Source organism: Pleurodeles waltl, chromosome 9 (genome assembly GCF_031143425.1).
Source record: "Pleurodeles waltl isolate 20211129_DDA chromosome 9, aPleWal1.hap1.20221129, whole genome shotgun sequence".
Classification (NCBI taxonomy): domain Eukaryota; kingdom Metazoa; phylum Chordata; class Amphibia; order Caudata; family Salamandridae; genus Pleurodeles; species Pleurodeles waltl.
Window position 1 is genome coordinate 749,865,086 of NC_090448.1, and position 144,179 is coordinate 750,009,264.

Below are 144,179 nucleotides of genomic sequence, written 5' to 3' on the forward strand. Positions count from 1 at the left end.
TGACAAGGCAGGAAAGAAGTTGTATAGAGCAATTAGGGTTTTTGTGCGAATGTGGTTCTCAGTGTCCAGAAGCACATGAACATTAAGGAAGAGAATCCTTGTTTTTATCGGCCAGATGCAGTACATTTTTCATTGCTCAGAGTTCGTATTACGTTTTGGAGATATGGGAAGTTGTGGCACAGTCATTGGGAGAGAAGTTCTGGTATAGATGACGGTGTTGGTGAACAATGGGTCAGAAGGTTTCATGAGAGCATGCAGCCTAGGGATGGAGGGTGGAGCAGGAACACACGTATCAGGTTGTTCCTGGTTGGTAGTAGGATGGGGGAGACGGGGGTACAGGTAAGTCACGAGCGGGCATGTCCAAACAGCAGGCACAAGTAAGGGGCTGGAGAAGAACTTTGGGCGCTTTGAGGAGGTTAAGGTAAGGGGTAGCTTTGAGAGGTTGGTGATTCTCATGGGTAAGGGTTCTGTGGTAAGTATTAGCGGTGAGACAGAAGAGGGGAAAGTATGTGTTTTGTATGCATTAGTTTTTGGGTCCTCTTGACAATATGGAGGAGCTTTATGGGAGAGGGGCGTTAGATCCGTACATTGTATTAGTAATTCTGGGATTGAATTTATGTATTGCATATTTTATATCTATTGCTCCTGGTCTAATAGTGGCCTTTTTTGCTATTTCTGAAGTCTGATTTATGTGTAAATCTTGCCCGATGCTCGTTGGCCATTTTGGCGCTATATAAAACTGCGAAAAGTAATGTATTGTTCAGTGGTTTGAGAATTATATAAAAACAGCTTTTAGTAAGCGCTGCATAGCTACAGTGCCAAACGCCGCTTGCGTTGGAGCACGAGGAAGGCAAGTTCTCCTCCTTGGTATCCGGGGATTTTTGCAGTTAGTGTTTTTCAGAGCAGCCGGAAGGAGGCAGTGCAGCTCCACAGAGCACAGAAGTCAAGCCCTCAAATTGAGGTTTCTGATTCCCATTTTCATTACACAGGGCTAAAAAGTGGGGGCTTCCCCAAAGAAATCTGCATAGCCACACCTGCATCCTATGACGGACTGAATACTGATGTTAATGTACGGTAGTAGTATTGGCTATGTTTCTTTTCTGCTATGTACAAAGAGCGCTTTCATTCTTCGCCGTCTAGAAATATTCCAGTCTTAGTCGGAAAAGTTAGACCTGTGTCCTTTTCGTTTCTCATTCCGTTTGGTGCCCACGGGCTGTTATGGCCTGTACGGACATTTACTTTGAGGGCAAGTCAAGCCTGGCGTTGAATGACCTCTTTAGTGCCAAACTTGCCACCAGAGAGAATACAACCTTTACTTGGCATCCATCTTCTCTGTCTTAGTATCAGACCTTGGTAGCCTGATGCTAATACATTTTTGCCAAGTACTTTTCACTCTGTGTTTTAAGGACTATTATGTAAGGACAATGCATGCAGGTTCTAACTTCCTTTCATTCCGCTTCAGCTGGATGCAGCAGTTAACTATATTTTTGGAGATTCCAGCTGTGGGTCAGAGAGAAAAAGAGGTGAAAGAACGGTTTGATTCCCTTCCCCAGTCTGCTATTCAAAGAGAAATGAGTTAACAACGGTGCCGACCACTAGGCTTCAAAAGATAACGTACCATAGTTGTTAAACTCCATTAAGGAATAATCCACCAAAAGTGCAGACACAAATAAGCATCGAGAGGAAAAAATATTAATTTCCATGTGTGTCAATGAGGGCAGTGAGGTGGCGTTCCACCATGCTAACCCCTCTGGGAGCTAATGTCCAAACCACTGAGTAAATTAGTGGCTAAAAACTTAGTATCAAGAGCCGAAAATTTGCAAGATATTGACATTTCCTACTGATCATCTTTGCCTTGGAGCCACTGCAGAAAAATATTTAATTCAGTAAAGACTTAAACACATACACTTTTTAGGGTCGAGCGCGTAATCTCTGTGGCCTCTGTTGTAATCTCTGTGGGCTTTTAACCATGCCCATAAATTTGGTTGGTTCATGGCTTGTCTTTTAAAATTCGCTTGATTTCATTAGTGAGGCGCAAAGGTCATGCTTTTTCCGGTGTTTAGCCCGCCTCGAGCATCTGTAAACTACTGAAAACATGCAAGGCTCCATGTTTTTCGCATGGCTTCTGGACTACTTTTTATTTTTATTTCCTACGCAGCGTGATCTCGCTGGACAGTAGTCGAGCGCTTTGCATGACATCAACCCTTTTACATGGATAATTGCATTTTCGCCGGTTACATGGATAATTGCACTTTTGCCAATACGTTTCACTGCGTGCAAACTTCTGTTTCCTTTTGTGTGTGTCTTTCACACTCACAGCAGCCCTCAGCTCGCTTATGTGACACTGTTTTACTTTTCATTTTCAGTTTGTGGCAAGAAAAGTACGGTTAGGAGTTTACAACGCTAATAGCTGTAACTCGAACAAATGCAAGACCCATTGCTTTGCAAATGCTTGTTTTTATTGTATTAGTACTTATATAGCGTTTTCTATCCATTAAGAGGTGCTGAGATACTTTGCGGACGAGTGGCAGGCTACTCTGTGGGATACAACATTTGTGACATTTGTCATATATACTAACTTGCAATTTGCTTCTCTATCACTAATACAATCTCTTAATTAGGCAGTCATTCAAGTGGGTGAACGTGCAATTGAGTAGTATTCTTGGAAGCAGCCATGCAAGTGAACATGTCAACACAAAGGCAGAATCCTGGCCCCTGGCAGCAGCGCCATCTCAAGAGAAACACGACATGGAATCAGTCCAGGGACGGCAGAATCCTACACTCGGGGAGTTCTAAGCTACTGGGGAAAACCACGCGATCTATTTAAATGACACAGACACCAACATAATGCAATGTGGCTTTATCCGAGAAGTACTGAATTATCAGGTAAATTCGGTAGTTGGCTGAGGTGACATATTTAATACCCGTACGAGGACTACTTTTGATTAAGTGAAGCGACAGGGAAAGAATAAGGGGGAAAGTTCAGGTTCTGGGAAAAAGGACCAGGGATTTTTAGACCCTTTCCAGCCCTAAATGGGGGAAGTTGCCAAAGGAAGTAGCCCCTTAGCCTTTGTGCCATTTAACTTAATACCAGGTCAGGATGGCCTGGACGGAAGGTGTAGGCAATGCAGGTGGCCTTCACCTGCAAGGGATAAACCAGGGCCGCGGGAAAGGAGTGAGGCCAAAGCTTGTGGATGCGCATAAGCTATGGAGACTTTATGACTGGCCATGGATTATGACAAAGTTTACACTTTTTCAAACAGAAACATATATGCACACTACAAGTGACTGTCCAACGAAACCCACTGATCCGCACTATTTTTTTCAAAGACATTTTTGTTTCTTTTCAACAACTTGCATGTTTCATAATGGTATTATTCTAATCGATGTTACCCAGAATCATAAATAGACCTGTTCCCCCTTACCCCTTTTTCCTCTTGTGAGGACCAGGAGCAAGGCGTATCAAGTCTTCATCAGAAATTACTGCAAGTTGGCTAAAACATTCTTTGTAAAGATCATGATTTTGTGGCAACCCGAGGCGACCTCTTAGCAAACCATATGTATACAGATATTGTTGCATAATAATCCTAAATCTTAACAGTGTGTCAATGCATGCAAAGACCTGGGGCTCGCCATGTTCCGAGTTCCCTCATTTCAGGTAATATATAAGCAACTTCCGGTTAGCAATACAACTTTGTTTGTCTTTCCCTAAAACTTAGATTAATGATTCCACTGCCATTATATTCCAGAGTCTCTGCAACTATCAGTTGATGAGGATTGAGTATTTTTGCACGCTCAGCAATGGCTTGTTTTGCTGTCACGAGTATAAGTATAATCAATGTCCACTTGTTCTGTGTTAGGCTTTCTGTTGAGTTCAGAAGTAAACTGATTATTGCTACCATTGGATTGTTAAAGATAGGGAAACGTGGAGTGTCCGTGATATGGCTTAAGGTTTATTTCTAATGTGTTTGTAAAAAGGAACACAACCACCACATGTGTGAAACACCGCCACCATTCCAAGGTGGCTCCAACATCTACCATCAGTATTTGGGTACATTTGTTTAAGCTGGTCTGACATCATGTACCAATTGTACATTATTTTGTACTGGGTCTCCTGATTCTGGATTCTCCATATAGACTTGGATGTTATGCCTCAACCTTTTCCAATGTGCCACCATAAGGACCATCCCCACGCAACTTATTCCAATTTAGACATGAATCCCCATACCAGAGATTTTGGGGGTGCTGTTAATATCTTAAAATGTTAATTATTCAGTCCCTTCAAAATTCAAAGATAGGCAAGAGTTTTTTGATCTTTCAACCATCCTTCCCCATTTAACGGGTTGGCAGCCTATGGCATAGGTCAAAATATTTGAGTCTTTCCTGCTCATCGACAGAAATCTTTTTTTACAGGTATCAAATGTCTTAATCTTACCTACTTAAAGAAATCTTGCAGCAGTTAAGTTCCCCCATCTGCCGTCTCAAAAAGAAACTCCCCATCTAGCGCTGAAGTGAAGTCATGGTTGTGGTGTATGGAGATGACAAGAGAACTAAGGGCCAGATGTAGGAAACTCCCAAATTGCGACTTGCAATTTGCGAGTCCCTGCGACTCGCAAATTGCAAGTCGCAGTTTGGGATGCAGAAAGGTGTCTCAGACACTTTCTGCGAGTCGCTATGAGGTCGCAAAGACCCACCTCATTAATATTAATGAGGGGGGTCGCAATTTGCGACCCCATAGCAACTCAGGGCACTCACGGGGATGGAGGCCTGCTGGGAACAGCAGACCTCCATGTCCGTGACTGCTTTTCAATAAAGCAGTTGTTTTTTTTCAAAGTGTAGCTCGTTTTCCTTAAAGGAAAACGAGCTGCACTTAGAAAAAAAAAACGAGACCTTTTGTTTCGGATTTTTTCAGGGCAGGTAGTGGTCCCTTGGACCACTGCCTGCTCTGAAAAAATATTTTTGGGTCCAGTCACAAAGGTGAAGGGGTCCCATGGGGACCCCTTCCCGTTTGCGAGTGGGTTACCATCCACTTCAAGTGGATGGTAACTGCGAGTCCATTTGCGACTGCTTACGCGGTCGCAAATGGTATTGCATACCACTGCGACTCGCAAATAGGAAGGGAACACCCCTTCCTATTTGCGACTCGGAAATGCATTTTGCGAGTCGGTTCCGACTCGCAAAATGCATTTCTACATACCATAGACGCATTTGCGACTCGCAAACGGCGATTTTCAATGTTTGCGAGTCGCAAATTCGTTGCTACATCTGGCCCTAAATGAGGAAAACTTTATCTCTTTAGTACACTTCATTCCCCATCCCCAGAAACAACTGCGGTAAATCAGAAATGTTGCTCTGCAGCCCTATGTTGTTTGGGAAGCAATATTAGGTCCCATAGCGGTCTGCCTATCCGATCTTGCTCCATATGGAGAAAGTGTTTGTGTTTCTAAAGGACAATTGGAAAACTATCCTTAGATGAGTAGGCGTATAATACTTAATGATCAGAGGCTTAGGGCCCACTCTTGTCTAGGGATGCAGAGCATTTTTTTTAAATTCTGAACCTCACAACTTCTGTTAAAGGGGTCAGAAGCAGAGTGGGCGTCTTAAGAACTACACCTGGGAATCATAGGGAGGGCTTGGAAATAGTACAGCAAAAAAAGGTAGTAAATTTGTGTTTTGTGCTACCACCATGCCCAACCACGAGATAAACATGGGTTGTCACCACTGGAAGTCTGTTTTAATTATTCTAAAGTGGTCTGGGTAGGTAGCCTTATAGACTATGGCTCGTTGGCGTGATTTGTATCCCTAAGTATTTACTTTTTTCATTTGTCTACTTGAAAGGGGAAGTAGCACTCATTTGGTCCTGGCTGCCCTCATCCAACCCAATGCTCATGATCTCCGATTATTCCAGGTTACCCGTGAACCCTGAACAGAACCATATGTGTCCAAATTGTCCTCTGCATTGGATACAACGTTCTCTGGGTCTCTCTGTGCCAATAAGATGTCATTGGTAAACTGGTGTAACTTGTGATCCCCACCCGTTCCCCATGAATGGCATTCCCATTACAACACAATCTTGCTTTTTTTGTGGTAATAGTTCCACTGATAATGCAAACATCGGTGTAGGGAGGAATGATGCCTTTTTTTCCTTTTGAGAGTAAATGGTAGACCTCCCACGATTAAACAACACCCAAACTGTGAAAGGCCACGCAACCCAATCAAAGGCCTTTTCAACTTTTAAGGCCAATATGATCATAGCGATCTGTCTTTTGTGAGTTTTCTTCGTCAGTTGAAGAACCCGTTTTATTTTGTCATAAGTCTGTCTTTTTTTTTCTGAAACCCTATGCGCGTGAGCTTTTTGTCTGTCCCCTAGGATTCTGTAAATATCTTGATGTCCACATTTATTAAATAAATCGAGCTGTATGATGCACATCTGTTCTTGGAGTTCTCTATCTTGTCAATAAGCGTAATGGCTGCGTCTCTCATTTTAGGGTAACCCATCCCAGATTTTGGGAAGAATTATACATCTTTGTTAGCTTAGGTGCTACCAAGGAGCAGAATTCTTTTTATAGAAGGAATCGGTCTGTCCATCGATGCCTGGTGTATTATTTGTCTGTTAATAGCTAATAACTCACTCAGCCTCTTAAACTTATTGCTTGTTCCACATAGTCTGCGGGTCTATTACCGGAACTGCAATCACTCAAAAATGGTGTGTAATTCCTTAGGATCAGGGGCATGTCTCTGAAATAATTGAAGAAAGAGGCAAATACTGTAATTTTACCCATTTCAGAATTCGTCAGATTTACATCCGAGGTTGACACACTGAGGATTCAAGTTCTGTTTTTAGCAGCACACAATCTTGTAGCCAACACATCAGCTCCTGGATTTGCTCGTTTACGGAAGTGGTGCTTCAGGTGGGACAGGCCTAGTTCCGCACGTCCTGTGTCTGCCTTCTCAATGTTTTCACTTCTCTCAACAACTTTAGCGAGCCTGTCTCCTTATACAGGGAGTGCAGAATTATTAGGCAAGTTGTATTTTTGAGGATTAATTTTATTATTGAACAACAACCATGTTCTCAATGAACCCAAAAAACTCATTAATATCAAAGCTGAATATTTTTGGAAGTAGTTTTTAGTTTGTTTTTAGTTTTAGCTATGTTAGGGGGATATCTGTGTGTGCAGGTGACTATTACTGTGCATAATTATTAGGCAACTTAACAAAAAAAAATATATACCCATTTCAATTATTTATTATTACCAGTGAAACCAATATAACATCTCAACATTCACAAATATACATTTCTGACATTCAAAAACAAAACAAAAACAAATCAGTGACCAATATAGCCACCTTTCTTTGCAAGGACACTCAAAAGCCTGCCATCCATGGATTCTGTCAGTGTTTTGATCTGTTCACCATCAACATTGCGTGCAGCAGCAACCACAGCCTCCCAGACACTGTTCAGAGAGGTGTACTGTTTTCCCTCCTTGTAAATCTCACATTTGATGATGGGCCACAGGTTCTCAATGGGGTTCAGATCAGGTGAATAAGGAGGCCATGTCATTAGATTTCCTTCTTTTATACCCTTTCTTGCCAGCCACGCTGTGGAGTACTTGGACGCGTGTGATGGAGCATTGTCCTGCATGAGAATCATGTTTTTCTTGAAGGATGCAGACTTCTTCCTGTACCACTGCTTGAAGAAGGTGTCTTCCAGGAACTGGCAGTAGGACTGGGAGTTGAGCTTGACTCCATCCTCAACCCGAAAAGGCCCCACAAGCTCATCTTTGATGATACCAGCCCAAACCAGTACTCCACCTCCACCTTGCTGGCTTCTGAGTCGGACTGGAGCTCTCTGCCCTTTACCAATCCAGCCACGGGCCCATCCATCTGGCCCATCAAGACTCACTCTCATTTCATCAGTCCATAAAACCTTAGAAAAATCAGTCTTGAGATATTTCTTGGCCCAGTCTTGACGTTTCAGCTTGTGTGTCTTGTTCAGTGGTGGTCGTCTTTCAGCCTTTCTTACCTTGGCCATGTCTCTGAGTATTGCACACCTTGTGCTTTTGGGCACTCCAGTGATGTTGCAGCTCAGAAATATGGCCAAACTCGTGGCAAGTGGCATCGTGGCAGCTGCACGCTTGACTTTTCTCAGTTCATGGGCAGTTATTTTGCGCCTTGGTTTTTCCACACGCTTCTTGCGACCCTGTTGACTATTTTGAATGAAACGCTTGATTGTTCGATGATCACGCTTCAGAAGCTTTGCAATTTTAAGAGTGCTGCATCCCTCTGCAAGATATCTCACTATTTTTGACTTTTCTGAGCCTGTCAAGTCCTTCTTTTGACCCATTTTGCCAAAGGAAAGGAAGTTGCCTAATAATTATGCACACCTGATATAGGGTGTTGATGTCATTAGACCACACCCCTTCTCATTACAGAGATGCACATCACCTAATATGCTTAATTGGTAGTAGGCTTTCGAGCCTATACAGCTTGGAGTAAGACAACATGCATAAAGAGGATGATGTGGTCAAAATACTCATTTGCCTAATAATTCTGCACTCCCTGTATCATGTTTCTGCTTGTAATGAGTACCTTTCCAAATTGTGTTTCATCAGTGCCCCATTGAGTCTCCGATCCACCCAGGCTGCTATACACCTCCCTATAACAGTTGTGAAGGGTCCCATACTGTGTTTGGTGAGATTTCTTCACTTTCATTCATTTAAAAGTATACTTAGGTTTGTTATTTAAGTTCTGTTTCATAAATCCTACCTTTAAGAATCTTGGGGCCAAAGCCCCAGAAGGGTTCCCTGGTACGTGGCATGACAGTGTGATCCGTTTCTAATTCTGTTTTGTCCTTTACAGCGAGTAATGTACTCCATATTACATCATTTTTCAATTAGTTTCTATGACAGTAGGAAAATAAGGTGCAAACCCCGTCTCGCAGGTGCATATTTCTCCAATCCTGAGAAGGCTTTTTAGTTGGAAACCCAATATTCAACTGTTTGTGTACCTATTACATGGGTGCCTATCCATGATGGGCGGTTGGACAATATTGAAATCCAGCATTCACATTGGCTCTCCTTTAGCCTTCCATTTAACTTTTATCCATCAGAGGATGTAGATGATTTTCATGTTTTGAATTGGGGGCATATGACTAAATCCCCTCCCTCCCCTACAATTTCACTGTAACTAGTATATGTCTTCTGTCCTTGCTATTTAATTAGACTTCCAGCTAGTGTCTATGAATTATTAATCTGGTGTCCTTCTCAAGAAGTTGTTTCTTGCAAACAGATCACCTAGAGCGAAAAGATGTAAAAGAGGCCACCAATTATTTTGGCATTTTAACCAGGTATTCAGACCCCTTACATTTCAAGTCATTAGGTATACTGGAGAAATGTCTTCCTCCATGAAGGCAACCCCTTCTCGTCCCATATCATGAGTAATGCAATCCATACAGCACTGTAGCATGATGGCGTCTGCTCCCCCAACTAACCAGTACACCCACCTCAACAAAATTATAACTTGTGAAAACAAAACACTATTGAACTCACAGCATCTGTTAGTGGGGAGTTCGAGGCACTCAGGTGTGGTAGTGCATCCATTTCTGTTGCCAGCCTTTGTTGGAGCTCCGATGGACAACTATAACTCTCCTTTATACTTGGGATAGCTCTGTAGGGCGCCTGCAGGGGCATGTGTCCCTGTATCCACTTCTCATGGCTCTTGTAACCACTTACAGATGAGACTGAATGTTTTTGTTTATATTGCCTTGAGTTGATGTGTATGCTATTTACCTGTAATTTTGAGTGTATTTTTAAGGACTCTATTTTGTGCTTTGTAAATCCATCAATGATTGCTGTAGCTCCTCCTGAAGACTACAGCCGATGTACTACCACTGACACCAAAGAAGACAGAACTAGGACAAAGAGTCAGTCTGGTCAGGATGGACCAGGGAGCACCTATGGGGAGCAAGCGGGTCGCTAAAATCTTGCAATCGGCATTGAGCATAGAGAGGGGGCAGCAAGAATCAAGGAGGAGATGGGTCTTTATTCTTTTTTCAGAAGTGACACAATAGTGACCTCCTGCAGTGAGGACGGAAGTAGACCACGCCGCTTAGAGTTGTTGAAAAGCGCCACGAGCCTAGGGATGAGGTCCGATGCGTATGCTGCGTGGAATTCTATCGGTAAGTCATTGAGCCCAGTTAATTTTCTCCTCACCATTTCTTTAATTGCACCCGTACTTCTTGCTTGGTAACATCCACATCCAGTTGATCTGCCACTGCCGGAGCAAGGGACACCAGGGAAGCATCCGCAATGTAATTCAACATATGCACCTCAGTGCACTCAGCACCCGTCGAGTACAGATCCCGAGTGTTAGAGAGACACAGTGTTAATCCCCTCCTACATAAAAACATCTTGTCCTGAGGTATCTTGCAGCTGGAGACTGGTGTGGCCACACGGTTTGCCCTGTAAAAGCCATGCAAGCATCCTGCCTGATTCATCTTTTTCAGTGTGGGTCCTGGTTTTATGATCAAAGCGTCGTGGGCTTTTGACCAGTTCATGCAGTTTCTCCTGTTCGTTCAGCATACGTCCCCTCCCATTCAGCAGGAGCGGAGCTTCAGTGGGGGTGTTTGAGGTGTCACCCCCCCCTAATAAATGTATTTTGCGATAAATAGTTGGGTGCAGGTGCTTTCATTGGGGTATGGTGAGGTGTCTGTCAAATGTTACCGAGACTTCTTACACACACAGACAAAAACGCACTGAGCTGCAGATTTCACCAAGAATTTTTACATACGCAGACAAAAATGCACACTCTCTCTGTTTGGAAAGACTTCAAAAATGTTTTTTTTTAACAAAATAATGTGCTTTCTCTCATTTAGTACCCCACCCAATCCTCATTCTGCTCCCCTTCTGCTGCCCATAAGCCCCTGTAATGCAACCTTCTTGTAGTATAATCAGTTTGAAAATTATGTGCCAGTGTGATAGTTGGAAAATCTGAAGATCACACCCCTTCAATCGTACTGACTAGGGATGCTCCTGCCATTCGGAGCCCCTCCAACCCATGGGCCAGACCATCCAGCACCAACCTTCTCCTGCTGCTGGATATCCAAAAGCAGTTGCAACCCTACTCCCACCTTACTGGAGATGCAATATCCCTGAGTCACCACCTTTATGGGCTCCCACTCCACCCCCCACTGACTAAGCAGAGCCAGTATTGTGAGATACGCTCACCCAGTAAGTACAAAAAACCTGATCTTCGAGCAGTGTGCGATCAAATCACCAAGTAGAAACTCCAGGTCTAGACGAGGCTGATTGGAAAGTACACTATACGGGATAATGGTCATAGTACGTATTCACCACATACTCTATCCCATCACCCTGCAGTACAGGGCCCTGCAAGTGTAAAGTCTATCAAATTGAACCTAAAGGTTGTGTAGGTCAGAGCAGCATGTTAATACTCAAGCCATTGGGTTTCGCACAATCCAGTAGCCTGCCACTTCCCACTGTCCAGCCCAGGAGCAGGTGGCATCTGCCAGCCAGCCCCCTGGTGCATCCCCCGTGGGCGGGTATGACCTATACAAATTGATGTCTACCACACAGTTAAAATCACCCTATGTTACTCCCCAATAGGGGACCAATAGCAACAGTAGAGGGGCCAGTCCGGTGAGGAGCGATGGCTGGTCCACGTTCGATGCATAAATATTTAGCAAGGCAATAGCCCTATCATCCAAGCAAAACTAACACCAAGACATAGTGGCTCTCAGGGTCAGCAACTGCTCTGTCCAATCGAAAGGGGACCCTGGGTCTTATCCATATAAGAGCACCCTGTGAAAAAGCAGAGTAAGAGGAAGCATATAGTTGATCCCGCCAGCGCCCCCGGAGGACTCTGCCTTCAACCTATGTAAGATAGTTCTCCTGGAGGAACGCGAAAGGCACTCCTCTATGTTTTAACTAAGACACTACATTATAACGCATTATTATAATGCATTATCGCATTCCATGTGAGCAATTTAACTTGTGCTATCATGGCTAATGGGAAAAAAATAGAGGGGGGCACATGGGGACCCTACAATCATCTGCCTCAAATTAAAATGGAAGTGCCCCTCTGTACCACAGACACACAATACAATAGAACAAAAATCCCAATATCCTTCAAGGACTGAGACATCCATCTATCCTGTTCAAACAACAAACCACACAGGGCACATTCAGGCGCCAACAAAGGGCCAAGTGTAAGTAAGTAAAACTTTATTCGGTATGAAAAAATTCATCCATTAAAACAAATATTCACCAATACATTTGTAAATATAACAATAAAACCATATATAATAAGAACACCCATCAAAAATATAAACATATAAAACCTCATAGGTAAAAACAATAAGAAAAAAGAATTCATTCTAAAAACTCTACATTTTTACGCCAAGTAATAGCTCCCTTCAGGAATGATCCCAGGCCCTTCCACACCAATACATCTGAGGCCATTTGCAACCACATAAAAGCAGGACGATATTGCACGAAAACCTTGGGCCTTAGGAGGGGTAATAAAAATTGAGTTCTAAACAGTGCATAAAAAAAGGGCCAAGTGGTCAACTAGATTGTTAAGTTTTTTAGTCCAACACAGGTATTGTTTAAGTATTTTATTGTAGGTTGTGAGTATAACAATACAGCCACCACAACAGAGCTTGCTTCTCCTGTTGTTCTCCTCACCAACTCCCCTTGTTGCCTGGTTGCAGTCGTTCACAGTGATGTACCTAAGAATCCATTCGACACGTCACAGTTAAAGACACATCACAACACATCTTCCCCCCCCAAATATGTATGCAAACATTTTATTTATATAACATCCAAAAGACATATTCAACACAATCTACTATATACATTAGCCTTAAGTCCTGCTCGGAATATAGAAGTGCAGTACCACAATTAATCACACTCATAGTCCTTAAGATATTCCGGCTTTCTTCTCATGTGAACCTCCCTGCGTGAAGTGGTGATTTTATGATTTTGATCTATTTCCCTTCTAATTCCCCAATCAAAAACATGTTGATTGGCTTCCATCGATCTCTGGAATTCCAATTACACTTAGCCAATCTAGACATGCTCCATACCTCTCCATTTTCCAAAGTTACAACATTTTTCTTTAGCTCTTTGATGCAAAATGGTCCCATTAACTTAGATTCCCCCTTAGATGACCACCTCGGTTTCTTCACAAACACCAACTCTCCTAATCTCCAGTTCCTGGCCATGGCACTATGTTTATTATCAAATTGCCCTTTATACTTCCTCTGATTAATAAGAAATTTACTCCCATCTACATTCTCAATACCACCGTGACTTCCCAACCATTTGGGATTCAACTTGGATCCTGCCACTTGTCCCCTCAAACATTGAAACAGAGATCTGTTTGTTAAAGCTTATCCCTCAAAATGCTTTTGAACACTCCTATGTGTGTAATGGCTAACTGAGCACAATCCCTTAAGAGCCTATTCATCTTTTCTACCAGCCCATTCGTTTGCGGAGCATAAAGGTCTATACGTTGATGCTCAATTGACATATCCTCCCAAAATGTTCTCATTTCATCAGAAACAAATGGAACCCCATTGTGAGTGACAATTATTTTAGGAATACCTTCTGAAACAAAAACATCCTTCAAAAATTCTATCACAGTCCTTGTAGTAACTGAACCAACACAACAAGTTAAAACCCATTTCGACTTATAATCCACAAGGACTATCACATACCTCTCATTGGGATTCAATAAATTGAAAGGTCCTAGAATGTCCAGCCCTAGTTTGAACCAAGGTTATCAGGGATCTCTATGGGAGATAAGGGTGCAGTTCTTACCACTTTAGTTTTGTCACTGATGGCACATAACCAACAATCTGTCACTAAATTTTCTGCTTCTTTGTCGAGGCCAGGCCACCAATACTTTTCCTGTATTCTGGCTTTGGTAAGGTTCCTACCTAAAATGCCCCTCATGTGCAAGATTCATTATTTGATCTCTTAATCCTTCCAGTGGAATCACACGATCTCCTTTGAAAACTTGATCATCTAAGATAGTTAATTCGTCTCTCACTCACCTGAATTTTTGTACCTCCACGTTCAAATACTTATGTTCAGGGCATCCACTTACTATCATGCCCTTAATTTCTGCTAAAACAGTATCTCTCTCATTCTCTCGATTCCACTCATCCTGAGATAAAGCTGACTCCATCACCCACATGACAGAGGTGCTCTGATCCATTACATCATCTCTTTCAACAGGCAGTCTAGACAAATAGTCCGCTGTGGCATTTCTCATTCCAGGTAAATACTCAATTTTGAAGTTAAACTCCAGCACACTCTCTAACCACCTATTAATTCTAATAAAGATGGATTGAATATCAAACAGTCTGTTGGCATGTAGTCTACACCTTGTATTTATTTATTTACCATATGTATGATATTGTATGTATATCTGAAATGACTTTTTGTTTGTTTGATTGTTTTTTAGAATTATTATTGCCCTTCTCCAGTCCTGATGAGGCCCTAAATCAGTAGGCCGAAACGCGTTGACTTCGTTTTTATTGCAAGTGCATTGGGCTTGCCGAATAAATGGACTATATTGTAAAGACTTAAAATGCACTATATCACGCTTGTGTGAAAGAAATACACAATACGGTGATAGTTAAGTGCATGAAAAGCCCATTGCCTTAGTTAATAGAAGTGGATCAAATGTGGAGTTATGTAATAGTGACCACTATTCAAATATGTAGGGTATCACCTTTGGTAGGTTTTTTTCACTGTGTTATTTCACTGTGGTTTATTTGTGAGTATTGTAAGTAACGGTCTATCTATTTATGTAATGTGTATTAAGTTTTGTATTATACAACCATAGATCCTTTTTTACTACAAAATCTTTTTTGAAATAAATATGAGAGAAATAAACTCAGAAGTAACAGAATTAATGACTGTTCGTATAATTTAGGATTAAATTTGTCCCTACCTGTCATTCTCTCTTTTTTGATGTTGTATTTACCCTGGGCAGGGTAGGGGTATAGGGTTCCCCCTGGTTTTTTGCAGATTAACAATAGATTCAGTCAGACTCATCTTGGGTTTGATACCCTCTCCAAAAATGACATTTCTCAAAAATGTCACTTTGTTAACTCTGAATTTACATTTCTCTCTTTTTACTATGAGTCCATTATCTGTCAGCCTCATCAAAACTTCCTTAAAAGTAATGTCATGAGCTGTTTCATTGTCACCATACATGAGGATTGTGAGAGAACAGGGCTGATTGCAGAGGCCCCCTAACTTTTTGCCCCCATTTTCCACTTTTTGCTGGTGTTTTCCTGACTCTTATGGTGTCCTGGGTACTGCTAACCAGTCCCAGGGCCTGCGCTCTGTGTAAAATCAGTATGCAAATTAGGGTAATTATAATTGGCTAAGTCAACCTACCTATAAGTCCCTAGTATATGGTAGGGCATGTAGGTTTAGGGACCACAGCATAGGTATTGCACCCAAAGGTGCACTGCTGAGGTGCCCAGTGTCATTTTAAAGGCAGACCTGCCTTGCTGGCTGCTTTTAAATTAAAGTTATATGCAAATTCGACTTTGGAATTAAAAGTAGTTCCCTAGGGCTGGGTGCCATGTAACTATAAGCAGGGACCTTATAAAAATAGTTGTATAAGCCCTGGTGAGGTAAAAACAGCCAAATTTGTTTTTCCCTCATAGTAGTGAATGGCCTTCATAGGCTAGAATGGGGAGACTTTATTTTTATTTTAAAAGTCCCCTTAAGTGACAGATAGAAGAGTTTGGTATCAAATTAATTGTTATAATAAACCCCACAACTTCCAGTTGTGGGATTTAATATAATTTGTTCAGGTAAAGAGTTTTAAACTTTACCTGAAAAGTTGCAAATTTCAGCCCTGCATTGTTTTTGCTGCTGTGCTCTGATTGGCCAGCCTTTGGCAGCCTGGCCAGGCTGCCTTGATGAGGTGTGAAGTGGCTTGGCTTCACACAAAGAGATGTGCCTGTGGGAGGGGATCTCCCCTCAGCAGATGGCGAGGCAGGGATGGAGAAGGCTGCCAAACTGGTCTTCAAAGGCAGAGAAGGACATTTGGAGCAAACCAGCAACACCCCCACATCCTGCAACCCCAGACAACTAGGTGCCCCCTTGATTAGATTAGGAGAGGGGCGTGTTTATGATTTTTAGCCACACCAGTGGGTGTGCTCAGCCAGATGTAACCTCCAAAAATCACTTTCAGCCATGATGGATTTTTGAGGAATGTTGCCTCCTGGGATTGATTTTTGCCACACTTCCTAGGAAGTGGTCATCACAGGGGGAAGGACCCTGCACCTGAATGGAGAACCAGGACCCCCCTGTTTTTCACCCAGGAGCAAGGATAAAACTGTCAGACCTGCACCCACACCTCAGTTCCCTACCAGATCCCCATCAGATTCCAACAAGGAAGAACCAAAGGAGAAGAATGACTGCCCTGCTGGACCCCTGGCCTGCACCTGGAACCTGCACTCTGAATGACTGCACCAGCTGCACACTTGGGCTTCACCACAAGAAGGACTTTGCTTGGCTTCAACTGGTTCAAGGAGGGACTCCCTGTTTGTTACAGGTAAAACAATTGCTAACCAGAGTCCCCTGCACCAACTCCTGAAGAAATCAACCAGCTGACCACTGTCCAGTGGCCAAAAAGGAGTTTGCACCAGGTGCATTCTGGGAGTCGTAGCCCACCCCCCCCAAGGATCATCTCAGAGCTTCCGGAACGTTGGGGTGAGCTGTGGACCCCAAAAGAACCTTAAAGGAACATCTGGGAGAAGATCCAGATGTTTGGAGAAGTTTGGAGAACTTTAAAAAAAAAAAAAGCTCCATAGAGGGACCGACCCGCCGCAGCAACTCTAGCCGGCTTGCCTCAACTGCGACCTGGCCTGACTTGCAGGTTCGTCCCGGTGAAGAAAATCTCCAAAAATGAGACTAAGTCCGAACGTAGGAAGTTGACCGGGACCTCCCAGCCAGCGTATCCGAGGAGGGCTCCATGGACGTTGGATCAAGATCCAGGTTTACCCCGGTCAAATGATTTTCAGCTCGAAAAAACGACTAAGTCCGAAGGTAAAAATCTCCACTGAGGGCACCTGCGACGCGTATCCGGAGAAGAGTTCCAGGAGGTCGGATTGGACTGGCAGGTTCGTCCCACTGAAGAAAATCTTCAGAAAAACAACTAAGTCCGAAGGTAAACTTTTGACCGGGTCCTCCCACGGGCTGTAGCCGAGCCGGGCTCCATCGCGGTCGGCCTTAAACTTTGACTTTGCCCCGGTCAAGGTGCGACCAGATGACCAGATTGGTGCTTTTAGTTTCTAGGTGCTAGAAAACAATAATTCTTTAAAAATTCATATCTCCATTTCCCCTTACCCGATTTTATTCGTTTTTGTGTTATTTTAAAGATAAAAATATAATCTATTTTTATAAATTGGTTTTGGATTTTTTAACTTTTCTGTGTTTTATTTAACTACTGTTTTGTGATATTAGAATGCTTTACACTCTGTCTCCTAAGCTAAGCCTTGTTGCTCGTTGCCAAGCTACCAAGGGTTGAGCAGGGTTTAATTTACTGAGACCTAACTGGACCTAAGTGGAGGTTAGTTGCCTATTGCTAAGTGTAGGTACCTACCTGCCCTTACCAATAACCCATTTTCCAACATTTTTGGTGCGCAGTGGTGGGATCCTGTACTTGTGTTCACTATCACATTACAGTTTTAAGTAAAATAAATTAAAAATCCTTTAAATTGTCCTAGTGCAAAAATTATTTAAATTTTTTAATTTGGATTAATTTCAATCATTGCATTTTTGCGATTTGTCTAAATTCTTGTTTCCAATTTTTGCAAAACGTTTTTGTTGACACAAAACTAGGGAACCATGGAGCTTGATCTGGCTAGCCTACCCACACTGTCAGTAGTCCAGCTTAGGGGGCTGTGTACTGCAAGGGGGCTGCCTTCAACCACTGACCTCAGGAAGCATGTCCTGATTAAATCCCTGACAGCATGGGCTGAGGCCCAAGAAGTAGGCCCAGAGGAAGCTCGAGAGAAGGTTGAAGCAGGGGAGGATGCTAGCTCCAACCACTCAGGGGAGGGAGGGCATCTGAGCCTAAGTGAGGAAGAGGAAGACAGGTCCTCATTGCACACAGTTACTAGGGTCATACCCAAAGCTAGTTGGGGGAAGAGGATCCCTTCAGGAGGAGAGAACCTGTTCCTCAGGGAAAGAGAGCTGGAGGCCCAGCTAGCATTTATAGCTTTGGAGGCAAAGAAGCTGATCCTAGAAAAGAAAAAGTGGGCAAAGAAAGAGAAAAGAAATGGTGGCAGCGACAGAGAAGCTGACGAGTACATGGGTGGGGGATTTTGCCCCAGATTACCCAAGCGGGTGGTTCTTGCTTATGTAGAGGGGGATGACATGGACAAGTGGTTGGAGACCTTTGAGAGGGCACTCCAAATGAGAAGGGTTAGGCCTCAATACTGGGGTTCACTTTATGGGAGTTGGTCCCCAACTCAGGGAGGGATAGGCTTCTGACCTTAAGTGGGAAGGAGGCAGATTCATACCCTAGTATGAAGAGGTGCTTAACCAAGAAGTTTGGTCTGACCCCAGAGCAGTATAGGATGAAGTTCAGGGACACCCAGAAGGTCAATACCCAGTCTTGGGTTGACTTTGTAGATATCTCACTTAAGGCACTAGAGGGCTGGATTCATGGTAACAAAGTAAATACTTATGAGGGGTTATACAATCTGATCATGAGAGAGCGCATCTTGACCAATTGTATCCAAGAAAGGTTACGCCAGCATCTAGTGGACTCCAAGCTGACCAACCATAGAGAGCTAGCGGAGGCAGTGGTTGAGAACCAGGGTGGTTGTTAAGTCCCAGGGGGGAGACTCCAAGGGGGGGGGGGGTCAGGTACCCAAAAACCTAAGGAGGGAGGTGGAAAGCACACCATAGAGACTCTCTTCTGTACCCCAGAACCCTAAGAAGGAGGAGAATAAATCCCACTCCCACTCTAACAAGCTGAGACAGGGAGACACAGGGTTAAAAAAGCTCTTGGACAGTAAGGCTTGCTTTAACTGTCAGCAGACAGGTCATTTCAGAGGAGATGCAGCCTGTCCAAAGAAGGTGGTTAGCACTGGGCTGTCCAGTGTAGCCATGGAGGAAGACTCCTCAGATGATGAAGTCCTCCTAGCATTGAGCTGGGGTACAGGACCAGATGGTAAGCTGGTGATCCCTGAGGGTGGGTGTAGGCACTTCCACCCCATTCAGGTGAATGGGATCCCTACCACTGGCCTGAGAGACACCTGTGCCAGTCACACTATAGTGAGTGACTGGTTAGTGAACCCAGACATGTATGTCCCAGGAGAGACCAGGACAGTCAAGATAGCCACAGACAGGTCACCTCCAAACCTGTAGCCATAGTGCCCCTAGAGAGGGAGGGTATCCTTGACTGGTTTAGGGTGGTAGTCAGTGCTGGCCTCCCCTAGATTGTATCCTGGGCAATGACCTCCCAGAGGTGAGTCTGGTCCCAGATGGGCCGGTCGCCCAGGGTGCCCCACCAACCCAAAGTCCTGGGGGTCAGTCCCTACAGTTAGGAGACCGGGGTCCCCAAGAAAACAAAGGAAGGGTGGTCCACTCTTAAAGAGAGTTCCAGGGAGCCAAAGCCCTTCTGCCCCAGTAGAGGGGGAGCCCAGAGTTGGCACTGGTGAGGCCTCACCTGACCCCAAGGAAGTCCTGAGTAGTCAGGCAGCTGTCCAGATGCAGGGTGTTGCCCCTACACTGACAGAAGGGAGAGTGGAAGGAGGGTGTCTGCCACAGGAGGTGGTAGCCCCCCACTCTAGACAGCAAGATGGGTGCTAGGACCCCACAGTTGCCCCTAAAGCAGCTCAGCCACCTGTCAGTGGAGAGCTTAGGGTGTGGTTCTGGGTACTGACAGCTGTCAGTAGCCTCTGCTGGGTGCTAGCCTTCCTGGCAGCACTATGATTGGCCTGGGAGGCAGACCCCAGGGCCAAAAGCAAAGGAGGCCCCCTGACCCTGTTGGCCATGGTGGGGTTGCTCAAGTGTTGGGTGACCTCTTTGGGTAAGCTAGGTGTTGCCCTGGCAAAGTTAGGAGTAGGGGAGGTGGGCACTTCACTACCCAAGTTGACAGAGAGAGAGAGGAGGAAGACCCCCCCTAGAGGGAAGTTTCAGTTTGAGATGGGTCCTTTCACTGTTGGGATGGATTCACTACCCAGAGGGAGTGACCATGGCAGGAGGATGTAAGGCAGAGTAGGCCCTGCAAAGGGACAGCCTGTTCTCTTCACTGTCTTCCTCGCCTGACAAGCCAGGAAGCCTCTCCCAGGGTTGGGCTGAGTCTCCTGGGCGTGTTGGCTGGGGGGGGGGTGGGGCTTGTGTGAGAGATCAGGGCTGATTGCAGAGGCCCCCTAACTTTTTGCCCCCATTTTCCACTTTTTGCTGGTGTTTTCCTGACTCTGATGGTGCCCTGGGTACTGCTAACCAGTCCCAGGGCCTGTGCTTGGTGTAAAATCAGCAGCAAATTAGGCTAATTATAATTGGTTAAGTCAACCTACCTATAAGTCCCTAGTATATGGTAGGGCATGTTGGTTTAGGGACCACAGCATAGGTGGTGCACTGCTGAGGTGCCCGGTGTCATTTTAAAGGCAGTCCTGCCTTGCTGACTGCTTTTAAATTAAAGTTATATGCAAATTCGACTTTGGAATTAAAAGTAGTTCCAAAGTCTTAAACTACCTTATTTTTACATATAAGTCACCCCTAAGCTGTGCCCTATGTGCCCCTAGGGCTGAGTGCCATGTAACTATAAGCAGGGTCCTTATAAAAATAGTTTTATAAGCCCTGGTGAGGTAAAAACAGCCACATTAGTTTTTCTCTCATAGTAGTGAATGGCCTTCATAGGCTAGAATGGGGAGACTTTATTTTAATTTTAAAAGTCCCCTTAAGTGACAGATACAAAGAGTTTGGTATCAAATTAATTGTTATAATAAATCCCACAACTTCCAGTTGTAGAATTTAATAAAAGTTGTTCAGGTAAAGAGTATTAAACTTTACCTGAAAAGTTGCCAATTTCAGCCCTGCATTGTTTTTGCTGCTGTGCTCTGATTGGCCAGCCTCAGGCAGCCTGGCCAGGCTGCGTTGATGAGGTTTGAAGTGGCCTGGCTTCACACAAAGATATGTGCCTGTGGGAGGGGATCTCCCCTCAGCAGATGGTGAGGCAGGAAGGGGGGGGCTGCCAAACTGGTCTTCAAAGGCAGAGAAGGATATTTGGAGCAACCCAGCAACACCCCCACATCCTGCAACCCCAGACAACTAGGTGCCCCCTTGATTAGATTAGGAGGGCAGAAGAGGGGTGTGTTTATGATTTTTATCCACACCAGTGAGTGGGCTCAGCCAGATGTAACCTCCAAAAATCACTTTCAGCCATGTTGGATTTTTGAGGAATGTTGCCTCCTGGGATAGATTTTTGCCACACTTCCCAGGAAGTGGTCATCACAGGGGGAAGGACCCTGACCTGATTGGAGAACCAGGACCCCCCTGTTTTTCACCCAGGAGCAAGGATAAACAGGCAGACCTGCACCCACACCTCAGTTCCCTACCAGATCCCCATCAGATTCCAACAAGGAAGAACCAAAGGAGAAGAAGGACTGCCCTGCTGGACCCCTGGCCTGCACCTGGAACCTGCACTCTGAAGGACTGCACCAGCTGCACACTTGGGCTTCACCACAAGAAGGACTTTGCCTGGCTTCAACTGGTTCAAGGAGTGACTCCCTGTTTGCTACAGGTGAAAAATTGCTAACCAGAGTCCCCTGCACCAACTCCTGAAAAAATCAACCAGCTGACCACTGTCCAGTGGCCAAAAAGGAGTTTGCGCCAGGTGCATTCTGGGAGTTGTAGTCCACACCCCCAAGGATCATCTCAGAACTTCTGGAACCTTGGGGTGAACTGTGGACCCCAAAAGAACCTTAAAGGAACATCTGGGAGAAGATCCAGAAGTTTGAAGAAGTTTGGAGAACTTTTGAAAAAAAAAAGCTCCATAGAGGGACGGACCCGCCGCGGCAACTCTAGCAGGCTTGCCTCAACCGCGACCCGGCCTGACTTGCAGGTTCGTCCTGGTGAAGAAAATCTCCAAAAAAGAGACTAAGTCCAAACGTAGGAAGTTGACCGGGACCTCCCAGCCAGCGTATCCGAGGAGGGCTCCAAGGACGTCGGATCAAGATCCAGGTTTACCCCGATCGAAGGATTTTCACCTAAAAAAAAAATGACTAAGTCCGAAGGTAAAAATCTCCACTGAGGGCTCCTGCGACGTGTATCCGGAGAAGAGTTCCAGGAGGTCGGATTGGACTGGCAGGTTTGTCCAGCTGAAGAAAATCTTCAGAAAAACAACTAAGTCTGAAGGTAAACTTTTGACCGGGGCCTCCCGCGGGCTGTAGCCGAGCCGGGCTCCATCGCGGTCAGCCTTAAACTTTGACTTTGCCTCGGTCGAGGTGCGACCAGATGACCAGATGGGCGCTTTTAGTTTCTAGGCGCTAGAAAACAATACTTCTTTAAAAATGTATATCTCCGTTTCCCCTTATCCGATTTTATTTGTTTTTGTGTCATTTTAAAGATACAAATATCACCTATTGTTATAAATTGGTTTTGGATTTTTAAACTGTTTCCTGTGTTTTATTTAATTACGGTTTTGTGATATTTGAATGCTTTACACTCTGTCTTCTAAGTTAAGCCTTGTCGCTCGTTGCCAAGCTACCAAGGGTTGAGCTGGGTTTAATTTACTGAGACCTAACTGGACCTAAGTGGAGGTTAGTGTCCTATTGCTAAGTGTAGGTACCTACCTGCCCTTACCAATAACCCATTTTCCAACAAGGATATCATCCTGAAAAAACAACACATTCTGAACCCCTTCCAGGACTTTCTTCATTAATCTCTGGAAACAAGCTGCTGCCGATGCTAATCCAAACAGTAACCTCTTGAACCTGAACGCCCCCAATGGTGTTACAAAAGACGTGAGATGCCGGGAGTCCTCATGCAGCATTACTTGAAAATAGGCTGCAGATAGGTCGATCACGCTGAACATTTTCGCACCTTTAAGCATGGACAATGTTTCTGCTATGTAGGGTAGACGTTGTCGATCCACCCATATGCGTTGATTTAAATCCTTCAAGTCAACACACATCCTGATCTTAGTGCCGTTGTCTTTTTGTACTAACACTACTGGGGCCAACCATTCCAATGATTCAATTTCCTCAATGAAATTGATTTTCTTCAGTTTGTCTAATTCCTGCTCCAAAAGGTTTAACATAAGATTCGGCACCTTCCTTACTTTGTGAACAACAGGCGTAGCGCCATTCTTGAGAATTATTTTATGTTCAAAATTCTTGAGAACTCCAAGTCGATCCGTAAACACATCTGGGCATTCCTTGATTACATCCTCTCCACCACTTACACTTTCTACTAACATGACTTGATCTGTGGCGTTAGGATTTAATATAATACCCAAATCCTCCTGGTGTCGCCAACCTAACAAGTTATCACTTCTTTTGTCCACATAAACCTTCCCCACTGTTTCTAGTCCTTTGAAATGAATTCTCATTACAGTATAGCCAATGAGGTACATTTTTATTCCTCCGTACCCTCCAGGATTGATATCAGGTTCCATCAACTGTATGCCTAGTTTCTCAAAAATGCGCTCTCAATTCTCATCTCCAACCAAGGTATACGGTGATCCAGAGTCTCTCAAAACTGTGACTTCTTTGTCATCAATAGCGATTTGACATTCCGGAATCTTTACCCGACCAACATCCACGTTATCCTCATGGATTTAATTAGTTGCATCCTGCGATATGGATAATAAAGCGGGTTGATGCATATCCCTTAGTTCAGTATTATTCACTTTACTGCTCCTGCATACTTTTATGATGCATCCCTTTTTTCCACAACCCTTGCATGTTAAATTCCTTGCAAAACAGGTGGGAATATTCGTCAAATGATTCAGGTTCCCACATCTGTAGCATTTGGTTTTAAAATTGTCTTTAAAATCTTTTGTTATCCTTCCTTTAAGTTTCTCCTTGCTCTGTGTATTCTTGACGCTAAGCATTTCCAATTGGTTGATCAAATCATAATCATCCTCTTCACTTGTGTTCACCTGAGACACACTTGTACTAAGAGGTTTCTCTCGCACCTCTCAAACCCAACCTGTTGTGTGTTCCATTCCTTCCACAATGTCCAATGCTTATTTCAAGGTTGGATTCTTTACCAACAATTTTTCTTGCACTAGTGGATTATTGGTGCAACATACTATTTGGTCTCTAATTAATGAGTCAGTGAGGTCTCCAAATTCACACGTACGTGCCAAACTCTTAAGTGATGCCAGATATTTTCCCACTTTCTGTGTTTTCCCTTGAGTTCTTGAAAAGAATTTGTGTCTTTCAATAACTAAAGTTATTTTTGATCCAAAATGTCTTTCCAACATTAACATAGACATTTAAAAAATATCCTGTGGTTCCCCTTCTGCCGTGCCTCTAGTGATTTCATCAAGACTTTCATAAATGTTACGGCCTTCAATTCCCAAATTGTGTAGGAGTACACCTAGTTTCCTCACTGTAGAGAATTTCTTTCCACCTTTCGCTATTATGTAAGAGTCAAGCATTTTTCTCCATCTTTTCCAGGGTAATATAGGATCCCCTGAGTCAGACAGGAATTGTGGAGGTGGTAACATGCTCCCTGCTGCCATTTTGTATTTTACGTAAAATAAGGAAGTACATAAATGCTAATTTAAATTCAATACTTTATTTTGTTGTGGTGGCTGTGGTTGATTGTTTTCTCTTTTTCCTTAACTTGATAATGCTGAGTAAAATTGTATTTTCTGTTTTTTTTTCCCTTGTTTTTAAGCTGTGAGGTTTGTGTTCCTTTAATTGTTGTAATTACTCCTTACATGTGTGGCAAGCAGCATCTTGTCCTCTTTCTGTTACCATTACCACATTCCCCTCCATACATTAATTTCTCCTCCCATCCAGACAGTGTGCTTGGCAGTCCTCTCTTTAGCTCTACACTTCCTCGAGGAGGGCACTGTAAACGAGAGACGGCGATGTGGGAGGGACGGCAATATGCAAAGTGCAATGTTCCTCGCACTGGAGGCAAGTTGGTACACCCAATTGATATATATGCTTGCCGGTTTAGAAGATATAGAGAGATCCAAGTTTTATTATCCAGTTGCAGTTCTGTAACTGCTGGTATACGCGTACTTCGCGAGCACAGCGTGTGGCCTTACTAAGATACGGAGCTCGTTCACAGTTGAAAGCGCGTGCTACAACTGCCTGAATGAGACGTCAACAATGTCTTAAAATAATCACAGGCTAATAAGTAAAATGTAGATTCATTGTTACCCACGTCAAAAGATGTGGCCATTTAAACACAGAACTCACCGTCTTGGTGATGTGACAGACAGTCATTGTAAATCAATCAATCAATCAATCAAATAATTTCTTAACCGCACTACTCACCCGGTAGGGTCTGAAGGCGCTGGGGGGGCGGTTACTGCTCGAAAAGCCATGTTTTAAGGTGCTTTCTGAAGCTTAGGAGGTCCTGGGTCTTGCGTAGGTTGGTGGGGAGGGAGTTCCAGGTCTTGACAGCGAGGTGGGAGAAGGATCTGCCACCTGAGGTGGTGTGTTGGATGCAGGGGACTGTAGCGAGGGTGAGGTAAGCAGAGCGGAGCTGTTGAGTTGGTATGTTGAAGTTTACTCGTTCGTTGAGGTAGGCCGGTCCAGTGTTGTGGAGGGCTTTGTGAGCGTGGACGAAGACTTTGAAAATGATCCTTTTGTTGATGGGCAACCAGTGTAGGGAACTGAGGTGGGTGGATATGTGTTCGTGGCGAGGGAAGTTGAGGATGAGACGTGTGGCTGCATTCTGGATTTGTCAGGATACTTCAATTCGATTTCCTCAGAAGCAGAAGATAACTCCTCAGTCCCGACCCGAGCTACTCACAACGAATATTAATCCTTCTTGCTGAGTACCCCGGAGGGGGAAAGGGGAATGGGATGGTAGAGAGACTGCCACAGAGATGATGAACGCCAGTACTCAGTCTGCCTCTTCACATCTAAGATTGGATACAGCACCTGCAAGAGTCACAGTCGCAATTACTAGGGACATACAACATCAGTTTTTCACTTTCTACTCTCAACACTTAATTCTCTTTAATTCTATTATTTCTTCACTCACCCTGAGTTCTCTGTAGCCTTGCTTCTCTCTATAAATGATAGCTCTTCTTAAAAAATGCTTATTACTGATTCTGGAAGAACTTCTCAACCTTTGTTAGAGATTGGTTTTATGTTGATATATATATATATATATATATATATATATATATATATATATATATATATAGTTGGTGATAATGCATTCTTCAAATCAGCTGATGTTATTTAATTTCTCCTGTCTTATTGTGACTTCTGTCTATACTTGTATTTGTAAATGCTTGTTTATTAAAGTTCGTTTCTCCTTTCTTACTTCGACATTTGTTGATAACTTGTATTTGTAAATGCTTGTTTATTACAGTTAGTTTCTCCTTCCTTACTTCGACATCTGTTGATAACTTGTAGTTGTAAATGCTTGTTTATTTAAGTTTGTTTCTCTTTTAAACTCTTTTTTGGTTTATTACCATTGAATTTGTAAATGCTTATTTGTTAACAGTTCGTTTCTCCTTTAAACTTGGCATTTGTTTATAACCTTGACATTTGTAGATACTTGCTCTTTTAAAGTTCGTTTTTTCTTTGACTTTAATATCTTAAACAAGAACCTTGTAAACATAAGGTTAATTCATACATTAACTCTGTAGCCTTGCCGACTTCCACGGGAACGGTCTACTATCAAACTCTTCGAATAAACCTTGACAATATTTATCCGTTTTCTGTAATATAATCTTCAAATGTAATTTTACCTCACAGGAGTTTCTGTTCTGAAGCGCGCTCTCTCTCCACACAGCTGATTCCTGTCAGACCTCAGTTGAAGTGCAAGGCTTCCAGCTGGAGAGCTCGTAACCTAGCAACCAACCGATTGCAAGACTAGAACTGTAACTAACCTTCAGGACTCACAGCGGCCATCTTGGATCTTCTCTTCTTGATTCTTCCTTTGAAATAAGCGCAAGATTACTCTGCAAACCTTCTTCCAGTTTGGGCTTTGCTGTCTCCACTGAGGATATCTCTTAGCTTTTCTCATGCACTTCTTTGATTTGACTTGGCAAGTTTGTGTGGTCATGACAGTACTCCCCCTCAAGGAACAGTTCTCCAATTTAGGTTTGCTTGGGTAGGTTCTATGAAAGTTTCTCACTAATCTTGAAGCATGTACATACTCGTGCGGCTCCCAGGATCGTTCCTCTGGACCATAACTTTTCCAATCAATTAGATAATAAAGCTGGCCATTACGGATTTTGGAATCTAAGATTTGATTGACCTCATACTCTTCTGCAGAGCTAATCTGGATAGGAATTGGAGGGGAGTTTTGACGTAAATTTGGAGGACTGTTCTTTAACAAGGAGACATGGAAAACAGGATGTATCTTTAGATGAGCTGGCAACTGCAATTTAACTGCCACTGGATTGATCATCTTGTCAACTTTGAATGGGCCTATAAATCGTGGCTGAAATTTGCGATTTCCTTTGAGACGTAAATGACGAGTGGATAACCAAACTTTGTCTCCTTTCGAATAAATGGGGCTCTCTCTTCTTTTTCTATCAGCCGGAGTCTTATATGAGTCTTTTGCTTGAATGATGTTTTTTCTAGCCCTAACTAACATGGTCTGCAAATCCCTCACCATCTCTTCTACTGCAGGCACTGAATCATCTTCTTTACCCAACATTACATTAGGATGTCTACCATGGGTCAGATAAAAGGGGGTGAACCCAGTGGTGGAATGAACAGCATTATTGTCAGCAAATTCAGCTGCCCACATCAACTCGGGCCATTTCTTCTCTTTATCGAATAAATTGAGTCTTAAATACTGTTCTAACTCTTGATTCACTCTCTCTGTTTGCCCATCGGTTTCAGGATGGTAACTGGTAGAGTAATGAGAATCAATTCCAAATCTTTTACTAAAGGCCTTCCAAAAGCGAGAAACAAATTGGGACCCCCTGTCTGAAACTAGAATTTTTGGGATACCATGGGCGTGTACTATGTGTTGTGTAAACAACTGTGCAACCTGTGGGGCTCGAGGGATTTCTTTCAAAGGAATGAAATGCACCATTTTAGTGAAAGTGTCTACAAAAACTAGGATAGTGTTAAAACCTTGGCTACTAGGTAGGTCCACTATAAGATCCATAGTAACAGTATGCCAGGCATGGGGTGCAGTGGGCAAAGGTCTTAACAGACCTTGTGAAGCTGTTCTATTTGATTTCCCTCTTTGACAATTGTCACAAGTTGACACATATTGTCTTATCTGAGTTTTCATTTTTGGCCACCAAAATTCTCTTTGTATTAGATTTTGAGTCTTTTGAATTCCTTTGTGTCCAGCCAATTGATCGTCATGATAAGCCTGAAGAATTGTTTCTTGCAGCTCCACAGTCGGAACATACAGTGCACCTTTAAAGTATGGCAAACCTTTTTTGATTTCTCTCCTTGGCCTTCTTTGGACCACTTCAGCATTCCTTCAAATGTTAAGTTTTCTTGAATTTCTTTGGTTAAATTTTCATACAATATGGCAGATATGAACTTCTCTTGTGGAATAATCAATTATTTTTCTGGAGGCTCTTTAACTGCACCGGTATCAATTCGAGATAGAGCATCTGCCTTCCCATTTACTCTTCCTGGTCTGAAAGTGATAAAAAAATCAAAGTCTGCAAAATATAGGGACCAACGCAGTTGTCTAGCTGTTAGAGTTCGAGCTGATTTTAAAAACTGTAAATTTCGGTGGTCCATGTAAACGGTCACTTTATGCTTAGCTCCCAAAATGTAATGCCTCCACTCACGAAAAGTTTCTTTGACTGCCAATAGCTCCTTATCCGCAATTGAATAATTTATCTCTGGTGGTGTTAATTTTCGAGAGAAATAGGCCACTGGATGTAATTGACCTGTATCTTTATGACGCTGGGAAAGGATACCTCCTATGGCAACATCTGAAGCATCTGCCTCCACATAATATGGCTCATCTGGATTGGGGTGGAGCAAGATTGGAGCTGAGACGAAGGAATTCTTCAAAAAATTACAAGCATTTTCAGCTTCTTTTGTCCACTCAAACTTCACTCCTTTCTTCAACAATCGAGTAATGGGTGTAAATGTTTGAGAAAAATTGGATATGAATCTTCGATAAAAATTAGCGAACCCCAAGAAACTCTGGATCTCTTTGACATTGCAAGGAGAAGGCCAATGTTGCACTGTCTTTATCTTGGCAGGATCCATACTAACTCCTTCTGGTGACAAAATGAATCCTAAGAACTCAACTCGTTCCACATGAAATGCACACTTCTCCAATTTTACATAGAGATGGTTTTCTTGCAACCTTGTGAGGATGGATCGAACATGGGAAATGTGCTCCTGTAGATTGTCGGAAAAGATTAAAATGTCATCTATATAAACCACGGCAATCCGGTCGAGGAATTCTCGTAATATATCATTAACAAAATGCTGGAAGGCAGCGGGAGTATTGCATAACCCTTAAGGCATCACTTGATATTCAAATAATCCGTATCGAGTCCGAAAAGCGGTTTTCCATTCATCCCCTGAAGCCACTCGAATCAAATGAAATGCTCCTCGCAGGTCCAATTTGGTGTAGATTCTAGCATTCTTTACTTGATTGTCAACACCAGAACAGTACGTGCTCTATTGGCATTAAAATTGCAAAAAAACATCACTTTAAAAATAACATGATTCATGCATTGTGCTGATATGTTGTATTTTACCCTTTTGCATTGCAGAGTTCAATCCTAAACACTTATTCTTAATATGTTTACAAATACTGTTTCTTTGCAAGGTATTGCTACAGGTTTTCAGAGTGGGTTAGGGTGTGGTCTCTTTCCAGGGCCGTCCAGAGACTTTCCCTGCAACATGCCTGGGCGTGGCTCTGGGCTGGGCCAAGACTCTATATAAGGAGAGTCAGCCCAACTCCCTCCCAGTGCTCACTATTCAGAGGTTCCAGTGCAGAAGAGCAGCTATTTCCAGAACTTCAGTTCCAGTGACCTTTTTGATCTCCCAGTTCTGCTTTGAAATCTTCATTGGTGCATCTTGTTCCTGGGTGGTAAGACGGTAGTTGGGTTTATTCCCAATACCGTTTATTTTATCTAGAATTGTCTCATTCTAAGATCTGATCGTTTATTTATGTTAACAATTTGTTTTAAAGTCATAGTCATAAAAAGTGCACTCGAGTATTTTTGTTAAAGTGTGTACATGGATGTTTATGAATCTGCAAGAAGCGCGATTTGTTTATAGTTTTGAAACTCATGTTACATTGCGCGCCAGTGTTTATTGACATACACGTGGATATTTATGAATCAGCAGGAGGCGTGATTCGTTTGAAAAGCTTTGAAATCTTGAGTTGCATTGCGCGCCAGTGTTTATTGACATACACGTGGATATTTATGAATCAGCAGGAGGCGCGGTTCGTTTGAAAAGCTTTGAAATCTTGAGTTGCATTGCGCGCCAGTGTTTATTGACATACACGTGGATATTTATGAATCAGCAGGAGGCGCGATTCGTTTGAAAAGCTTTGAAATCTTGAGTTGCATTGCGCGCTGGCATTTATTGACATTTAAAAGAAGGTTTTGAAGTGGCACGATGTATAATTCGATTTAAGATAATTTCAAAACCTGTCGCTATTTATTGTACAACCATTTCTTGACTTTCCATGGTGGCATTCGAATCAGCAGGACATGCAATTTTTTACTAGAGTTTATTTATGTTGTGAACTGCATATTACCATTCCAGGATAATTGCTTGGTACAATTCGAGTTAACAAGTATGGGAAATATTTCTTGAACTATGGAACCCATTGAAAAATATTTCTTCTCTAGTGTTTTAAGAGTGTAATCTGTGTTGAAAACATTTCAAGGAAAATATATATAGGATCAGAAGTTCTAGATGCAATATTATATGCTCCTATTATGCATATTATTGTTATTCTAATTCATGCTTGAATAAGAAAAGTTTTATTTCAATTAATCTTGATTCCATTACAGGTATCTGATCATCACGAAATCTGTTCATTTTTAAAACTGCAATTCAAGATTGCTCATATTTTCAGAAAGACTATGTTTATTAATATTTACTTCAGGTTATATTGTGTGTTCTAACCTTTTTTCCCATTAAAGGTCTCCTTCCCAGCAGTACCCTTCCTAATCCCCTCTTGAACTCTCACAGTCTCTGTGAATTGTCTATCAGAGTCTTGGAGTTGTTCATTAGAGGACGTGTTGGGAACGTGCGCAAACCCCGAGGATCTGGTGACTCTGACAGAATAGTGAGCCCACTAATTATTATCCTCCTGGTTTGTGTATGTTCTCAGCATGGCCACGCTAGACGAGTTAGTTAATGCTATCACCCAGCTCCAAGCAGAGGTGGTATCATCCAAAGAACTGACAACCAGCTTAGCAGAGAGAGTGAGTCAGTTGCAAGATAAAGTAGAGAAGAAGGAGCAAAGTCCCACAGGGGTGTTTTGGCCAGGTATTACTTCTCAGGCTTCTGGAAGTAGTCCAATTTCCCTAAATGTTCCTGCTGCTATTCCTTTAGCTCCCCCAGAACGTTTCTCAGGTGACCCATTGAAAGCGCAATCTTTCCTGGTTCAAGTGGAACTACACTTCACCTGCAGATCAAATACCTTTCCCGATGCCCAGTCCAAAGTAGCTTTCTTGTTATCATATCTGACTGGAGATGCAGCTACTTGGCCAATTCCTCTTCTGCGTAAAAATAGTCCCTTGTTGTATAATTGGAGAAATTTTGTTCGTGAATTTGAGAGAGTTTTTGATCGTAGAACTGTAACACAGTCAGCAGATCATGAATTATTAAACTTACGCCAAGGAAATCAAGACCTAGTGTCGTATTTAGCCAACTTTAACTGGCTGGTTGCTGAGACTTCCTGGCCTGCAGAAAAACAAGCGGTCTTGTTTTACAAGGGACTCAAAGAGGAATTAAAAGATATCTTAGCGCAAATCGATCCACAACCTACAGACTGTCAAGAGTTAATAAATCTTGTCTTGAGACTTGACCATCGTTTAGCAGAACTCCGAAAGAAAGAACGTTGGAACCGATGGAAATTAGAACCATCAGAAGACCTTTGACTAAAGGTGAAAAGGACTTACGCAGAAAAAATGGACAATGTCTTTATTGTGGGCGAAAAGGTCATTTTGCCAAAGATTGTCCCATCAAACCAAAGAACAAGCAAATTCCAGTTCAGAAGGTCGCAGCCAATGCACCAGTCGAGTTGGAAAACTAAAACACCCAAGATGCAGAGAAGGGTTGCTCTTGGGTGTCACCGTGGACCCTTCACAATCTAGACATCTTAAACTGGAAATAAGAGTTCAGGTCAAGAAAGAGATCTATTTCAAAAAAGCTCTAGTCGATTCTGGAGCTACTGGGAATTTTGTTGATGTCGAATTGGTTCGTGCATGGGGGATCCCATGTATTGAAAAGAAAAACCCAGAAATCATCCAGGCAGTAGATGGAAAACTCTTGACTGGTGGTCCGGTAACTCTTCAGACTATCCCCTTGTCAATGATTTGTGAAGATAAGATTCTAAGAAAGAAACATGAAGAGAAAATCATTCTAGATGTGATCCATGCTCCCCAATATGGGATTATCCTCGGCTTGCCATGGTTAACTCATCACAATCCAGAAATCAATTGGGCAGAACGACAAATCGTGTTCTCATCTGCGCTATGTAATGAACAATGTCTCCAAAAAAATCAAGTACCAACAGTTTGCAATTCTAACATAGCTACTGCTGCGGAGAAAGAAACTCAGTTACCCAAACAGTATTCATCGTACAAAGATGTATTTGATGAGAAAGGAGCAGAGACTCTACCTCCTCATAGATCTTATGACTGTCAAATTGACCTAGCCCCAGGTGCGACACTTTCCAACTGTCGTGTATATGCTCTGTCAGAACATGAAAACCAACATTTACGAAAATACTTAGATCAATTTTTGGAGAATGGCTTCATTCGCCCCTCTAAGTCTCCTGCAGCTTCGCCTTTATTTTTTGTTCCAAAGGTTAATGGAGAACTTCGAACTTGCATTGACTATAGAGGTTTAAACAAAGTCACCATCAAGAATAAATATCCTTTACCCCTAATTCCGGTTTTATTGGACCAAGTAAAGAGAGCAAAGATCTACACGAAGCTTGATCTTCGAGGTGCTTATCATTTGGTCAGAATGAGAGAGGGTGACGAATGGAAAACAGCGTTCAAGACAAGATATGGCCTTTTTTAATATACCGTCATGCCTTTTGGTCTGTGTAACGCTCCAGCAGCTTTTCAATTTTTCTTGAATGACGTTCTTAGAGAGTACCTCGACATATTTGCCATAGTCTACATCGATGACATTTTGATCTACTCAGACAATGAAAACGAACATGTACAACATGTCAAGAAAATTCTTGCAGCCCTTCGAAAACACCATTTATATTGTAAACTAACCAAGTGTGAGTTTCATGTTACCACGGTGGAGTTTTTGGGGGTTATTATTACCCCTCAAGGTATGGTGATGGCAGAAAAGAAAGTAAAAGCTGTATCTGAGTGGCCCATTCCAAAAACTGTTCGTGATGTACAGTGCTTCCTGGGGTTTGCAAATTTTTACCGGAGGTTCATAAGTCATTTCTCCCAGACAGTGGCTCCAATCACTAAGCTACTAAGAAAGAAAGAAAAGTTTGTATGGTCCCCAGAAGCTGATCAAGCCTTCTCGACCTTAAAGAAAGCTTTCTCCACTGCCCCAGTTTTAACTCATCCTGATGCAAATCAACCTTTTATAGTGGAAGCTGATGCTTCAGATGTAGCAATAGGAGCCGTCTTATCACAACGAAATAAAGACACTGGTCAACTTCATCCTGTAGCTTATATGTCTCGGAAGTTGAACGAAGCCGAATAAAACTATGTAATTGCTGAGAAAGAACTTCTGGCAATTCGGGACGCCTTTAAAGAATGGAGACATCATTTATTGGGTGCCAAATACACTGTTACAGTATATACTGATCATCGTAATCTTCAATTCATGAGTTCCGCCAGACTTTTGACCCCTAGGCAATTACGTTGGATGCTTTTTTTTGCCGAATTTGATTTTGTAGTAACCTTCCGGCCTGGTAAAGATAATCGCAAGGCTGATGCCTTGTCCCGTCAAGAGTCTACCACGTTGCCTGCATTTCAAGCCTCCAGAGCTATCATTGCTCCAGACAAGGTTCTATGTACCATAAAAACTGAAGATTTCTTTGAAGAAATTCGCAATTCCTTCACTGTTGAAAAATGGCAAACCTGGCCCCAAGCTGATCCCAAAAGGTCAATCAAACAAGGTTTACCATTTCATGACGCTCGTTTATTCATACCCACTATCAAACTTCGCAAGATAGTGTTTCATTGGTTACATGTTATACCTACGGCAGGTCATCCAGGTATTCCTAAAACTCTTGAACTGATCCAACGTTATTTTTGGTGGCCTACCCTAACAAAAGATGTAAAAGCAATGGTAAACAACTGTGAAGTTTGTGCTCGCATTAAAACAAGTCATTCTAAACCAAAAGGATTATTACATCCACTTCCAACTCCAAGTCGTCCATGGGAACACATTTCGTTAGACTTTATTACAGGTCTGCCAGTGGTTCAACAGCATTCAGTAATTCTGGTGGTAGTAGATAGTCTCACAAAATATGGACATTTTATTGCCTGTAAAAAATTGCCCACTTCTAGTGAATTGGCAAACATTTTACTGAACAGAGTGGTTCGTTATCATGGACTACCAAAGGTTATCCTCTCCGATCGGGGGTCACAATTTTCCTCCAATTTTTGGAAGACATGGTGTAAAACACTCCAAGTGACATCTACACTATCTACTAGTCATCATCCTCAAACAGATGGTCAAACAGAAAGACTAAATCAGAATTTAAAACAATACCTACGTGCCTACGCTGAAAAGGCACTTCATTCTTGGACATCTATGCTCTGGTTAGCTGAGTTAGCTTACAATAACTCATTCCACACTTCCATTGGCGTTACACCCTTTTTTGGTTTATTTGGTTATCATCCTGACACTTAGCCCATCACAATTCCTCAAGAAAGTTCTCTTACTCCAGCTGTGTCAGAAACCATTCAGCATTTACATCAAACCCAGAAGCTGATTCAACAGTATCTAGAAAAAGCCAAACAAAAATATAAAAGACATTATGATAAGAAACATTGTGAGGGACCGCAATATCAACCAGGTGACAAAGTGTGGCTTTCCACAAAACATATAGACTTCAAGAAGAAGCACATGTTTAACCCCAAATTCATAGGTCCTTATACTGTCCTTCAGCAAATCAATCCAGTGACTTATAAACTACAATTGCCCGGATCCTTACGGATTCATCCAGTGTTCCACACTTCCCTCTTGAAAAAGGCAGTCCAAAAGGTCCATCCTCATCCAGCTCCTGTTTTAGTACAAGGGGAAGAAGAATATGAAGTCAAGAAAGTGTTGGATTCTAAACTGAGAGGACGTAATCTTTGGTATTTAATCTCATGGAAAGGTTATGGTCCTGAAAGTAACTCATGGGTTTCCGCATCTGATGTTCATGCTCCAGTACTTTTGAGACACTTTCATCGTCTTAATCCAAGCAAACCAGGCCCTAGAGCGCGTCTAGGAGAGGGGAGTACTGTCAACACCAGAACAGTACGCGCTCTATTGGCATAAAAAATTGCAAAAAAACATCACTTTAAAAATAACATGATTCATGCATTTTGCTGATATGTTGTATTTTACCCTTTTGCATTGCAGAGTTCAATCCTAAACACTTATTCTTAATATGTTTACAAATACTGTTTCTTTGCAAGGTATTGCTACAGGTTTTCAGAGTGGGTTAGGGTGTGGCCTCTTTCCAGGGCCTTCCAGAGACTTTCCCTGCAACATGCCTGGGCGTGGCTCTGGGCTGGGCCAAGACTCTATATAAGGAGAGTCAGCCCAACTCCCAGTGCTCACTATTTAGAGGTTCCAGTGCAGAAGAGCAGCTATTTCCAGAACTTCAGTTCCAGTGGCCTTTTTGATCTCCCAGTTCTGCTTTGAAATCTTCATTGGTGCATCTTGTTCCTGGGTGGTAAGATGGTAGTTGGGTTTATTCCCAATACCGTTTATTTTATCTAGAATTGTCTCATTCTAAGATCTGATCGTTTATTTATGTTAACAATTTGTTTTAAAGTCATAGTCATAAAAAGTGCACTCGAGTATTTTTGTTAAAGTGTGTACATGGATGTTTATGAATCGGCAAGAAGCGCGATTTGTTTATAGTTTTGAAACTCATGTTACATTGCGCGCCAGTGTTTATTGACATACACGTGGATATTTATGAATCAGCAGGAGGCGCGATTCGTTTGAAAAGCTTTGAAATCTTGAGTTGCATTGCGCGCCAGTGTTTATTGACATCCACGTGGATATTTATGAATCAGCAGGAGGTGCGATTCGTTTGAAAAGCTTTGAAATCTTGAGTTGCATTGCGCGCCAGTGTTTATTGACATACACGTGGATATTTATGAATCAGCAGGAGGCGCTATTCGTTTGAAAAGCTTTGAAATCTTGAGTTGCATTGCGCGCTGGCATTTATTGACATTTAAAAGAAGGTTTTGAAGTGGCACGATGTATAATTCGATTTAAGATCATTTCAAAACCTGTCGCTATTTATTGTACAACCATTTCTTGACTTTCCATGGTGGCATTCGAGTCAGCAGGACATGCAATTTTTTACTAGAGTTTATTTATGTTGTGAACTGCATATTACCATTCCAGGATAATTGCTTGGTACAATTCGAGTTAACAAGTATGGGAAATATTTCTTGAACTATGGAACCCATTGAAAAATATTTCTTCTCTAGTGTTTTAAGAGTGTAATCTGTGTTGAAAACATTTCAAGGAAAATATATATAGGATCAGAAGTTCTAGATGCAATATTATATGCTCCTATTATGCATATTCTTGTTATTATAATTCATGCTTGAATAAGAAAAGTTTTATTTCAATTAATCTTGATTCCATTACAGGTATCTGATCATCACGAAATCTGTTCATTTTTAAAACTGCTATTCAAGATTGCTCATATTTTCAGAAAGACTATGTTTATTAATATTTACTTCAGGTTATATTGTGTGTTCTAACCTTTTTTCCCATTAAAGGTCTCCTTCCCAGCAGTACCCTTCCTAATCCCCTCTTCCCCTCTTGAACTCTCACAGTCTCTGTGAATTGTCTATCAGAGTCTTGGAGTTGTTCATTAGAGGACGTGTTGGGAACGTGCGCAAACCCCGAGGATCTGGTGACTCTGACATTGATCTAATAAAACTGACACTAAAGGCAGTGGGTATCGATTCTTGATGGTAACCTGATTGAGGGCTCGATAATCAATGCAAGTTCAAATACTCCCATCCTTCTTTGGTATGAAAAATAGTGGGGATGACACTGGAGATTCAGAAGGACGAATAAAACCATTAGCAAGATATTGATCGAAATACTCCTTTAAATGTTGATTCTCTGCTTCGGTCAATGCGTATATTCTGCTACATGGCAATATCGCACCTGGATCCAGTTCAATTTTGCAGTCGTAGGGTTGATGTGGTGGCAATTTCTCAGCCTCCTTTTCATCAAAAACTGCAACTAAATCCTCATATTCTTTTGGGATTTCTGCTGTCTTTAGTGCACAGATCATTGAAGAGTGTGATGATAAACAGGCCACTTGGGACTTGGTGGACACTTCCACTCCATCATGAAAGCAATTCTCTTTGCAGTAAGAGGAATTCATCTTGATCGTTCTTTTGCTCCAATCAATTTGTGGATTATGTTCTGTAAGCCAGGGCAGACCCAAAAAGAGTTGAAATTGTGGAGCATCTATCAAATTAAAGATTATCTGCTCCTGATGTCCACCAAAACCTTGCATCTGAATTGGTTCGGTCTCATAGGAAATGGGTCCTGAAGAAAGATTGGTTCCATCCACAGCTCTTACTACTTCCAAAGTAGATTTCTTGATAAATCGAATACCCCTATTAAGAGCGTATTTGATATCACAGAAGTTGCCCGTAGCTCCAGAGTCTATCATAACTGAGATCCCTTGAATTTCCTTCTCAAGGGTCTTAACTGATACTGTTTGTACCAAATGTGGCGCTGCGGTTTGTAAGGTATTCGCCACTCGTTGATCTAAAGGAGTTGTCTTGGGTTCTGCTTTCATCAGGGCAACTCCCTCTACTGATGAAGCTGGCCTTTTCCCGACTGAAGAGCTTTGGGTTTCTTGGGACAGTTTTTAACAAAATGCACAGATGCACCGCAATATAAACATAGTTGATTCACTCTTCTTTTCTCTTTTTCTTCCTTAGATAAAGGACCTCGGACGGAACCAATTTGCATTGGTTCTGCTATCGTTATCCCTTCTCCGGCTCTCGTATGATCATTTCTTACACGATCAATTCTCAGGGGAAATGGTCGATAATCTCTTCTCTTTTCTGCTCTTCGTTCAGTTAACCGGTGGTCAATCTGTAACACAAGATCAATTAACTCTGAAATTTCGGTGGGTCTATTTGGAACTTGTGCTAAGGCATCTTTCAATTCATCTCTCAGTCCACGATAAAATATGGCGGCTCTTTTTGACTCCGGCCAGGCAGTCTCTACAATGAGTTTATTGAAATGAGCCATATAGGCTACTAGATCTTTATTACCTTGCCTGATTTCCAGTAGTTCATTGTCAGTGGCTTGAGCTGCAGTTCGCCGATCAAATATTCTTAAGAACTCTTCCTTGACATTTTGGAAATTATATAAAACAGGATCATTTCTGAAAATTATTGGCATGGAGCATGCGGCCGCATCTCCTGTCAGATAAGACAATATAAATGCCACTTTGGACTGGTCTTCGGAAAAAACGACTGGTCTACATAAAAAATGCAATGAGCATTGGGTCAGAAAAATCTGCGCCTTATTTGGATCCTCACCGAAGCGCTCGGGTTGAGCCAAAGGAATAATAGGGGAAACCGCATGAATTACTTGAGTGGATATACCTGCAGACTGTGAAGGGCTAGGGATTTGTGAAAACACAGATTCATTTGATTTAGCGGTGTTCCCTAACTCATTTATTCGCTGTTTTATTTGGACTGTTTCTTCTATGGTGTTATTTAATTGTTTCTGTAACCCTTCCAAAACGGCGGCTAATACTTTTATATCAATTCCTTCTGCCATTCTGCTCAGGAGGAAATCTGTTTTTTTCCCTAAAATTAGGGTGATGGCACTTCAATCTGTCAGGATACTTCAATTCGATTTCCTCAGAAGCAGAAGATAACTCCTCAGTCCCGACCCGAGCTACTCACAACGAATATTAATCCTTCGTGCTGAGTACCCCGGAGGGGGAAAGGGGAATGGGATGGTAGAGAGACTGCCACAGAGATAATGAACGCCAGTACTCAGTCTGCCTCTTCACATCTAAGATTGGATACAGCACCTGCAAGAGTCACAGTCACAATTACTAGGGACATACAACATCAGTTTTTCACTTTCTACTCTCAACACTTAATTCTATTATTTCATCACTCACCCTGAGTTCTCTGTAGCCTTGCTTCTCTCTATAAATGATAGCTCTTCTTAAAAAATGCTTATTACTGATTCTGGAAGAACTTCTCAACCTTTGTTAGAGATTGGTTTTATGCTGCTATATATATATATATATAGTTGGTGATAATGCGTTCTTCAAATCAGCTGATGTTATTTAATTTCTCCTGTCTTATTGTGACTTCTGTCTATACTTGTATTTGTAAATGCTTGTTTATTAAAGTTTGTTTCTCCTTTCTTACTTCGACATTTGTTGATAACTTGTATTTGTAAATGCTTGTTTATTACAGTTAGTTTCTCCTTCCTTACTTCGACATCTGTTGATAACTTGTAGTTGTAAATGTTTGTTTATTTAAGTTCGTTTCTCTTTTAAACTCTTTTTTGGTTTATTACCATTGAATTGTAAATGCTTATTTGTTAACAGTTCGTTTCTCCTTTAAACTTGGCCTTTGTTTATAACCTTGACATTTGTAGATACTTGCTCTTTTAAAGTTCTTTTTTTCTTTGACTTTAATATCTTAAACAAGAACCTTGTAAACATAAGGTTAATTCATACATTAACTCTGTAGCCTTGCCGACTTCCACAGGAACGGTCTACTATCAAACTCTTCGAATAAACCTTGACAATATTTATCAGTTTTCTGTAATATAATCTTCAAATGTAATTTTACCTCACAGGAGTTTCTGTTCTGAAGCGCGCTCTCTCTCCACACAGCTGATTCCTGTCAGACCTCAGTTGAAGTGCAAGGCTTCCAGCTGGAGAGCTCGTAACCTAGCAATCAACCGATTGCAAGACTAGAACTGTAACTAACCTTCAGGACTCACAGCGGCCATCTTGGATCTTCTCTTCTTGATTCTTCCTTTGAAATAAGCGCAAGATTACTCTGCAAACCTTCTTCCAGTTTGGGCTTTGCTGTCTCCACTGAGGATATCTCTTTGCTTTTCTCATGCACTTCTTTGATTTGACTTGGCAAGTTTGTGTGGTCATGACAGGATTCAATGGAGTTTTCTTTGAAGCTTGGCTGTGGTCCCTCCGTAGAGGGCGTTGCCGTAGTCCAGTCTGCTACTGATGAGGGCGTGGGTGACTGTTCTTCTTGTTTCTAAAGGAATCCATATGAAAGTCTTGCGTAGCATGCAAAGGGTGTTGAAGCAGGAGGATGATATGGCATTGATTTGCTGGGTCATGGAGAGAGATGAGTCCTGTACAATGCCAAGGTTGCATGCGTGGTTGGTGGGTGTTGGGGGTGGTCCGAGGGTGATGGGCCACCAGCAGTCGTTCCATGCTGTCTTCTTGGGGCCAAAGATGATGATCTCTGTTTTGTTTGAGTTCAATTTGAGGTGACTTACTGTCATCCATTTAGCGATGTTGAGGAGTGTGACATGGAGGTTAATCTTGGCGGTGGCTGGGTTCCTGGTGAGGGAGATCATGACCTGGGTGTCGTCAGCATATGAAATGATGGTGATGTCTTGGGGGCGGAGGATGTTGGTGAGAGGAGCCATGTACATGTTGAAGAGGGGGGGGCAAGAGAGGATCCTTGGGGGACCCCACAGATGATCTTGGTGGCTGTAGACCGGAAAGGAGGGAGACAAACTCTTTGGGTTCTTCCAGAGCCTTGTGGCGAATTCCGGTGTCGAAAAGGCGTGCGCGGAGGGTTTGGTGGCATATAGTGTCAAAAGCTGCAGAGAGGTCTAGGAGGATGAGGGCAACGGTCTTGCCTTTGTCCACTCTGGTCCTGATGTCATCTGTGCAGGCGATGAGGGCAGTCTCAGTGCTGTGTTTCTTGTGGAATCCAGACTGGGAGGCATCGAGTATGTTGTTTTCTTCTAGGATGCGAGAAAGTTGTCCGTTTACTAACTTCTCAGCGACCTTTGCGGGGAAGGGGAGAAGAGAAATGGGTCGGTAGTTTGTGAGGTCTTCTGGGTCTGCTTTAGGTTTTTTGAGAAGAGCGTTGACTTTTGCATGCTTCCAAATATTTGGGAAGGTTGCGGTGTTGAAGGAACTGTTGATGACGGCACGGAGCTGGGGAGCGATGATTTGGCTGGCCTTGTTGAAAATAGTGGTGGGGGCAAGGGTCTGTTGGGGAGCCTGAGTGGATGGAGTTCATGGTTTTGACGATTTCTTCATCGTTGGTGGGGGTCCAGGTGTTTAGTCTGTTGGTGCGGCAGGGTGTTGTGATGTGGGTTGTGTCGGTGGTGGTGATGGTGGGTGCTGATGATGTGAAGCTGTCGTGTATGTCTGCGATTTTGCGGTGGAAGTAGTTGGAGAGGTAGTTGCAGAGGTCTTGGGAGTGTGGAGGGTCGATGGTGCTGGATTTGGGTTTGGTGAGTTCTTTGACGACGGCAAAGAGTTCCTTGCTTTTGTGTGTGTTGATGTCTATGCGTTCTTTGTAGAAGGACCGTTTGGTGGTCCAGATGAGTTGGTGGTGTTTGCACATGGCTATTTTGAGGGCGGAGAAGTTGCTCATTGAGGGTTCTTGGCGCCAGGCTTTCTAAATTTTTCGGCATTCTCGTTTGGAAGACTGGAGTTCTGTGGTGAACCAAGGGGCGGGCTTGATGGTGTGGGTGTTGTTGTTTGTTTTCAAAGGGGCGAGGGAGTCTGCGCAGGTTTCTAGCCATCGTGTGAGGTTGTGGGCGGCGGTGTTGGGGTCGCTGGCGATGGGAGGTGGAGCTTTTGCGAGTTTGGAGATCAGGTGTTCTTTGGAGATCTTGTTCCACTTGCGGTAGGGTTTAGTGTGTTGTGGGTGGTGGGTTTCATGAAGGAGAAGTGGACGCAGTGGTGGTCAGTCCAGTGGAGTTCGGTGGTGTGAGTGAAGGTGATGTGTCTGCTGGAGGTGAAGATGGCGTCTAGCGTGTGTCCCGCTGAGTGCGTGGGTGAGGTGACCAATTGCTTGAGGCCGAGGTTCGTGAGGTTGTCCAACGTTCGAAGTAGTTGGCAAATGCAGCCGGTATTTCTTTATTTTCCACTTGTCGCCAAATGTTACGTTTTTTAGTCCAACACAGGTATCATTTCAAGTATTTTATTGTAGGTTTTGAGTATAACGATACAGCCACCACAACAGAGCTTGCTTCTCCTGTCGTTCTCCTCGCCAACACCCCTTGTTGCCTGGTTGCAGTCGTTCACTGTGATGTACCTAAGAATCTATTAGGCACATCACAGTTAAAGACAGATCACAACACAGATCTATAACGGAAATCTATGCATATGGAAGGAGCCACCAGTTAGAGGTGGAGGACCAACACTCAAGTAGTAGAACAGTTGTAAAGCACATTTCCTGCAATCCCACCCACACGAATCCCCCTACAGGCCCCCCAAAACAGGAATAGAGATATCAACACAGGAAAAGTCAACCATGTATCCAACCCGCCTTAATAATACAACAAGAGAACTAATATGAGATGTCTGTTGGGCGCAATGCCAGTAGCAACAGACAGGATCGTCTACTAACCCCAGGGTGAGGCAGCGGTCTCAACCGCTCTTGTCTGTCCCAGTTCCACCTGAATTTTAGAAGCTTGGGACCCAACCCCTATGCCTAGAACGTTGTTGTCTGGGGCGCAAAGATTGCAGCAGGTCTGGCATCTCATGCAGCACAGTGCCCTTGTCGAAGAGCTCACTCCATTGCCATGCCGCAGACAAGTCCTTGAGAAAATGTACCTTATATGCAGTCTGGATCAAGCAGGGAAAAGCAGAGGATAAAGCAGACCAAAGTTGCATATTTTTTTCTTTAACCCATGGAATGATGCCCATGAACCTGCAGGGTGAAGTCATGGTATAAAGACCTTGGCGTTCTCTACCACAAAGAGGCCAAACATGCAGGCCTGTTGTAGGAGATGGTCCCTATCCTGGAAATTCAGGCAGAGGGCCACCACTGGGTGCGGTGTGGCCCCCTGATGAGGCACATGTGCCAATACCCTGTGTGGATGAGCTAAGGCATACAATCTGTAGAGGCCCTCTGGTGCCACCACCTCTTGCAACTAAGCATTCTGAATGGGCCAAAAGAGAGTCACCCTCAACATGTTCAGGCAGTACTAAGAGTGGACATTATTGCAGTGGGCCCTTCCCCTTGATCATCCAGGCGAGCAGCCAGGTGCTGGGTCTGTGTGTCAACAGCTGTGATGCAATGGTCTGCAGATTGAACAGCTGGTGTCAGAGTCTACATCGTGCCCTTCAGGGTAGTGACCCTCCAAGATTTTCCTTGAGTCCTCCCGGATAAGGCCAAGTTCTATGGAGAGAGAGAGTTAATTTTACTCTCCAAACGTTCCCCAGATGAGTCAGTGGCAGCCAGAGGTTTCTCAAATTTGTCATCCATATATGCCACACACCCAACACCAGCACCCGCCTTGATCCCCTTCTGGGGTGGGCTTGCGCCGTCCCTAGATCGCTGTGTGCACCCTATGGTCTCCCCAATGAAGGCTTAGGGAGTACTGAAAGTCAGGGTAATCATACACCACCACTCACCCGCAGTCCCAACCAAGTATGCCCTAGGCAAGGTCACAAACCCGACAGGCTGTCCATCCAGTGGTGTAGTGGGCTGAAGGGTGTCAAAAGGCCTCCAACAGGGCAAAGAACCCACAAAGTGGGTACCAGGGTTAATAAGGATGATCATCCGACCAAGACACCAGGGCACAACAAGAAATCTGTTTCCCCAGGACCACTACGAGAGGCCCCCACACACCAGGAATCAAGGGGGCCTGTAAAGTTTGTTGCAAAATGCTACATTGATAAGAGGGGGCAACAGCCGCACAAACACATTTCCCAGTTGTGCCACGGAAGAACAATCAAGTGTCCATCAGAAGTACCCACTTAGGGTGCAGCGGGTAAAGAGTCATGTACATATCACCATTCCTGGGCAAAGAATGAGTTGAGAGTAATGGCGCTCTGCGCCAGCACGGGTGTCCGCATCCCGCTGTATTTCTGCAGCTAGTGGGCCCTCGAATTACGACAATCCAGGCTGGCCCTCCAGTCTGTTAAAGGTGTGCTGGTGCAAGGGTGGTAGTCTCCACCCCCACCTTTGGTGCAATTGCCCCGGGGGGACTTGGTACCCCCACCATGACTAATCTCTGATTCCATGAGGGGCACCAATAGCGAAGAGCGAACCAGGGAGGTGATAGTGTTCGTGACCGGCGTAATCAGTGTGGGGGTCTGCACGAGGATGGCTGAGGCCGAGGAAAAGGTTTTAGGGGACCCATTCTTCAGTAAGTTAGTAAGGGGCTCAGCTATGGTGGAAAACCCGGGTATAAACCGCCTGTAGTAGCCGACGAGACCAAGGAATGAACGCACTTCTTTTTTTGAAGTCGGTACCGGGATCTGTTGTATGGCTTCTACTTTTTCTATTTGAGGGCGGACCTGCCCTTGTCCCAAGACGTAACCTAAATATCTTATTGAGGTGCAACCTAACATACACTTTTCGGGATTGGCAGTTAAGTGGGCTTCCCACAACGCCTGTAATACTGTTGACAAGTGTCTGAGGTGGTCAGCCCATGAGTCACTAAATATCACTATGTCGTCTAAGTATGCAGCCGCATACAAGCGATGGGGACGTAAGACCATATCCATCAACCTTTGAAAGGTGGGAGTGGCCCCATGCAACCCAAAAGGGAGGACGGTAAAATGGTATAGCCCCGAGGGTGCCGCAAAGGCATTTTTTTCTAGGTCGGTCTCTTTTAATGGGATCTGCCAGTACCCTTTCGTGAGATCTAGAGTAGACATGAACTTGGCGTGCCCTATTTTCTCCAACAGTTCGTCAATGCGAGGCATAGGGTAAGCGTCAAAGTAAGTGAGTTCATTAACCTTCCTGTAATCTACACAGAATCGTGTGGTCCCGTCTGGCTTGGGTACCAACACTATAGGAGAACACCAAGGACTACTGGATGGTTCAATAATACCTGTTTGCAAAATTTTTTTAACTTCTTGTTCAATTATGTTTTTCTTGGCCTCAGGAATTCTATAGGGTCTTTGTCGTGCGATTGCCTCACTCTTAGTTCGAATACTGTGTTCGGTTAAAGTAGTGTGGCCGGGTTGTCGAGAGAATACGTCTGCATAGGATTTAATTGTTTGAGATAGAGAAGTTTTATGTGTTTCATCAAGGGAGGTATTGATCCGGGGTTTATTATCCTCTAAATTGTAAGAAGAGGAAAATGAGGGATACGGTATGTCTTCTTTCTGATCTGTCATGATATGTTGAACTCTATGTATATTATCAGTCTCTTGCCATTTTTTTAACAAGTTTATGTGATAGATCTGTTCTTTTTGGGGTCTATGGGGTAGAGCCAATCGATATGTTGTTGGGTTGATTCGTATGGTCCTTGCCATCGGGCTAATAACTTATTCTCACTACTGCGGAGAAGGATAAGAGCCTTGTCCCCAACATTAAGAGTACGAAGCACACTTCTAGTGTCGTAACTCTTCTTTTGTTTGTCTTGGGCTTCTCGTAGGTTCTCATGGGCCCTGTCCCAAACAGACTGGAGATTCTCTCTTAATTCTTTAGTATATGTCAGGAGATCTTTAATTTCCTCGTCTCTTTCTTCCCATTGTTCCACTAACATATCTAGGAGGGTTCTAGGTGTTCTGCCAAATAACATCTCGAACGGACTATGTCCAAGGGAGGTTTGTGTATGAGTACGTATTGCATAAAGTACAAGAGGTAATTTCTTTTCCCAATCCCCTCCGTCCTCTGCTATGCTTTTCCTAAGTAATGCTTTAATCGTCAGATTATATCGTTCTACTAGGCCGTCAGTTTGGGGATGGTATACTGAAGTCGGAATTTGTTTTATTCCCAAGGTTTTACTGACCTCCCCCATAAGCCGGGACATGAAAGGGGTACCCTGATCAGTCAATATTTCTTTAGGGAAACCGACCCTTGAAAAGAACTCGATCATGGCTTGCGCTACTACCTTAGTATGCATACTGGGAAGAGGAATTGCCTCGGGATACCTCGTGGCATAGTCTACCAATACCAGTATATATTGCCTCCCTCTAACAGACGGTGTGAGGGGACCAATAAGGTCCATTCCTACTCGAGAAAAAGGGGTTTCTATAACCGGGAGGGGTTGTAAAGGGGCAGGGGGTTGCATTACCGGATTATAGAGTTGGCATTTCTGCCATGTTTGGCAGTATCTGCCTATATCCCCATATACACCTGGCCAATAAAACCGCTGTAGGACCGCTTCTTCGGTCTTGTCTCTTCCGAGATGCCCTTCCCCTGTGTCACCATGTGCTAACTGCAAAACCTGCTCTCGGTAGCTGCTGGGGACCAACAATTGTCTTCGGTCCATATCTCCTGCCTGGGGGGTCCTATATAAAAGATCATTATGGATGTTAAATGTGGGTCCTACCCCTTCTTCCTCACGGCTAAAAGCCTTTGCCCATGCATTCTTTAATGAGGGATCCTCTCTCTGTTTTTGTCTAAAATCACCCGCCAAGGTATATACCTTTCCCGTGATTCTTGGCTTGTCCGTGTTTCCCGGTTCTCCTCCCAATGTTGTTGTCTCTGAGCTCTTTTCTGTCGTTTACTCAAGTGAGGTTTGAGAGGTCGAGTCTCGGCTATCTCAGTATCATAGGGTACTTCATCCCACCACTTCTTCATCACATGCTCTTCTCCGGCTTTACTTAACAACTGTGGAAAGGCTGCATAGTCTGTCCCAATGATGACATCTTCCTCGAGATGTGGCAACACCCCAACCCTGAGGGTTTCCGCCTCACCCCTCCACTGGAACCTAATCCTAGCTACTGGATAATAGGACTGATCGCCATGGACACAGGCTATCAGTACATGGGTCTGGGGCACGGTTTGCCTTGACTCCACTAGGTCTTGTCTTATAACGCTCTGACTGCAGCCAGAGTCAACCAAGGCTACTTTTTCGTGTCCGTTTAGACGAATGGGAAGCGTATATGTAGGCTTAGTCTCTCCGGCCCAGAACACCCTGCCTTTGGTGACACCAATTTCCATTGGTTCTTCTATATCTTTTTTTTTGTGGACAAAACCGTGCGATGTGACCCCATTCCGAACAGTTATAACACTGAGGCCCGTTAGAAGGATAGGAGGCTGGAGTGGGATGGGGATTACGTATTCGCTCCTGTTCATGTGAACTTGGAGGTCGGGAAGGCACTACTTTCCCTATATTTGGCCATACAGAAGATGTGCCCAGGTTTGGATTAGGATTGGCTCTAAAATCCGGACTCCTGTGAAAGGCACAGGCTAGGTCAATGGCCGTTTCGTTGCTTAACCCTGGGTGTTGCTGAACCCAGTTCCTCGTGGACGGAGGCAGTGCATCAAGGAATTGTTCCAGTACTATGACATCGAACATCTCCTCCGAGTCTTTTCTGTGGGCCGTAACCACCGCCCGCAGCGTGTTGAACCCTGTAATATAGGGCACGCGGATTTTCCTGTAACCCCCATTTCATGTGTCTGAATTTGTTCCGATAACTTTCGCTGTCTAGTCCTATTCTTTTCAGGATGGTCTTTTTAATCTCTTTGTATGGCAGTGTACCTATGGGATTAATGGCTTGATATGTGGCTTGTAACTGTCCGGTCAATAATGGGGCTACATACTGGCCCCATTTCTCTTCGGGCCAGCTAGCTGAGCTGGCCACCCTCCCGAAATTAAGAAAAAACGAGTCGGGATCCTCCTGGTCTTGGTATTTTTGGAGCACACTGCTGGGTACATTCGGATGTACTTTGGTATGTGCGATGGTTTCTGTTAATTTGCTTAGGGCAGTCTCATTATGTTGGCCATAAATGTGGCCTGACTTTTAAGGGCTGTTTGTAACGCCTCTCTCTCCTCTATAGCGTCCTTCATTTGTTGCTCCCACATCAACTGGAGATGGCGTTGTCCCTCCGCGAGTTGAGCAATTACATCCGCCATGGTGGGTTTTTCCTCCATCTTCTTTTATATGTGTACCGGTTCAATAAAAATCCCACTTCTGACACCACTTTGTACGAGGATGGCTGAGTTATGACTCCGGACTGCAAGGTTTTGGTTTCAGAGAACTGTCTTTTATTGTTCTTGAAACAGTATAAACGGTAAGTATTAGGGAAAAAACTGTTGAGAATAGGTTGGTTGTGATGATATCCTCTTGCTTGACATCTTAGCTCGTCTTCTTCTCTTCTTTCTTCCAGGACCTCGCGGGGAGCGTGGAAAAACAAAAGAGAATAGATACGGTAAGTGGGGAAGAGGTTTAGGTTCTGTTATTCTTTCTCGTCTCTTTTTTATCCTTTTCTTCTTTCCTTCCTTGTCCCTATCTCTTCTTTCCACTTTACTCTTCTATTTCTTTCCCTTGCTCTTTATCTTCTGCTGCTCTCCTGGCTGGCTTCTTTCCTTCCTTTCCCTCTTTGTTTCCTGATTAGGACTTCTCTGCTCTTGTATGCGGTTTTCCGTCTCTCTCTCTCTCTCTCTCTCTTATTCGTTTCTACAATATCTTAAGTAGGTGGACTTCTCTGCTGTCTTGATCCCTCTTCTCTCTCTTGAGTCTGTTCTGTCTTTTTGCTGCCCCTTTTTTTCTCTGTCTTTGATTTTTCTCTCTATACCTGTGTTTAATGATGCTTCTTACTCCGTGTCCCTGTTGCCTTACCCCTTCAAACCAGTGCTTCCCCAAGTGCTCGTTTCCTTTCCCTCGCTTCCCCACTCTTCTTCACCTCCCGCTTCCCCGCTCCTTTCCCCGCCCGCGTCTCCGTACCTGGAGTGGCCACTCTTCTCCTGAAGCGTGGCAGCTCAAGCGTAGGCTCCCGGGGCCAGCAGTCTTCGGTTACTCTCTGGGATTCCTCCGCTCCAGACTGCCCCGTTGTCACGCTCGTCCTGACGGCGGTTTCCGTGACACCTTGCTCCGCGTCTTCTCGATCCGTCCAGTCTTCCGATTTCACCAGCTCCGGGTTGTTCCAGCTTCCGCTCACGACCTCCTCTCCGGGAAAAGGAGGAATCTCTCTTTTAATCCACGTCAGTTCCCGCGGTGGCGGCAACCGACCAACGAGAGCGCCGGTCTCTCCATTAGCCTCCAGGTGAAGCGTGGCAGTGTCAGCACAAGCAAGAGAATTGTGTGGGTCGGGTCGGAGCGACCCATCACAGGGTCTCCATCTTAGATGTGGGCGTAGACCAGGCATAAGCAGCCGGCACCGTGGAAGTCTGCAGGCGAGGTCTATCGGGCCCCACTATCTCTTGGGCACCCAGTGCAGGCAGGCAGGTAGTGGTGGCGACCCATAGAGGCCAAGGGGGTAAGGCAGAGGGCAAAATCCAGTGTCACCACCGCTAACAAAGCAGGGTCGCCATTTGTGTTTATGCCACGTTCCAGTGCTGATAACTGTCCACGTCCCCAGCTCCGACCCCGCAGTCCAGGCAGAATCTGGGGGCTCCCACAGGGTCCCGGCTTTACCAGGGCACTTTCCCAACAGGAGCAGGCAGGAGATGGCAGCTAGCAGTGGCCGAGGGATTGTGGGCGGCGAGGAGCTCAAGCTGTTGACGTCCTCAGGTCATGGTGGCTGGCTCCACCTCCTCAGATAAGTAGACACTGGACCCAGAGTTATGCTGCATCAGGTGTTATATCTCTGTCTTCAGTCAAACAACCTTACACTTTCACAATTCTTAGAAAGATAAGGTCAGACCACATCTGCCTCAAGCAGCAGACATGACAATGACTCTGAATAAAGGGAGAAAGATGGCGACCTCCATGATGTAAGATGGCAACCTCCATGGTCTGAAACAGTGGCGGAGCCTACCTAAAATAAAGTCAGATCAGTCGGACCTTAGGGTCTATACGTCAAAATCAAAAAAAAATCTGACCGTCCCCGATTATGCAATTAAAATGTCCCCATTGTACTGACCATGTTTTCACATATGACTTCGTTAAAGGAATCACAGGTAACATCATGACAGACAATTTGATAGCAATCACAGTTATCAATTAGATATCTTGACTGAAATTATTTGGCGAGAAAAGATTACAGTTCCATCTAAGAGGCATCCTATCGTCACAGAGGTGACATGAATATTAAAACCTTCAGTTACACTGTGCACTGTAGCACTGAAAGCAAATGGCTGGGTTTATAGAGAAAAAGGGCTACTGAAAGGAAAATCCAGCAGCAAGGAGTGTTCGCTCTAATTATATTTGCCTGAGTGTGGCAACAGCCTGCCTGTGTGCATGCTTTATAAGCTGGGTGCAGAATACCAGACAACAGGGAGTTGTGGGCATAGGTGAAGGACCATCAGGGTTTTTTAAGTGTCAAAACCAAGAGATAAATATAACATCTGCTGCTTATGAAATTAAACGAATTGTATGATTTGAACGCTTACTTTGCGCTAAATGACTGCCCATTTTGCAACGTTGCTTGCCAGCAGTCTACACAGATCCATTTTATGCTGGCTATATTGAAAGCCTTCTCTTGTGCCTGCTGCCATAGTTTCCCTGATGACACAGCTGTAAACATTTATTATCATTACCCAACTCAATAGCATTCAGTGGATCAATCTTGGAAGGATAAAGGAGTGAGCCTGCCGTACGGCATATAAACATGTGGGTTAAACTTAGCAGTCTTCCCTACCTTGCTGAGCTACCTCTTCAGGTATAATGGGTTCTTCTTGTTCAGGGTAGGTTTGGTGTAATTCAGAATCCTTTAATTACACCTATAGACAAAAATAGTATCATAACAATTCAGTATAGCCTGTGCATGAATTAATAAAACATGAATGAAAACCATTAATGGATTGATACCTTCAACGGGACTACGGGCACTGGCAATGAACAAAAGCAAGTTAGTTATTAGGAAACAGCCAGCTGAGATGGTCTGTAGTAGCACGAATGCCTGGGGCAAGAGAATTGCAGTTTCTTATCACAAGTAGTGAGAAGACTGGCTCCCGCTCTAGATGTCTGAGCCTGAGTACTATAATGAGAGGTGCAGAAGCGGAGGGTATGAAAGGGAAATAGCAATAGATGGATACAATAGGGACAGTGCTATGAATAGCTTTATGGCATAGACAGAGCAATTTCTCGTTAAATCGGAGTTGATGTACCAAGGTCAGATGAATTATGACAGAAGAACAAGGAGGAAGGCCCAGTCACAAAGAAGCAGCAGCATTCTGCACACTCGGAATGCACGGGATGACATAACGTGCGAAGCCTGGGTAAAGGGAGTTAAAATAATCAATCCTTGTCATGATAATCGACTGGATGGCTGTTCCTCTAATAGTCAGATGGCGATGGGGGCTGACTTTCTGAAGAATATGGAGATGATTAGAATAAGTGGCTGTTACCTTAGTTACATGGCTGCAAAAGTTTGAGAGGTATCATAAGTTGTTCCCAAATTACAGCCTGACATAACAGGCGAGGGAGAGGTTCCTAAATCAGGTCGACACTAGTCTGAGGTCCAGATCTAGGGAGGATTTCCAAAAATCAGAACTTCTGTTTTGTCACTGATCACTTTCAAGGAACTTAATTTCATCCACTTTCCAACCTCAGACACACATTCTTCAAATTTAACAGAAATGTCACTTAAATGTTGGTTGAAGGTTCAGAAAAGAGTTAAAATATTTTTGTATGGCTTCTTATAAATATTGCATTATTTTGGAGCTCTTGTTATATATATGGCCCTAAAATGGACATCTTCAATCAGTCAATCAATCAGCATTTGTAAACTGCAGCACTGTCACCACTCGGGGTATCTGGGCCCTGAGGCTGCCAAGTCTCCGTTGAAAAACCAGGTCTTGAGTTTTTCCGAAATCTGCCTGGGATAGTGCTGTTCGGAGGTGGGTGGGAAGGTCATTCCATGTCTTGGCAGCGATGTAGGAATGTAGGAGAAGGAGTGGTCCCTGCTGCATCTGCATAAATGCAGGTGGGGGGTGCGCAAGGGCAAGAGAGGAGAAGTGTAGGTGTCTTGAGGGTAGATGGCAGTTCAATTGATGATTGATGCTGGACAGTCCTTGATTGTGTAAAGCTTTGTAGGCGTGCATGAGGATCTCGAATTGCCATCTCTTCTGGATGGGGAGCCAGTGGAGGTTTCTGAGGTGGGGGGTGATGTGGTTCTCTTTGTGGAGGTCCAGGATAAATCTGGTTGCCACATTCTGTATGGTTTGGAGTCTTTTGAGGAGCTGGGAGGAGATGCCTGAGTAGAGAGTGTTCCCGTAGTCCAGGTGGCTGGTGACGAGAGCCTTGTTGATGGTTTTTCTGGTGGTGCCTTGGATCCATCTGAAAGTTCTGCGTAGCAGCAAAGGGTGTGGAAGCAGGAGGAGACTTGTCTTTTTGTGGTCAGTTTGTTGTCGAGGATGATGCCTAGGTTGGGGCCATGGTCTGTAGGTGTGGGTGTTGGTCCGAGTTCTGCTGACCACCAGTTGTGGTCCCAAGCTGAGGCGCTGTTCCCAAAGATCAGTACTTCTGTCTTGTCAGAGTTGAGTTTGAGGCAGTTGTCTCTCATTCAGTTTGCTACATTGGTCATGTTGTCGTGGAAGTTGGTTTGGGCATTGGAGGGCTCCTTGGTAAGTAATGGGATACGTTGGTTGAGGTTGAGAGCCGTGGGTTGGGGGTTGAATTTGTTGTAGATAGACCTGATCTTGTTGTGGAAGTATTTTGAGAGGGAGGCGCAGAGGTCTTGGGAGGGGTGGATGCTGTTCTCTGTGGCTGTCGGGTTGGAGGATTCCTTGACTATTTTGAAGAGTTCCTTCATGTGGTTGGTCGCCGTGTCGATGTGGGATGTGATGGCTGCTTTCTTGGCTTCCTTGTTGCCTAAGTGGTAATTGATAAGGGCTTTTTTATGAGCAGCTCTGTCTGACGGGTTCGTTGTGGCGTCCCATCGTTTCTCAAGTCGGTAGCAGTATGCCTGATGGTTCTGAGAATTGTGGTGTACCAGCTGGCATGTTTTGATGTTTTGCTGCTTTTTGCTGGTTTCAACGGGGCAAATCTGTCAGCGCAGTTGGTGATCCATGCAGAGAAGTTCTGGGTGGCTTGGTCAAGGTCTGATGATGTTTTGGGTTGGGTGGTGCTGAAGGTTTGTGTCCACTGTGTCTCATTTACCTTGCTCCAACTGTGGTGGGAAGAGCTGTGCGCTGAGGGTCGGAGATCGTGATGTGGACAAAGGCATGATTGGTTCAGGTGAGTTCTGTGATGTGGCCGAATTTCATTCTGTCGCCGGCAGCGAAGATGGAGTGTAGTGTGTGATCATCTTTGTGTGTGTGTCAGGTGATCAGTGTAGGTCAAGTGACCATTTGAGTGAGGCCAATGCTGTTCAGGTTTTCGAGGATGGTGGTGGATTTGGCATTGTTGGGGTCGTCGACATGGAAACTGAGTTCGCCAAGTACGACGTAGTGGTAGGAGTCAATGGCTAGTGGTATGATGACGTTGGAGATGGCGTTGCAGAAAGCTGGTTGGTGTCCCGGGGGGTCTGCATTCAAGGGTGTCTATTATCGTGCCCTTGGCATAGGTCTGCAGTTGGAAGTTGAGGTGTACCAATAGAGGCTTGGGGTCGTCGTCGGTGATGGTGCATCTGATGGTTTCTTTGAAGATGATGGTGATACCCCCACCGGGTTTGTTGGGGTGGTCTCAGTGTATCATCTTGTAGCCGTTGGGATACCTCAGTGTCACAGAAAATTATAAAGGCCATCTAATGCAGAACTAAAATGTAAAATCTATTATAGGTAACAGAGTGTAACATAGTGCATCAACATTACTTCAGAATGTTAGTTTTCAGTAAGATGCAAGGAATGCTAATCTAGGCGATCAGAAGCAGCAGTAGCCTCCCTGTTCCTGGAGACTACTCCCTCACTCACTAACAAATACCACATCTTCTGAAGTACAAAAGAATAAACTGGTGGCTGAGACTGGGTTCCAGTGTTGGGTTCTATTTAGTAGAACGTTTGAGGAGATCTGGAGGTGTGAAATTGGTCTTAAAACTTGACTGTTCTGAATAGTATAGCAGGATCAGTTGGGTAAGATCAGCCCACACATAATATAATGTGATTTGTGGTATATAGAATTACTTGCATTGGGGATATGTACACTGCAAGCTCAGCATCAATCCAGTTACTTCAACCCTAGCCGGAAAGGCCCAATTTTGAAAATATTCACATGGTGGTGTCACTTGTTCTTCAGTTGAGGGGTAACCTGAAATGCAGTATAGGGGTCCCTTAATCAGATCGTAATGAGAGACAAAGAGTGGGTTGAGTATGCAAAGCTTGGGCATCACATTCACAGTCATTCATACAACTACTGACATTTGTTTGTAGGGTCAGCTGTGCTATACTAGAGGATAACAGCAACACAGGCAGTGTCTGTGCATATTGCAGTGTGTCAAACTGAGAAAGAAAGTTGGTCACTTATTGAAAAATAGAGACACTGAATTGTTTCCATTGTATATTGAACAGAAGCCATTACAAGTTTAGAAGAAATTACTCACTTCAAAGACAGGACACACACCTTTCTTAATGTTAGCGCTAACCCACTGACATGTCTAAATAAAGCTATACTGAAAAAAAGAAAATGCAAATATTTTCACAACAGCATGCCTTTTTAGTGACATGGAATAATACAATATTGTTTTTGGTTGTTGTAGTATGTTGATGCTAAACACACTAAGACCCTTGTGGTTCTGGGCTGACTCTGAACAGGAACTATGTCATTTGCAGGGAGGTATCAGGGTAAGGTTCTGGCAAGTATAATGTAATGAACTGTGTGTGAATGGATGTTGAAGAATAAAGACATTTTCCTACATCGAGAATCGTCATACCTGAGAGCCTAAGGCAACAAGTCATCAAGTTGGCCCATGAAGGACAGAGTGTGGTTCCTACGAATAGATGAGTTAGTAGAAAAGTAACTGAAAGCATGCCACATCTGCAATTGCCTGTCCCTTAAGCTGACTTAGCAGCCAGTGACTATGTCTGACATTCCTGTACATGGCTGGAAGAGAGTCACAGTTTATTTCTTCGGGCCATTAGGAGACGGACAGAATCTCATGGTAGTCACAGATGAATATTCATGGTTTCCTTTGGTAGAAATACTGTCCTCGACAACTCATAAAGTCACAGAAAGACTTGATGACATCTTTGCCACTTGGGGTATCCCCAAAATCCTCAAATCCTATAATGGCCCACTGTTCAACTGCAAAGAGTTCAAAGAGTTTTCTGTGCGACTCAGCATCAAATACCAAAACAGTACACCCCTCTGGCCCCAAGCAAATAGTGTAGTCAAAAGGTTTATGGGCAGCCTCAAGAGGGTATGTCAACGAGCGTCCATGGGAGATATTGGTTTGAGACAAGCTATGTGCCGGGCCCTCCAGGCCTATCGAGCAACTCCTCACTCAACACGGGGTGAGAGCCCAGCTACTCTGTTGTTTGGGACAGCCATTAGAACAAAATTACCTCAATTGACATCAGATTTAGCAGTGAATGCTGACAAACTTTGTGACACCGACACTACCCATACGAGGAAAATTAAAGCGTATGCTGATCAGTGAGAAAACGTGAGAAACAGTCTTTGACAAAGGAGATTGGGTACTGGTAAAGCAGCAACAGAAACGAAAGACAGACATCCCTTTTGCCAATGACCATTTACAGATGGTAGCATGCAAGGGACACATGGTGTCAGCACATCATCCTGGGAAGTCCATCTCTCAGGACATATCACATTTTAAACACATCCTTTGATATTTGCCAGGTCCTGCAACTATGGTGGACGCCCCCACACCTGCATGTCCGGCTCCTGAGCCTGTTCTGCCACTGCCTGATACAGGTGGCCCTTGATCACCTCAGATCACCTGAACTGGCAGACAAGTGTGTGCTCCTCACAAACTGATTGAGGATATGTGATTTCAAATCATGCCTGCCATCTTTTATTTAACAAAGGGGAGGATGTAGCATATTTATACTATACGCAATAGGACCCTTATGGTTCTGGGCGGCGTCTGTACAGGAACTACGTGTCATGCGGGGAGGTCTCAGGGTGTGGTTCTGGGAAGTATAATGTAATGCGCAGTATGTTAATGGATGTTGGAGAATAAAGACATGTTCAACCACAGATTCTGTGTGTGGCGTAATCTATTTGCATGCTCCAGGGCTAGAGAAGACACTACAGTTGTGACAATTTTGGCATCATCTGTGAGCTTAGGAGATATTTGTTGGTGAAGAGGACAGAAAAGATTTTGTTTTTCCGCCGCACAAATACCCTTGTTTGTTTTGTTGAGCTCCAATTGACAAACACAGGTTTGAGTTAGTTTTTCCAATGAATTGTAAACTGTTACCATTCCTCTAAGTAGGAAGACTATAAAAGTAGGTCATAATTAATTAACTTAGGGCCAGATGTAGCAAACGTTTGCGAGTCGCAAATAGCCCGAATCGCTATTTGCGACTCTGCAAAATCGGAAATGGGATGCAAAAATCCCATTTCCGACTCGCAAAAAGCGATGCGAGCCGTTACCGACTCGCAAAATTTGCAACCCCATTTTGCGACCGCAAATAGGAAGTCGCAATTTGCGAGTCGCAAACCATATGCAATAGCAACTCGCAAATTGCGACTAGTCGCAAAAAGCCCAGTTTGCATGTCCAATTTACCACTAACTCAGAGTAGGTGGTAATCATTACCAAAGTATAAAAGGAGACCCAGAAGCCATCTGGGTTACTCAAGATGGCGGAGATATACCTGATAGCAGTGAGGAGGAAAGCCCACGCCGCCCAGCAGAGGAGGAGGAGGAGCCAGAGACAGGAGAAGATTTACAGAACAAGGCAGACACTCTTCCAGCAAACTGAGGAGGAAATATACGATAAATATAGACTTAGCAGCGCAGCTATACTAGATTTTATTGAATTACTCAAACCACAGCTAGAACGCCAGACTCTGCGCGGCTGCGCCATCCCTACGCATGTGCAAGTGCTATGCTCACTGCACCTCTTGGCCTCGGGGAGCTATCAGGGGGTCATTGCTGTGGCAGGTGGGGTATCCGAAAGTGCACTATCAAGGTTCCTCAGTGCTTTCCTAGATGCCTTACTCACACACATGTCCCAATACATATACCTACCTAGGAATGAGGCAGAAATCAACAGCACCAAGTTGGACTTTTACCGGATTGCCAACTTTCCCCATGTCATAGGGTGTGTAGATGGGACACATATTCAAATATGCCCTCCTGCAAACCTGGAATATCTGTTCCGCAATAGAAAGTGTACCCACTCACTCAATATTCAGGTTGTTTGTGACGCCCGTTATGTCATCACTGACATTGTAGCTAAATTTCCAGGCAGTACTCATGACTCCTACATTTTTAGGCACAGTGGGATACACCAACGCCTGGAACGTGGGGAGTTTGGAGACGGATACCTCCTAGGTAGAGCTGAATACACCTTGTAGACATGCACACAGATCAATGTGCACACCAACCAGGACTTTCTAACAGTGTACTTTTTGTGCCCAACAGGTGACAGTGCATATGCCTTACGGCCATGGATACTGACTCCGTACTTAACACCCAGCAATGAATGCGAGAGGCGATACAACAGTGCACATAAGAGGACCAGGAACCTGATCGAACGAACCTTTGGATTGCTGAAAGCACGGTTCAGATGCCTTCACCGAAGTGGAGGTGCCCTCCAGTATACCCCCATAACGACATTCAAAATAGTTGTCGCATGCGCTATCCTGCACAACATTGCCACCCGACGTGGGCTACCTCTCACCCCTGCAGACCCAGATTCTGAGGATGAAGAGCAAGAGCAACCGCATCGCCATCATGGGGATAGGAGCATCGCAAATCAAGGCAGACTGAGACAGGAACACATTGCAACACAATACTTTGGAAGGTACGTGCAAACTTCTACCATACTCACCAATTGAACAAACACTCCATTTGTTAAGTGGAACAAAAAAAATATTTAATATGTGCAAAAACCAAACTATATACAATGAAAAACTGTTCAGGGACTTCAAAAAGCCCACCTGGCATGGGGCACATTGCCATCATGTGCCCCAACATCAGGAACAGTGTTTAGTTTACAGCCTACGGCGGCCTCTGCCAGCCTGGCTGGTACCAGGTTGCTCAGCAGTGCTCTGCCTCGTACTCCCACTCCGGAGCACCCTGGTGTCACCAGCAGAGACACTGCTGACAGTGGAGCCCTCCTCGCTGTCTTGTGGGGTGTCCCCTGTACCCCTGGACACCTGCCGTGCCTCCATGAGGTCTAACACATGGGTGATCCGGCCCAGGCCCCTTGCCACATCACCCGCAAAGTGGCCCATTTCAACCTGGAGGCCGACTGTTCTCCTTGACATCCCAGTAGTGTTCACTGCCAGTCTGCAAATAGAGGAGGCCATCCTGTCCAGCCTTTGGAGCAGCTGGCGGTCCCTGCGCCGGGCACCCTCGCTCTGTGTAAGCAGTCCAGCCACCAGATCACGCATTGACAGGGCTAGGTCACCAGTGTTGTTGCCAATTACCTCCAGTTGTGCATGAACCTGCTGCATGCTGTTTTCATTGTTCCTTACGAAGTGCTGCAGAACCCCACTAATCCGCCCTAACATTTGATTCTGCAGGCGCTGACCACGTAGCAGTTGGGCCTCTGTCACTGTGGTGGATGGAAGCCCTGACTCTGCCTGCAGCCCTGCTCTCCTCATCCTGCGTCGCCTGACGGCGGGGGATGCCCTGTGATGTCTGCTGTGGCACTCCTGGTTGTTGCTGGTGCAGGCTCCGAAACCACTGTTGCAGAAGGTGTTGCCATAGAGGGGATGGTGTTGGTGGTGCAGGTGGGAGTGGTGGCTGCTCCTGTTGTCTCCTCATGGGGCTGGCTGACCAGTGGCACCTGGCTGCTGTGGCTGGTGGTGGGGTCTTGTGGGAGACCTGTGGGACATGGAGAAAACACTGTCAGTGTCTACTATCTGTTGCACTCTTCCTAATAAAAAATTGCCTATTAGCTGTCTACTTGACTACATTGCCTAGAATGCATCATGCTGGTATCTGCTACTCTGAAATGGAGCTATCTTGGTTGTGCATGCCCCTGTGTACATGGTGGGTGGGGGTATGGCATTGATGGGGGTACAGGCATATCACATGGTACTCACCGGTTGATTTTCTGGGCTCAGAGGTGTCCAGTTCTCCAAATCCTGTTACAGACTCCGGCTCCAGGGTCTCCTCCACCCTTTCCTCCAGGGGTGTGGGCGGTGGTATGGAAGATGGTCCCCCTCCTGTGCCTCTCATCTCCCGGAGCCTTTCTGCCACCCTCTCCTTGGTCCGAGAGCGGAGGTCATACCACCTCTTCTTTATTTCATCGACACTCCTGTGGCTGACCCCCAGGGAGTTTACCTTCTCCTGAATTTCCTGCCAAATTTCTTTTTTTGGCAGAGTCTGGCACATTGAGGGCTGCCTTCCCAAATAGCTCATCATGGTGCTGACAGCATTCCTCTGTGAGCACCTCCAGCTCCTTCTCAGCAAATTTCAGCTTTCTCTTTCTGGGAGTGTCAGCCATGGTTGCTGTTGCTCTGTTAGCTGTGCAGCAGTTAAAAAGGGTGTGGTCCTCCCTCCTCCCAGGTGTATTTGTAAACTTCCTGGCTGTGATGTCATCATCATGTGCCAGGAAGTGTTTCCAGAGTGTTCTTGAGTGGTTTCTGGAGTGTTCTGCAGCAGCTGCAATAAATTTTCATGAAACTCGCAATTTGCGACACCCACTCGCAAATTGCGAGTCCGTTTTTTGCGCGGTCGCAAAAAGCGACCTCGCTATCTGCGGTGCGACTCCGGGTGCGAGTCGCAATTTGTCCCCGCAAATTGTACCTGCATTCCAGTTAGCGACACGCAATTTGCGAGTCGCACATGCTCGCAAATTGAGAGTCGCTAATTTTTTTGTACCTACATCTGGCCCTTAATGTGAACCATGCTACAGTGCATGAGCTTAGGTTTCATGGTCAGACTTTCAGGGCTTCAGTGGCCAAACAATAGCACTGACAAGAGCAAACAAACACAAATTATGACGGAATACGGATCCAATCAAGCATTCACCCCAAATCACAGATCCGGTTTTAATCCATCAATTCTTTTGCTCACCATGCCACCCCAGTTTGGACCCAACCATATGCAAATCAGTTGTGAGCCTGTTCCACATGGGAACAGTCCAGCCTGAACTGCCAGGCCAGGTCCTCCCTGGTTATATTATTAACCTTTAATAAAATGTTATGGATGAAAAACTAAACTATTTTCTGTCCTTCTTGTGGAGCCTAATGAGCTTCACGTTATTTAAATGTATTGATTCGAAGATTCACCTCAGTCATGGATTTCAGTTCAGGAGCTACTGCATTGTAGGTCCTAAACTTGCACAAAGAAAAGTGCTACAACACAAGCGTCTCTGTGCATTTGTCCAAACAAGCACCAATGAATTTATAAACATGTGCTGTGAACTTCGTCTCCTGCTGCTTTCTCTGCCTTTCTTGTCCTAAATATGAATAGAAAGGGAGAATCACCCTCAAAATGCACAACCCAGACCAGATGTTGATAAAAATAATGAAGACAGTTTATTTTAAATGAGTCCCGGCATGGCAGCTTCACGTTTGTATGGATGCTCTTGCTTAGAGCCTCGAAGAGCGCAGCATGAAGAGTGACGTATGGCATTCGCGCACAAGAGCAGTTTAGAGGGAACAAAGATAGTAAGTAACATGCACCACAATGGACTTTAAAAGCAGTTGCAAGCCTGTATTATAACTGACAGCAGACTGAATTGCTCTCAAAGAATATAAGCAAAGACGTAAATCAACTATAGTTAGATTTCATATAGATAGAACATCAGAGGAGATGCTGGATGGACTTGGAGAACTTATAACGTCTCTTGACTGATGTTTTTTTTAAGGTAAATCAGCTTTATTAAAATCAAAATATATATGGGTTACATACTAACAATACAAGATATCTGTCACACTGATAATGATATAATTTTAAAAGGAATTGTAAAAGCTGTTTAACATTTTAAAAGTATAAAAAGAGGTAGAAACAATGAAAACGGAACAAGACCATTTACAATGCGAAAGATGCATTGGATCTTCAACAGTTAAATAAAAGAAAAAAAAAGTAATATTCAAAAAGGCATAAATGTAAGCTAAATTAAAATTCACTCAAGATCGAGAAAATAAAGAATTCATGGTGGCTTAAAATTCTCAGATAATATACAATTAGTAGAATTACAAGCAACAGCATTAAAATAATCAGTTAAAGGTAACCAGTACAAATCGCTATTTATGGAAGGGCAGCATAAAGAGGTAAAAGCAATATCTAGTCTATGGTAGTGACAAACATTATTCCACCAAGCTTTATAGGGAATATTGGATGAATTTTTCCAATTGAGAGTAATTTGTTGAAAGGCCAGAGCTAATATGAGATCCAACAATTTTAAGTTATCATCATCTGAAACAATGTCCGCAGAGAGACTACCTAAAAAAAGCACCAGCGGAGATAATTGGGATTGCAAATGAAAAATGCAGGTAAGTTGACACCAAACTTTTCTCCAAAAAGAGACAGTAGGAGGACATTCAAAAAGGATATGCATAAGATCTCTCTTTGGGCTATCGCAGGACCAGCAACTTGAAGTGGAGGATACAGAAAATGTAGCTATAGTAGAAGGGGTAAAATAAAGTCTGTGATAAAGAAAGAAAAGTGACTGCGTGGTAGAAGCTGATCTGGCTATTTTATAAGATCAATGCCACACCTTATTCCAAAAGGAAACAGTCCAGGTACATCCCAAATCCAATTCCCATTGAGATTCAATTTTAGATTTAGGACGCGTCAAAACAGGAGACTGAAAAAGTTTATAGATATTTGATGCCTTAGGATACGAGATGAGAAAGGAGGACAAAGAAAAGGGTAATTCCGAAGAAGAAGAAGAAGGCAAGGAAAAAAGTACATCAAGAATAATATTATTAAGAAGAAGATATTTAGGCATAAGTGAATTGGGACAATGAAATAGAAGTTGGAATTGTGAAATAGAAAGTGGAGTATTATTGGAGAATAAATCTTTGACCCAAACTATATTTCTTTGTCACCAGGATTTCCAAAATAAGGTTTTTTTATTAATAGTGATAAGACAATTATGCCAAATAGGGGAATTCAGAAAAGAGGAATGAGAAACAGATGGAGGTAAATAGTGAGAACGCAGAAGAGAACAAGTGTGTTTAAGAAGCAGAGTGGAGATAAGTGAAATATTATAGGAAAAGGATACCACCTCACTAGGGGAAAAAGGCAAAAGAAAAGAACACTCAATATCCAACCATAATGGAGTAAACCTAGATTCTGACAGGGAGACCCACCTAGAAGCTTGACGCAAACAAAAGGATTTGTGATACAATCTAAAATCAGGAAAATTGACTCCTCCCTCCTGTTAAGAACAGCGAAGATGACTAAGAGAAATTCTAGATTTCTTAATGTTCCAGAGTCATTTAGACAATCTGGAGTCCAATTGTTTAAAAAAGGTACCAGGTAAAGGAAGCGGAATCATGGATAGGATATATAAAATGTTAGGAGAAATCATCATTTTAATGGAGTCAAGACGACCCCACCACGATAAAAATAAGGGATTCCAAACCAGAATCGCTCTATCAACTTTCTCTAAAGCCTCTGAAATATTTACTTCAATGGACTTTTTAATGGATGAAGTGAACCAAATGCCTAAATATTTAATCTTGGAAGAATTCCAGTGAAAACCAGTGATATCAAACAATGCTTTAAAACAAAATTTTGTTAGAGGGAGGGTTTCAGTTTTATGCGACTTTATCTCATAACCTGAAATCAAGGTAAAATCCTCAATTTCCCAGAGCAGAGACGGAATCGAGAGCTCAGGGTTTGAGATATAGAAAAGTATATCATCTGCATACGCCGTTAATTTTAAATGTTTCTCGCCATACTGGAAACCTTCAATTTTAATGTTATTTCTAATACTGGATAGAAAGGGCTCAAGAGGTAGAATAAATAGGAGTGGAGAGAGGGGACACCCTTGACGTACACCTCAGCGTAATACAAAATATCTAAACAATTTCCCATTTACCAATATCGATGCCATTGGAGATTGATAAAGCAAAGAGATAAATGAAATGAAATGAGGCCCTAAACCATGCCATGCTAAAGCTTTTAATGGAAAAGACCAGTCTAACCGGCCAAACGCGTTCTCAGCATCTATGGAAATTGCTGCTAAAGAATAAGACAGAGCGGGAGCTTTGCTGAGTACATTAAAGAATGTTCTAGAATTGTCAGAAGCAAGTCTACCTTTGACAAAACCTGTTTGTTCCTTACTTATCAGCGCAGGTAGAAGGGTATCAAGACGTAGGGCTAATAATTTAGCAAAGATTTTATAATCTGTATTGAGAAGAGAGATTGGTCTAAATTTATTTTACAGAAAGTATGATCCTTACCGTCCTTTGGAATTAGGCAAATCGAAGCTTCCTGAAAAGTGCCCCCTGTAGAACCAGAAACCATGAAGAATTGGAAAAGCTGAAAATGTTTGGGAAGTAACAGGTCAGAAAAATGTAGAAAACAATTCCACTGTAAATCCATCTGGACCAGGAGTTTTACCTTTTTTTTTAGCGATTGAAGGGCTCTAAAAATTTCTAACGAACTAACATCTGCTTCAAGTGAAGTAGCATCAATCAGTGTCTTATTAGGGTTTGGAATAGTCTTTAAATAATCATCAATCTGTAAGGGGGTCAGGACTGACTCAGGAGTATAAAGTGTCTGATAATAATTAACAAATTCAGCTAAAATATCTTCATCCTTAAAAAGGGACTCACCAGAATCTGAAACTATAGACTTCACATTATGGCGTTGCTTTCAAACTTTTAAATAATTAGCCAGAAGCTTCCCGCTCTACTTCGACCTCCATAATAACAGGCACTACTACGTAGAAGAAAAGAGGAAGCATTATCCGTTGAGATTTTGTTAAATTGCAGTTTTGCCTGAATAAGTTCTTGTATATTAAAATTGGAGGAGGAAGAATAACACTGATGTTCTAAGCGTTTAATTTTGAGAAGCAGTGCTTGATGCTGGGCATTGAAAGTTTTCTTTTTATTAGAAACAACATTTATTATATGACCACGAGCCGCAGCCTTAAACTAATCCCATAACAATTGTGGAGAAACAAGAGAATCTTCATTTAATCTGAAAAATCCGTCCGCAAAGGCAACAAAGGAAGTGGAAAATGTTGAATCAAGTAATAAAGAATGATTAAAACGCAACCTATTGGTCTTTGGATGCACCGGGAGCAAGTCAAAATCTGTAGTGACTGGGGCATGATCAGATATTACCATAGGTTCAATGGAGGAGTTAATAAGGTTTTGGGATAATGATTTAGAAACAAAAATATGGTCAAGTCTAGATAAGGAGCCATGTAGTGGAGAATAAAACTAAAAATCCCTATTATCAGGATTACAAATTCTCCCTGAGTTAATTAAATTACATTGTGAGAAAAATGCCTTAAATTGTTTATACATTTTATGGGGAGAACATTTTATTACAGATTGCCTATCTATAAAGGGATCAAGAATTTGATTGCAATCCCCTCGAATAAGAAGAAAATCATCATTATAATGCAAACATTGTTTAGTAATATTGGGTCAGAAAAGATAATCTGAATTATTTGGACCATAAATATTGCCAATAGTCATTGTAATCCCATTGATACTGAGACGCAAAGAGCCACCTGCCATCAGAATCTGAATCTTGTGAAATAACATTAACTGATAATTTTTTATGGCAAAGCACAATTACACCATTTTTCTTTGTAGACGAAGGTGAAGTAAAAACATTGCCCACCCAGCCTTTTTTGAGTTTCAGAGCTTCAGAATCCGTCAAATGGGTCTCCTGTAGAAGAACCAAGTCTGGATTATATTTAGATAAGTGGGATAACATTTGCTGCCTTTTGATTGGATTAATAAAACCTTTGACATTCAAAGAAACAACCCTGAATTTACGTTACATAACCACATATATACACAAAAGGCCTTGTACCATAAATAACTGAAAATACACATAAGGGAAAAGAAAACAGAAAAAACAAAAGGAGAGAAGAGTAAAGGGAAAACAGCAGGAAAAAGTATGGAAAATTGTCAAGAAAAAAAGAAGAGACAGTACATGTCAAATAAAGACGACTGCAAAAACATACCTGAGATGAATGAACAATAGGGGAGGGGTGGTGACAGCACAGACTGAAGACGGCACAGCAAGGGAACGGAACGCATCAACGGACAACAGTTACGAGAAAAAATAATGATTATAGAACACCAGGAACCTGTGAAAAGAAAACAATACATTAACAAAAAAGGGTCTGTAGTCACGGCAATATAATATACTGCATAAACTGCATATGAAGGACCATCAATTATAACGCAGTAGTAATGAAAGGGCATAATAAATTAAGAAACGTATATAGTCAACGTGTAGAAGGACCAGCTGTTTCCATAGAATTTGTAGAGTGTAGTCGTAGAAAATCACGAAGAACTGCAGGAGAGGTAAATGAAGTGGTCTTGTTTTGATATGTCACTATGAACAAACACGGATGGAATAATCCGAAACAAGCTCCCAAATCACAAAGCTGTGGACGAAGATCCAAAAACTCTTTCCTCCTGTCTGCTGTAGCTTTGGACACATCCTGTGAGATGAAGATTTTACTTCCCTGCCAAGAAATGTGTTTCTTGGCTTTCGCAGCGTTAAGAATTCTCATAAAGTCAGTAAATTCAAGAAAGAAAATAATCACGCCTCTTGGTTTAGATGTGGAGGAATGCGGAGAACGATGACCAATGCAGTGTGCTCTTTGGATGTTCAATACTGTAGAAGATGGTAGACCCACCAACTGTGGAAATAATGAGGTAAAAAGTGAAATTGGGTCACTCCCTTCAAGACCCTCCGGTAATCCCTAAAGGCGAAGATTATTGCGTTTATTTCTGTTTTCCAAATCCTCCGTAAGTCTTCAAGGTTGCCACTTTCTTCTCCAAACTAATAATTTTATGTGTTTCATCCTGCACATCGCTGACTCTTTGTTCCAAAAGCAGAGACTCTTACTTCCATTTGAGACCACTTAGAATCAAGATTTTGTATCCGAGAATTAGTTTCTTTGACAAAAGGACACAATGCGCGTATTTCGTCAAGCACAAGTTCAAGAGAGATCGGCGAGGGAGATTTTACTGGTGAAGGTGGGTCCTGTTTGACCCTCTTATGAGTTGATGTAGAAATGTTCTGAGGAAATTTAGGCGAAGAAGAAGATGAGGAAGACATCTTTGATATGGAAGAAGAAGACGCTGCAAGTGTCCAGTTGTAAAAAGTGCAAAAGTTTGTCAGCCGAGGGGGACTGATGCAACAGAGATTTAATTTTCTTTAGTTTGCCCATGTAAAAATAAAAAGCCTTCAATAAGGAAGCAAGTGACACAGGAACTCCAAAAATATGTTAACGAAACAGCAAAAATAAATAACCAGGCTTGCGCAAAAAAGAAAGTCAAATATTCAAAAAAGTATACTGTAATGGTGAGCAAAGTTAGTCAAAATGGCCCCAATCATGAGGAGAAGTAAGAAAACCTAATTACAGAGTCAGGAAATAAGCTAGGCAGCCCAAAAAAACGATAAAAATGCTCACCAAAACATCCCATAGTTGTTCCTAGTGAAACAACATTAAAAAGATGCAAAAAAAGGGCTCCGGCGGTAGAAACTCGCCTGACGATGCGCGGAGCTCCGTAATCAGGCGGCCATCTTTGTCAGCAGCTCGCGCGCGCTCCTCCTTATAACGTCTCTTGATGTTAGGCTACAAACGAAATGTACTCATTAGATGTATAGGTAATATTGTTGTTCCGCTGACAACATGCAGATGTTCTCATAGACTGTGGTATCATGCTGGGGAAAAATATATAAATCCTGTGAACAAACGAATGCATCTGTGATGTCATAGCTGATGGCACTTGTGAAGTCGTACATTAAGTCACCTATAGTTTCAGGCGTGGTCATGAGTAGTGTATGGGTGTGGAGCTTTATGGCTGAATCGAGGAGACACTTTGCAGCCCAACGGTGATACAAAAGAATGTCCTCTTCACACAGAACGTGGGGTCATATCCCATTGGATGTGGGCACTCTGATTGTGGAACTATCTGAATGGTATGGTGAATCTGCCACCTATTGTTCCAGCAAAGTCTCCTGAAACAAATAGCTGTCATTCTATTGTGATAACATCTATTTTAGACAATGCCAGTCGTACAGTGGCCTTTGGACCAGCCTTTCGGTTACCATTGTTTGGCATTCTTATCTATATCATTTGCTTGCTTCTTATCCTACCACTTCTCACATTCATGGAACTAAGTTTTTCATTTTCTTACAGCACTTCATAGGAGTGCATCTGCTTTCTTGATCACCATCTTTATCCCGCTTCCCCTACAAATGAACACCTGCCTGACTTGTTCTATGTTGCTCCTTTTCTCCCAGCTTAACAGTGCTTAATTTGTAAATAAAAACATGCTGGTGCTCAAAACTCTCCGCTGAAACACGCGGCTACTGCAATTAAATGTGCGAACATGGAATACTGAGGCATCGTAATCATAAAGCCATCACAGGCCTCTTTAATCAATTTGCAGCCATTCCCTGCCCCTTTAGCTCACTCTTGCAGCGTTCTGCTTTCTCTCTTTTTGAAGTTTTTCCGTGTTTCTTATCCTCTGTTTTTTCCATACGTGTCTTTTGCTCGCAGTAGTTGCCTGATGCAAAAAAATAAGTACCAGCTCCAAAATAAGTGCCAGTGCCCCCCAAAGGCAACCACCAGCTCAAATTCAGCACTGCAGCTCTTCCATTGCCTCCCCCAACCATCCAAAGCCTTTTTAGGGGCGAGCACAAAGCGCCCCGTCCCGTGTTGTAATCTCACTTTGGCCTCCTAACTACGCCCTTGTCTCGTCAGTCACTTTCATTGGTTCGTGGGCTTGCCTTTTAAAATCTGCTTGCTTTCATTAGTGAAAGGCATGCATACGTCATGACCAACTACTGAAAATATACAAGGCTTGATGTTTTCCATCCAGTTTCTGGACTACTTTTTCTCTTTATTTAGCAGCGCATTCTCGCTGGGCAGTAGTCGCGATTCTGTGTATAGCATTGATCCCGTTACATAGGTAATTGCAGTTTTGCCATTACATAGATAATTGCACTTTTGCCGATAGGTTTTACTGCAACTGAACTTTTATTTTCCTTTGTGTGTCTTTTTTGCCCTGATGGCGGCCGTAGTTCGCTTATGTGAAACTTTTACTTTTCAGTTTATATGGCAAGCAAAGTCAGGTTAGTTATGTGAAACTGTTTTACTTTTCATTTTCAATTTATGAGGAAAGAAAAGTCTGGTTCGGAGTTTACTGTGCTAATAGCTCTAACTCGAGCAAACACGAGACCCATTGCACTGCAAATGCTTATTTTGCTTTTGTTTTCTCCCCTGCCCTAAGTGTCTCTGTTGCTCCCAGTCCCACTTGCCAGTGCTTTACCTTGCGTCGCTTTCTTCTCCATTCCTCCGACTGCGTCATTTCGTTTTTTCCCTATTTTATTGAGGGCTTAACAGCTGGTATTTGGAGGAAAGAAGCTTGTTTTTCTAAAAAGTGCTTTCTCAGGAGCTGGCATGGCCATCTTAGAAAGCAGAAACATTTATTACTGTGCCCTAATTCCAGTGCTTTATTATGAACATGCCAATGTTTATGCATTCCTTAACATGTACTAATAGTTTTCACAACTGAACTGCAGCATCATTTTAAAATTAACCTGAAGTGCATATTAACTTGAAAAATTATTCAAAGTTTTTTTCATGTATTTTCAGGGGCGGCTCCTCTGCTGGGGGGGAAGGAGGGTCGTCATCCCTCCCCGACAGCAGCAGGAGCTGCAAAACGTTTATAGTAAAAACATAATAAATTCTTGGGCATATTTATATTTTTTGATGCAAAACTGCACTAACACAGTTTTGCATCAAAAAGCTTAGCACTGGCTTGCGCCATTCCTGAGCGCCAGCCGTGCACCATATTCATGGAATGGCGCAAGCCGGTGCAAAGGGTGGCTAGCGTAAAAATAAATGATGTTAGCCGGTGGGGGTGGAACTATGGGAGAAGGGGGCTTTGCACCAAAAATGACAGTAGGATGGTTAGAGGCAAAACTAAAATATCTCTAACCAGCATAGTGTCATTTTCTAATGCAAAACCATCCATACCACATGACTCCTGTCTTAGAAAAGACAGGAGTCATGCCCACCACCCCAGTGGCAGGCACAGGGGACCTGTGTCCCCTGGGCATGGCCATTGCAAACTGTGCCATGCAGGGGGCTCCAAGTTGGGTCCCTGATGGCACTTTAATTTAAAAAAAAATACTTACCCTCTGCTGTGGGTGGGGGTGTTCCTGGGGCTTGAGGAGGGCACCTGTGGACCTGTTCCATGGTGTTTAACCATGAAATGGGCCACAGATCCCCCAACGCCTGGTCTGACTCAGGCGTTAAATAAAGCTTTGCACCATTATTTAGCCCTTCCTCCCCCCGTGTGTCATTTTAGCATGGGGAATAAATATGGAGCTATGGGGATAGTACCATTTTTTAGATGTGAACGCCTACCTTGCATCTCATTGACGCAAGGTAGGTTCACGCATGTAAAAAATGGTGCAAACTCCAATATTTTGACTTTGTACATGTCTAACGTCAAAATATAAATATGGAGTTAGTTTTGCGATTAATTTGTGTAAAACATATAATGCAAATTTGGCTCAAATGTAGTATAAAAATGCCCTTCTGTTTCTTATGTTTTTACTATAAAAGAGGGTGGGGCCACAGGCAAGACAGAGATGGAGGAGGAGTGCACAGCACCCCCCCTTAATGCATATGCATGTTTGGCCACCCATCTCTGGTCAGCTAAACATACATGCGCAGTAGGGTCTCTCCAACCCGGCACTGCGTTGCTGGGCTGGAGAGACCAGGCAGAGGATCCTAGTCTGCCTGGGAGTATCCTGGCTGGGCGCTCCCAGTAATTTTGACGCTGCTTTGAGCAGCTGCAAGATTCGCTGCAGGGCTGGCTGGGAGCCTGTGCCTGCAGAGATGGAGGAGAGCAGAGCAGATGGAGTGGCGCTGCGCAGGAAAAAGGTCATTTTAATTTTATTTTTTAGTTTTTTGGCACCCCCTACCCACCCCATCATGCTCCGCCACGCCCCTTTTCCCTCCCGCGAGCTGGGCCTGTGTATTTTATTCATTGTTGTACAATTGCACATTTTCTGCCATTAGTGTAGCATCATTTTGAGGATTGATATAAAAAAAGCCTGACCTATAGAAAGTAGTGGAGTCAGCGATTGTTTATATCTCTGTGCCTAGTTGTTAAGGACTTTTCACATTGTTTTTTGTGAGACGGTCTTACCATCTGCTCATTAGTAAATTTCATCCAAAGTAACAGTTTCAGTCACCTGCTGATGTTTTCCTTTACTTTTATTGAGATAAACTGTATACAACTGTATGTGAAATGTATGGATTCTAGAATTAGAGGCCCTTACTGGATTCTGTGAAGAAGCACTGGCCACTCGAGACAATAATTGCCACACATTATTTTGCCTGGCCCCTGGCTATTTTTGCATTAACGCATTTTAGACTTTTAGGCTTCCCTTAAGTGTTGCATTCTATTTTACATTCCCACAGGGACCCATCAAAATCGTACAATATAAGGTCTACAAAGATCCATCCTCTAAATAAAATGAGAGGTAGCATAGATATTCACAAACATTTTCTCGGGGGCCAAATGTACAGTTTGGAGGGTGCCCAAGGGCCTCATCAATGCCTTGGCATCACCAAGGAGTTGGGGTAGGGTGAGGGATTATCAGGACAGAAAAGAAAAACACATGTCAAAAGAATACTACAAAATGATTTCTTTAAAATATTTTTTGCACGTTTTGCAGCAGTTTTTTTAATACTGTGAGTGGCCTTCACATTTTTTTAATTGTGTAGGCCAGTTTATACTGTGTGTAATAAAATTTTAAACTAATGACTCGCATAGTCACAGTGCTTACTGTCACAGGAACTTTATATATGCACATTTCTTTTCTACAGTGCACCAACCATGATGTATCTCATTGACCCTGTAGTTACATGCACAGACATGTAAATGCTGGGGCGATGGCATTCACTAACTCAGCTTTCCTACAAAAATCATGCATTTCCACAGATTAGTTTTACTTGCAATCACTTTTTAGGTCCAGCTCAAGTGCTTTGGCCTGTTGTAAGCTTTTAACCACGCCCACCTCATGGCCATCAATTTCACTTGTTGGTGGGCTTGCCTTTCAAAATCCCTTGGTGTCAATGGCAATAACTTTACATTTGCCCTTCCAGACTGACCCTGTTACTTGGATAGTTGCACGATTGCCGATATACTTCAGCGTGGACAAACATCTTTTTTTTTTGTCTGACCACTTCCTGCTCCGTGGCACTCACAGCACAAACTATCTGCGGTATTGGGCGCTGGTTCTATTTTAAATACACTTGCAGATACTTTCAAATGCTGATGGTACAGAAGCTGCTTCAAATCATAATTTGTCTTTTCAATTTATAGTTATGGGAGTATGTTTAAAATCAGGATTTGTTTGTACCCACATAATATTTTTTTTTATTGCATTGACCTTATGTAAGGTTTTTATTATTTTTCTCTTGTTTTCTTTAGGGTGCAAAATCTATGCGTGTCTTTAATTTGTAGATTAACGTGATTGTGGGATTTTAGTGAGTATCTAATAGAATTCATACATACAATATTGGATCTTTCATAGATTCACATGTTTGAATCATTCCCCTTCGTCGAAGTGGGAGTCCCACTTCGACGACAGGGAATGATTCAAGCATGTGAATCTATGAAAGATACCAATATGGAATAACTGCATTTACAGGTAAGTAACTTATTTTCATATTCCAGGATCAAAGCGCTGCAGTGAGATTTGCTTTGCGGATTACAGAATGTGCTTTAGATGTACAGAAATGTGTGTGAGTCAGAAGGGCGTTGATACTTGTATTGAAGTTAAGATTTTCCTATTTTCTGAAGAAATTTTAGTTTTTACTTGTTTTAGGTGCAATGTCAGTTGTTGTACTATATATATCGATGTGATGACAGAAAGAAGCAGTAAAATACCAGTTGGCAGCACACAATGCTAAATACAGATTTTTAGAATACATGTTTTAAGCGATGCCCTTAATTACACAAGCCATGCCCCCTTGAGAGATCCCTCCGTTTTTTCATCTCACTTAAAGCCCTGGCTGCTACTATTTTCATGAATGAGTTGTGCCATGGTCCATGCCTTCAGCGTTGCTAGTCTCAATTAGCTGTCATCGCAGCTCTGCCTCGTTTCTGATCTACCCACTTTCTCTGCCTTGAAATTCGTGCATATATAAAAAAGGTGAGGCAACAAAGTCATTGTGAGGATTTTCAGCTGTTGTACTGTGTTCGCCCTTTTGGGGTGCCTGATCTTTTCAGGCAGTCGATAGGGGAGTGACTTGTTTGCTGGAAGCCCATGCAGCAATCGTGACAGATATAGTAATTGTGTAATCTTGTGGTCAATTACCCTGCTATTTTAATTTGTTTTTGTGTTTTATGATCTCGATCACAGGGTGTGGGATGTCCGTGGGCACTACAGGAGAATGGAGGGCCCCGTGGAGATCAGACGCAGTCTAGTCTCTCCACTGGAGTCTTCGGGAGGGAAGTGAGGTCAGGAGGGCTGGGATTGGTGGGGAGGTACGTGGGAGATGGATAAAAGGGTGGGGATTACGGGAGGGAATGGCCTCTTCCTTGCCTCCTATCGCGCGGTCGTAAGTTTGGCCACCCACCCGCCATACAGTATAAAGGAGGTCAGAAGGTGTAGGTAAGTGGATGTGTGTTGTTAGATGTGAGGGTGTTGAGAGTACGCCAGTTAGGGCAGGTTGCTATGGGGGTTTAGGACGCAGTAGATGTGGGAGGGTGGATAGTCAGATGTAGGCCTGGCCACCCTTTGTCAGATACCTGGAGTTGATTTCCTCAGGAGCAGAAGATTGGTCCTCTATCCCAACCCAGACTACTCACAACAAAACTAATCTCCGTATTGAGCACCCTGGAAGGGGGAAGGGGAATGGGATTTAGAGACTGCCTCAGAGATGATGCTTCATCAAGGCGTAGACTTTCGCCTCAGTTAGTTTAGCTGGTGAACGGCACCTGAAAGATTATTGTCACAATTAATAAGGACACACTATAACATACCAATTTACTTATCAACTAATCGTTTCAATTCAGCAATACTATAATCACTCACCCTGCTGCTCTCTAGGAAATTGCCTCTCTCTCTGTTTGTCTTACTGTTGTTATTAAAATTAAAATAAGTCTTTTGAATAATAACTCTCTCTGTTCAAATAGAAGAATTGTTTGCTTCTCCACTGAGAGATTTTTTTGAGTCTTTTTCCTCTGCAAACTTTTCTTTTGCTCAAGAATGTTGCTATATATATATATATATATATATATATATATATATATATATATATATATATAGTTAATTATTATCTTGAATTCAGGCGATGAGGAAAAACCTCTTAGTTAACTGTCTCTTATTTGTTTCCTCGTAAGGGAAATAATAGTAAATAGTGTCTGTATAGCTTTTCTTGGTTTAGTTGGTGATGTCAAGCATGCTATATAATGTGAGTCGTTAATATTTATTTTTTATATATTTTCTCTAAAGGCTCTTTGAATTGTTGTATGTCTTCCTTACCACAGAATTTTTACAAAACCTTCAAATAAGTTTGTTTTCAGAATTTACTTCTTAGGTTTTCGTTTGCTGCAACGTTTGAGTTTTCTTTCTTAATCACGGTACAGGCAAAGACGAGTTTTCCTCACAGAATGTTTCTTCACAGACGCGCTCATCTCCGTACACCTGACTCCGGTCAAAATGCAGTTGAAGTGTGAAGCGCTCAGGCTTCGCTCGCGTATCCTAGCAACTGGGCTCAGGCAACACTAGAGAGGCAACTTCACTGTCTGCCTGAACGGCGGACATCTTGGATTCCTCTTCTCGACATCCATTCTGTAAAAGGTGCAATACGACTTGACAGATCTTCCTTCAGCCTGGACGATGCTGTCTCCATTGAGGATACTTCTTTATCTGCATCCTGGTTACTTTTTTGGCACCTTTCGAAGTTATGGCATGACAAGTTTGGGGGGTCTTGACAGTACTCCCCCTCAAGGAACAATTCTCCAATTTTGGTTTGTTTGGATAGGTTCTGTGGAAACCAGTAGCTCCGGATCAATCATAACTGATATTCCTTGAATTTCTTTCTCAGAAGTCTTGATCGACACAGTTTGTATCAAATGTGGTGCTGCTGACTGTAAAGTATTTGCTAATCGCTGCTCTGCAGGAGTTGTCTTAGATTCTTCTTTCATCAGGGCAACTCCCCCTACTGATGAAGCTGTTCTTTTCACGACAACCCAATCTTTGGCTTCTCGGGACATTCTTTAACAAAATGTCTAGATGCACCACTGTAAAAGCACAATTGATTCTTTCTTCGTTTCTCCTTTTCTTCCTTAGACAACGGACCCCAAATGGAACTCATTTACATTGTTATCCCTTCTCCTGTTCTCATATTATCACTCTTCACTCGATCAAATCTTGATGGAAGGGGCCAATATTCTCTTCTTCTTTCTGCTCTTCGTTCCTTTAATCGATGATCAATTTGTAACACCAGATCAATTAATTCGGAAATCTCAGTTCGTCTATTTGGAACTTGTGCCAATGGGTCTTTTAACTCATCCTTCAACCCACTGTAGAATATCGCAGCTCTCTTTGACTCTGGCCAATTGGTCTCCACAATGAGTTTATTAAAATGAGCCAAATAAGCTACTAAATCTTTATTGCCTCGTTTAATTTCCAATAATTAATTATCTGTGGCCTAGGCTGCAGTTCAGCGATCAAATATTCTTAAAAACTCTTCCTTAAAGTTTTGAAAATTATACAGAACTGGATCGTTTCGATAAACAATTGGCATGGACCATGCTGCTGTGTCACCAGTCAGATAAGACAATATAAGTGCCACCTTAGTGGTCTTCAGAAAAAATGATGGGTCAACACAAAAAAATGCAGTGAACATTGAGTCAAAAAAAATTGTGCTTTATTTTGATCTCTACCAAAACGCTCTGGTTGAGCTAAAGGAATGATAGGGGAAACAGCATGAATTACTTGAGTAGATATGCCTGGGGACGTGGAGGGGTCAGGGGTCTCTTAAAATGCCAAGCTACTAGACTTGGAGGTGTTTCCTAACTCATTTATTCTGTTTTATTTGGACTGTTTCTTCTATGGTATTATTTAATTGTTTTTGCAGCCCTTCTAAAATGGTGGTTAATGCTTTTACATCTATCCCTTCTGCCATTCTGCTCAGGAGGTAATCTGATTTCCCAGTAAATTAGGGAAGGCACTTCAGTCTGTCAGATACTTGGAGTTGATTTCCTCAGGAAGGTTGGTCCTCTATCCCAACCCAGACTACTTGCAACAAAACTAATCTCTGTATTGAGCATCCTGGAAGGGGAAAGGGGAAAGGGGAAAGGAGAATTGGATTTAGAGAGACTGCCTCAGAGATGATGCTTCATCAAGGCACGGACTGACACCTCACTGTTAGTTTAGCTGGTGTACGGCACCTGAAAGGTTATTGTCCCAATTGATAAGGACACACTATAACATACCAATTTACTTATCAACTAATCGTTTCAATTCAGCAATACTATAATCACTCACCCTGCTGCTCTTTGGGAAATTGCCTCTCTCTCTGTTTGTCTTACTGTTGTTATTAAAATGAAAATAAGTCTTTTAGATAATAACTCCCTCTGTTCAAATAGAAGAATTGTTTGCTTCTCCACTGAGAGATTTTTTTGAGTATTTTTCCTCTGCAAACTTTTCTTTTCTTTCGCTCAAGAATGTTGCTATATATATATATATATATATATATATATATGTATATATATATATATATATACAGTTAATTATTATCTCAAATTCAGGTGATGAAGAATAATCTCTTAGTTAACTGTCTCTTATTTGTTTCCTCATAAGGGAAATAATAGTAAATAGTGTCTGTATAGCTTTTCTTGGTTTAGTTGGTTATGTCAAGCATGCTATATAATGTGAGTCATTAATATTTCTTTTTTATATATTTTCTCTAAAGGCTCTTTGAATTGTTGTATTTCTTCCTTACCACAGAATTTTCACAAAACCTTCAAATAAGTTTGTTTTCAGAATTTACTTCTTAGGTTTTTGCTTGCTGCGACGCTTGAGTTTTCTTTCTTAATCACGGTACAGGCTGAGATGAGCTTTCCTCACAGAACGTTTCTTCACAGGCACGCTCATCCTCCGAACACCTGACTCCTGTCAAAGCACAGTTGAAGTGCGAAGTGCTCAGGCTTCGCTCGCGTATCCTAGCAACTGGGCTAAGGCAACACTAGAGCGGCAACTTCACTGTCTGCCTGAACGGCAGATATCTTGGATTCCTGTTCTCGAACTCCATTCTGTAAAAGGTGCAACACGACTTGACAGATCTTCCTCCAGCCTTGAAGACGCTGTCTCCACTGAGGATATTTCTTTATCTGCATCCTGGTTACTTTTTTGGCATCTTTCGAAGTTATGGCATGATAGGTTTGGGGGTGCTTGACACCCTTCCAGGGGGGAAAAAGAAGTAGGTGAAGGAAGACAGCATGGGGGATGCCCGAAGCAGGCTGGGGATGAAAGGAAAAGGGGGATGTGTGGGAGTATGGAAGTAGAAGATGGGTGAAAGGAGAAAAATGGGGGAATGAGTGAAAAGGAAGATTGTGGAGAAGTTTCAAAAGGATGAGGTTTGAAAAGTTTGGAGTTGATTTGATCATGTTAAATTTTATGTTTGTTGATGCAATCCTGTCCTAAATAAATGGCCTTTTACACTATGGTAAATCTGTGTCACTGACTGTGTCCCGAGGATGGGTCAAGGTTTACAGAAACCATTTATTGTCTTACTAGGGAGGGGGCTGTTTAATGGGACATCTGCTTTACGGGGCAACAGGTATTTTTTGTTCACATTTTAGCCACATAGAATCTGACGTTATTTGCTCAAATTCAAAAGCAGATTACATTGTGTATTGAATCATAGACTATGACTGTAGACCATGATGCAGACAGAATTTACGTATTGGAGAGCTTCTTCCTTGGGAGAAAGAGTGTGCTGTACTGAGTTTTCAGTGCCCGGAATTAGCAGTCGTTCAGAATATATCAAGCAGTCAGGCACCTTTAGTCCTCATTGCCAGGGCAGCTCCTCTGCTGTGGCGGAGGAGCATCACCCTCCCCCCACCCCCGCCAGCAGCAGGAGCTGCAAAACTTTAAAAATAAAACAATAATAAACAACGTTTATTATTGTTTTATTTTTAAAGGGGCAGAGCCATGGGGGTGACGAGCATTGAGGGGAGTGCACAGAGCATTGCCCTCAGTGTGCATGTATGTTTGCCTGGCCATCTCAGGCCGGACAAACACACATGCGCACAAGGGCTCTCTCCAACCCAGCACTGTGTTGCCAGGTTGGAGAGAGCAAGCCCAGGTTCCCAGTCTGCATTGGAGTGCCCAGACAGGGCGCTCCAGCCAATCATAATGTTGCTCTGAGCAGTGTAATGATTGGCCCCAGTGCAGGCTGGGAGCCAGGAGTGCAGCGGAGAGCGGCGGAGAATGACAGTGAGCTTCAGGTAAATTTTAAAAATATTTATATATTTTTGTGTTATTCCCCCGCCCCGTCACTTTGTCCACTCACCAGATTTGACTGCTCGCATCAGACATTGCTGGGTTGTTTCTGTTCATGCTTGCTTCCGAGCTAGCATCTTGCTTGTTGTGCTTTCAGTAGTAAAAAGGTCTTCAGAATTCCCTGACATTCGAGTGTACAGACACTCGACACCATCTGCTCTTGCATACAAAACTGAAGTACGCATTAGTTTTCTTAATGTAAACTGTCCTCTCATTCACATCAGGAACTGCCCCCGCTTAACACCCTATATGCAGTCGCCTCAGAAATGTTCATCGTTACGCTGCACTTTCTAGTCCTCCGTCTGCATCATTTACACACAAACAGAGCACACTTCTGCTCACTATTTCTGGTCTGGGGGCAGCACCTACTTGTCTTCAGACTGACAAATACTGAACAAATAACCCCGCCCCATAAAACAGGTGTCTGCCACACATTCTGGGCTGCAGCTACAAGCTCTGCATGCTCACCTCTGCAGTATCAGATAATGTGCGTTTTAGGCTCACTTGTCCTCCTCTCTCCTACCCGCTTTTCTATTATGTGTACTTTCCAGGGGTCTGCTTTTTCAACTATTTGAATGTGTTTTATTTTGTGAATTTTGTTCTAATTTCAAGCAGGTAATCACTGCCCATGCTGATCAGTTTTGTTACCTAATCTAGCCTTTCTCACCCCTGATTTGGCAAGAGGATCTACCCACTCTACTGTTATTTGTTGCAAACACTCATCCCCAGAGGGATATCACAGCGCTATATTGCTGCAGGTCCTACAAACTATGGTACTAGTCTTAATCCAGGAACAGCCAGGTTTTAGGTTCATAACCTAACATGGTCAGAGGTTAGACAGAGATCCATGGGAATTAGGTTCCAGTGGTGTAATGAATCTTGAGGAGTTACCCCCCTGCAAAGCACATGGAGGAGGGTTCTACTTTTGCTGAGGGGGCCTCCTGGAGCTCGACCCCGCACTGCGTGGGTGCAGAGCCTTTTGGTACACCACAGACCAGTGGGCAGCTGCCAGATGGGTGAATGAGTGACCAACCATTCTCATTTTTAGGTCGAGCCCAGGCAGCACACATGCACTGTCTGCAAGAAATACTTTCTTCAGTAAAGGACTTTGATCCCCCTGCTGCTTACCATACGTTGACTGCAGTGCTGCTATTCTCTGCTGCCACCTAACTGGTTCATGCAGCCGATACCTCTCTTCTGTTTTTGGCTAAGGAGCACCACCCAAGTACAGTTTCCTTACGCCCTGATTGTGTTTCTGTGTGCTTTTCTTCCTGTGGCTTTTACCTGATCCTGCACACGTTTGCGTTCACCAAAGGTAGTTCAACCACTGCCAGTAGTGATTGCATTTGTCATTTTGTTTCTGCCATTGGTTAATTTGAATTGTTCCAGGAAGTTCGACCATTGCATCACATTCATAATTTTGTTTCCACCATTGCTTAATTTTATTTGTTTGATGCAGCGTGTTTTTTATAGGCACAAGGAGAGCCGAAGCCAGGACTCGCACCCAGTTCCCCAGTCCCAAAGTCAGCAGCTCTATATCTTATGCCACACCCTCTCAGACCATAAGATCTCTGTAACCAGTCTTCTTTCTACCTCAGCATCTTTTTTAACCTTGACCCAGTGAAACACAGTTGAGTGTGTTAATGGGCTTCAATAGTGATATTCAGGGTAGTCACTTAGATATATTGGTGGGCTAATGATCCTGCTACTAAGATTTATAAGTTGTTTTTTCAGGATATTACTCTTGTCTCCCCCCCCATAACCTATTTCTAATTTTCTGGTTCACCAGTGCCGCAAGGTCATACAAATGGCAATAGCGCTATGCAAATATAATCACTCCACTGCATACAAAAAACATTGTAATTTTCAACATTTGTGGGATTGCTTTTCAAAAATCCCCTTATGTCATTGGCAATTGCTTTACCTTTGTACCGCCTTGGGGCGGTTTTGTTACCGCCTTGCAGATAGACCCTGTTAAATGGATAATTGCACGATTGCCAATATACTTCAGTGTGGGAGAACTATTCTTTTCTTTTGCCTCTTGCCTTCGTGCTCCATGGCAGCCGTGGCCCTCACAGTGCGAACACCGCCAACGGCGCAAACTCCATTGGTGGTATTGGAGCGCTGGTCACATTGTTCACACTGTTACCTAATCAGAGTAATTTCTTTTGGCTCTCCCCTTCACTCTCCATAGCTTTCGCAAAAACACTAATAATTGATAAATGCTTTGCTAAAAAACACAGAAATCCACAATGCGGCCCTCCTGGCACAGCTGGAGAGCAGATACTACAATATTCACTGCACTCAGGAAAAGTTGCCCCATAATGCTTTGCAAGCATTCTTTTTCAAAACATTTTTGCCCATAACTCAGCCTGTTAGCTAGTGGGGACCCCAAAATAATAACCCCTCCCACCATTCATTCCCTTTTTAAGCTCTCATATGGCTGCAACTTTTGTTTTAGAGCTTGGCTTAGTTTGTGTTCTAAGGGCCTTAGTATTGCAATAGGCATGAAAATGTGTAAGGCACTATGCCCTCTAGGGTCTAAATATATGATTGCACTACATTACTTTGTGCCATTATATTTTCATATGGTAATGCCCTGTATGCGCTAATTATATGGTTACATGACCATGTTTCTTACAAATCATATTTTTATTGTGGTGTCCTCTAGGGGCTGTTCTGAGCATTAGAGTCAACAGTGTGCAATATTTTCTGCACTTGGTCGTCCCATAAATGCTTTGAATGGTATTCTTTTACAAAACATTTTTGCTCTTAGCACAGCCCGTGGTGGTCCTAGAACAATAGGGCCACCCTCAAAACATTCACCACAACTTGCTCTTTTTGTCTAGATCATCTCTGTTTCCCCACACTAGGTTAGGGAGGCCCCAGAATAATAATCCCTCCCTCTATTCAGTATCTTTTTAATCTCTCTCATGGCTGGAACTTTTGTTTTACAGCTGAGAGTAATTTATGTTTTATGGGTCTTGTTTTTAATATCATTGCAGTAGGTCTGCTACCCCTGAAAATGTTTAATGCACTATGTTCTCTAGAAGCTAAATATATGGTTATACTACTATACTTTCAGTCCTTTTCTTTTCTTGTGGTTATGCCCTCTAGGGGCTAACTATATGGTAACATGGCCATGTTTCTTACAAATGCTATTTTGACTGTGGTGTCCTCTAGGGGCTGTTCTGAGCATTATAGTCTAATGCTAAATGTTTATTTCTGGTTAAGGTTTTTATTGAGTTTATAGGATAATTGTATATGCTTTTATTAATGTATCCTTATTGCAATTATGACCATGAGTCAGGCAAACTTAACATGCTTATTACACTGTAACTGTTTGAACACTCTTGATATGTTTGGGTAACCCTTCTAGTTTATTTCTCCTGTTACTCCATGGGTGTCTTGTTTTGAGCATTGTGTTAGCCAGCCAGCAACTCTGATGGTGGGGTGGTGAAAGTGGTATCCTATTGGAATTAGCATGGCAGATTTAAATTAGGAAGGTAAATGGTAACATTTTCTTTTTAGGCTGCAGATAGAGGAAGAAGGTATACAGAAGTGCTTTAGTTATATGCAGGGCCACTGGAATTATGTGGCAGGAAAAATCTAATTATGAGGCAGGGTTGACCAATTTATGTGGCAAGTAAAGTCCAATTATGAATTTCTAACACCAATAGCTCTAACTCAAGCAAATGCGAGACCAATTGCGTTGCAAATGCTTGTTTCATGTCAGGTTTTGCATTAAATGTTATATTCACCTGTAGGTTGATCTTTTAAACTGTAGGTTAAAAGATCAACAAAATTGTTACAGAATATTCTAACTACCACTCTACCATCCCTGCCCCAATTACCCTGCCATTGTAATCATGATCACATGTACCATAATGTTATTTAAAACGTTCACAGTTCTCTTGTCTAAGCTTTGACCAATCAGCGGACTGCTTTGTTGAAAGTCTAAGCTACAAGGGCTGTAGAAACAAAGCCCATAACAAAAAGAATACAAACATGCCCTTGCAACATCGTTTTTTCTCTTTTTGATTCTAGGCTTTGTTTTAAAGTCAGTTCTGCTTATTGTATGAGCAGGGCAGCCCTGGTCATAAAAAACACTGAACTGACTATAGTTGACTATAGAAACAAAACCCCAAAAGACATAGGGGGTCATTACAACATTGGTGGTAAAAGGCGCTTACTGCCGTGCAGAAGACCGCCAATACACCGCCGCGGAATTCCGCCACAGCTAATATGACACACAGCTCGGAATCCGCAGAAATTCAGACACCCACACAACTCCGCCACACCAAAGGTCAGTGATAAACTGGCGATAACAAAACCTCCACCTCCACGCCAAGAGAAACACGCCCATGCTATTACGACCCACGAATCCACGCGGCGGTCTTTCAACCGCGGTATTCCATTGGCGGTACACACCGCCGAGCTCAAAATATACACACATCTCCAAAACACCGCCACATTGGACAATTCCAAATACACACACCTGATACACATACACACACCACTCCCACACACCCAATACTATATAAAACACACACCCACATCACCTTCAAACCCCTACGACTAAAAAATCACGAACGAAGGCCAGAGAGAGAGCACAGAATAGACAACCCCATCACACAGAGGCACACAACACCATCACCCACACAACATCCACGCACCAAACACCACACACCACTACACATCACCACACTCATCACCACATACACCACCCCACACATCACACACACCACCCCATGTCACGCCAAAAACACCCCCGCTTCTCCGAGGAGGAGCTCAGGGTCATGGTGGAGGAAATCATCCGGGTAGAGCCACAGCTATTTGGCTCACAGGTACAGCACACATCAATAGCCAGGAAGATGGGGCTATGGCGCAGAATAGTGGACAGGGTCAACGCCGTGGGACAGCACTCAAGAAATAGGGAGGACATCAGGAAGAGGTGGAACGACCTACGTGGGAAGGTGCGTTCAACGGTCTCCAGGCACAACATCGTGGTGCAGCGGACTGGCGGCGGACCCCCACCTCCTCCCCCACAACTAACAACATGGGAGGAGCAAGTCTTGACCATCATGTATCCAGAGGGCCTCGGAGGAGTCGGTGGAGGATGGGACACTGGTAAGTCAAATCTTAACTATCATATCCCCCACCCTACCTGCATGCTCTCACACACCCCCACCCTCACACCCTCCCCTATCACTCCAACTCCTCACTAATGTACTAATAACACAAACCACTCATCCCAACACCAAGCCCTGCATGACACAACTAATCATGGTCACCCCTCACTAAAGCATGCTCACTGCACATACCCAGAACAATCCCCTAACCATCATCACACAAACTCACACACAGGAATGCTTGCACTGGGGTACACAGACACCCACCCATTGCACACCATCACACACACATGCAATAATCATGCTCTTATGCCCCTGCAGGAACCCGAAGGACCGTCACCACACCAAAGGGTCCAGACAACACCACTCCACCCCCAGAAGAGGCCCACAGTGACGATAGCAGCTCTGCCCTACCCCAGTCACCCCTGCTGCCCTCAATGAGGAGGCCATTGACCTCCTCAGGTCACTCACTGTTGGACAGTCTACCATTGTGAATGCCATCCAGGGTGTAGAACGAGAGTTGCAACACGGTAACACATTCCTGGAGGGCATTCATTCTGGTCAGGCTGTCCTTCAGCGAACCCTGCAATCTCTGGCCTCAGCACTGATGGCAGCCATTGTCCCTGTGTCTAGCCTCCCCCCTCCAACCTCCTCCACCCTGACCCAATCTCCTGTACCCCAGCCCATCCCAAGCACACATACAGACCAGCATGCACACAAGTCAGCACACACAGGTAGCTCAAGCAAACATAGGCACCACACAACCCACAGGCACTCATGCAAGCCTCACCCACGTACAGACACAGCAACATCCACTGCCTCCACTGTGTCCCCCTCCTCCTCTTCTCCCTCCTCCCTCCCAGTCTCGTCTACAGACACACCTGCATGCACCACATCTACAGGCACCATGAATCGCACAAGGAGACCCAGCACCACAAGCCGCTCACCTGCACTCACCACCTCCACTCCCATTTACACGTCCCCTGTGTCCTCTCCCAGTGTGTCTGTGACGCCCCCTCCCAAAGTACATAAACGCCGGCAATCACTCACCCAACATCCATCCACCTCACGACAGCCCCCAGTAGCTGCACCTGCACCCAAAACACCTAAAGTGACACCTCCGACAACCACCTCCTCTTCCTCCACTCCCAGGCCCCCTCCAACTACCCATCCCAGTGTTCGTCAGAAACTGTCCCTCTGTAAAGTTGACCTTTTTGCCCCCCCCTCCAATTCATCAGTCCCGTCGTAGCGCCTCAGCCAAAAAGCCTCCAATACCAGTGGTGCCTGTTCAAGGTTTGTGGAGTGCACCGGCAACCAGGTCAGGCAGTATGACCCGGAGCCAAGGCACTGGCAACCCACCCCCTGTAAAGGCTCTAAAATTGGAGAGTGGACGACGGGACTGTGTGAAGACTCCTGGTGGGAAAACAACTCACATGGGTTCCAAGGGGATTGGAGAGTCAGCTGTGACTCCACCAAAGGTGGGGAAGGGCCAGAGGAAGTCTGCCCAGCCTGTTGTGAGTGTCACGGCGGAGAAGTGCGCCATCATTTCCGGCGGTCGAGACACAACCGCCAGCACCGTCGTCACTGGTCCAGAGACCACCGCGAGAGTCACAGCCCAGGAGGGCACAAGTATCGTCACTGGTCAGGAGACCACCGCCGGAGTCACAGCCCAGGAGGGCACAAGTATCGTCACTGGTCAGGAGACCACTGCCGGAGTCACAGCCCAGGAGGGCACAAGTATCGTCAAAGGTCAGGAGACCACCGCCACCGCCGGAGTCACAGCCCAGGAGGGCCCCGGCTGCCACAGCCCAGGTGGGTTATGATGGAACGTCATGCCACACACCAATGCCCAGTGTAGGGAACGTCATGCCACACACCAATGCCCAGTGTAGGGAACGTCATGCCACACACCAATGTCTGTACCAGAACCGCCATGGCAAAGCACCGCTGAACAGGGCAAAGACCGCCATGGCAAAGCACCGCTGAACAGTCCTGAACCGCCATGTCGAAGCACCGCTGAACAGGGCAAAGACCGCCATGGCAAAGCACCGCTGAACAGGGCAAAGACCGCCATGGCAAAGCACCGCTGAGCAGTCCTGAACCGCCATGTCAAAGCACCGCTGAACAGGGCAAAGACCGTCATGGCAAAGCACCGCTGAACAGTCCTGAACCGCCATGTCGAAGCACCGCTGAACATGGCAAAGACCGCCATGGCAAAGCATGGCTGATCAGGGCAAAGACCGCCATGGCAAAGCACCGCTGAACAGGGCAAAGACCACCATGGCAAAGCACCGCTGAACAGGGCAAAGACCGCCATGGCAAAGCACCGCTGAACAGGGCAAAGACCGCCATGGCAAAGCACCGCTGAACAGTCCTGAACCGCCAAGTCGAAGCACCGCTGAACAGGGCAAAGACCGCCATGGCAAAGCACTGCTGAACAGTCCTGAACCGCCATGTCGAAGCACCGCTGAACAGGGCAAAGACCGCCATGGCAAAGCACCGCTGAACAGGGCAAAGACCGCCATGGCAAAGCACCGCTGAACAGTCCTGAACCACCATGTCGAAGCACCGCTGAACAGGGCAAAGACCGCCATGGCAAAGCACCGCTGAACAGTCCTGAACCGCCATGTCGAAGCACCGCTGAACAGGGCAAAGACCGCCATGTCGAAGCACCGCTGAACAGGGCAAAGACCGCCATGGCAAAGCACCGCTGAACAGGGCAAAGACCGCCATGGCAAAGCACCGCTGAACAGCCCTGAACCGCCATGTCGAAGCACCGCTGAACAGGGCAAGCACCGGGTAGGAATGAATAGACCGCCACATCAGGCATCCTTATCCCATGTGCAGCTGGGACAGTGACAGGACAGGAACTTTCACGGGGAGACTCATCCAGTCTAGGCACCAGTCCCCCTCCAGAACCAGTGGAGACCTGCATCCACTCTGTCTGTCCTGCACAGGATGAAGCACTCTGGGCACCAGTCCCCCCCCCAGTACCAGTGGAGACCTGCATCTACTTGAGAGACTGTGGCTTTGCACTCACAAGGATGGCACAGTGGGCACCCCACCCACTGTAGAGACTTGAGAGACTGTGGCTTTGCACTCCCCAGGATGGCACAGTGGGCAAGCCACCCACTGTAGAGACTTGAAAGACTGTGGCTTTGCACTCCCCAGGATAAAGCAGTGGGCAAACCACCAACTGTAGAGACTGGAAAGACTGTGGCTTTGCACTCCCCAGGATAAAGCAGTGGGCAAACCACCCACTGTAGAGACTTGAGAGACTGTGGCTTTGCACTCCCCAGGATACATAAATGGGCATGGAGCCCCGTCGTGGATCTGGCTTTGCAGTCATCCGGCTGAGGTGCCCCCCCTTCCCTTTCCCCTGAGGTGCCTGTAGTATTTCTATCTGATGCCCCGGCAGTGTTCTCTCCGATTGTGGTCAGGTATCCTTTGTGGGCCTCGGCCATGGATTTTTGGACTGTTTGTGCACGGACATTGTTGTGTACATTTCTGCACTACTTCTTGTACTGTATATAATTATGACTGATTTTCATATATATCTGTATATTTTTGTATGACATGTATAGTGCCACATTACAATGTTTGACCGAATTTCGCTTTGTCTTTTCATTCTTCCGGGGGGATTGTAGGTTGTTACTGTGATTTTTGTGAATGCATTGGTGTGTATGTTGTATGATGAGAGGTTGGGGGTGGGGCTGTTGGTGGGTGTCCCCCTAACTTTTGCCTCCCCCATGTCGTAGGTGCAGTACTCACCGTTGTCTTCGGCGCCTACGTAGATGATGGTCGTAGAGGAGCAGAAACACAAGGGCAGGGAGTATTTGGAGTACCGGGTCCATGGAGTCCTCGTTCCTCGTGGGATGTGTTCAGGTGAGCGTTTTCCCATTGCCAAAGCTCTTTCCGCCGTGTTTTTATCCACGGTGAATCCGCCCCGGAAAAGGTGGCGGATTGGCGGGTTGTGATACTATGGGCGGTACATTGTCTTCCGCCTGTCTGTTGGCGGTGACCGCTGCGCTGCTTGTCTGTACCGCCGTGGTGGGCGGTGTGTTAAAGTGGCTGTCTTTGTTGACGGTTTCCGCCAGGGTCATAATTCCCTTTTTTTGTCCGCCGGCCTGTTGGCGGTCTTACCGCCGCTTTAACACCGTCCGCCAGGGATGTAATGACCCCCATAATTATTTGCTGGGCTACCAGAAAAAGCCAACAACGGATCTGGAGCAGTTGTTTTTCTCAGTTTACCAGGGGTCTCAGAAGATAGGCAGGGCACAAGGAAAGGTCTGCCGGGCTGCTGGCGGCCTGTGGGCCATATTTTGAGTACCACTTCTCTAAAGAGTGAAAACCACAGATAAATGCCCAGCTGAACAAAATGCGGGCCAAGAACTGCTGAACAGCAGCTGAGGGACAGGCTGCTTGGTGTGCTGCATGGTAAGCGCATCTGCTGAGAAGCTGAGGATATCCGGAAAAGATGATATGTGTGGTGGCAAAGAACCGATACAGAGAGATCACGCTGCTGTATCTGTGGGGTACAAAAGGTGGTGGCGCAAATGCTTGAATTAATCTCGGTCACTTGTAATTAATCTGGCTGCATCCCGTCCATTGTTATTTTTAGTGGTAGGCGGCAAACTCCGCTCCGTCCGCCGGAGGAGTTTGTGGAGTTTTGCCCAGCCCCACTCTCCTTGGAGAGCATAATTTGGCAAAAACTCTGCCAACTGCAGTGTGATTGGGATTTTTTTGTGTGCGGTTCGCCAACATTAAGCTGGTGAGCGAGAAAAAACAAGCACTAGACCACCTCCCTGCGAGATTTCTCAGTGCGAATTGTCGCGGCAGGTCACTACAAACTCGAATTGAGAAAATTGCTGCTTGCTTTGGGCAAACTGCCGCTCGAGTTGAAAAGGTACTGGAGCGGCAGAAAGAAGCAGAGCCCTCTGGTGCACCCCGCGGTGCCATTTGCGCTGATTTTACTGCACGGGACAAGCTTCCGGTGCTAAAAATCAGCATGAGAAGAGTGATGACCTGGAAATTAGCTGCTCACGGAAGTCCGTGGAATATTGTGGTGTTTTTAGGTAACTCTGCGGAATTCCGCAAAGTAAAACTGTGCAAGTTCCACCCACCCAGTTATTTTGCCCATCATGACAACTCAGCTTGGTCCCAGGCATAGGCTAAGCAGACTTTGCTGCTCAGTGGGACGAGCCAGCTCGAACTGCCAGGCCAGGTCCTCCATGAACCAGAACATAAGGAAGCTAGGACTGTTTTCACCCACATTAGGGCTAATCAGCCATGTATAGCTTGGATCTAGTGACACAGTGTTCATAGGACCCACGTCTGGGCATATCCATCCCACTTAGGCCCTAGGATGCTTGTATTCCAGTTCAGGAAAGGCCTGGCTTGGCAGTTCAGGCTGGGGCAGGGTCAAGGATGATTTGCATATGGCTGTTTTCAAACTGAGGTGGCCTGGTGGGAGAAAACAATGGATTGGCAGCCCCAAGAGATTGACAGTGACGGAGATTATTTCAAGCACTCCATCCCTCACCTTGTTGTTTTTGCAGTTGATGCCCTAAGGGCAATGGGTATGCCCAAGTGTGGGTCCTTTGTTCACTGTTGCACTGGAATCAAGCTGTACTTGGCTAATGAGCCCTTATCAGGGCAAAACAGGTCATAGGTTACTTGTATTCTGGTTCATGGAGGACGTGTCCTGGCAGTTTGGGCTGGACTGTTCCCATGGGGAGCAGGGTCAAGACTGATTTCTATATGACTGGGTCCTAACTGAGTTGGCATCAGGTCAGGTTTAATGCCATGATTAATTTGATACTTTACAAGACCCAGTTATGTAGTCCCATTCAGAAGTTATCCAGGCTGGGTTGCCAACCGATAACCCTGTGTTAGCCGACGGGGTTACTAACTAATCCACAGTAAAACAACAATTTAGAAGTGTTGCTGTTAAGACATTTGAAAATTATATATCCCACCTAATAATACACATATCCCTGCCACAGGGCTCTATAGGCCTTCCTTAGGGGAGGCTTATATATGTTGTTAAGGGAAAGGGTGGCTTTGCCATTTGTTTGAATGGCAAAGTTGAGCTGGCAGTGTAAACACTGGCCTTTCAGTCTGCAGTGGCAGGCAGGGGGCCATTTTGTAGTTTGTCATACACAGCGTGACACAGAAAGTGTTGCAGCTCTGACTGGACGCTCTTTCTTATATATCCTGGCCACCATGAACTAGGGATTTATAGTAAGTTATTGCCCTTGTTATCAGCCCTTGCCAATTGGGTATAGCCAATTCAACATGCAATTTGTATAGGGTTAGAACACTGGCACTGAGGTCTGGTTAGCGAGCCAAATGGAGGCAAAAGTGTGGAGGGGGTTCTGTAAAAAAAACTATTTCCTTACACTATGTTGCGTTTCTTTGTTTTGCGCCATATTACCACAAAGCACTTTAGGAAGAGTGGTGGAAGAAAATGAAGAGTGTAAAAGAAGGCAAAAAAATTGGCTGAAATAAAGAAGGTGCCTAATGGGTTGAATGGTCTTCTTCAAAATGTTAATATATGCAACACAGGAATAGTGCTTTTTGAATAGAGCTTTTGGAGTTTCATTGTCATTTATCGGGGAGAGAGCATCAATTTGAAGGAAACATAAGAGGAAACAGTGAAAGAAATGGGGGCGGGACACGGAAGACAGAGGTGATACTGAGAGGAACAGGGGCGCAGCTTCCATTGCCGCAGCAGGTGCAGTGCACCGGGGTCCAGAGGTCTCAGTGTCCCGCTGAACCCTAAACTTTTCTGGATGTTGTAATCCAAACAGCAGCTCGAGGGCCCACTTCCTTTCTTGCACTAGGCCCAACACTCACTGGCTACCCTGCCGAAGAGGATTTAGGCCGATACAATTCGAAACTATGGTACTAGACGGCGTACCCTGGTAGGCTATAAAGGCAGTGGAGATCAAACGGGAGACAAGACCCAGCAGACCCCCGTCTCCACAGCGTCTATTAATATGTCTCCCGAAGCCGCGCTCTACTACATAAATGTAAATGTATGCCCATAGTTGAACGTCACCACGAGTCTTTGTTGTGTGCCGCTAGGCTGTCTCCCATGCGCCTCAAGAATCGCAATCCTTTTTGATTTTCTGACGGGCTGTGTTGTTCCCATTCTGTTTGGTTTTAACTGGCCGAAGTGGCTAGTTGGAAGCATCGGAGAAGGATGACAGCTTTACGAATAAGGCCCGGAGGACCGGTGCCAAGAACCCCATGGTCTTTTCGCCTCGAAAGAAATAGCTGTGGGCTGAAAATTTAAACTAGCGCGAGGATTTCATCATAAAAGGAAATAAGCACCAACGCCAGGCACACTCGTAAGAATGCATGAAGCCGAGTGCCAGAATCCCCGCTCTGAAATAGTTTGTGAGAGCAGAGGGCGTGGATGTTATTTTTATGAACCCAAAAAAGCAGACAGAATTGGCTCGTTTTCTCCGTCCAATACAACTCCCGTAGCCCATAGAATTGTTGTGAGGCCTAGTTTTTCTAGGACATAACACAGACTCACCTGCCTGCCACTAGTATGACAGGTTTGGGGGAAACCTTTGGAAACAACAGCACTGTTTTTTCCCCAGCAAAACTGGGCTTCTGGACTCTGAGAAGGAAATGCTGGAATGTTCCATAGCTGTCAAGTGTTCAGATTACTTAGGTGTGACATTACTATGGTTTCAGTGTACTTGTGAGTGACATTATTCTGTCTAGTTTGTGGCACTACGAGTGACACTTATCTCATACTGTGTGTAATACAGTTTAGTGGCTTACAGATTCTCAGTGCTTTCTAAATCATGGGCTGGCTTCTCGTAGCACCATAAATACATAAGTCACTATTCCCTTCTGCGCTAACCAGGATTCAATTCTGTTTCCCTCAGTCTGGTTACACACACACAGCCATCTGCAGTGATTGTATAACCCAACATTTCCTAAAGTAAAAGGGTGCGCTTCCCACATATTACTTAAACATGCATTTATCTTTCATTTAAAGACTGTGAGTTATTTTCTATACATTTACCTTTGCATATTCCTACATATAATTATTGAAAGCACTTGTGCCAGATGTACAAAGCATTTTTGAGGTCTCAAACATCCCAATTTGCAGAATAGGGCTGCCTGCGGCAGAAAAAATGCTTTTTAGTGTGTACAAATACCAAACTGCGATTGTACGGAATCGCAGTTTGGTTTTGCATATCGGTATTTGGAAGTGGCATATTCAGGGCATCCCTTCCAAATACCTGTTCACAGCAGTATGAGTTAATATTTTGCAAACTGAATTATGGTCGCAAAACATACATTTTTTACCGACTACTGAAAGGTAGTGATAACCATTCAGAAATGTGAAGGGGCCCTAATGGAACCCCTTCCCTTTGAAAAAGTAAAAAAAATATGGTACCAGATTTAAGAGAGACTAATTTTTTTGACAATAATGTGCGTTAGAAGACCAAAAACGCTGCGCCATGTTTACAAATTGGCGCATACATGCATTGCGCTACTTTGTAGCCTTTGCGCTACATTATGCCTGCGCCAGGCATAATATATGCAATGGGGGTGTTCCCCGTTATGGGAGCCCAAAAAAATGTGCATGGAAATCTAAGAGATTTCCTTGCGCCATTTTTTTCAGCACTTTTAGCGCCTGCTCAGAGCAAACATTAAAAGGAGGCTTCCATTGGTTTCAATGAGCCTCTGCGTGCTCTGCAGGATTAGCTCCAACATTTTTTACACAAATTCTGCAAGGCACCGGACTAGTGTCAGAAATTCTGACGCTAGTTCCTTAACTACCGCCATGGGGCGCCTTATTTTAAATATGGTGCACACATGGTGGTGTTAGGGGGGCACTAAGGGGTGCAAGAAAAGTGGTGCTGCACTAGGTGCAGTGCCACTTTTCATAAATCTGACCCATATTTTTTAAGAGCAGGCAGTGGTTCCACGGATCACTTCCTACTCTTAAAAAATGAAATGTAAACGTTCTTTTATATTTTTCTTTTGAAGTTCATTCTGTTTCCTTTAAGGAAAATGGGCTGTGTTTCAAAGAAAAACAGATTGTTTAATTTTTTTTTTAAATAGATTTTATTGTTTTTAAAAAAAAACGATGTTTGGAAACATGGGCTGCGAAGTGCATACAGAATGCTGAATGATTACACCCAAAAGGAAAAAACAACAACTTAACGTGCACAGTAATACCCACCCAAATACCATATGGCATCATGCATATCTTGCAACATGGTAAACATTAGTTGCATACATTATTCCCTTGTTTTGTGCCTCCATATCTCCGAACACCCTCTTCGAGGAGGGAATCAGCAGAGAGGACACAATCTAAAACAATCTCCCTGTAATTGGCCCACCTCTGCCAGATTTTAGGGGTGTTTTTGGGAGCACTCTCACACCTGATACACTGCAATTTCCAGGCCATACAGTGATCCATCCCCTTTTTCCACTCACCAAGAGATGGAGGCAAGTCAGCTTTCCATATCCTGGTTGTATCCCTTTTCACTAGTTAAGACCCAGGAACAAAAGCAATTGTTTGTATCGGTTACCTCCTATGCCGTCTGTGCTATGGAGGAGAAACAATAACAGGTCTAGTGGAATTTTCCAAGAGAAGCCCCCCCCCAGGCATGATGTCACCCATTGCCAAAAACAATGCAGCACCACACAACTTCACACTGTATGTATAAAACTTCCCTCATCTACCCTACAGCAAAGACACATCAGGGAGCCCATCACCTACACCCGCCACAAGCGATGCCTCGTGTAGTAAGCTCTATGAAGGTGTCAGCCGGAGGTGAGCTGAAATTGCAGCCTCTCAGGGCACTCCCAAGGCCTCAGTCCATTCATTATATTGCAAACCACAGAGGGTAACCCATAAACACCCACAGGGGACTGGGTGAAACCTTATAACCAAACAACATGGACCCCTTAGGAACCAATTAACCCCACATTTAGCTTTCCATCATACCACAACATACAGCATAGACCCCAATTCCTACAAAAATATATTTTATTCTGTATCCAAACTGTATTATTTTCTTATCTATATACAAAGTTTACAGTCCCCCATCGTAATAACAAAAAAGAAGGACAGTAAAAGGGTGCAATTAGATCAAGTGCTCTTGAATATTGGGAAAGACAAAGAATGATCAATTTCCCACAATACAATTCAGAAAGTAAGATTACAAACTATATATAGCAGTCTGTTGGTTGTTCCTTTTATCACATTGAATCACTATACTATTTTGGACAGGATGCAATCTACAATTTTAGTCCTTCTAAAGAAAAAAAACAAATCCAAGCTGAAGCATTATCATCGACGTTTCGACCTCCTCTAGCCCTTGGGCCCACTCCCGGCTCCACAACGGGTCTTCCTCAGGACTAGTCGACAAGGGACATCTAGAATTATCCAAAAGAATGATTCATCCTCCATACTATCTCATCACTCTTGTCAATTCTATGCTGTACTAACAACCTGCTCAATACTCATCCGTATAACTCCGTACTGAAATACCACATCCATCTTCATCAATCTTAGGCAACCAAAACTCCAATCTACAAAACAATAGAAAAAAGGGGACCAGCTCCAATTAATCCCCTCACACGTTCATCCAGTAAAATCTTTAAAAAAACACTCAAAACATCTTTTCTTACCCCAAATTTCTATAGTTAGTACCTCAAATCTTCTTCTCCATACCAATTCACATCAGAAACCTTCTATAACATTGCTTCAAATTCAATGTTCTCATCTTAAAAAAAATAAATCAAAAGTCACTCTAATTTATCCATCCTCTAAGTCCAACTCAGGAAGATATATATTGACATTTCAATCATTTTAATGTATCTAAGACTCAAAAAACGATATAATACAATGATCCCTTTTAAACAATCAGGAGCCTCACTCTCCAAATATATTGCCTTAATTCAAATGAAACAAAATACATAGTGAACCCCCTTCATATCATTCTGTTTGCAAATGCGACCTCCTCAATAAGCACAATACCTGCCGGTAGACGGTATTACTTCCGATCCTTTCTCCAGTCTCTCTTTGTCTGCTAGAAGAATGCAGAGAGTAAAGCAAGCATCTAAATATCATTAATTGGCGCGCACACCTGCCGCGTCCAGAAGAATGTATGGAATGCGGAAGTGTTCCAAAACGCTCCGAGCGTAACACTCCCAAGTTCAAAACACTCTTCCACTTAGCGATATTCAACAATTACCTCTGCAGTCCGCAAAGGTTACACAATAACCTTACGGCGAGTCATATTGTATATAAAGTACACTTACCCCGATGACACGGTGCAAGCGAACTTCCCATTCAAGTTCGAAATTCCGTGCGCATTGTCGTCTCCGACACTCCGGCTGAATGTGAATCGACTCGCATTCATGAAAGTATGTAACTAACAAGACATTCAAACTTCTGATGATCTTTACTTATCACACCTTTCTCTCTGTCCTAGATTATAGGACCAACGAATAATTAAAAATAATTTTCAGGTAACAACCAGCCACTCTGCAAAAAAGCTCATACATTCCACCATTACTATATTATATTGCACGTAATGGTAAAAAAGGCAACTGCCAAAAAGGATATTATGGGCAAATCCAACTCCTCATTCGGGGAAATCACATAATGTCCTGGTTCCGCCAGAATAATATGAGACAAGAATATATCAGAAGCAGCAATGCCCCACAGTATGTGGACTGGAAGCATGTTCAAATGGTGATACGGGCAGCCCCTTCCCCTACAAGAATCCTCCAAGAACGGCACTAAACTGTCAGAACCTTGACTGGGGACAGCATATGGATAATTCTGCAGTTGGTATCAGATTGTTTAATTTAAAAGCAATCACAGACATGGTGGCCTGCTGATCCCAGCAGGCCACCATCCCTGTGATAGAGAGCATTCCTAATGGGTCACAAACTGTGACCTACCTCATTATTATTCATGAGGTAGCTTGATTTGTGACCCACTAAGAATTGCTATTTAAAAATAAAAGATTTATACATGAGAAATAGCAATTTCCTAATTGTGATTCACAAAAAAAAATCACAGGAAATTGCTATTCCTAATGTTAGTACATCTGTCCCACAATCTCTTTGCATATTTTGTGACAGCCTATCTTATACTGTCATAATTCCATTTTAATATAGTAACTTGCATATCCAGTGCCTTCTCATACTCGAACTGGGGCCTCATAGCACTATAAATACATAAGTGACTTCTTTGCACTGCAGCAATGCAAAATGATGATGGACGGACTGTTGAACATTGTCAAACATTCACCCCCCAGTCACAGATCGGGGATAAATCCATTGTTTTTTGGCTCACCACGCCACCCCAGTTTGGATCCAGCCATATACAAATCAGTCTTGTCCCTGCTCCCCATGCAAACAGTTCAGCCCGAACTTCGAAACCAGGTCCTCCCCGGACCGGAAAACAAGAACCTTGGGACGGATTTTGGGGTATCACCCCCATCAGACAGGCTACCTTGAATCCAGTGGCGCAGTGAGCATGGGACCTACCCCTCAGCATACCCTTCCTACTTAGGGGAACTACAGCAACATAAAAAGATGATGGATGGAATGCTGAATACTGTCACACATTAACCCCAGTCACAGATCTGGGTTAAATCCATTGTTGTTTTACTCACCATTCCACCTTTGTTTTGACCCAGCCATATACAAATCAGTCTTGACCCTGATCCCCATGGGAACAGTCCAGCCCAAACTGCCAGGCCAGGTCCTCCCTGGACTGGAAAACAAGCATCCTGGGACCAGTTTCAGGGTATCACCCCCCCCGATCAGACAGGCTAGCTTGAATGGACTGGTGCAGTAAATGCATGCCCTTCCCTCTTAGGGCAACTGTAGCAACACAAAAAGATGATGGATGGAATGCTGAACAGTGTCAAAAATTCAACCCCAGTCACAGAACTGCGTTAAATCCATCATTTTTTGCTCTCCGTGGCCCCTTGTTTGGATCCAACCATATACAAATCAGTCTTGACCCTGCTTCCCATAGGAACAGTCCAGCCCGAACTGCCAGGCCAGGTCCTCCAAGATTCAACTGAATGTGTGTATTCAAGAGACTATGATCTACTCAGCTTCCACCAAGTTTGAGAGGGTGGTTGGAGGTGGAGGAGTACCCAAAGTATAAAGATTCTCTTTACTGCCCAATGGTGTACTTTTGAAAGAATGTAAACAGCAGGATCTAATTTTCAGTTAACTACTACAATCAATCAGATGTGTTTGATAAATAAATGAAAAGTTGCAACTGAACCACCTGGTGAATGTACTTGTTATCAAAACCTTGTACATCATCAAATTTGCCTTTTGATTTGAACCTTTCCTCATTAAAGAGATCTCTTACCATCAGGAGTCCAGAATCTGAATAACATCTAGGCTTTCCATCAAACTCATATGGTCAGAAAGATAGAGAAAATACCAAATCAGCATGGAATGTAGTATGCCCCATCATTTACTTAATGTTTTTCTAGGTCATCAGGCCTACTATCCTCACAACTACCTTTCCTTGAGTTATTAATAACTATTCGTTATGACAAGCAAGAAACTACTACATATCATAAAAAAAAACAATCGCAATAATTTGCTTTTGTACGAGAGTCATCATCCTAAATCTCTACGAGATAATCTACCATTTGGACAATTCTTGAGACTCCGACGTAACTTTAGTAATATTCTGAGTTTTGAGACACAAGCAGATGATCTATCTCAGAAACTACACATAGTGAACTCTGCCCGTAAACGTGCTCGCAACCACCATAGAGAGGCGCTTTTGCCATCAGTACCCAACCAATCTGCCCCTAGGTTAACTTGTGTCTCTACCTGCACACCATTGTCTAATACCATTCAGAAATTAATTAATAAATGGTGGTCCATTCTAGGTAGTGGGGGTGACACTATACCCAAACCTCTGTTTTCTTTTAAGCAGACAAAAAACATCAAAGACCTAGTAGTCCATACGTGTCCCAGGGTGGTGACTTCAAAACCTACTCAGTCCACTCTGTGGCAACTCCCACCAGTACAAGGACATCATCCTTGTGGCAACTACAATGTCTGCCCTTTAACTTCACGGACAGAGAGCTTAGACTTACATCCCATTGGACGTTGGTACCTGCCCAAACATACAAACTGTAACACACGCAACTGCATATACATGATTACTTGTCCGTGTCAGTTGAATTATGTAAGGATGACTACACGACCTTTTAAGATCCGAATTAATGAACACCGTAGTAATATCAGATGTGGACGGACAGCTACAAAATTGAGTATTCATTTTCGTGAGACCAACTACACCCCCAATGACATACGGTGGGTAGTGTTAGAATGTCCCAACCTTTTGAGTAATGGTTCTCAGAGTCTTTTTGGGAGAGAACAATGCTGGGTTTTCAGACTTGGGACCCATGTCAATGGGATGAATGACGACATCCCATGGATGCGTTTTTACTCGGGCACATGACCATTAGATTATCATATTCATCTATTTTTCCCATAATACTAGACTTCAGTGTGAGAGTTGACCTTGCTGTGTAGTGACTCTCTTGATTTTCAGCTTATCAGTCTCTTTCTTGAACCTTTTTTTGATTGTTTTTTAGAGGCACATACAAAATACTCACCAGTTTGATGTTTTTGCTGTGTGTCTTTATGGTGCATCACTAAATGTGTGGTTCATGAGTTGCTCCTATTTCCATTTGCTCTACTTTGCTTCCTCGGCTGCCATCATTTTGTGAATAGAGCTCAGCTGTTACCTTTGGGTGATCTCTGTCTATCGACACCCTGTATGAGCGCCGGGATTGCAATGTGACGCGAGTGCTGAAAAATATTATTTTTTATGTTGTCCTTTGTTGTATTTTCCTTTGTGTATGTGAGACGCATTTATTGCGATGCCCCCTCCCTTTTCCTTTCCAAATTAACGGTACTTTGGTTGTTCCGATTATTGCAAATGACGGGAGGGTCGCCAGTGATGCTCCTCCCCGACTGGGTGTGGCCCTTTCCACACACATCAGATAGGTTTCTGCAGTGCGATTGGTCCCCGCCGGAGACCTTGACCTTTATTTTATGTCCGCGGCCGCTCCAGATTCACTTCCGGGTCAACGGATGCTGGGTAGGTCTACGGCGTGGGACGTCGCAGTAAGTCTTGAACTGTTCCGTTGTTACAGCAGTTCTTCATACCATACACATTTAAAAAATAAATAATTATGATTCAGCAATGCTGAGCCCTGTCTCATTTTTGAAACTTGTGTGGTTCCTAGTAATAGCGTTCGTCATGCAAAACGCCTCCTGGCTACCATTCACTAATTGCCTTGAGTTGAGAGCGGTTCCCCGGTTGCTACAACTATTGTTTGAGCACTTTCTAACCATTGATACTCATTCGGGCCAGCGTTTATTTACAACATGCCCTAATTAGCATGTCATTTTTATTGGTAACAGGTTGGTCTCTAGAGAAAAGGGAGTGACTTTTTATATTGTGTATAGACACAAATATATGAAGATTTACATATGCTTAACATGATATTATCTATACGATCCCTACAGTACGATGTTAGTCATAAGGTCCGTTGTGTCCCAAGGAGCCTGATCCTTAATATGGGAGGGTAAGCAACCCCCCCCCTCTTTTATGATATGGTGAATTGTTTTATCTTCTGAGTGCAATAACACGACCAACACTGAGTGTTTCACGTTATTGGGTGATAATAATCAATGTTGATATATGACCTTGTGTTCTATGATACTTTGTTTTGTTTCCACACACAGATTCATCTACATAGATTATAGAATAGCATAGCTTTCTATGTAAGTGGACCTTTATTTTTCCCTAAAAATCTATTTGGGCGTACATTAAAAGCTTAGGAGTTATACTTTTTTGGTCCTGACTAAGCACTGCACGATCTGTAGAGACATCCAGGGTGCGAAACATGTTGACCGTTGCTACCAGCTAAAGGGAGATTTTCCTTGTTTAGTTCGGTGTTTGTAGCAGAGTGGTGGAATCTTATTCCTTTCCCACTCTCTTTTGTTTTTAATATTGACCTAGAGCTTCCATACTGATTAAATTAGTTGTTTGGAGACTTTAGAGCCAATTTTAATTATTCTTTTCTCCAGCTTTTCTGTACCGTAGGGTTAAATGTATTCCTACTACTTTCACGTCATACACTTTTTTTGATTTAAAAAGAGCTCTGGCAAAGTGCCCTCTTGTGGGGCCCATCAGGCATTGCAGCGCCGGCCTGACAAGGACTGGCCCTATGATGAAGCATGACATCCATTGGATGTGTGAGGGCCCTTGCTTTTAACTAAAGAAGTGCCTTTTTCCGAACCTGTGTACTTTTCTACAGGAACAGTGTACTCTTTTTTGTATTACCTACTTATACTGGGGGCTAACCATGAGCAATGCTTTCTCTAGCCTGTTAAGCTGTCTCCTCCAGTTCAGAGTTCAACAACCTCCTTCCCTCCAGTCTGCCAGTAGGCGTGGTAAGTCAGGTCTTAACCCAGACCACCATGTATTTTAATTGGTCAGCCGACTAGTAATGCAACATATTTGAGACTGGGAAGTCTGCTGTGGGGGTTTTGGTATCCCAAATAAGGCTTTTCAGGAAAATATCAGTCCCCTAAAAGTACCTTTAGGGGTAAGACCTTGATTGTTTATGAAAACTTACAACAGCTGTCGTAATGCCATCATTATTAGGACAGCAATGTATCCCATAATCAACAATTATAGCATGTTACTTGTTAGAAATGGGGTCTTTGGTTGGCAGTCAGGTTACCCCCTGTCCAAGCAAGGACCCTCACTCTAGTCAGGGTAAAAGAGAATTACCCTCAGCTAACCCCTACTTACCCCCTTGGTAGCATGGCACAAGGAGTAGGCTTAACTTCAGAGTGCTAGGTGTACAGTATTTGTACCCACGCACACAGTAACTTAAGGAAAACACTACAAAATGACACAACACAGGTTTAGAAAAATAGTAAATATTTATCTAAACAAAACAAGACCAGAATGACAAAAATCCACAATACACAAGTCAAGTTATCAATTAAAAAGCAAAAAGAATCTTCATGTAGGTTTAAACACACACTAACATTGTTAGCGTGAAAATGTATCTTGGGTCCGTCAAAAATAACCCTGCACGGGCGAGTGTGAGTCAAAAAGGGCTTGCGATACGTCGATTTCACTCATGAGCGAGACCTTGCGTCATTTCTCCTTTTCATCAGGTCGGGCGTGTCGTTTCTTCTCTCTGCAGGAGATCTATGCGTCAATCCGGTCAGCACTCTCCAGTCCGGGCAGGCCTTGCTTTGATTGTACACGCCCAGCAGTGCGTGGGTCGGAAATCCAGCCGCACGATGATCAGAAAACCCCGCAGTGCGGGTTGCAATCTCACTAGCCTCCGTCAGCAATGCTGTGCGTCGTTTCTCCAGCTCCGTGCATCGATTCTTCGGTCGCTTTGCAGGCGAGCGTCGGTTTTCAGCCGGAAAGCCTGCCGGCGAGTTGATTTTTCAGCCGCAGATCGGATTTGCGTCGATCTTTTTCCCGAACTGCATTCTGTGCATGGATTTCTTCCTCGTAGGCTGCCAGCTTCTCCTTTCAGGGTCCCAGGAACTGGATGGGCACCACAGGGAAGAGTAGGAGTCTCTCCAGAGACTCCAGGTGCTGGCAGAGAGAAGTCTTTGCTGTCCCTGAGACTTCAAACAACAGGAGGCAAGCTCTAAAGCAAGCCCTTGGAGATCTTCACAAGATGGAAGGCACACAAAGTCCAGTCTTTGCCCTCTTACTCTGGCAGAAGCAGCAACTGCAGGATAGCTCCATAAAGCACAGTCACAGGCAGGGCAGCTCTTCTTCCTCAGCTCTTCTCCAGGCAGAGGTTCCTCTTGGTTTCCAGAAGTGTTCTAAAGTCTGTGGTTTTGGGTGCCCTTCTTCTACCCAATTTCTCCTTTGAAGAAGGCCTACTTCAAAGCAAAGTCTCTCTTAAATGTGAAATCCTGCCTTGCCCAGGCCAGGTCCCAGACACTCACCAGGGGGTAGGAGACTGCATTGTGTGAGGACAGGCACAGCCCTTTCAGATGTAAGTGACCCCTCCTCCCCTCCATCCTAGCGCAGATGGCTCATCAGGATATGCAGGCTACACCCCAGCTCCCTTTGTGTCACTGTCTAGTGTGAGGTGCAACCAGCCCAACTGTCAAACTGACCAGACAGGGAATCCACAAACAGGCACAGTCACAGAAATGGTATAGGCAAGAAAATGCTCACTTTACAAAAGTGGCATTTTCAATCACACAATCTCAAAATCAACTTTACTAAAAGATGTATTTTTAAATTGTGAGCTCAGAGACCCCAAACTCCACACGTCCATCCGCTCCCAAAGGGAATCTACGCTTTAATCATATTTAAAGGTAGCCCCCAGGTTAACCTATGAGAGGGACAGGCCTTGCAAAGGTGAAAAACGAATTTAGTGATATTTCACTGTTAGGACATATAAAGCACATTACTATAAGTCCTACCTTAACCATACACTGCACCCTGCCCTTGGGGCTACCTATGGCCTACTTTGGGGATGTCTTACATGTAAGAAAAGGGAAGGTTTAGGCTTGGCAAGTGGGTACACTTGCCAAGTCGAATTTACAGTTAAAACTGCAAACACAGACACTACAGTGGCAGGTCTGAGACATGATTACAGAGCTACTTATGTGGGTGGCACAACCAGTGCTGCAGGCCCACTAGTAGCATTTGATTTACAGGTCCTGGGCAACTCTAGTGCACTGTACTAGGGACTTACTAATAAATCAAATATGCCAATGATGAATAAGCCAATTACCTACACATTTTGTAAAGGAGCACTTGCACTTTAGCACTGGTTAGCAGTGGTGAAGTGCCCAGAGTAACAAAAACAGCAAAATCAGAGTCCAGCACACATCACAAACCTGGGAAACAGAGGCACAAAGTTAATGGAGACCACACCAAGGATGAAAAGTCTCACATTAGTCATTATCAGAAATCCCTGAAATAACAATGCTATGTTCCTTTTGTTAAACTCTTCACCTGTATGTAATTGTCATACCAAAGTAACGAAATTGCATCAGGGCACATGAAAGTTATCATCACAGCTAAGTGGTCCAATATAGGAGTTACTTTGGACATGGTGAAATTCAACTTAAATCTACCTGCAGTTATATACTATCCAAGTGTCCATTGAATTTGGGATTTGAGACTTTGACCCCAAGCAAGAAAGACAAAGTAAGAGAAGAGGGACAGACACAGGTAGCACAAGATAGGAGAAAAGTGACAAAGAAAGAAAGGAGGGAAGAACTTGCAAGCGTTAGCTAAAGTAACAGGAAGTGTAGGTTAGTGGAAGAAAGGGGCATCCTGGGCATTTGGCAAGTCCGACATTCTATCCCACTGGCAATGGGCTCCTAAGAAAATCTTTAGGTCTATGCATTTTTTTAAAAACAAATTAAGCATTAATCAGATTTGCTTGTGTGTCACTCACTGGTGCACTAACTCTGGGAGTAGCTTAAAGGAGTACAGTATGTGAAGAGTATGCTTAAAGGAGTCCACTACGTGATGGGTACCATCGACTATAGCACAGTATCTTATGTTTCAGTCCTCTTGGAGGCAACCATACGAAGGGATGATATTCTTTAAATTGGGTGACAGATCACTTCACACAAGAACAGTTTCAGCACATAGACTCTTGAAGTTCATTAGAATACATTTTACAGAGAGTTAGGTAACAAGCAAGAACGGTGGGTCAAAATTAAAAGTATCTTCAGCCAAATAAAGGACAAAAACAGTCTGATGTGGATGGCCAAACAGCGATTCTGCCCTGCCACCCTGTGAGAGAACTCCTGTCACCTAACAGCTGCCACGTCTGCTGAAGTTCACTTACTCTTACCACCCAGCTGTGCTGCTATACAACATGGCTAAAAGATCTTGACATTGACAACACCAATAACTCTTGCATTGCAGAAACCTATTGGCTTTGCCACTGCTTGTTTCCCTATTACGCTTTGTATGGGTCGACTCAGGGTTCTTCAAAAAGTGCTTGGGTCTCTAGTCTTTTCTGAGAGTTTTCCTCCTGCAAAAGGGTCCTGGTTTTAAGACTCTTGGTTTTGACAAGATGGTTGGATATTCTTCTTTCTAAGGATCGGGTTCTTCTACACTATTTATGAAGCTGTTACCTTCTGTAGCTTAGGCTAGGATCGGGAGGGATTCCTTTTTTTTTTTTTTTGCAAAACCTTTTTATTGATTTTACCCATAAATCTCCCATAAGTTGTACAAGGCAAATAGAAACACCAAGGGCCAGATATAAGAAAGGAACTTGCATTTAATAACAGACCGAATCACAATTTTGGTCCATTAAGAAATGCAATTCTGCCTTTCCACTTGTACAAAGCGATAAACGTGTTTGCAAAATGCAATTCCTACCCAGTAGAAATTGCATTTGGTGATTCCCTAAATAGGAAATCAGAAATAGGGATTTGCTATTTGCGATTACCTAAGCACATGTACAAAGCTTTTCCTAAATGAAAAATGGGCATTTAGGAAATGCTATTACCATTGATTCCAAGTCAATGGTAATCATGCGCAATTTAAAAAAATGCACCTGAATTGCATTTTTTAAAGTGCCATGTAGCGCGTACATGTCCCTAGGGCATTTGTGCGCCTTACATGCGCACCACTTTTTTGGGGGTGTATCAAGGAGGGGCGTAGGCCCATAGACTCCCTTGGTTTTGTATTTCCTAATTTAAACCATTCATACCTAGGCCCATAGGAACGAATGGTGTAGCACTGCCTTACTAGCGATTTCTTAAAAGCCATTCCTACTGAGAGAAATCTCTATTTGTGTACTTTCCATTTTACATTTCCTAAATAGCGATTTCTTAGGATTCGCTATTTAGGAAATGCAAAAAATGAATTTCATACATCAGGCCACAAATGTATTACTTACCAATTTACAATAAAGAAAAAAACTATTGTCCATGATATGACACGTGGAAGCAAAATACACAAAGTGACCCAAAGACTCAACCACCACATCAGCCATCCTAAACCCTCCCTCAAAAGTGTGTATCTCCATCCATGGACCATGGTGCAGCAGAGCAAGATTCTAGCAGTATCCTCCTGTACCTGGCCCAATCCAGCCATATCTCGTGATGTTTCTGGGGCAGCCCCTCACCAAATATATGGGAAGCTCCAGACCCATGCAGTAATCGATCCCTTTGACCCATTTAGTAACAAGTGATGTCTCTGTGTTCTTCCAAGCCTATGCGATATGTCGTTTAGCGATCATCAGGCCTAGCCAGAGCAACGCACTCTGATACCTATTCCCATCCATGTCATTTGTAATATACAAAAAATTAAATTTTGGATCTCTAGGTATTGTCCAACCCAGTATTGTTTACGGGGTGCCTAGCACTCCATTCCAAAAGTGCGAAAGAACCGGGCTTTGGCAGAATGTGTGCATTAAGTCACCACTGGGGTCTCCACATCATAAGCAACTTTCAGTCTCAATCAACCCCATACTGAAGAGGAGTGCCCTAGTGAAACATGTACAGTGTAGCGATTTAATTTGAATTAGATGAAATTGGTTGGCTATCCCTGCCTCCCCGTGTCAGCTACTGCCTTAATCCAGTCCTCGTGTCCTCTAGTGATCCCCGGTCTCGTTTTCATGATTCCCTCACCCCCACCACTAGGTCAGGCTGACTACGAATTAGTGCCTGATATTTGTTAGACAGTTTATGCTCCTTCATGTTATTAAGTAAGACTTTGGCTTCCAAGCAGGAGAATTTAGGTATAGGCGCAACAGAATGTTGGTAGGGCATCAGCACATGTCGGAACTGGAGATATCGGAAAAACTGAGTGCGGTGTAGTTGATATTCTGTTTTTAAGTCCTGAAAGGATTTCAAGGCCTCATTTTGAAGTACATTGCTCAGCTGGGAAATGAAGATGTTGTCCTAGCAGAAAAGACTCGGACGGCCATGACCTGTGGGAGCTGAGTCCCCTCCACAGTGGAGTCTCCAAGGTGAGTCTGCCTGCCCAGCACATGGACTTCACCATGTCTCTCCAGATCCTCCACACAACTCTTGTGACAGCTGGCAGGGAAGTTGGCATATCTTCCCCATAGAGCAAACGAGGGTGGTTGGTGCATCCCATGATCCATCCCTCTGTTGCATTAGTGGGTCATCAAACTCCTCAAAACACCAATAATTCACTATTAGAAGGTGTGCAGCCCAATAGAAAAGGGGAACTTAGGGGCTAGCTATACCACCATCAAAGGTATGTTGTCAATATTTGTCAAGCGAAATCCGGGGGACTCCCCTGTCACATAGCAAGTCTTGAATCAGAGCTTTAACTTTGACAAAGAAGGTCAGTTTCACTGGGAACAGGTAGTTCTGGAGCTGATAAAGACGTCTGGGCACAGAGACCTGCTCAAAGATGGGAAAACGTCTCAGTAAGGACAGCGGGAGGGTGGATCAAAGTTTGACATCTTTGAAAAGACCATCAAGCCAGGGTTGGAGGTTGGAGTCGTATGCCCGACACCCATCATTGGTAATGAAGACTCCCAGATATTTGAAACCCAGCAGAAGCACCTGTTGCTCAGGCGCCCACAGCACGGTCGAGGGACACAGTGCAATGGGGAATATAGAAGACTTGGCCCTGTTCATGAGGAGTTTGGAGTAGGACCCGAAGTCTTGGAGGATTCGAAAAGCCTGTGGGACTGTCTCAGGATGATTATCTAAAAACATCAGCACGTCCTTGGCATAGAGGAAGATCCTATCGCTTACCCATGGGGACCACTGGAACACACAGAACAGGGTATCCACATGCACCCATGCTGTCAAAGGCTCAATGGCCAAGACGAATAACAAGGGGAAAAGGAGACACCTTTGCAGAGTGCCCCTTCCTATAAGGAATCAATTTGACACAGCATCTCCGACCCTTACTCTTGCTTTGAAGTTAGAATATAAAAGGCATACAAACCATGTGAATTTGGGTCCAAAACCAAATCAATCTAGAACGGTGAACAAATAGTCCAAATTTACTGAATCAAATGAATTTCTGAAATCTACCTTCAGGAGGGCCTGTTGTCTGGGCAATCGATCACTCAGCTCTATGGCGTTGTGGGCTCTGCATATACTGTACCTTATAGCTCGACAAGGCAGCTGCGGAGGCGCGATCCATGTCAAGGTTGCAGACCCCTTAGAGGTCTCTCCCCAGAATCCACGGTGCATTGGGCATCTTCCGGAGGAGGTCCCCAACTTCCTCAAGAACTCAGAAGTAAGGGGAGGAGGGGCATATATGCAAATCAAGGAGAGTGGGGAGCCCTGGAGGGTGCCCGTGACCGCAACATAGTAGCTGGGGTTATCATGCCACACTGTGAACAGTACCATTGGGACGTGCCTGCAGATTAAAATGGCCATGCAGCGCGAGCCATGGTGGAAACCCGAACCATAAACATGGAAGTACTCCTTATGGGCCAAAAAAAGGGCAGTTGTTACTCATGAGCTGCATCTCTTGTAGCTTAAGATCATTTGGGCGGAACCTATGGATTGCCTTAAATACGGCACCACACTTCATTCTATCAAGCATGCCATTGGCAATTCAAGAAAGGACTGTCAATGTATTGGGGGAGCCATGCCTCGAGGTCTCAGTCAAGTGTACAGACGTGTCATGCATGAGGCTGTTTATTTCGTTATTGTGGTATCTCAGTATAGATGTCTTGTGCACTTGTCGCTGAGCATATATGCAATGTACCACCAGTGTGTTAAGCCAACACAAACCTAGCTCATCAACACTCCCCGTCAACTCCATCCTTATACTCTGTAAACCAGAAGTATGTGTTGTGGTGCCACTAGGGACAGTAGCCAACTGGGCTAACCTTTGATGTGAATCTCTCCTTCTGTGCAACCCCCCCAAAACTAACCTGAAGAAAAACCTGTTCTAAAATTAACAGAAACCCACAAAAGAAAGAAGTGATGGGAAGCTTGATGTGTGGAACAGTGCAGAAACAGTTGCACCATTTCTACTGTTACATAGGCACCTGTCCGGATAAAGGTCGGAGTCATCACACAAAATCTGGTGAAGCCAATGAAAGCCCAGTTGAAACAGAGTTAAAGGCCCCCCCACCCCAGTCAAAGCCTCATCTCGACTGGGGATCAGTTAGGTCCAAGTGAGAGGACCCCACGATCCCAGTGGCGAGGTCCCCGCCCTGAAGGCTATCCTGAAAGCGAGCTGGAAAGAGGAGCATGTATTTAATGTTCTATTGCTCTAGGGTTTTGTTTTACTTCCTGGAAAGAGCGATGCTGCTGCTGGGCCTTAAGGGTGCAGTCTGGAAAGATTGTTACGAGGGAGGATTGGATTGTCAATGAATCTGCCTTTCATGCCACCCGGAGGACAGCATCCTTATCTGTGTAGTTAAGCACTCAGGCAATGAAGGGGCAAGGCAGGTCCCCACAGGGGGCCTTGCAGTCAATGCTTGGTGCGCTCACTCGACTATCAACTTTCCCTTGCAAACTCCACCTGAGCCTCCAGCTGATTCACCAGGCATGCAGAGTTGTGAGATGAGATTCATGTAATCTGACCGTGTCCACAGTCTCTGAGACTTTACTCTCCACCTCAGTAACCCTGTACCCAGATTTTCGTAGATCTTGACCAATCAGGGCCAAATATATCATGTTCTAAAGATCTTGAATCACTTGCAAGATGGAGGAGGTTTAAAGGCCCTCCACCAACAAGATATCACTCCCCGCCACACCAGCATCATTTGAGCGGTTTGTCTGTTTGATGTACTTGTCAATTTTCTGCTGTGATGCAGAGCACAAAGGTGTGTCTCATGCCATGTCAAGGCCGGAGGCTCCAGGGGAGGGCAGGCAGAGGCAGAGAAATTAGGTGGGGGGACCCAAGCAGGAGGTCACCCTCCACCCCTTCAAGGCAGCAACAACTCAAAATCAGGCACACAGAGGGTCTCCCGCTGACCAGCCACCAGCAATGCACAGGCAAATGTCCGCCCTCACTATTCCAGAAGAGCCACCAGCCGCATGGTGATTCTGTCATTGGGAGCAGCACAATATAAACTCAGACCCAGTGCCTACACATCTCCTTGCAGATCAGTGGCAGTTATAGTCCCCCAGTAGCAGGAATGAATGAAGGGGCCCAAGATTACGGGCCCCCAGCAGGCTCCCCCTACAGAGGCCAAGAACCATACGGCCTGAGCGAAGGCAACCCTATCAGTCAGGCTCTAAAAGCCGTTGCGGCTCAAGCCTTGCAGTGGCCCCCAGCTGCAGATGCGGTCCCGAATGGAAGACATGGGGCCAACCAGCTCCAATGGCAAGCCCCTCAGTATGTGCAGCAGTCAGGGAGGCCATCCAAGATCAACAGGGAAGAGCCACAGGGAAGAGGCAGTAACAACCAATAACTTGCACAATGCAGTGGAGGTCTACCAGAGAGCAATCGCCATGTTCAGCATTGAAGTCACACACTCTCGGGAGGGATTCATAATTGGTGACATTGGGGTAGCGCATGTCAACTACCTTGTTTATTTCTGGTCTGACCATAGTCAGCTGTGCTGTTTCACTGTGTCTTCTTGGCATTGCTCTTCATTGCAGGTCAGGGGTTTCTGAGCGGTATGCTGAGCCGGCTTCCAGCAGACATTTTCCCTGTTTTGGTTAGACAATGCTGTTGTTTAGTTCAGACTCTATGCATTGAGAATCCAGATACCTTCCTTCTAGTTCAGTTATGTTCTAGGCAAGATATTTCATTGAGAAGTCTACTTACTTTATGACTTCTATGTCTATTGTAATATTCCCAATCCATTATAGCGAGAGATTACTTCCTCTTCTTTCCCTGTTTCCTGTTCCAGGTCAGCTCCATCTGAGAGTTTAAAAAATCACCTGGTCAGTCTGTTTGGAGCATCACAACTTCAATCTGGACTCATCGCTCGCTTCAGAAGTCTCCTGTTTTCTTTTGGCTTCTGTTACAAAGTTTCCAGCTGCTGCTCTTGATCTAACTGTATTCTAAGAGTTCTTTTGCTATTGGTTGTTTCCTGTAAAAGCTGAAGGCATTTTCAGTCTGCCACCATTCTCACTTTTCATCTAGGTACTATTTTGGATTCAGAAGTGGAAATGGGAAAAAGCAGGCCATGTCTTCAGACTAAAAGGTGTCAGGAAGATGATCCCAGAAGACAAGCGTTTGACAGATTGCAATGTCATAAAAGAGGTTCAGAATCCAAATTTACCTAGGGTTAAGTTCATGACTTACCTGCTGCAGTAAAAACCTTATCTATTCTGTTCTTCGCCAGTCCTTAGTTGCATTGAAGCAAAAGCTCACTAGATCATCCTCTGGGTGGAATGGCAGAGAAGGAATCTAATTAGGCAGACATTTAAAATAATTAATCTGACAATTATTGAAACAGTTACTTGTTATTTACCAATTATGTGGGCTGGCTTTGATGTGGCTTTAGATTGGTTTCAGCCATTCTGGAATGGAAGACACCTCTATTGGTAAAAGAAAATCAATGCTTTCTCAGTTGTGCAAATTACTATTGAAAATTTGTCAACCACTGTCATTGCTTGTCCTAGGTGTTCGTCACCACTCACTCCTACATCTGGTCCTGGATATTATTGGCTGGCCCTACCACCATTTGCTCAGGACATTACCACTCAAGATATCATCTATGCTTTGTGAGAGGAGTATCACTACCCAGGAGTGTGGCTGTGATGTGCCCCACTCACTACCAACAAAGTCAATCCTGTTCCCATACGGGCACACCAAAAGCCATAACCGTATGCTTCATCTGAGTGACAAGCAACAGCAGGATTCAGGGATGTATTGCAGGATTCAAGTATTCTAAAGTTCAATGATCTATCACAGGATTCACAGATCCTGGGATCCAAGGATCTCACAGCCTATAAAGGTCACACACAGAGCATTCTGTGGCTTCCAAGCGTCACCTGAAGGCCCAGAGGTGGTGGCTCTCCCAGCTCCCCCTTTCTACTTTTCCCCTGGGAGGAGAAGGTCTTGCAGATCCTACATCCTGAAGGCTTGACAGGAAACCCACGTAGAGTGGAGACTGGTAGGTTATACTTTTGAATGTGTCACCAAACATAAATGCCATTTTTTGCTGTAGCTAATGTGTTTTGCACCTTTGTAAAACATATAAACCCTGATCCAGGTTGGAGCGTCAACAAACATAATTTCCTTATATGCAAATCATACATTGATGTATCCCAGGTTTCCAGAGGATTTGGTGTGCTTGCTGATCCAACTATTAACAATATTTGGTGACATCTCTGGTCTTAAAGTCAGTGCCAGAAGTCGCTGCTGTTTCCAATGGGGGAATTAACTGGAATTCCGCTGGCTCAGCTACCAGATGTAGGGCTCTGGTGGGAACTGGAGGGGTTGCGATATTTGGGCATATGGGTTCTATATACGAATGAGGTTCATCGACACTTAAATGTGGATAAGGTAGTGATAGGACTTGAAAACTCTGTGGCATTCTGGAATAGACCTCCCCTATTGTCAATGGGCAGAGTGGCTATTGCAAAAATGGTCTTTCTCCACTGTTGTTTGTATCTTGTTCAGAACTTGATATTTCCTCTCAAGACCTGTCTGTTTTGCAGACTTGATAGATAGCATGCTAGTTTCCTTGATCTGGGCTGGTCATCGTAGTAGGGTATCGCATTCTACACTTAGGATGGACTTAGAGGATGGGCGATTGGAGGTCCAGGACCTACAATCATATTATTATGTAGCACCTCTGCAGCATGCTGCAAGATGGGTGACAGACTTAAATGGCTGGGAGATGAAGGGAGGTAGATCGACTCACTCAGTTCTGAATTTTGTTAAAACAACAGCAACACTATAGGAACAGGTGTTATAGAAAGTAATCCACAGGGCTCCGTTGGATAGAGACTTGAGTTTGTGGGACCTCGCACCACTCCGAGTTATTGATGAAAGTATGTCCATTGAGCAGTGGATGGAGGGAGGCTGTCACGTGGCACGGGATATTATCCAGGGGAACGCTTCCTTAACTTTCAAGGGGCACAGGAGACTTTCGGAGTGGGGGCAGGACACTTTCTACATTTTACTAAGTTGGAAGGTGTCGCCCGGGAGGTGTGGTGCGACTTTTGGGCTGTGCCATGAGCCTCGGAAGTGCTAAGAAGCCTTCTTTGGTGGGGAGAGGGGCAACATTTGATCACACTGTTTTACAGAGCTCTTAGGGGAGACTGACCTGAGGGACGCAATATCTGACTCTGATTGGGTGCATGCGTTGAAATTGGTACACTGTATCATGCAATAATAGATTTAAACTGTTACATTTCAATTTCTTGCATCTCACCTACATAACATTGCATAAATTAAACAGAATTGAGTGTGACAGGGGGGCTCGCTGTGTGCGATGTGGTAAGGAGGAACTGACCTTTTTACATTTAGCCTGGGCTTCTGCTGGGTCAGACTTTCTGGAGTGAGTGGAGAAGTGTGGCACTATGGTTAGAACGGCAGACCCTGATGCAGAGATCTGGCCCAGGACCAGGGTTCAATTCCCACCTTGGCGGGTCTTGGGCTCAATTCCCTTGGACCAGATAATTCTCGCCTCGGTGTCAAATCTAATTAGCGGGTCCCACTCTGTAGCTCTGGGCAATAGCTTGCTAATCTCCACAACGGCCCTCACAGCGCTTGGATGCCTGGATTCACCCTGGGGCTGTCCAGGAGTGGGTGCCTCACAGGGAAAAGCCAGGAGGGGTTCCACAGCGCTATGCGTAGAGCGCCTTGAGACCCTAACGGGTGAGTAGTGTGCTATACAAGTGCAAAGTTTACAGGTGGTGCCTAGGTTAACAGATGCAAAAAGAATAGTTGATGGACGGAATGTAGAACAAATCACACATTCACCCCAGTCACAGATCTGGGTTTAATCCATCAGTTTTTTTGCTCACCATACCATTCCAGTTTGGACCCAGTCATATGCAAATCAGTCTTGACCCTGTTCCCCATGGGAACAGTCCAGCCCGAACTGCCAGACCAAGTCCTTCCTGGACCAGAAACAAGCATCCTGGGACCGGTTTCGGGGTATCACCCCTCTTCAGCCAGGCTAGCTTGAATCTGGTGGCATAGTGAGCACGGGACCCACGTCTGGGCATACCCTTCTGGAATGGCATGGTGAGCAAAAAAACTGATGGATTAAACCCAGATCTGTGACTGGGGGGTGAATGTTTGATTTGGCCTACATACCGTCCATCAACTGTCCTTTTTGCATAGGTTAGCAGATGCCACACGTCTGGTAATGACATTGGCTTGCCTGCTGGGTGTGGTGGTTAGACCCAAGGCCGGACGATTTTCTACAAGCTTACTCAGCTTGACCTTCTGTTGGCGAAGAGGAGAGTGGCCATCGGGTGGTTGGGAACCAGGAGGCCACAAGTCGATCAATGGTTGAAAGACCTACTGGAGTGGGGGGCGGGAGAGGAACAACATATGTGTCTGGCATGCATGGATTAGGGTGCAACAGTGGAGAATATAACCTGGAGACAGCTACTTGAAAGTTTTACTGATGAGAAAGACTTGAGTGCTTATGCTAACACGGATGCTGAAGGGTGATGTGCCTGAAGGAACCATGCTTGCATAATTATTGTGACAACCAAATATGCAATTAATATGTATGATGCACCAAGACTCTTGTTTGTTGGTTTGGTTCATGTATTAATGTATATTAGCTATACTGTGACTTTACTCACTGATGTGTACGCTGATGTATGTGATGTAATTTCCAATTTTGAATTCTTATGCTCTTTCCACCATGGCACTCTAGCAAGTGAGTTCAGACACTAGCACTGTATGGTTGTTATGTTTTATTGCAACAGTTCAACATGTGAAAAACAATAAAATACAGTTATAAAAAACATATGAACCCAAATTTAATATTATCAAATTAATTCTTATCATCAAAATAGTAGCGTTATGGTACTATCTCTCATTTTACTACTGGTCAATATGTGATGTCAATATGTGTGTTTTTAATTGCGTATTATTTTTTGCATTTGCCTTCATTGTTTGTTTGAATGTATTTTGTTGTAGTTAGGATAACAGGTTCCAAACTCTGATTAATTTCACATGATGTTATGCTGTTTGTAAGTGTTTTTTCACCTAATAATGTATTTCACATATGTTGTTTGTGTTGTAAATGTTAGTTCATCTTCACTGAATATATTTTACTGGGTATGTTCAATTTATAATTTTGCAAATGTTGGTAATGTGTAATTGAAATTACTACAACTGCCATGATATCTTGTTTTTGTATCTGGAAAATAATATTGCAATGTGATGCTGGTCATTCTCTTTTTTCTTTCATATATGCACATATGTTAAAGTCTTATATATTTAGGAATCTCCATTTTACGCTATGTATTAAAATGTATTATTTGTCTGTTTGTTCGTCTGTTTGAATGAATTTTATTGTAGATAAGATGACAGGTTCCAAACTCTGTTTAATATCACATTAAGTCATTGTGCTTGTTAGTGTTGTTTCACCTAGTAACATATTTCACATATGTTTTTTACATTGTAAATGTCTGTTCCTCTTCACTGCATATAATTTACTAGGTATGTTCTACTTACAATTTTGCAAGTGGTGTTAATGTGTAATTGAAATGGTTACAACAACCAATGACGCCTTGTTTTTGTATTTCGAAAATAATATTACAATGTGAAGTTGATCATTCTCTCTTTTGTTTCATCTATGCATGTATGTTAAAGTGTTACCTATTTAGCAATCTCTATTTTATGCTATGTATTAAAATGGCAAATCAAATTTACTTAGCACAAATACTGATACCATAAAAGATCATAAAATATATCACCAATAAATATTACTTTTCAGAAAAAATCTAGAAAGTAAACATAAAAACTAAAAACAATCAAATCGTCCCTAAAATATTTAGCACAATACAATGCTTTTCCTAAGATATATAGCGCCCCAAATATAAAGTGCATTACTAAGATATATGAGGATACTCAAGTTCAAATATATGGTGTGAAGCAGTTTTAAAATCCCCGATATTTTGTGCAATAAATATTGGTTTTAAAAAACATCTATTCAAACCTGCATAAAAACCACAAAATAAGATAAGGTGTTGCATGTTTTGTATCAATACACCATCACAGGGTGAGGGGGTCATACTTGTAGGGCATTTCTTGATATCAGGAAAGGCAAGCAAGTGATGAACAGTGCTCAACTGCTATCTGGTTAAGATACAATAACGCTGGCTATTGGTTACCCAGATAAGATATGATTGACAACCATCTGGCAAATAACTTAATAAATATGTCATAACTGTTTGCTTCCTAGATTTTTTGCACATACTTTGCTCCAGTCTATAATTCATAAAAGAGGCATTAATTACACTCTTCTTAATACAAAAGGCAACGTTCTGGGTCACTCACAACAGGTAGATTAAACAATGACCTAAAAGAATCATTTCTATAAGACAACCAGGGAATCCTAAAACCATGATCTAAAGCAAGGTAGTCTAGGATAATGGACTTTGTAAAACTTGTTTCAGTTTTTGTCCAAAGACACTGCCACAGTAGTAAAGGTTTTACAGTTAAAATGTCCTCTGAAAAGTGCAGGCCAGTTTCTTATGAATTATAAAGGATGATGCAGATCTAGGTACACACAACAAATGTTTGAGGAAACAAGTCTCCTTTATCTGAAGGGATTTACTGAGTGTATAACCCCATAGTCCTCTGCCCATAGGTACCAGTTGATACACCTCTCGCTTTGTATATTTCGATCACCTCCTTAACTGGCCGGCTACTGATTTTATGGGAGAACCTAAATACATATACATATTTGACTAAACTTCCGCTGAGTATTTGAGACTTGTTGTGCTTATGATCCAGTGTTAGAAAATAAAATCCCTAGATAACAAAAGGAATTTACACTAGCAACTGGGGAACCCTTAATATAGAAGGTCCGGCATTTGTGTGCCTTTTTCCCCACACACCATCATGAATGTTTTTTCCTTCTTTATTTTCATTCTCCTAGATGCCATGTAATGCCCAAAGGTGTCCATTAATCTTTGTAGGACGATCAGAGTCCTGGTTTACAGGATGGCATTGTACAATAATATTGGCACCGAACGGACATCGCTAATCGGTGCATCAGCCTGCAAAGTCTTTAGGGTGTAATCTACCAAATTAATGAAGAAAACAAGAATGGCCCAGTACGCACCCCTGTCTGGTACCCCTCTTGATCTTAAAAAAGGGAGAACATCCCCATTGGGGCTCTGCCACACCATAGCCTATAGGTTTCCTAAAAAGCTTGCAAGGAAGCTAATAATATTCCTCAGGCACCCAGGGAAACCAGAGTAGTCCTCAGTATTGAATGGTCCACGGGATCAAAGGCGCTGCTTAAGTCAACAAAGCATAAATAGAGAGACCCAGTTTTAACTTTAGTGTATTTCCCTTTAAGTAATTCAATGTTTACACATTGCTCTACAGTCCTCCCCCATTTCCTAAACCCGTATTGTATCTCAGATATAATGGAATTATTTTCAGCCTAGTCCTCCAGTCTTTGTAGAATGACCTTTCCCATCAGTTTAGCTGAAGAATCTAGGAAGGAAATGGGCCAATAACATTTCGGGTCAGATTTGTTCCCCTTTTTAAAAATAGAGATTATAGTTGAAATAGCCCAGGAGGGGGTAATCAAGCCCTCAAAAGCTGCATTGAGTACCCTAGTCAAAATAAGGTCCCATAATTCCCCCTCAGCTTTTAAAGGATTTACTGGGACCTCATTTGATCCTGGCGCTTTCCCTTTGGCACTCTTACTTATGGTGAGAAGGACCTCCTATAAAGTGATGTGTAATGGGACCTGAGACTTAATTAATAATCCTTTGTCCTCAGAGATTTATATACCATATGGCAATAAAAAGGTGGGTCACCCATGTGTCACAAGAAACCATTGAGGTGAGTTCAGAAATAGTGTCAGCTTTTAAAAAATTGGGGTTTACTGTGCCCCAAAATAAACCTGAATCCTTTGTTTCAGATGCCTGGGCAAAATTAATCCAAGACTCCTCTTGCAGTACTCTCTTCCTGGCTGCAAGAACCTGCTTATAATTCTTACATAGATCTCTAATAGCTGAGCTATCCCTAGGAGTTCCATGAAGAGCCGACCGTAGATGTTTCAATGCCTGGATGCATGAATGGTCAAACAACCTCCTTTGCTGCCCTACAAGCTTTAATGGGTCTTGTAAGCAATGTGTTTAACATCACAGTTTTCTTCACAAAGGCATTCAATATCCAAACATGATCTACCTCCTCTTCTAGACAATAGCTGAATTCATCAGAGTTCAAAATTAACAATACTCTTAGAACTTTACTTGGGTCCCTGCCCATTTAATCTGGGCGCCATTAGGCCTAACTGGAAAGACACTGGTAACAATCACATTACTTACAGTATAATGGGCATAATTAAAAGTAAAATTATTAAAGGGTTATTGTTGATCACTGCTGTCTGGGCTATATTAACAGAGTGTACCAAATCCTTATCAATAGCAGAAATCAAAGGGTGATCAATGGTGATATGTGTGTCTCTGCCAATAAATGTAGGGATCGGTACGCTGGTACCCACACAGTTGCTTTCCAAATGCATAAGATCATACTTAAAGATCAGAGAATTCAAAACGTCCTCATAGTTATTGTGGTAAAAGTGCAGAGCTTCAACTCCTATGGCATTAATTAAGCCACAAGCCCTTCTTGCCGGTAAGGGACATTTCAGGATATTGAAATCACCCAACCAAAGAATTGTATACCTAGAGTAAATTGTCTGCAAACCTGTGTCTAGGGCATACTCAACTGAACTATAAGATGAATCAAAAATGTTATTGCAGGAATTAATCACCACCAAATCAATCCTACTTTTAAATGATAACCAGAGTAGTTATGCAAAGAACAGTTGAGATCCTCCTGGTGGTGACAGATAGCAAGTTGGAGGAGACAAGGAACTGAAGCACCTCCTTTTGGCCCACCCTGCGTTAGATGGTATAGTTCCCAATGTAAACCCTTCAACGTGTATAGGTTTTACACACCAGGTTTCCTGAATACAAATTACATCAGAATCAGGAATAATACGACACCAGTCTGGGGAGTTCAATTTGCTTTGAAGCCAGCACAAATTCCAGGTCACAAATCGACATTCTCCCCTGAAATCATAACCAATAAGTGCCACTGATGGACCAGGATAATCAGAGACTTGAAGATTAAAGGGCGTTATGGATTTATAACATTGATCAAAGTTGGAGACCGCATATTAGATGGACACTCAACACATTCTGACAATGGGATAGTTGAGATAACAGTCTCCTTGCTAGAAATAGATAGGACTGATTCAGCCACCCAGTTAACTGTAGGGCAATTACGCACTCGGGCCTTGATACACACAGTCTATCAATTTCATTGAGGCCAGAAAGAGGTGCAAACTTGTTGCTGACTGACATAGATTGTCTCAGCGGATGACCGGTGCTAGGGAGGAATGCAGACAATAGCTGGAAGGGTGGCTTATAAAAATAGCCCAAAGGCAGAGCAGATATTCCAATGGGGATTAACAACCTCTCTTCATGATGCCTTAACAGCCTTCTCACCGTTGTTGCATGACGAAAATTCACCACTAGGCATTATTTTATTTCCCTCTGTATGGTGTCACTTTCTTCTTCTTTCATTGAATCTATGTAATTGGTTTCACAAATCAAATTATGCTGATATGAAAGGTTTTCATATATGTTATCTTATATGCTGAATTTAAGTTGTATTGATAATAAATGTACTTTGCAGTGTTTCTATGATTACCAATGCTATTCATCCTTCTAAGTTGTATAACAGTCTGAATTGTAGCCTGCTAGGTCTCCGAATGGTTTAGTTCTCATGTCTACTCTCTACTGTGTTGTGTTGAATGTTTGGTATATTTAATGTTCACTTTCTAAGTAATCTTTATCATAAAACCACTAATTACCTTTTCCTTTTAGGTTGCTTCATATGTAACTTCAAACTCATTTGATGTATTATCCAGACATTTATAATTTGTTTTTTTTGTAATTTGTATCAGGTCCAGCACCCAGAGTACGTGGACAACCATCGGCCACTGAGGATACCTCCTATTTGGGCCAGGAACAAGCTTCCAGTGAGGACTTCACTCCTGCAAGTCTGGATGATGAGGAGCTGCCTGGGTCATGTGGTCTGTCTGGGCAGACAGCTCCAGTGAGTCATAGTTGGCCACACCCTAACCTCCCACCCCGGCTGCTACTACCCCTCAACCTCAGGATACCTCCACCTCCTGTGTCCAAAGGAACACAACTACTATCTTGTGCCCCCAAGACCTGGCTACTGTTGAGTAACCACCTCCTCCAGTTGTGCCAGGACCCAGTGGGGTGGGCCACACTGCCTCAAGGGCCCAGGGTAGAGGGGGGTCTCACTTGGCCCACACCTACGCCTCCCACCCCAGCTGTTACCACACCACAGCCTTTGGACACCTTCACTTCCTGTGTCTAAAGGAACATTACCCCATTCTTGTGCCCCACAGGCCTGGCTGTTATTGTTCCAACAGCACCACCGCTTCCAGTTCAGCCAGGACACAGAGGGATGGGGCACACTGGGTCAAGGGCACAGGGTAGTGGGGTTCAGATTCGTGGGAGAGAATCTTGGGCCATAACAATTATGCCACTGGGCTCACTGTCACTCAGGCCACCATTGACCAAGTCTTGGGATACCTACATCAGCCCTAAGACATGATGAGCAAGGTCCTTACAGAGCTCCGGGACATGAAGCAGTTGCAGAGTGAGCACAATCTAGAGATACAGACTCTAAACTCAAATTTGAGCTCCCCGACTGGGGTGCTGTATGATATTTTTCACCATATGTGCAGGGCTTTTCCAGCAACATTTTCCCCTTCCTGTGGTCTAACAGCATCTGGGCCAACTACATCTGACTCCTCCACAGAAAGGGAGGCCCTGCCACAAGAGGAAACACCTGCACCCACTTCAGTCCCTGCAACTGTGTATCCACCAGCCCCCCCTCAAGAGGGGACGTTCATCCGGACCACTAGGAGAGGGTGGCAAGACCTTCACCACCACCAGCAAGAGATGCAGAACCTAATTTCCTCCAGTGTTTGACTACCATTCACTCTGTGGACTATTTTCTGGACAGATTTACCTTTTTGATGCCTGTTGTATTTCGCGCCTTGGATTTCTAACAATTTTGGCTCTACAGTAATAGTTTCACTCACAGTGATTGACTTTCAAATTTTTTTCTCTGACCTTTTGTTTTCATCCTGTTTCAGTTTATTAGTGGTCTGTAAATTCAAAACCAACAAAGTCAAAAACTGGTGTTGTATTTCTTTCATCAATGTGTTTACTTTTTACCTTCCCTCACACATTTTAAAATATAAATAATTAAAATGATTCAAAAAATAAATCCACATAGGTAATGTTTCTCACATTTTTAAAAATGACAAAATAGAACAAACACAACAAATCTAAAACTACTATTTTCATAAAATGTAATAAAGTCTTGTTTGTCATAGCTTCCAAAAATATTACTTCCCATGCATAACCCAAATACTCTGGGCCTGATTACAACTTTGGAGGAGATGTTAATCCGTCCCAAACGTAATACGGCTGGTGGTATATCCGGCACTTTACCGTCACTTTTGGGACGGATTAACACCTCCTCCAAAGTTGTAATCAGGCCCTCTGTGTCTTTTTTAAATTTACAGTTTCAGACTTGACACCATGGAACTATGGGATATAATCCAAAAATCTGATTAAATAGGCAAACTATTATTGAATTATGTCATCAGCTGGAACCAGACCTCCTGCCTCACAATAGGAATCCCACATCAGTAAAACCAATAGTCAAAATGATGGCAGTTCTATAGTTTGTGGCCATAGTGTTTTCCAATACACTGTGGCAGTACCCGGTGGATGTCACAACAAACTTTAAGTGGTGTGCTACAAGAAGTAATTTTTTCAGTGATGAGACACATTGACGGCTTCAAACAGTTTTCACAAAATGAGGATTTTGCCAATGAGTAGGGAGACGTTGATGCTTTGGAACTCTAGCTGACATATGTATTTGCTGAGGCATCCTATTCCCAATACACCAAACGACCCATATGTGGTTCTTTAAGCCTTTGGTAATTTAGGCAGGGTAAAATAGCCTTAAATACTTTACCGTGGGAATTTCTATAATGCATTATTGAGCCTTAGAATATGTATGTGGTGGCATAATGCTCATTTGATGAAATATTTCACAAATACATCATTTTTATATGATGCTAAAAAACATAATCTTATTCCAAAGAGTGTACTTACAAAAATGTACCATTATATTTTTGCAGTCTGTATGTTATCTCTTGCACATGAAAAATGGGCATAGGTATGAGTAGGATCTCCTTTAAATGGGTACGTGGCACAGTATTACGTGATGGCCCAGACAAAGGCTTTTTGCCGAAACGCGTAGGCCAGTTTGATTGCAGTATCTCACACTTTGCACTTTAAAAAAATTAAAATGAACTAAAATATATTTTTTTAAACAAAGTTTGCACTGCCCCGTGCCGTCTCCTGTTTCTGCCCAGAAGGAAGGATTGCTGACTAGGGCAGTTTCTCCAAGGAAAGAGGATTATGAGGAATGCGGTAGTCGGACCATTAGAGACAAGCACCCCAGACGTGAGGTGTAGGCTTCTTCCGGCGTGGAGGAAAGGATCTGAATCCGTGAACACCATGCACCTCTGGTTGTAGAAATGGAGCTTGAATGGAAAGCACGAAAGTAAACATGAAAGTGTACACACGGGCGAAGAGCAGGTAACGGGGCAAGTGTGAAGTTGACAGTGTGGCCCTCGGAGGAGGATTATCAGAAACGACTATCTCGTTTCCCATAATCCTGTCTCGAGTCCGTTGATAACGTGTGTGTACAGAGGGCATTTCGACCATATTCCGGATCGCCACGCTGTGAACAAACATACAAAAATGAAGGTGAATCAGTGATGGATTAAGTTATGAAACCAACCGACAGTGTGAATTAGGAGAAGCGGTACACTTTGCTTTAAAGGCCATTAAAATAGTGAAGGAAATTTTGAAGGAAAGAAGCGAAGTCTGCTTTGAAACGAGGATAAGTGAACAGACCACAATTTTTGTGTTTTGGAACTGACACAAGATAATTTAATATGAGCTTGTAGACAGAGATTATAATTAAGCATGGGGACCACAGAGTGATATTTTAATGTCAGAATGACAAAGGAAACATTTGTCGCTACATTTTGTGTTTTTGATGATTATGTAACTATTTACAAAGGTCACTCTCTGCAGCTAGGTTTGAGTGCCAGAACAACAAAAGGAATGGTCATCACCATACTTGGTCTGTTTGATAAAGGGGCAGTTGTGTTTGGAAGGAACCATTTGCAGCCAGAATCCCTGTTATAGTGCCAATAAAGGATTTAGGTTTAAAACGTTTGCACTGAATGAATAGAGGAAAATTCATCTTACAATTGAAAATGAGCCACTTGCTGTCAAGTTCATGTTACAGTGGCAAAGGAGCAGTTTAAGTTCAGTTATAAATGTAAACATTGAATGAATAGAGGAAATTATATGGATTATCCTTGTGTGGAACAACTACGTGAAAGCACTTTTTGAATAATCAGAGGCTCTGTCATGTTGGACTAGATGAATGTGTAGATGTTGATGAAGGCCACTATTGTTTGAGGCTTAAATAAAATTAAACAACCTCAGTGATATTGCTCTGCATAAGGTGCTCTATTGGGTGAGGGTTACATTAAATCAAACAACATCAGTGATATTGCTCTGCATAAAGTGTTCTTTTAATTTTAGAATACACAAGCAATGTACAGCATCCCTTGCATATAGATCCTTCCATATTTGTGAATACATAAGCAAAAAATTATCATTTATTTTTGGGATAATGGCTGACAGACAAAGAAAACGTGAGGAATTAATCAAGGAGATGTTTGATACAGAAAGTAGTGAAATCGCATAGACGATGTGAATGCAAGAAAATGCACCAGAGAGGAATTTCAAAGTGCTCTTGAAAGATCTTGAGAAAGCACATATCATAGAAATAAATAAATGGTGGGAGAGTGTAACATTAAAAAAGTACATTGAATGTAATTGAATTCCTAAGAATATTCATCCTACCAACGCTCAATGATATGGATCCTGAATTATTAAGAAAATGGCAGATGGACACAATAGAGTGTACAGATAAATTAAGAAATACTCTTATTATTCATGCTGAGAGAAGGTTTGCACAGGCTACAGAAAAAATTAAAGAGCTAGAAAAGACATTGGAGAAATATAAAGAGACTGAGGTAGGGATAAAGTGCCTTGAGGAACTTGAGGATAAATTAGATAAGCATGAAAAGGAAGTCCATCTGAAGAAGTTGAAAAAATGTAATAGGGACAAAATTCATTACACTACGGGAAAGGTCTACACATTTGCAAGACGATTTGATGCAACGTACAATAGACAAATGATGGACCAAGCTAAAGATCAATTGGAAGTGACATTGAGTGTGGAAAGCTCTGAGGTGAGTTAGGGGGACGAGGGACCATCAATGGCACAAACAAGATTGGACTTCTCAGGGGAAAGGAGAGTTTTGCAGATGTCAATTCGCAAGAAGGGCAGAGAAATGTCAAAATCTGGAAGTCAAGCCAACCAAAAAGAACAAGGCAGAGCACGAAGAGGAGACAGGGGTGCAGGGAAATAAAATCTAATGTGGAAGACAATCTTGTGATTAATCTATCTCAAAAAATTCGAAATTAGAAACATATGGGCCTTTTAAATAAAGGATTTACATTTTGTCCAAATGCAGGAATGGACTTGGCAACAGCAAGGATAGACTTATACAAATATTGCAGAAAATTAAAACTAAAGAAGTACTTTGCAAACAAATCAGGAGTAAGTAAGAGATCAAGTGCACCACAGGCTATGTCAGAAATTGGAGTGGAAACTGATAGATCAATCGTCAGCAGCTGTAAATCAGAATCCAGATTTTGTCCACAACTACCACTGGGGAACAAGGTGGATCTGTTTCAGGAACTGATGGCGGAGGATCTTAGGGACATGATTAATAAAAAGAAACAAAAACATCATGTTCAATCAAACAATCTGATGAAAGATGATTGGCGGGCATTGAAAGATTTACAAGAGGATGGCAGTATTGTGATAAAAGCATCTGACAAAGGGGGAAATATAGTTGTAATGAACCATAGTAAAAATTGTCAAGAAATAAAGAAGCAATTATCAGATCAGGATAACTATGAGAGACCAGAAGAAGATTCCATGAAGGAAATTATGGGATAATTTCATGAGAATATATGGCATGAAAAAGGATTATTAAGGATGAGGAGTGTTAATACATGTGTCTTTAGTTTAACTGAATAAGTGAAAAAAATAAACACATATGAATTACACATTTAAAAATTAGAGCAAATTAAAATTTAATAAAATGTAGTAATATACAGAAAACGCACTAGACAAAGGGAATGTGACATTATTAAAAATATAAGATGTTTTACATTTTGAACTAACATTCATTTTACATTTATTGTAAACAAACTTTTTGCCTTGTCTAGTGCGATTTCTAAATTTTTAACAAATGTATATTATTCCAAAATTGTGTAATGCATATGTATATGATTTGATAGTTTACGAAAAATGAGTAAACACACTTGTATGGGCACATTTTGAATTTGGAATTATTGTCACTTTTGTGTAGGTGTACATTAGCATGAAGGCAGCTTCCAACAAATTTGTAAACAAAATTAAATTATACAGGTGTGTTTCCTTAAACTTTTTGAACAACCACATTACACACATTTGCATTGCACATTAGTAAAATATTGCTTGTAAGTGTAAATTAAAAATGCATGAGTCTGGGGTTAAAGTAAACAGACAATTCAAAAGGTAACAAGGAGAAAAGACACCTACCTTCAATTCCGGCGATGACCAAGTTGATTTGCTTTGTGGTCAAGTTGCAGCAGCAAAGCAAGGTCTTGGACGGCGGAAAGGGAAGTGAAAACATGAGAAAAAGTTACGTTTTGAGCAGTGCTTAATTTGTAAATAAAAACGTGCCGGTGCTCAAAGCCCTCCTCTTAAACATGCGGCTGCTGCAATTAAATGTGGGAACATGAATACTGAGGCAGCATAAACTTGAATCCATCTCGGGCCTTTTCAATCTATGTAAAGCCACTCCCTGCCTCTTCAGCTCACTCTAGCAGCTTTCTGCTTTTTCCATTAGTGACGCTTTTTCGTTTGTCACTTCCTCCGTCTTTCCCATACGTGACTTTTGCTCGCAGCAAATGCTTGAGACAGAAGAATAAGCCCCAGCCCTCAAAAATAAGTGCCGGTGCTCAGCACCGGAAACAACAAGCACAAATTAAGCACTGGTTTTGAGCTTATCTCCCTTCCAATCCATACACTCAGGTGTGGAGGTTTACCTGCCATAGTTGCGTCGGCGAGAATGCACATCGTGATTGACCCGGTGCAAAAACTGGCTGTAATCCCTCTGACAGTTGCTTTTGCCTATGGTGCCGTTGATGCAGGAGAAAAATTCTGACAGAGACAGCGGCACTCTGGTGGACTTTCATTCATTAACTCGCCAGCACCTAAATAGAGCTGTTGGACTGCCTAGTAGGCAGACCGAGAAACCGTCGGAAAATCGACAGCAGGACCAAATCTGCCAAGATCTAAATCAGGCCCTTAGCCTATATTTCCGATTTTGCTGATGCCTGCAGCTGTTTAAAATGCTAAGGGCCTTCATGGCAATTAATCTCTAATGACTGATTAGTTCAACCTAACTATATTTTTTCCTTCTGTATTGCACTTTAATATATTAATAAATCTGTATGTTTTTCCTAATTTACTGATCTCAAAATACCGTATTGAGTCAGGCTTATTAATTGACAACATTTTGAAATTCTGTTTTGAATCTTTTCTTTAGGGACATATTGCCTCATATATTCTTGAAGCCAACACATGCTCAACCCCACTAAGGCATCATACAGATAATCTAAGAAATAACACCACAGAGGGCAGGGTCCTTCTGTTGCCTTCTCATCCAGACAGGCTCCAATCACAATCAGTTTATTTTGACATTACAGTATCACAGCCTGTTTGACAGGTCTGCTAGATTTACCTATAGTAATTTGGGCGCACTTCAAAGGACTGAAACTTAATGCAAACATTTTGTGTATATTCAACATGTGGTTTCTGAAAGCTCAGCTTTGTTATACCAGACTTCTGTTTCTGAGGTTGTTGTGGGTACAGGGCCTGCATCAAACGGGATTTTTGATAGATGTGGGAGGAGGCTGGGATTACCATAGGACACTCTCCACATGTCCCCAGGCAACAGAGCCCAGGTTTAGTGTTGCCAAAGACAAAAGACTTAAAAACCACTGGCTTAGAGCAGTGGTTCCCCACATGTGATCCGGGGACCCCTGGGGGTCCGCGAAGCCTCCGCAGAGGGTCCGCGACTGCTTAGAAAATTTCATAATATTAGGTTCCAACTATCAGTAATGACTCAGTGGGGGGGTCCCCGGATTCCAATAATGATTCAGTGGGGGTCTCTGGGCTCCAGTATTGATAAAATGGGGGTCCACAGAAGTCAAAAGGTTGGGAACCACTGGCTTAGAGCATCCCCAGGTGTCATTTTAACCCACAGACTCATGCTAGGCACAAATATCGCACCTCCAGACGCCCACTTCCTAACACCACTGGACCTGAGGAAGATCAAAAAAGAACTGATCATGCTATCTATAAATTGAGAAGAGATCTGGAGGATCAGCCCTGCATCTTGTAGCCAGGGCAAAGAAGTGGACTCCAAGGGTCATAATGCTGACCTCCCATTAAAGCTACAGGGACACAACAAGATACAAGAGGCCTTTTCCTGCACCTGTCCAGCTGACCAGTGGCAACTGGACCTGAACTGGACTCACCTGTTGGCCTCTGCTTGGCACCCTTTGAGTCTCTAAGTGTATCCCCTTAGTTCCAGTGGGGCTTTGGAAATATAGGGCCAGATGTAGCAAAGGATTTGCGCGTCGCAAACGGCGAAAATCGCCGTTTGCGAGGCGCAAATGCCTCTTTGCTATGCAGAAATGCATATTGCGAGTCGGGACCGACTCGCAATATGCATTTCAGAATCGCAAATAGGAAGGGGTGTTCCCTTCCTATTTGCGATTCTGAGTGGTATGCAATACCATTTGCGACCGCATATGCGGTCGCAAATGGTGTCGCAGTTACCATCCACTTCAAGTGGATGGTAACCCACTCGCAAATTGGAAGGGGTCCCCATGGGACCCCTTCCACTTTATGAATGGATCCACAAATATTTTTTCAGGGTAGGTAAAAAAAACTAAAGGTTTCGTTTTTTTTTTTAAGTGCAGCTCGTTTTCCTTTAAGGAAAACGGGCTACACTTAAAAAAACAAACTGCTTTATTGAAAGCAGTCACGAACATGGAGGTCTGCTGACGACAGCAGGCCTCCATGTTTGCGAGTGCCTAGACTCGCTATGGGGCCGCAATTAGCGACCCACCTCATGAATATTAATGAGGTGGGTCATTGCGACCCCATAGCGAGTCGCAGTCGGTGTCTGAGACACCGTACTGCATACCAATTTGCGACTTGCAAATTGCGAGTCACAGGGACTCGCAATTTGCAAGTCGCAAATTAGCATTTTGCTACATCTGGCCCATAGTTCTGTGGAGGATTGGGACTTATAGGACTAAAGTCCAAAGGCAAAATCTTTGACCAAGACAAACCTGCTTAGTGTATCAGACAAACACTCCAACTTGGTCAGCGTCAAATTCCACTCAGGTCCTCTTCTACAGTGACTATTGACTGTCATTGACACTTTGTGCTTCTTGATACTTTTCTATTTAAAACTTGAAAAATTCACATCTCCGGTTCTCCTTATTATATTTTTGTAATTTTGCTTATTGAATTTTGCTGTTTTTCAAATTCATCTTGGGATTTTTATTGTTTTACATTGTAACTTTACTACTGTTTTAGTGCTGCATAAATACTTTAAACATTGCTTCTAAGGTAAGTCTGTCTGCTCTGTGCCACAGCAACCAGCGGGTTGAGCTCAGGTTGCTTAGTTACTTTAGTGGTTCATCCTGACAAGGACTGTAATCATGACTTAAGGTGGGTACTTACCCCTACAACAAAAAAAACAATTTCTTACACATATAGTCTGGATTTTAGTACGTCTTTTGGGCCTCCCTTCTGTTTCCCGCACTTACATATTAGGATTTTATAGGGTTCTAACACATCCTCAAAGTTGTGCTGTAGTAACTGTCCCTTGACCCTCCACTGTGTTATGTGCAGATATTTTATGAACCTTTGTTTCTGATTGGTGTATGAAGCTTTGAAGCAATAACAACTGCTACTGGACAGCGGAATAAGACCAGTATCATAACTATCCTTTTGGCTCCACGTGATGAAGGTAGTGTGCCATTTATATGTTATGTTATGTTATTTCACTTCATATAGCGCAACGACTCATACTTGCATTTATATCTCAGCACTAATCCAACACAGGAGCACTGCAACAGACTAAAACAAGCAGGTCTTCACCAAAGTCAGGACAGCTGCAGAGAGAGTTTGAAAGTTGATTCCAAGCTGAGGAGGCAGTAAATGAAAAATATCTACTGCCAAATTTAGAAGAGCAGATGCAGGGGACGGTCAGAAGACCTTTATCGTTAGGTCTAAGAGTTCTGGCAGGACAGTAGCACAATTTATTCTTTTTTTTTTTTTTTGTTTGTTTATTAAACATTTTCAATATAAAAAAATACAACCAACAAACCTGCCAGTCATCATCATTAGTGTGTTACATACAGTATGCTATTAGGTGTCATACAGAAAGGAACATATTACAATAGTCATCATGTCAATATCAATAGGAATTACAAGCCACTAGACTGGACACAGGAGCTCGGAGGGTCCCAACACTCTGCCTTAGTGTAGAGAGAGGGCAACCGTAGAGGAAGGCAGGGGCAGCGACTAGGGTCATGCTAGTGTTACAGGCATTGCCTCCTTGATGTGAGAGGAAAAGAGCGCGATGTATCCCCACCGCCACCCACCTCCCAGGGATCATTCACTCAAAATATCCCCTTCTGATTCCCTGTTCTGATGTTCCCGAGCCCAACTCACAAACGGATCCCAGATGTCACGGGGCCTGGATGCAGCCGGCAGTAACTCCCAGAACGTGGTTAGCTGCGTGTGTCCATAAGTTACATCCGCCAGCCAATCCCTCACTGCGGGCACCCTCCGTCTACCCCAGTGGATCGCCACCCGTCGCTTAGCAAACAGTAGAAGTAATGCATGCAGCCTGCGCGATGATAGCGGAGTGTCTCTAACATATCCTAGTAGCCCAAGCAGAGGGGAAGGGACGTCCGAGCGGCCCACAATCTGGTTTACCAATATAAAAACCTGAGACCAATAACCCTCCAACCTCGGGCAGGACCATGCTATATATAGAAAAGAGGCCGAGGCAGACCCGCATCGCCAACATTCATCCGTCTCTCTAAGCCCCATTCTTTTCGGGCTGATAGGGGTTCTGTAGAACCTATGCAGGTATTTAAAATGTATTAAACGCAACTTGTAGTTTGGCGAAAGCTCAGTAAGCTGACCACAGCAGAACTCCCACTGTTCCTCAGATATCTCAGGTTGGAGCTCCTCGTTCCAATACAGCATAGATTTAGGCGCCACCCGCAGTGTCATGTTTTGCATATGGCGGTAAATACGAGTTACCAGCTTACGGGGAGATGGGGAGCCCACCACCGCCTCCAAAGCTGTAAAGACTGGCGGCGCGTCAGGGAACCCTCTGAATAATGCCCGGCACGCCGCACGTAGTTTATGGTACAAAAATAATTCGGAAAAAGGCACCGTACCCCCCTCCTCCGGCACCGGGGGAGGCATGAACTTGCCATTGGGAAAGAGGTCCGCAAAGGTGCGAAGATGCAGCTTGTCAATTAGGTGACCGGCTATCCCATCAGCCACGCAAGGCAGCATCGGGTTATGCAACAGAGGGAGCGATGGAGCATACAACAATGGGACCCCCGCCCTCCTGCGCAACTCCTCCCACACCCATTGCAGCGTCCCAGCCGTATCTACATCTGCTCTAGGACGCCGTGCCTTAGCGCATATCGCCACTCCAAGTGGAAGGGGCGCCACCGCATCTCGTTCCACTGCTACATGAGGCTGAAAAGGGACAGGGTGGGTCCAAAAATGCAGGAACTGAGCCTGAGCACAGAGGGCATACAGTTTTATATCTGGGGCACCCAGACCTCCCTGTCGCAGTGGTAGTGCCAGCGTATCCCAAGCTACCCTGGCTTGTCCACCCGCCCACACCAGCTCCACCAGGCAGGACCGCAAAGTGGTAAAGAAGTGCAACGTAAGCGGTATAGGTATATTTACGAATAAATAAAGGAATTTGGGTACCACTATCATTTTTGTCAACGCAATCCGCCCAGTTAGCGACAGGGGCAGGGAAGCCCATAATTTCACTTTCTCGCTCAGCCACATCATAGCCCTGCCAAAGTTAAGGCCCCAGATCTCCTGAAGGTTCCGGCTAATCCAAATCCCCAAATATTTGACTTTTTCCGCCTCCCAGTGCAGGGGGTATTCGGAGGACACCTCCGCAGTGCTGTCCGTGAGGGGGAAGATTACCGATTTAGACCAGTTGATGGAGATGCCCGCGAAGCCCTCAAAGCGGACAAATTCCCGCAAGGTGGGATCCAAGTTGTCCGCAGGATTGATAAGATAAAGGGTCACGTCGTCCGCGTATAGTGATATTAGAAGGTTTCTAGAACTGAAGCCTATACCTCTTGCAGTATGATGTTGTCTAATCCTCGCTGCCAACGGCTCCATAGCTATGGCAAATAGCAGCGGGGAGAGAGGACATCCCTGCCTAGTACCCCGTAAGACAGGGAACGGTTCAGACACCAAGCCATTCACTCGCACTCTGGCTGTAGGCAAAGTGTAAAGCAGGCGAATTTTCCTGAGCAGCAGCGTACTGAAACCCATCCTTTCCAATATATGGAATAAATAGGGCCATTCAAGCGTATCAAAGGCCTTAGTGGCATCTAAAAACACCACGGCAGCCCTGACCTCAGGGTGTAAGTAATGCAATGCGGCGAAGATCGTTCGCAAGTTGTGGGAGGTCGCCCTTCCCGGTATAAAACCGGATTGGTCAGGGAGTGCGACCATCAACAACAGTGGCTGCACCCGGTTCGCGAGCAGCTTGGCCAAGATTTCACATCTACATTAATCAGAGATAAGGGCCGATATGAGTTTAGATCGTCAGCAGGTTTATCCGGCTTCAGCAACGTGATAATCAGCGCCTCGCGCATGGTGGCAGGCAACACCCCCCTCTCCAAGGCCTCCTCATACACTGCCAACAACCGGGGTGACAGCTCATCCCCATACGCCTTATAGAAGGCTGTTGTCAGACCATCATGTCCCGGTGCCTTGTCAGGCGGCAAGCTCATGATAACTTGTGCCACATTTAGGTACCCTCACACTTAGGGACATGCACCCTGCCCTTGGGATGAAGGGACTACCAGAGGGGTGACTGTTAGTGTCTACGTGCAGTGACCAGGATATAAAATAGGCCTTATATCGGTGGTGAAAGGGCACATGCACCATTTCACGCAGGCTGCAATGGCAGACCTGCATGCACAGTTTGCCTGGGATCCCATTGGTGGCTAATTACATGCTACAGCCCATGGGAGACCCCTGTCGTCTCCGACTCCCTGGTGTGCGTCTGGGGCCTGGCCTAGACAAGGAAGGATCTTGCAAACACTTGAGGCTTTGCTTTGAAGTTTCCTAACTTCAAAGGCAGAACTGGGTTTAAGAAGAAGACTCAAACCCCCAGACTTTTAGAATCGTTCTGGAATCAAGAGGAACCTCTGCCCAGGAGAAGAGCTGAAGAGCTGAAGGAGGAGTACTGTCCCTTTCTGTGTTGCTTGGCTGGTCGGGCCTGCAGTTGCTGCTTCTGCCTGAAAAGAGTGCAAAGGGTGAACTTTGCTGTGTCTCCTGTTTGAGAAAATTCTCCAAAGGCTTGGAGTAGAGCTTGCCTCCTGTTGGAAGTCTCAGGGACACCAAAGACTTCAGTTTCCTCGACCTGCAGCACTGGGAACTGTGTGTTTTGTACTGTTCAAGAGGAGAATCCACAGCGACGCCGGCAATGACGCTGCTGGCCTGTACTGTGACCTGCTGACGCCACACCGAGTCGCATTGCCCCGCTTCGCACCGTGACCCTGGTCTCCCCGACGCAGTCATCGGATGACTTCACCAAGCCACTGCTCTCACCGCGACCTGTGGGTCCCGCACTCCAGCATCGCCTGCTCACACCGCAGCCTGGGCATCCCCGACGCTGCTGCTCCTGCTGACACCAGCACGGCTACCTACACCGTGGCCTGTGGACACTGCTCATGAGGTATACAAAGCACCGTCCTGTCCCGCACCGCAGCCCTGGTCCACAAACGCCAGCATCGACTCATGTGTCATCACCAGGCATCCTGCCTGCACTGTGGCCTGTGGACACCACTTGTGAGGGTCACGGAGCACTGTCCCGTCCCACACCGCTGGCTTGGGCCTACCGACGACATCGCTTCAGCAACGACTACGCCGCTGCCTGCACCGTGACCTGTGGACAATGCACGTCGCAGCTCCCCGCTTCACACCACAGCCCTGGTCTCACCAATGCTGCTGGATGCCGTCACTGAGCCGCTGCCTGCACCGTGACCTGTGGGCACAGCACGTCGCATCGTCCTGCTTCGCACTGCAGCCCCTACGCCGGCACACCTGACTTCATCAGCCTGGAGTTTGATCTGCAACGTCTGTGACCTCAACGGCCCGACGACTCCTGCACCGACTCCGGAACAGACACCACAATGTCAGCAACGCTGCTCTCTGGATTTCACTGAGAGGATCACGACGCCCTGCAAATCCAAGGTACTGTTTGCGGGTCTTCCCGACACTGAAGCTGGCCTGCAATGCCGCGGCCGGCCTGAACTGTTGGTTTTGCTAATGACGACGCCATGATAAACCCAGGTGGAGCTATCGACTTCAAGGAACTGTATTTTTGAGTAAATCGTGCTGAATTCATATTTTTATTACTGTACGTTGGATTTTTATTGTATTTGGTCTTGTTTTATATAGATAAATATTGGCTATTTTTCTAAAATTGGTGTGGTGTCCTTTTGTAGTGTTTTCACTTATTACTGTGTGTTATGTGCAAATGCTTTACACATTGCTTGTGAGATAAGCTTGACTGCTCGTGGGAAGCTACCAAGGGGGAGAGCAGGGGTGATGTGGGCAGGCATCTCTCTTATCCTGACTAGAGTGATGGTCCCTACTTGGACAGGGTGCAAACCGACCGCCAACTAGAGACTCCATTTCTAACAACCAGTATTCCAATTGTGGGGTGAAAAGTTTACTAGTAACCAAATTTAGAGGAGAGAGCACAGACACTGGGGGGTCCTGGTTAGCAGGATCCCAGGGCACTACAGTCTAAACACAGACACCAGGCAAAACTTTCCTACAGTGTGCAGTCTGGACATGTCTGCAGCAACCTAAATCCACATCCTAAGCTGCATGGACATGTCTGCAGCGCCCCTAGCCCGAATCCTGTGCAGTCTGGACATGTCTGCTGCACCCCCAGCCAGTATTCCGTGCAGTGTAGACATGTCTGCAGCGACCCCAGCCGGCATTGTCTACACTCTGTACATGTCTGCTACACCCCTAGCCAGCATCCTGTTCAGTGTGCAAGTGTCTGCAGCTGGCATCCTGTGCAGTGTGGACATGCCTCCAGTGCCCGCAGCCAGCATCCTGTGCAGTGTGGACATGCCTCCAGTGCCCGCACCCAGCATCCTGTGGATTGTGGACGTTTGCTGCACCCACAGCCAGTATCCCGTGCAGTGTAGACATGTCCGCAGCGACCCCAGCCGGCATCGTCTACACTCTGTACATATCTGCAGAGTCCCCAGCCGGCATCGTCTACACTCTGTACATGTCTGCATATCTGCAGAGACCCCAGCCGGCATCTTCTACACTCTGTACATGTCTGCAGAGTCCCCAGCCGGCATCGTCTACACTCTGTACATGTCTGCATATCTGCAGAGACCCCAGCCGGCATCGTCTACACTCTGTACATGTCTGCAGCGACCCCAGCCGGCATCGTCTAAACTCTGTACATGTCTGCAGCGACCCCAGCCGGCATCGTCTACACTCTGTACATATCTGCAGAGACCCCAGCCGGCATTGTCTGCACCCTGTACATATCTACAGACACCCCAGCCGGCGTCCTGCGCTACAGTGATGGCACTGTAGCGTGCAGTGAGACTAACACCAGTTGCACACACCCAGATAGTGTCCTAGATATTAAAGGGAGATTTAATCTGCCAAACCAGTGGTTCCCAACCTGTGGTCCGAGGGACCCCCCCTGGGGGTCTGCGAAGCCTCCTCAGATGGTCTGCAACTGCTTAGAAAATTAATTAATATCAAAAGATGAATAAAGTGAATGTAAATAAAGTGTCTAAATATACAATTGGAAATTTTAAAACGTTCTGTAAATGTCAAAGAATTTAAAATTAGAGGCTAAAAATTAAATTCGTATCCTCAGATTTATTCGGGCGGGCCCTGCAGGTGCACCAAACAGAATACAGTTTGGATGCTGCGTGGTTTCAATAGAATTTAGAAAAGCTCCAACCTTCCTATTCAAATTTTCATTTTTTTTAACATGAATTTGTTTGCAAATAAAGTCAAATGTTTTATCATTTGTGTATTTGGTGATAAATTCTTGCTTCTGTATTTTTAATGCATTGTTTTGTGGTCCAAAGCATGGACAATGTTTAGACCGGGGTCCCCGGCTTCCAGTAATGACTCAGTGAGGGCCCCCAGACTCCAATAATAATTTAGTGGGGGACCCGGGTTTCCAGTAATGGTAAAGAGGGAATCCACAGAAGTGAAACATTTGACAACCACTGTGTTAAACAAATCATTGGGGCGAAAGCCCAAAACCACCGACAAACACCCCCTAAAAGCAGCCTGAGATCACCGACTAGAGCCACAGACCAGTTGAGAGCTCAAGCCACGACCTGCAGGGAACAAGGGAACAAGGGGTGCTCCCTGGACAAACATGGGGTGAAGTGCTCCCCGCTGTGGGATCTGTGGGGTGCACTGTCTTCGTGTTGTGTGAGTACTGTGGGAACCCTTGTCCTGAGGGCCTGTAGTGTCCCCGCCCCCACTGACAGTCTGAGCCCCCCCCATCTGCTCAGACAGTCCCCCCCCCCATGTCACCTGCCCTCCTCTGCTCAGCATGGTTAATGAGTAACTGGCTCCTTTGTTCTCTGTAAACCTCCAATCCGACCACGCTTCTCGGCGCTGGCTGACAGCCCAGGTGCCCAGTGCCAGGGTGGCGCTGCCACGCAGGGTTGGTGAAGGACTATCTTAGATTTTTGGGGATCCCAGCAGCGGACTGCACCAGGTGCACCTGGTTTTGGAATCTGGTTGCAGCACAGAGACTGCTCTCCCATTGGCCAGAGAGGACCTTAAAAAGGTACTGGCTCAGGGTGGGTCTGCTGCAGCCTTCGATAGCAGAGGGCTTGGGATCACCGCGGAGGGCTTGGGATCACCATGCAGGGATTGGGATCACCGCAGAAGGATTGGGATCAGGCTTGCGATCACCGCAGAGAGCTTGGGATCAACGCAGAGGGCTTGGGATCACCGCAGAGGAATTGGGATCAGGGTTGGGATCACGGCAGAGGCCTGTGGATCACCGCAGGGGCTTTGGATCACTCCATAGGGCTTGGGATCACTGCAGGGAGCTAGGCTTGGGATCACTGCAGCGGGCTTTGGATCACGCAGAGGCCTGTGGATCTCTCCATAGGGCTTGGGATCTCTCCATAGGGCTTGGGATCACTGCAGGGAGCTTGGGATCACTGGAGGGAGCTTGGCTTGGGATCACTACCGCCGGCTTGGGATCACTGCAGAGGCCTGTGGATCACTCCATAGGGCTTGGGATCACTCCAGAGGGCTTGGCCTCAGTGCAGGGAGCTTGGGATCACTGCAGAGGCCTGGGATCACTGCAGAGGGCTTGGGATCACTGCAGGGGGCTTGGGGTCACTGCAGAGGTCTGGGATCACTGCAGAGGGCTTGGGATCACTACCGCCGGCTTGGGATCACTGCAGAGGGCTTTGGATCACGCCATAGGGCTTTGGATCACGCCATAGGGCTTGGGATCACTGCAGAGGGCTTTGGATCACTGCAGAGGGCTTTGGATCACCGCAGAGGCCTGTGGATCTCTCCATAGGGCTTGGGATTTCTCCATAGGGCTTGGGATCACTGCAGGGAGCTTGGGATCACTGGAGGGAGCTTGGCTTGGGATCACTGCAGAGGGCTTGGGATCACTAACGCCGGCTTGGGATCACTGCAGAGGCCTGTGGATCACTCCATAGGGCTTGGGATCACTCCAGAGGGCTTGGCCTCAGTGCAGGGAGCTTGGGATCACCGCAGATGGCTTGGGATCACTACAGCCGGCTTGGGATCACTGCAGAGGCCTTGGATCACTAGAGATTCCTTGGGAGCACTTCTCAGATTCCTGCAGAGTTTGGGATCTCTGCGGGCAGCGCTTGAGATCAGTTAGAATCAGAGCTCCCTCTTCTGCACCAGAGCCTCGCCCACGTCACTTCCGCTTCTCACCCCTGCTAGAATCAAGGGCCGCTCTGTGTACATTACTAGAGTCACTTTAGCTCTTTAAATAACCCCCCTGGGGACACGGTCACTTCCTGCCATTCTCTCAGTGTCCGCAGCCCCCCCCGTAACCGGGGTCAGCAGGTCTTTCCTAACCCACAACTGGGGAAATAATCTTTTAATTCTGGCAGCCGCGTCCCTTCCGACACTTTGAAAAACTAACTAGGCTTCTGTGGTTTTAAAGGATGTTTACTGGGTCAGTGGCAGGAACGCCGCCGTTTCTTCGGGTGTAGCGCAGCCTTTGGCAATGACTTGGCCTCTGGGTGCTGCGGTGGCGTCGGGTGAGGTTGCCCCTCCGGTCAGCAGCCTTGGTTCAAAGTGCGTTGAAGCCCCAGCCCTGTTTGCAGCCTGCTGGGGTGTAGATTTGTGTTGGGGACCAGCAGTGGTGGGCGCTCAGTCGGATGGGTGTGCACTGAGCGCCTTAGCTATCAGCCACATGTCTCTTTCTTGTACCCACCGAATCAATGTATTAGAGATGGGGGGCCATATGCTCTTCTCCTAGTGCGTTAGTGCATTTATTTACCTGCCTCACGCTTCGATGCGCTCATCCGTCTGTTACTGGAGCTGCGCCTCCACCTCTCTACAGTTTGCTTCATTGAGTCACTGGTTGGTGAGCTGATGAGCTGTCAGTCAGTCAGTGCTAGGGCCCTCAATCAACAAGCAGTCAGGTATAGAGATTGTAGAGCTCTCAGTGCTACAGCCATCAGTGATCAAGCAGTCAGTTGTAGAGCCGCCAGTCAACAAGCAGTGAGCTGATGAGCTGTCAGTCAGTCAGTGCTAGGTCCCTCAATCAACAAGCAGTCAGGTATAGAGATTGTAGAGCTCTCAGTTCTACAGCCATCAGTCATCAAGCAGTCAGTTGTAGAGCCGTCAGTCAACAAGCAGTGAGCTGATGAGCTGTCAGTCAGTGCTAAGGCTCTCAATCAACAAGCAGTCCGGTATAGAGATTGTAGAGCTCTCAGTTCTACAGCCATCAGTCATTAGGTATTCAATTATAGAGCCGTCAGTCAACAAGCAGTGAGCTAATGAGCTGTCAGTCAGTCAGTGCTAGGGCCCTCGATCAACAAGGAGTCAGGTATAGAGATTGTAGAGCTCTCAGTTCTACAGCCATCAGTCATCAAGCAGTCAGTTGTAGAGCCGTCAGTCAACAAGCAGTGAGCTGATGAGCTGTCAGTCAGTGCTAAGGCTCTCAATCAACAAGCAGTCCGGTATAGAGATTGTAGAGCTCTCAGTTCTACAGCCGTCAGTTATTAAGCAGTCAGTTGTGGAGCCGTTAGTCAGCAAGCAGTGAGCTGATGAGCTGTCAGCAGTCAGTCCTAGAGCCGTCAGTCAACAAGCAGTGAGCTGATGAGCTGTCAGTCAGTCAGTGCTAGGGCCCTCAATCAACAAGCAGTCAGGTATAGAGATTGTAGAGCTCTCAGTTCTACAGCCATCAGTCATCAAGCAGTCAGTTGTAGAGCCGTCGGTCAACAAGCAGTGAGCTGATGAGCTGTCAGTCAGTGCTAAGGCTCTCAATCAACAAGCAGTCCGGTATAGAGATTGTAGAGCTCTCAGTTCTACAGCCATCAGTCATCAAGCAGTCAGTTGTAGAGCCGTCAGTCAACAAGCAGTGAGCTGATGAGCTGTCAGTCAGTCAGTGCTAGGGCCCTCTATCAACAAGGAGTCAGGTATCGAGATTGTAGAGCTCTCAGTTCTACAGCCGTCAGTTATTAAGCAGTCAGTTGTAGAGCTGTCAGTCAGCAAGCAGTGAGCTGATGAGCTGTCAGCAGTCAGTCCTACAGCTGTCAGTCATCAAGCAGTCAGTTAAAAAGCCCTCAATCAACAAGCATTGCGCTGATGAGCTGTCAGTCAGTCAGTGCTAGGGCCCACAATCAACTAGCAGTCAGGTATGGAGATTGTAGAGCTCTCAGTTCTACAGCCATCAGTCATTAAGCAGTCCTTTGTAGAGCCTATAGTCAACAAGAAGTGAACTGATGAGCTGTCAGTCCTAGAGCAGTCAGTCATCAAGCAGTCAGTTATTGAGATTGTAGAGCTGTCAGTTCTACAGCCATCAGTCACTAAGCATTCAGTTATAGAGCCCTCAGTCAACAGCCATTGAGCTGATGAACTGTCAGCAGTCAGTCCTAGAGACTCCAGTCCTCAAGCAATGAGCTGATGGGTTACCAGTCAGTCCTACAGCCCTCATTCAACAAGCATTGCGCTGATGAGCTGTCAGTCAGTGCTACAGCCCTCAATCAACAAGCAGTTAGGTATTGAGATTGTAGAGCTCTCAGTTCTACAGCCATCAGTCATTCATTTTGGCAGCAGTGTTCTCCAACTGTTGAACAGTCATGGCTGTGCCTTCGCGCTGCTACTTCCGGATGCAGTGTTTCTGGCAGATGCAGAGTTCTCTAAATACTACAGCTGTGTGCAGCGGTCTGTAACTGCTTTAGAAGGATGCAGTGTTCTGTATCTGACATAACAGTGTTCCCTAACTGCTTCAGCCGGATGCAGTGGTGTCTAGCTGCTTCACCCGGATGCAGCGGTCTCTAACTGCTTCAGCCGGATGCAGCGGTCTGTAACTGCTACAGCCGGATGCAGCGTTCTGTAACTGCTACAGCCGGATGCAGCGTTCTGTAACTGCTTCAGCCAGATGCAGCGTTCTCTAACTGCTTCAGCCAGATGCAGCATTCTCTAACTGCTTCAGCCGCATGCATCGTTCTCTAACTGCTTCAGCCGCATGCAGCGTTCTCTAACTGCTACAGCCGGATGCCGCGGTCTCTAACTGCTACAGCCGGATGCCGCGGTCTCTAACTGCTACTGCCGGATGCCGCGGTCTCTAACTGCTACTGCCGGATGCCGCGGTCTCTAACTGCTACAGCCGGATGCCGCGGTCTCTAACTGCTGCAGCCGGATGCGGCGGTCCCTAACTGCTGCAGCCGGATGCAGCGGTCCCTAACTGCTGCAGCCGGATGCGGCGGTCCCTAACTGCTGCAGCCGGATGCAGCGGTCCCTAACTGCTGCAGCCGGATGCAGCGGTCCCTGACTGCTGCAGCCGGATGCAGCGGTCCCTAACTGCTGCAGCCGGATGCAGCGGTCCCTAACTGCTGCAGCCGGATGCAGCGGTTCCTAACTGCTGCAGCCGGATGCAGCGGTTCCTAACTGCTGCAGCCGGATGCGGCGTTCCGTAACTGCCGCAGCCGGATGCAGCGTTCCGTAACTGCCACAGCCGGATGCAGCGTTCTCTAACTGCCATAGCCGGATGCAGCGTTCTCTAACTGCCACAGCCGGATGCAGCGTTCTCTAACTGCCACAGCCGGATGCAGCGTTCTCTAACTGCCACAGCCGGATACAGCAGTCCCTAACTGCTTCAGCCGGATGCAGTGTTCACTAACACCTACAGCCGGATGTAGCAGTCTGTAACTAATACAACCGGATGCATTGGTTTGTAAGTACTATAGCCGGATGAATTGGTTTGTAAGTACTATAGCCGGATGCAGCGTTCTTTAACTGCCACAGCCGGATGCAGCGTTCTGTAACTGCCACAGCCGGATGCAGCGTTCTGTAACTGCTACAGCCGGATGCAGTGTTCACTAACACCTGCAGCCGGATGTAGCAGTCTGTAACTAATACAACCGGATGCATTGGTTTGTAAGTACTATAGCCGGATGCAGCGTTCTGTAACTGCTACAGCCGGATGCAGCAGTCCCTAACTGCTACAGCCGGATGCAGTGTTCACTAACACCTGCAGCCGGATGTAGCAGTCTGTAACTAATACAACCGGATGCATTGGTTTGTAAGTACTATAGCTGGATGCAGCGGTCTGTAACTGCTATAGCTCTCCAGTACGCTCAGAATTCTTGCCCCTGGAATGGTGCATCAATGAACACCAGGACATGTCTTCCGTCAGGGACACTCCTGAAGTCAACATGGAATAGAGTCCATGGTGAGGTACTGGCATCTTTAGTGAGCAAGGGAACCAACCTCGCAGTATCACTTTAGTTGACACTGCAGGCACTGGGCTACGTGCTCGCCTGCCGTGGAGTCCATTCCTGCAGTCTATCCTTGGTCTTTGCCATGCCCTGATGGCTCTGGTGGGCTTGTCTCACCAGGAGTCCTTTCATGGGTCAGGGTACCTCAGTCTGCCTGCCTCTGAGCATAAGGGCTTCACTCGTCACACAGAGCTCCGAGTGCACTCTCCAGAGCCAGGAGGGTCGCCCAGTTGTTACATTGGATTGCGTCCCTCTCTCGCTCGCTTGCTCCACACAGCTGTCTTGTTATGACTCATAGACAAACTTTTTCAGCGAAAGGGCCTGAGGGCAGGCAGTCTGGGTGATCAGTTGGATCTGTGGCTTCAGTCGGCCTTATGGCTTCACTCGCTAGGCAAAGTGGATGCCTCGATTAAAAATAGGCCGCATTCTCCTCCCTTACAGTGGGCCTTTGTCAGTGGGCTGAGTGGGTCGGCGAACATAGCCAAATCGTGCATCAACCACCTACAGTACTTCGCCATCCCTAGAAAATGTCTCCCTTCCATGTAAAAAGTTGGTACTTGGGCGTTCCTCGGATCTATGCTGATACTCTCTGATGAGAATATGTAGTGATACAACATGAGGCGTTGGTCGAAGAATGTGCATTTGATCCCGCTAAGTTGACGCCTCAGTCTGACACTGTGGAAGTGCTCACATGTGCTGATAGTGCTCATTTTAGGATTTGGAGTATATTAGCACATCCACTCTGATGTTGATTACCCAGGATAGTCCAGACTGGTTCCCATATGGCATTTTGGGGAAACCTCTGCAATGGAAATGATTCTAAAGTTCAGTCTTTGGTAGCATCGTAGCTCCAGGTGTGTTGTGATAGTCATTCGTTTGTAGCACTGTAGCTCCTGGTGTGTTGTGATAGTCATTTGTTTGTAGCACTGTAGCTCCTGGTGTGTTGAGAAGGAAGTAAAGTATCTGCTTCCAAGGTGTAAGAATAGTTGGTTGTAACCTGAGGTAAGGTTGACTTTGGATAATCGTTTGGCTCTGGTGAGATCTGCTACAATGTCTTTTATAATGTGTGTGATATGGTTCTCCCTCCAGATGCCTTGATTGTGGAGGCAGATATCTATGCAGAGCCTGACTGCTCCTGGTTGCTTGGGTTTAGGGTGATTACCATTGGAGATACCCAGGGAGTCGGACTGGACACCTTCTTGATTACTCGTAGAATTTTTGTCTTGCAGCTCCTCTTTCACTTGTGTCCTCAGATGAAAAGGGACGCTATGGTGCATCAATGCCAGTGATTTGACTCTCTCATGAAAGTGCAGCTTAACGCGATAGTCCTTGAGACTCCCTAGGCCTCTGATCACATGCCCAAATTCTAGTAGAAGGTTTTTCACTTAGTGGGTGTGTACTTGACTGGCGAATGCTATCAGCCCCAGCCCCAGATGTTCTGCAGTGCAGCAGCTGATGAGGGTATCTCACCCTCATGGTGACTGACAACCTCAAGTTGATCTGCTCTAGGTGCCAGACATGCTCTTCAAACATTCCTGCTAGATGGAATAGGACTGTTGCTGTCACAAACAAAGATTGTTGTGTTTGTAGTGGCTGCTCAGGCTGCATTTCCAAGCATTGGTACGGTGGCATGTCCATTTTATTTACCAATGGCCTAGAGTCTATAAGAGGTGAGAAGGGTTGGCCGTTGATCTCAATGCTGCAAATGGGCTGTGGACTCTTGGTTGCTTTACCTTTTGCCGTTTCATCATCTCCCTGTGCATTGTGTAGAATCTAGTCTCTCTCCAGGTAGTGATTTCCCCACCTTTCTCCCAATCTAAGCTCTCCGACGAGGGCACGTGCATCACTCTCTTATCACCATGTCTGCATCTGGTTCCACTTCGGCACACTCTGTGAAGTGGTTCTCTGTGAAGTGGTTCGTCCTCCTACATCTTGAACGGGTTCAGGCCCGGTTCCCTCAGGATGATGCAGGGTATCACACTATACTTGAGCGTGGACCTCTTCTTGTGGGTCGTCATGTACAGGTGCTCCCCATCTCTCACGGTTGCACATAGGACCTCTCCAGTCCCTGCAGTGACACATAACACAAACCCAAGGCCTGCTGAGGTGTGGGGTGCAGTGAGGCCTCCCCAGTCCATGCTGTGACGCATAACACAAACCCAAGGCCTGCCGGGGTGTGAGGTGCAGTGAGGCCTCTCCAGTCCATGCTGTGATGCATAACACAAACCTAGCTCCTAGTTTTTGGGTTGTTATACTAGATATCTATGAATTCCTGCTCTCATCTTATCACACTTATCTACTCATCACTCTTATGTCATGTCTCTATCAAACTATCCTCCATTCTCACTCTGACTCATCCCAAATCCCTTCTACCACTTTCACCTCCTAAATATCTCTGCCTAAGCTCTTCCCTCCACATCTAACTCACCAAACCTCACTCTACCTCTGTGACCTCCCACACAACCCTACTAAATTCTCCTGCATTCATCTCACCCTGCTACTATGCTCTCCCTAACCCTTCCACATACTCTTCCCCCTCCGCCCCCATTTATTCATCCCAAGCCTTTGGGTTGAGTAAATGAAGGATATCCTCCCAATTAACACTTCTGGATTTCTTTCCTCCTCCACCCCTCCATTACTCCAGTCACTCTAACTAACAAACTCTCATATCCACGGCTCAAATTAACTCATAATAATACTAAAACTGTACTCATTATTAAACGATACTAATCCATCACTAATTCTTGTTGGGTTCCGGAGTAGCGTGCTACTCATCGAAAAGCGCTTCGACGCCTCGTCAGGGGTAGTAAGCGCTATATAAATACGATTACAATACAATACATCTCCGGCGTCTATTGGGATGTCCATATATTCTCTGTGGTTATTATTGAACCATACCAACGCAATGGAATCCAGGAAGGATGCAAGCCCCTCCGGACACTCATCCTGGGTGTTGGTATATAAACGAGAGTAAAACTCGGAGAATGCTCCTACAATGTCCTCCTTGTCATGAAGCAGTTCGCCAGCCGTCGTGCGCAGTTCATGAATATACGTCGCGGGACGCGGCGGTCTAATCATATTTGCCAGGACCTTCCCCGGTCTCCCACCCTCGCCGTAGCGCCTAGCCTCCGCATAGTTCCCTAGAAATTTAACCTCCCGCATCGCCTCCTAGTCGTACTCCAATAATTTGGTTTTCAGTAGCCCCGCCACCTCTGATTCTCCAGCCTCTAAGAAAGTGCGTTCAAGTCGTTTTATATCGGCTTCCAGCGCTACCAGGGTGCCCCGTATCGCCCTCAATACACCCGCCTGACGGGCTATGCACTGGCCTCTAATGACTACCTTGAAGGCCTCCCACAAAGTCGCCTCCGTGTCCACCGATCCTACATTGCGCTCAAAGTAGTCAGTGATATCAGTCCGTATCTCCCCTTTGAACGCATCATCAAGTAATGCTTGAGGCGGGAGCCGCCACGAGAACGCCGGAAAAGGACCACCAGGGAGTAGTAATCTCAACATACAAGGTGCATGGTCGGACAACGTGCGGGGCATGTGCTCTACCTGCGCCGTCCACAGTGCGACATCCCGCGACACCAGCCAGAAGTCAAGACGGGACCACGCGCCGCTATAAGTCGATATACAGGTGCCCTCCCTCAGGTCCCCATGCCTACCCCGCCACACATCAACCAGCGCACCATCCAGCAGTATTTCCCGCAGCGCGGAACCCGCCAACGGATTCAATGTACGAGCCACCCCTTTCCTATCTGCTTTGTCATCAAGTACTGCATTGAAATCACCTCCCCATACAAGTGTATC